The following is a 108104-nucleotide window of genomic DNA, read 5'->3' as shown; positions in this document are numbered from 1 at the left end:
TTCTGGCTTGGGTTTCTTGGGGCCAACACGCAGGCTTGATGGCAGACAGAGGATCCACTCACGGCCGCCACGTTGGTGCTGGCCGTTGGAGGGAGGCCCCAAGTTTCTCTCCACACGGGCTCTCCACAGGCTGCTCGAGTGTCCTTCCGGCATGACGGCTGGCTTCCCCCAGAGCAAATGACCCAAGAGAGGGAGAAGGAGGTGGGACGGCATCACTTTCGCCACGTCCCATCGATGAGAAGTGAGACTTAGCGAGTCTGGCCCCTGCTGAAGGGAGGGGAATTAGCCTCCACCTTTAAAGGTCAAAGAACGTGCGGACGGACACGAGCTCCTCAGAGATTATACACAAGGTCACCTCGTGACCCAGACATCCCCCTCCTAGGTATATACCCAGGGCAGTGCAATCAGGGACTCAAGTGCTCGTACACGGATGTTCCCAGCAGCACCAATCACATCAGGGAAAGCTGGCCAACAGCCCCAGTGGCCGGCAACCGATGACGGACTAACCAAGTGTGGTGTAGCCGGGCGACGGAATTCCATTTTGTCCTAAAAAGGAACGAAGGGCCGACACAGGCTACGACACGGATCCACCTGGAAAACCTCACGCCGAGGGAAAGACGCCAGACGCGAGGGGTCACGTCGAGTGTGATTCCATGTGTACGAAACGTCCAGGATAGAAAAATCCAGAGACGGGGCCCGGGGGGTGGGGGGGAGGAGGGGCCTTACTTCGAAGGGAGGGACACGTTTTGGAAGTAGGTAGAGCAGAAGGTCGTACGACGTCGTTAAGGTCACTGGATGCCAGCGGCCGTGTCACTTCCGAACGGCTAATGGTACGTGAGGTGAGTTTGCCTCGGGAAATCGCTTTGGAACACAAAACAAAAGCCCCGCGTTGGGCAAGCCTGGGCAACGGGGAGACCAGTCGGAGCTGTGCGGTCTAGGGGGTAAGGATGCGGGCAGAGGGAAGGCCGGGGAAGGAACGTGGGTGTGCAGAGATCTTAGAGGGGTGCCCCGGATTCTAGCAAGGAGAGGAGAGGAGAGGGGTGCCCCGGATTCTAGCAAAGAGAGGAGAGGAGAGGGGTGCCCCGGATTCTAGCAAGGAGAGGAGAGGAGAGGGGTGCCCCGGATTCTAGCAAAGAGAGGAGAGGAGAGGGGTGCCCCGGATTCTAGCAAGGAGAGGGGAGGAGAGGGGTGCCCCGGATTCTAGCAAGGAGAGGGGAGGAGAGGGGTGCCCCGGATTCTAGCAAGGAGAGGGGAGGAGAGGGGTGCCCCGGATTCTAGCAAAGAGAGGAGAGGAGAGGGGTGCCCCGGATTCTAGCAAGGAGAGGGGAGGAGAGGGGTGCCCCGGATTCTAGCAAGGAGAGGAGAGGAGAGGGGTGCCCCGGATTCTAGCAAGGAGAGGGGAGGAGAGGGGTGCCCCGGATTCTAGCAAGGAGAGGAGAGGAGAGGGGTGCCCCGGATTCTGGAGGACGGGGCAGGCAGTGAGGACTGTCAGGGTCCAGCGCACAAAGTCCACCAGCAGCTTCTGGAAGAAGAGTAATGAGCTGTTTGTATGTTGAGTCTGCGGTGCTGGGGGCGGGGGGGCCCTCGTGGGGGTGCCGCACATGGGAGCGTCTGCCCCTGAGTGAGTCAGAGGGAGGGCACGTTCCACATCCATCTGGGGAAACAGGCGACATGTCTTGTCATCTGAAACCGGGCCTCCCCACCACATTCCGGGGGCCGAGCCCCCACGTCGGAGCGGCTGGCGTCTCGGCTCAGCCTGGCGACAGACTGGTGAACGTGTCTGTGCCGGGTGGCACGGGGTGGGGGGGGGACGTGGGGGTCTGTGGGTTGCTGGGGAGCTGTGCTCACGTCAGAGGCGTGTCCCAGAATCCCCTGTGCTTGGCCCAGCTGAGCAGAACCTGCCTCGTGTATGCGGGACTCGCCCTGGGGGCTGGAACCCGGGCACTTGGGCGCTGGACAGAACCCACTCCTTTACCCCCTGAACAGGGAGCAGAAATGCTATGGAAGATACCCAAGATTTAGAGAGACGTTTGGGGATCGGAGTGGACAATACTTTAGTCGATACCGAGCCTGGGATGTTAGCAGCCCAGGCAATATTCACGACCGTGTGAACCTGAGTCCCCGCCTAAGAAGGCGGGCGGGTGGGCAGTGGTAATCCCGTGGCAAGGTCTGGGGTGTGTCGCGGGGTTACACGCTTGGGCTCAGGGTCAGACGGACCTGCGGCCAAGGCTGGCCCTCACTAGCAGTTTATCGGGGGGTCAAGTCACCCGACCTCCCTCTGCCTCGACTCTTCCTTCTGTGGAATGGGCTGCCCGCCAGAGAGCGCTGTGGAGACGTGCGCGGGGCGACCCCGGTGATTATCAGTCATTACCTTTACACGACCATGATACGCCTGGGGTGCCGGCCAAGCTTTATCTAACCCCCGTCCTGCCGACACCTGTCTGGTATCATGACGATTCTCCCCATTTATTGGGGGGTGGGGGAGACGGTTCAGTTCAGGGGCAGTTTGGGTGGGTCACATGCATGTGATCCCAATACGTTCCAGAAGGGTCCGGTCTTAAAATGGCCCCAGGGTTTGGGAACTTACAGCTCAGCTGGAGCCTCAGCTGTGGGCTCCAGACTCTTGCTGGGGCTGCAGGGTGCGAGCAGGTGGTCACTGACCAGGACTTCCCTGGGTTTGGCTTCAGTACCTCGGGGGGGTGGAAAGCCACCTCCCAGGACAGGGGCTGGACAGAGCGGGTCCCGGTGGGCACGCCCACATCAGGATAACTCAGGGGGCTGCCGGTAGCCATCTGTGCCCGGGGGGACAGGGGAGGCAGGTGCCTGGAGAGGGCAGCAGGAGGGACCCATCAGCCCCCCTGGAAGGTCTATAGGCAGGGCCCAGACCTGCAGGTGTGGGACACGGACAGCCCGAGACCCCCGGGGAGGAAACTACAGGAGTAAATACCCACTTATCTCCTCCAGCTCCTGGTGATGTCTCCCACTGGCCAAACCCTACAGTACCCTGAGGGCAGCTGGCCCCTACAGGTGGGCCCGAGGACACAGAGGGTGCAGGACGGATCTAGACGAGCGAGTACAGCCGTCAGAGCAAGCCCCACATCCTCAAAGGCCAGGCCGGGAGGGGCCCCACCGGGAGCCATGGGGACGGCAGGGTGGGCACTCCCTGGTCCCTGGCATCTCACACGCAGGCCTCACAAGGGAGAGGAGGGAAACCTTATCCTGCTGTTTGTAAACCTGAGAAAGCCAAACAGTCCTTCTTAGAAGCCATGCCCGGATCTGCCCTGGACATCTAGAAAACGCTGCCCTACTCCCCAGTCTCCGCTGACGGTCCTCTGCTAACTCGGGAGTGGGTCCGAGCCGACAGGGGCCAGGGCACCTGAGGAACGTCACATCCGATGGCCAGAGGGACAGCCGAGAGGCAGATCTCACTTGGATCCTATCCAACCCGAGGAGGATGGGCATAGTGTTCTGGAACCTTCATGCTGGTGCGTGAGGCCTCATCTGAGGCCTTCTCTCCAGACCCTCAGCCGGCTTCACACCCTAATACACCTCGAGCCCCTTCCCTGTCGGGAAGGCCGGCCCAGCCCCCTCCCCGCCCCACCGCCGCCCCCTTCAGCTCTCAGGGAAACACTCCCGTCTCCCCAAACTGGCTCACGGCCCGTTGTGAGCTCTCGGAGGCCCTGGTTAAATAATCCGTCACTGGTCAGTCCCCCGGCTGTCAGCCCCAGGCCGGGCAGGGCATGGCTCCTGGATCGCGTCCACGCCAAGCTTTATAAGGGGCAGACGCTCGGGTGTGTTGAACGAACGGATAGGTCACTGGAAACCCCAGAAACACATGTGCTTCTCCTGCTGCAAATGTGCCCAGAGACACGCGGATGACAGAATTCCTCACTTTTCTTAGATGCGTTTTCAGTGTTTGGAAAGAGAACCACAACGGCACCGAAGCTACTTGTCGACGTGATGGGGACCGAGAAGGTGGTCACAGAAAAACCCTCTGCGGCTTCTGAGCTGCTCCCCTGTTCCCAAGGGGACCGACGTTCCCCCGGGGGAGGCGTGGCCACCCAGGGGGCCGGGCCGGGCAGGGGGTGCTGGAACCCGACATCATTCCGGGGAATTGTTTCCCCGCGTGACCCTTAGGCTGAGGCCTCAGGTCCCCGTCTGTGCTCCAGGAACCGTGGTGGAGAATTCTGTCTGCCCAGGCTTCCTTCGGGGGAGCGGCCGGTCCAAAGTGGGGTGTGCCTCAAAATGCAGATTCCCCGGGGCCGCCTGGGTGTCTCAGTCAGTTAAGTGTCCTAGTCTTGATTTCGGCTCAGGTCACGATCTCATGGTTTGTGAGTTCGAGCCCCGTGCCGGGCTCTGAGATGTCAGTGCGGGGCCTGCTCGGGATTCTCTCGGTGTTTCTCTCTCCGCTCCTCCCCTGATCGATCTCTCTCTCTCTCTCAAAATAAATATTTAAAAAATGCAGATTCCCGGGCATTGAGGACTTAGGAGGTCTGGCTAGGGACCCCCCAACAGGAAAGGGCTTGGCAGAGCTCCCCGGGTGGATGGCCCCATCCGTGGCCACTGGCCACTCTTAAGTGCTCACGTCTGGACACCCCTCGGGGCCACCTTGGTGGGTTTGCCTGAAGGAACACACTGAGTATCAGGGTGGCCCTTATTAGCATTTAGATAAGCAGAATGGCTGACTCATCACCACCATCTCAGAAAGCCAGGTCTGGAAAATTTGCGTAAGAAAAAAAAAAAAAAAGCTGAAATTCACAGAAAAAAGAGGGGAACGGGTTTTTCTTTTTTAAAGGCTGGAACCAATTTTGGGGTTAAACCAGCTGCCCACACAGATTGATTTCAGCTTTTCAAGCGTTATTCTATATGATTTATTTCCTGCTAAAGCATTTGACGACGATTGTGTACATGGTTTCCATTTATTCTGGAAAGACATCTCCTCCGGCGTTGGGGAGGTCCTACTCGGACCCAGCGAAATTAAAAACAACAACAAATGGTTTTGATTTGGAGAAACAAAACCCACAAGAAGACAGACGAGTGAAACACATGCTGATTCCAAAAGCAATCGTTAGACACTCCACAGTGAGTCAGCCGGGGCCCCTCTGGCCCTCCCTCGGAGATCTAGGTCCAAGTTCTGCTGTGTGTCTTTGGGCAAGTGACTTAGGCTTTCTGAGCGTCTGTCTCCTCAACTCTGAAATGGGGACAGCAGTTGGAGCACCTCACAGGGAGGCTGAGAACATCACTGAGATTGGATATGGTACACGGCGAACACTTAGAAACGGTCATGGTCATTACTCGAAAAACAACCCCTTCGAACCACCGAGGACTGACTCCCCCTCCCTGGGCTCTAATACGTCAGTTCCTACTGCAAGGGCCCCAAAGAGAACGGGTTAACACCTGGATCCCAGTTTGGGACACGGAAGAGACTTACGACAGAAAGCAAAACAAGTGAGGCTCCAGGAAGGATAAGAGGGACCCATTGGTTCCAAGGGCGCACAGTCGCCTTCTGAATCTAAACGAATCTTTCCAATCTGGAAGGAAAGGCACCTCCTTTAGGTTTGCAGACCTCGTGACTGAATCACTCTGCACAGCCAGGATAAAAAAGAAAAAAAGAAAAATCTCGGAGAACGAAGAACTTTCCACGAGCGGACATTAAGGCAGGATGCAACTCAGGTGTTGGGGAAGGGGTTTCTGGAAGGATCGTCAGGGCGGGAAAGGCCACCAGCATCGCGGACCGGGGTTGGGGCGGTCGGAAAGCTCGGGTTTTGCCACGAGTGTGGGGAAGGGGCCGCGGGCTGCCCTGCTCCGGTCCACCGGCACATCTGGGCAATAGGGAGACAGGCCGGGGCCGGGGTCAGGAGAGGGATTCAAGGTCAGCCCCGGCGCAGCCAAGCGAAGGACAGAGGCACAAGGGCAGGCCAGGTCAGCAGGCCGGTGGCAGCCCCTGGGCTCCAAACCAAGCCGTGGCTGAGCACGCCGGCCAGAGTCAGCACAGAGATGCTGACTGGGCCTCCGAGAGCCCGGGAGCTGCCTCCAGGCCCAGAGGTTCCCGGCAATCACCCCGCCCCTGCCTGAGGACAAAGGCCGCTCACCCTAGGCGACGCTGGGGAGGGGCTGCTGAGGGGCCGTTGGGGAGGCCAACGGGCAGAGCAGCCTACGTGACCTCAGCGTCCGGGGAAGCACCACGCGGCTCCGACTTCTCAGCTGTCACGTGCGCTCTGACTCGAGGCCAAGCTTAGCGCGGGTCTGGAGGGGACTCAGGACAGGGACAGCCCCCAGGTTCCAAGACCCTTCCCCACAGGACAGGGGCAGCTCCCGTGGGTGGCTTAGTCTCCCCGCAATATTCATGAGCCCCTCTTCCTGGTGTTTGAGGTCGGGCCCTCCGGATACAGAGCCTGAGACAAGGATTTGGTACGAGTAGTTTACGAGGGAATGTAGAAGGGGACAGATCAGGGGCAACACAATGAGGAGGGAGGTCCCGAGTGGGCAGCCTGCTGGGGACCCCAGGGGACGACTTGGAGCGTCCTGCCTGAGGGGCAGGGAGCTGGGGATGATATACTCCTGCTTGTCCTTTGCTAGAGGGCCGCTCACGGGACATTAACTCCTCCGAGGGTGACCGACCATTCCAGTCTGCCTGGGACTAAGGCATCTCCCGGGTTCTCTGGGACTTTGAGTGCTAAAGACGGGAGTGACCTGGGCAAAGTTGGCACAAGTTGGTCACCCGACCCTCGGGCTTTTCGGGGGCCCCTGATGCATGCTGAACTTGCTCCTGCGGCCAAAGAATGTCTCAGACAGGGCACTTCAGGCAACAGGCGGTTGGCATGAACCACAATGGCGAGTTCAGAGGGCTTACTTGCCTCTGTGGGAAGTAAATCCAGCAAATCTGCTACATCAGATCAGTACCGCACCCCCACCCCCCACCCCATGAACCTGTGACTGCCCCACCCCCCATCCTTCCAGCCGCGTCCCCTTACTGACTAGTCACAGCACTCCAGGCAGCCGCCGTGTTCCACAAGCTCTCCCGATCCCTCTGACCTCAGGACCTTTGCACCGGCTCGTCCCTTTGCCTTGAAGTCTCTCTCCCGGACACGCACGGAGGAAAACGGAACCTCCACGAGACAAGTTTGTTGGGTCTGAGCAGTGCACTGTTCCCAATGCACAGAACAGTGCCCGGCACAGAGTAAACATTTACCCACTGAACACATGAATGAAACTCATAGAAAGAAAAGTCTCAAAGGCACCGGGCGACGAGACTCCAGACCTTTCCACCCACGGAGGTTGCCTGCTCCAGAGGACGTGGGGGTGCTGTCCAATGTGGACGCCTGAGAAATGCTTGGGACTCTGATGCTTCTCTCAGCTGTCCTGCTGCCTCCAGCCCCGGAGCCTCCCCCGATCCCTGAAGTGCTCATTAGAGGGGACGCGGCCCAGGACCAGGATTTCCACATTCCTCCCCTTTAGCAAATCAACCTGCAGAACCTTGTCGAATAAAGCAAACGGTGTGCTTTTGCCTTCTGTAAAGCAGAGGTGGGGAACCGAGACCCTCCTGCTTCCCAGTTCCCTCGTGGGGAGCCCAGGGGACACCCCTAGGGACTCAGCACAGGGCAGACACAAAGCTCTGAGGAGCTGAGATCAGAGCTCCCAGCCGAGGGTCGTTACGTGCAGAGGCCGACGCAGAAGGTGTGAGCACGTCTGACCAGCTCCCGGGTGATGCCAATGGCCTGTGGCCAGGGCTTCGAGCATGCAACGAGCATTTGGCAACGTCTCCCCTCTCTGCCGGAGTCAGGAAGGGTTGATGATCTTGCCCATAGCTTCCAGAAGCTCAGCAGCAGTGGTGTGTCACAGAGAGGAGGCAGAGGCCCTCGGGGCCACCCGCGGTGTGAGAAGCGAGGCAGCCTCTCAGGTACATTCGTTAAGTCTGTGTGTCTTAGTTAGGGCACAGTGTACCCACAGCGTTGTCTGCTGTGACAAAGAGGCCCCCGGTACGCTGGCTTAAACAAGACAGACAGTATTCCTCTCATCGTCCAGAGGGAGGTGGTCCAGGGCTAGGAGGGCCCTGCCGGCCTCAGCACGCGGTTTTTACCCCACCAACACAGACTTGGCTTCTCCCGCCGACGGCCAGTGACAGTAACGCGTCCCCCAGACAAGTCCCGAGGCCCCGCGGGGGCTCCGCAAGTTGCTCAGGGGAACAGTCAGTCCTTCCTGCGGCCGCCTTGGACAGAGGGGACGCCCACCTGCCCCTGTGCCCACTGCCCCAGCGCTCGACGCTCGCGTCTCCCTGTTCCCTGGCAGGAGAGGCTCAGCCGTCCGGAGCGGCTCGCTCTCAGTGTCCCCCCAGGGCCCCCTAAGCCCTTCTCACCATCCCCCCCCAGCCCCATCCAGCAGCACCCGGCTGTCCACACCTTCCCCCAGACAGGAACCCCCAATCCTCCCGACCCCGAAAATGCAGTGTTCCCTCGCTCTGCCTCTTCCTCGAGGACTTCTCGGGAATTTTACAAGCGAGCAAAGGCTTCACAAAGAAGTAACCTAACGAAGGACGCACGCGTCCAGCACGGTGCCTGGCACTTCCCTTCGTGACTGTCCTTCACGGTAAGGGTGTTACCACACTCCCCTTGCCCCTGTTTTGGGGAGGGACGTCGGGGGAGGGTCAGGGCTTTCCCGAGGTCACCTTGCAGGGACACAGACGAGCCGGGGTTTGCATCCAGGTCCGGCCCGGCCCCAGTCTCTAGACCACTCCGTTGCCCGTTCTGGGCGGTCGCAGGAGCTGGCTGCACAAAACCACGTCCTCTCGCCGGCCTAAGCAGCTTGTCCACGTTTGCTTCCAGCAGGGTGGTCCTCAGGGTCCCCTAGGACCATGTCCCTCTTCTCCTGCGGGGGCAGGATACAGAGCTGGCACACGGGGCCTCGGGCTGGGTGGGGAGGCAGCCGGGCTCTGGCTGGCCGCCTGCTCCGGGGCCAGGACTGATGCATCAGCAAAGACACGGCCCGAGCCGCAGGGACAGGCTCTCCGCGGCCAAAGGGCGCGTGGCCTCTTGCCCTGGCTGGGCCTGGCCGCTTTGTTCCTTGAAAGGAACCCCAGGAAGCTGAGGAGGAGGCGGCCGGCCTCCAGCCACGTCCCCTGAGGCTGTTTCTCATCCCTACCCTGGAACAACAGCCTGTTTCCTGCCTCCGGGTGCGGGTGAAGGCCCAATGAGATACTGGCAGAGACAGCATCTTGGAAACTCACTCCGTTGAACACGGTCCTTCGTAGACGGCCTGCAGCCCGCGAGGCCGGGGAGGCGGGGCCTGCAGACGCGCGGAGTAGGGGGCCACGCGGGGAGCTCAGCCCTCCAAACAGGCCCCCAGACTATCACAGATGAGCTCGGGAGCCCTGCGGTGCCTGGGCATTCTGGAAGGTTCTGGAGGGAGGGCGGGAGGGGAGCTGCGGCTGGAAGGATGAGTGGGCGGCCAGCAGGCCGAGTCTGGAGAAGGAGCCGCCAGTCAGAGCACCCGCTCCCCCCTGAGCCTCGGAGTCTGACCTGGGCCTGCTTCAACGCAGTGGGTTTCTCCCAGGCAGCCGGCTGACAGTGGGGACGGAGGCCCGGAGGGAGTGACCTGCCCAAGGGCATGCAGCCGCAAAGGCCCAGGGGTGTGGGGAGCGGGGCTAAAGAGTCTGTACTGGCAGATAGGGGCAGGCCCTGGGGGTGCCCCCTGGCCCTGAAGGGTGTGGGAGGGTGATGGGAGGCCATGGGAGGGCCTCAGCAGGAGAGGAGACAGGGCCGCAGACTCCTTCAGCCCATGTGGCAGGAGCCGCCCCCCCCACCCCCTTCCCTGGTGACTTTCCCTCTGGCCCGCTGTGTCTCTGCTTGGGCCCTCTCCTTCTGGACAAACATTTGGAGCAGGGTGGGGACATTTCCTTCTGGAGATAAGGTCTGGGCAGGCCTCCCTGGCGGCCGCCTTCAAGGACAGCTGTGGATCTGGACCTTGCCTCCCGGGGAGCCTGGAGCCGCCGGGATTTTTCTGATGAAAAGTTAGCCCCAAGGCCCTGAAGATCCTAGGGGCTTAACCCATCTCGAGGTCTGCCCGGTGTGTTTACAGACAAAATCCAACCCGGAAAGTCTGCAGCCTTTGAAAACAAGCCACGATTTGATGGGCTTGGCTTTGCTGTTATGGGGGCCTGACCTTGAACAAGGGGCAAGGGTCCCCAACTTGGAGATGGAATTGAGCTCAGGTACCTTTCCTAAACGTGTTTGCTTAGCAATTTGGGAAAAATTTAAAAGTTCATTTTAAATGAACCCCCCCCCCCCCCATTAACAACAAAAATAGCTTTAGGGCATCTCCTGGGCGAAAACATGGTTTGTTTTGTTTCGTTTTTTTAACAGCTCTTATGAGATCTTATCCACCCCGACACAGTTCAGCCACTGAACGGGGACAAGTCAGTAGTTTTCGGCATATTCACAGTCACGCTGTCAATACAATTCTAGAACATTCCATCACCCTGGACCCTCAGGCTTCCCCTTCAATCCTTCTACCCTCACCAGCCCTGGCCCCCACGAATCTGCTGTCCCTGGGAATGTGCCTGTTCTGGATGTTTCAGAGCCACGGGATCATACACTACACGGTCTTCTCACGTGACCGGCTTCTCTCACGCAGCTGTCAGGGTGAGCCCACATAGCGTGCACCCGTGGCCCATGAACTATTCCATCGCAGGACGGACCCCATTTTGCTTACTCATCGTCGCGGGCGCACGTTTGGTGGTTTTCCCTCTCTGGCTGCTGTGAACAGGGGCCAAGCGCATCTGCAGACAGGTTCCTACGTGAACCTAAGCGTTCGTTTCTCTTGGATGCATCCCGCTTATGTGGCCGTGGGCGCTGTTACCGTCCCCACTGTTCAGGGACGGGAAGGGAGGAATCAGAGAGGTTGAGTCACTGAGCAGGGTGGCCCAGCTCGTGTGAGCGTGCAGCAGGGATCTGAGCCCTCCCTCCCTGTGGCCTCCCGATGGGTGGCCGCTATTCTGGCGCCTGGCAAAGGCCCCGTGGCTCCTTTTTAGCCACATCCATGCTCGTTGTAGAGAACCGCTAACCCTGAGGCCACGGGCTAATTCCTCCTCCTGGAAATCATTCCAGCTGGGTCACGACGCGGTGCGACCGTGACTGACTCATCCATCCAGCAGGGTAAACCACCACCTGGCCCGGCGAGGACAGAGGCCCACAGAGGGGGATGCCCTGCTCTAGACCAGCCCCCCGGGAGCACGCTGCCCCTTCCGTGTTCTTCCTTTTCTTCCTTAGAGCCACATCGACACGTGTCTGGAAATCAATCACTGCTCCCGTCTTGCCTGACTCATCACAAGGGGTAGTTCCCAACGCGGAGCGGCGCCCCGAGAATCCCCAGAAGGCTTGTTAAAACCCAAGTGACCAGGCCCAGCCCCCCAGAGATTCTGAGGCTGTCTGTCGGTCTGGGGTGGGGCCCGAGAATCTGCCTTTCCAACAAGCCCCTAGGTGAGGCTGGTGCTGCGGGCCCGGGGTTCCCCGGGGCTCCCCACTTGGAGAACGTCTGCAGTACTGGGGCTGGTCCGCAGGGACCTTCTTTGTTTTTTGGGTTTTTTTTTAATTTATTTTTTTCAATGTTTATTTATGTCGGAGACGGAGCATGAGTGGGGGAGGGGCAGAGAGAGGGAGACACAGAATCCGAAGCGGGCTCCAGGCTCCGAGCTGTCAGCACAGAGCCCGACGTGGGGCTCGAACTCACAAACCATGAGATCGTGACCTGACCCGAAGTCGGTCGCTCAACCGACGGGGCCACCCAGGCGCCCCGCGCAGGAACCTTCTTTGAACAATGAGTAAGATGCTTGGGCCTCTGCGTGGGCAAAACCGTGGGTGCGAAATCATTCCTGCCTCACTTGGGGACCTTTCTGGACCTCTGCCTGGTGTTCTATACGCTAAGGAACACACTTATTTGGAATGAAGGAGAGGGGCTATCTAGACGGGGGGAGGGGAGGGGTATTGCCACTTACCGGGGTATGAATCGGGACCCCTGGATCTAGATTTCTAAACCGATCCCTGGTGCTCTGCTGCCCCCTGGTGGCGGGCAGTTCTGCACCACCTCCTCGGGGAGGCACCTCGTGGCTGCCGGCTGAGGCTGGGGTCCCTGCCCTGGGGACCCGGAGGCCAGGCTCCTCCACACTTGCTCCTTCTTGCCAGCTGATCTGCTAGCAGTCATTTGTACTTTTGTAAGTTCCAGCCTTGACTGTCCGCTCCCGGGAGATTTCCGCCTCCAGCCCACAGCTCATCGCGGCAGAGCAGGAAAGCTCCCCGGCGGTTCTGTGTTGCATATGCAGCAGCGAAGCAAGGGGCCCGGGTGTCCCTCCAGACGCCCCCCCCTCCCCCCCCCCCCCCCCCCCCGCCAGAGCAGCCTTCTCCTCTGACCCTGGGACGCGGGACAACCTGGCATGTCAATGGTGCCTGAAGGCAGGGATGTGATGAGCTTTCCTGGGGGCGGGGGGCAGGGGGAGCAGGAGGAGAGGCCGGGGAGGGAGGGAGACAGGGAGGGTGACGGCTGTAGGTGCTGATAGGCAGACACCAGCTGGAAGGTGTGGTCCTGAAGGAAAACCCGCCATTTGCTAAACCACTTTCCTGACTGTAGTTCAAGCCCATCCAGTCTGAAGAGGGGGGGCAGGGACATGGCCGGAGGCTCCAGCCCGGGGGGTGGAACGGAGCTCAGGTACCCCTCCTTCTGTTTGAGGGCCAACGTGTGAGAGAATTTGCAGTCTGTGTGTGTATATATATATATATAGAGAGAGAGAGAGAGAGAAGGGCCCGTAGAAAGATGTGCCCACGTCCTAACCTCCTGAGCCTGTGACTGTGGCCGGATTTGGCAACATGCTCTTTGTCATCGTAATTAAGCTAAGGATCTCAAATGAGATCATCCTGGATCATCTGAGCGGGCCCTAAACCCAAGGACACGCGTCTTTATGAGACACAGGCAAGGAGTCAGCACGGTCAGAGGAGACGCCGTGTGACGACAGAGGCAGAAACTGAACCATGTGGCCACAGCCAAGGGACGCCTGGAGCCCCCAGGAGCTGGAAGAGGCAGGAAGGACCGTCCCTCAGAACCTTCAGGGGAGGCGACCCTGTGACACCCTGATCTGGACCTCTGGCCTCCGCAGAGAGGGAGAGTGTTCTTTTGTGGTTTTTAAGTGACGTGGCTGGTGAGCATTTGTAATGGCAGCCACAGGAAACTCACGTAACACATATCAGTGTATCTATACATGTCTAACTACGGGAATTTCTATCCAGAGAGAGAGAGAAAACAGAGGTCCCCCTTGTGGATGGGTCGCATGGCAGGGAAGAGGAGAATATCCCACCCGTGTCGGTGTTTCCCCAAGTGTGGCCGGGGGAGGGCTGGCGTCGCAACTGCCTGGGGCCTTTGTCAAAGATCAAGATCCCTGCACCCGCTCCCAGACCGATGGCACCGGCCTCCCAGGGCGGGGCCCCTGGAACGGGCATTTCAAACCAGCTCTCCGGGGTTTCCGATGGGGCCGGAGGTCTGGGGACCGGCGGTCCCTGGATGCGGCCGTGAGGGTGACCTGAGGACAGGTTGGAAGAACCCCATCACACAAGAGGCGTCAGGAACGTGTCCAAGGCAAACAGGAGGGGAGGCCATCGACATGCCTTCCTCGAGGCTGGCGTGTGCTGCGGGCCCAGATGTCCGGGGTCACAGGGACCCAGCTCCACCCCGGGGTGCAGCTGCTCTAGGGGAGGGCCGGGGGCACACAGAGGCCGCTGCCGCGCCGATGTGCGCACTCAGCACGCTTGGCCTCCCCAGGGTTCTAGCAGCTGCTCCCTATCAGCCTGCTCCAGGAATTCCGGGCCCGGGCCCGTGGCCAGGGCCGACATCCTGGGAGCAGCTGGTAGGGTGGGCCGCGGGGCCATCTGGAAGATTCCAGGCCTCGGGGAACACTTATGTAACCGGTTCAGCGGGGAAGTTTGGACGATGGCTTAGCTCGGAGCCAAGGACAAACAGTGCTCCACACTCTGGGCCAGGAGGCACTGCGGTGGCACCTGGACCCCGGGCCTGGCGACAAGAACCTTCTCTTACTCCTCAGCCCCTCGACACCCCCTCCCCGCCCCCCCGGGCGCTCATGCTGTCAAGGACAGAAGCGCAGAAGAAGGCAATGGGAGCTCTATGCGGGCGGGGCGTCGGTTCTGTCCCGTCGCCCACGGTGCTCCGTGTAGGGCTTGGCGCATAGTAGGTGCCCAGCGATGCTGGGTGAACGGAGGCATGCCCTTACCGCCACTGTCGCGGTTACTAGGATCGCCGTGGCGGCTTTTTGAGAGACCGAGAGAGACAGAGCGTGAGCGGGGGAGGGGCGGAGAGAGAGGGAGGCAGAGCCCGACGCGGGGCTCGAACTCACGGACCTCGAGAGCGCGACCTGAGCCCCGGTGACCACTACTGTTGCTCTTCGGTCAAAGCAGAAGAACTCTGTCCGCTAAGTTTCTTTGAGGAAGGGCAGTCGCCTCCCACGCGGGAGTTCTGGGCTCCCGGAGCGGGAGCTCAGCCCCAAGTCCCATGCGTCGCGGAACCCAGACCCCAAAGGCTCAGAGGCTTGCCCGCGCAGAGGCAGAGGGCGACCCGCTCTCACTACCGGGAGGCACGGCCCTTCCCGCACGTTTCGGGAGCAGGGCGGCGCCTCTCCCCTGATGGTTCTCTTCCCCAGATGGTTCCCGAACGTCAGGGCACCACCCCGCCGTGCCCCTTCCCTGAGGCTCGCGCTTTCAAAGGACCCCAGCCGTCTTCCGTCCTTCCCGAACAACCCGATGGCATCCGTGCCGGGGGCTTCTGCAAAGTGGTTCTTCCCTACGCGGATCCTGTCTTCTCGGGGCCAGAAAGGAAACGAAACCCAGCTCGTCTCCCAGCCTCGGGAGCCGGGGGAGGGGACGCCTCTTATGTTTTGAGAAGCCCCGGGGCTGCAGGAAAACGCCTCCCCCCTCAAGCCGTGGTTTGCTTTGCAGGTGTCTTTGAGAGAAAGGGAGAAAGTGTAACAGGGAAGCTAAATTCAACAATGAACTTGGGGAGCTCAGGAGGCAGTCCGCGGAGCCGGATCGAACACGGGAGCAGACGGCTCCTCCGGGGAAGCTCCGGGTGGGGAGGGCTGAGCCCGGCTGGCACACCCCGGCGGACAGGGGTGAGGCCTAACCGAGAGCCACCGCGTCCCTGCGCCGGGAGCCCCTCTCCCTGCCCCGCCCAGCCAGTAACTCTCAGGGGAAAAAACTAAACCAGGACCTCCGTCGGCGGCACAGATTTCACCAAATATACGTGCGTTTCCATGCGTGGTTCTTCCCTCGTCACAGCATCCAGCGCACGATATTCTGGAGCTCGGCAAGAAGGGGAGACTAGAGACCGCGAGCCCCTGAACCCCGGCGGGGTTGTGGGCACCTCCCCGCCTCCTGGGCGTGGGAAGGTACCAAAGGACCCCATCCTGCTGTCCCTTCCCCTTGCTCGTGGTTTGGAGATGCCGTGGTCTGTCCCGTGACGACACCAATCGCGGCCTGCCATTATGGAGGAGTGAGCCACCAGGGGCCAGTGTGTGTGTGTGTATGTGTGTGCGCGTGTGCGTGCGCACACGTGTGCAGAGCTGACTCTGCCTGGGGCCATGCTGAAGGACAGCTGCCGGGGGAGCCCGAGGCCACAGGTCCAGCCCGGAAGAGAAAATGCCAGACTCTTCCTGTGGCCAGCCTCCTACCTCTAACCCCCCTCTCCTTGGCTAGAACTTTGGGGTTAGGTCCCGAGGCCCCGGGGCCGACGCAGAAATGACGCAGGAAGAGGCCACTGTGGGTGGCACGTGGAGAGAGTGAGGCGATCCCAAGCCGGGACCCATCGCTGTGGACACCTCAGGGTTTCCTGCTGCGATCGGTGTCCTTTTGGTTAGAAAAACAATCCTCCTCTTACCGAGCGGCAGGTGGTGGGGTTTGTTACCAGCGACAGGAGAAACCCGCACAGCCTGGAAGGAAAGCAGGTGGCCAAGCAGGGAGATGGGGACCTCGTGCCACAGCATCTGGGCCGCAAATGGGGAGAACGACGAAGCGTCCGAGCCTCGGAAGGATCACGGCTCTGCTCGGCATCGCCCCGCTGTCGCTGCAAAGGGGAGCCAACGCTCCGGGCCCTCTTCGTGTCTGTTCTGGAGACAAAGCTCTGGAGGCTTACACTCCAGACCCAGGGCTTGTAGGTGGCAGAGTGGGCCTGCCCCCGCCCGATTCCCTACCCGCTCGCCTGCACCTGCCGTGCGCCCCCTCCCGGGCGGTCCGAGCGGCTGGGGCGGGGAGGACTAGAGCCCAGGGGGCAGGTTAAGGTTAAGGGCGGGGCCCTGGGTCCTCTCCCCACCCCGCTGTGGGCACCAGTGGGTCCCATCCCCCGGTAGATGTCACCCCTCTTTCTTACGGGGTGGCGGTGGTGGTGTTTGGGTGTGAACCCCAGGACTGCCGTCCCAGCCCCGAGGCCACAGGCAAGCGAGTTACACACTCAGAGCCGGTTTTTCCACCTATAAAAAGGGCTAACTCTACCCACCGCACAGACTTGCTGGGAAACACGCGCCCCCTCCCCGCCTCCCCTAGCTTTTCCTCTCCTCCTGCGCAAACTATTCCCGCCTGGAAGCCTTCCCAGCTCCCAGCCTGCTCCAGACGGGGGCCGGGGGCCCCTCAGCACCCGCACCTCTGCTTTGGAGTCTCTCCGTCCTTCTCCTGTGTCTGCGGGTCCTCGGAGGGCAGGGGTGAGTCTGCCTCTTTGACCACGGGTCAACTCTGGTGCCCGACACACACAGGTGCTTTTGTCCCCGTTGGAGCTGGCGGGGGGGGGGGGGGGGAGGGGAGGGTGTCTGGGGCACCTGGGGCACCTCAGGGCTGCCCACCCGAGCGTGAGGCCACTCGGCTGAGAAGGCACAGGTGTCCGTGTTGGGGACGTCTGTGCCTGAGCGAGACGTCCAGACTGCACTCGTGACGGCACCAGGTTTTCTTTTCTAGTCATTATACTTTGTACCTTTTTATCTTGGTGTAATTGCAAACCTGCAGAAATGTGTGTGTGTGTGTGTGTGTGTGAGAGAGAGAGAGAGAGAGAGAGAGAGAGAGAGACACTACAGCGACACACGGGTCCTTCCTGTTCTGAAACGCCTCCGTGTGGACTTCCTACCAACAGGACTCTGACCTACCGCAGCACGACCCGGGTCGGGGACACACGACCACCAGGGCAGGACGGCGTCTTTGGTTCCCCGTGAAAATACGGTCGCCCGACACCCAGCCCGTGTCGCGGCTGCCCCCACCCAAGCGCTCTACGGCCGTCCCCGCACCTGGGCCCGCTTGCTGTGGCTAAGCCGGGTCTCTCGTCCCCCTAATCCGGAGTCTTTGCCTCTCTTGACTTGTTGTTTTTGAAGAGCGTGTTTCTCGTTTGGACCCGCGAGCTGGGAACCGGGACAGCCGTTCCGAGCCAAGTTTGGAGAATTAAGCGGGTTACGAAACGGATGCCCCCATGTCCGGTCGGCACCCGTGTCCTGCCACGTGGCTCCGGCCTGTGGCTGTGGCGCGTGCGAGGGTGAGGGTGGCCCGGCCCAGCGGCGAGGGGCATGCTTCCCCACCTGCCTGCTGAGGCTCAAATCCCAGGGCTGTCCCTTCCAGGCTGGGCGACCGTGGGTGGGCCGCTTACCCTCTCTGTGTCACGTGGAATGGGGGCGACACGGGCACCCCCCCCGTGGGATCGCTCCGAGGACTGAGACGTCACTATTCGTAAGGAGCCCATGGGCAACAGCCAAGTGCCGCGTGCTGTCGTGAGCACCTTCTGCACAGTCTCAGGGAGTCCCTGTCACCCTGGGAGACAGGTACCGTGACTGCCCCCCCCCCCCGGTGCCGATAAGGAAACGGAGGCACAGAGAGGTTAAGGTTAGGGAGCTGGCCCAAGGTCACGCAGCTAGAAGGTCCACGCCGGGGCTCTAACCCACGGGCTGCTGACCCTTCAGTTACCCCACCCCCATCCGATGGTCCTGGGGCGAGAAAAGTCCGGGGGGAGGAGGGCTGACGGCACAAGAGTGAGGGCGTGGGGAGAGCATCCCCAGGAAGCGGAAGCACCGAGATTTGAGACAGCGGGGGAAACCGAGTCGCGGCCACGCCGCGCGGGGGTGAAGCCCCGCTCAGGCGCCTACCGGCCGTGTGACGAGTCTCCGAGGCAGGTGGCTGCCCCGCTGGCACTCCGAGGGGGGCACTGAGGCTGGGCACACCCCACGCGGCAGGCTGAGCTGGGACGCGGCACTGCGTGAGCGTCCCCAGCACTCCCTCCTCGGTCACCGAGGGCGGCCGGGTCTGTGCGGAGCCCGGCCAGGACCTGGCTTCCGCCTCTTGTCTGCACGTCCTCGGCCGAACGTTGGAACTCACGCCTCGGTTTCCTCCTGGGCAGGTGGGCACGGCCGCTCCCGCGACGCGGGGCTGTCGTGAAGACCGTGGAGGCCCGGCAGGCTCGACCCGGTGAAGAGAAGCAAGCGGGCCCTGTGCTGTGACTTAGTGGCCTGTTTGCCGCCATCCCCGGGCGAGCGGGGAGGCCCCGGGGAAGGAGCGAGGGAGGAGGGCAGTGGTATGGTTCCAATTAAGCTGTTTATGTGCGTCCTTGTCCGGCGACAAATGTCTGCAGTGACTGAGGATGGTGGTTTCAGTTTTCCGTTTGGGATCAGACGTCTCGAGGCTCTGCCAGCCTCCTGCGGGAGTGGACGGTGGGTGGTTCTCGACCCTCAGGCCTGCTCCCGGACACCGGCTCGGCCAGGGCGGGACGGTGCCCCCAGGCCTTGGCCTGGGGCCGCTCGGGGTCTTGACTGTTGTCCCTATACACCTGGGCCCGCACACACCCCTGCATAACAGCACCAGCTTGTTTGGGGGTAAGACCAAGTTCACGAGCGTCCACACCCATCAGCAAATGCTTCTGTCTCCACTGACCCATTTGGCCAGAGCGGGCCGTTTCCAGGCCAAGCCGGACAGGGAGGGCGGAGGGCTGCAGGCAGATAGGAGGGCCTGGTAATTTCCATCTTGATTTTCAAAGTCCCACAGAATGTGCAGGCGAGCCAGCGCAAGTCCGGCTGGAAGGAAGCTTGACAGGAAGTCTCTGCGGGGACGGCGGCCTGGGGTGGGCCCGCGGCTGCGGCTGGCGAGGCGCCTGGCCTCAGTGGGCCTCGGCTTCCTCGTCTGGAAACGTGGCGTCCACACCTGCCTCGCGGGCTCGTGAGGAAGAAGAAACGTGAGGAAGGAAGGAAGGGAAGGAGGAAGAAAAGGAGGGAGGAAGGAAGGAAGCAAGGAAGGAAGGAAGGGAAAAAAGAAAGAAAGAAAGAAAGAAAGAAAGAAAGAAAGAAAGAAAAAGAAAGAAAGAGAAAGAAAGAAAGAGAAAGAGAAAGAAAGAAAAAGAAAGGAAGGAAGGGAAAGAAACAGAAAAGAAGAAAGAAAGAAAGAAAGAAAGAAAGAAAGAAAGAAAGAAAGAAGAAGGAAGGAAGGAAGGGAAAGAAACAGAAAAAAAGAAGAAAGAAAGAAAGAAAGAAAGAAAGAAAGAAAGAAAAAGAAAGAAAGAAAGAAAGAAAGAGAAAGGAAGTAAGGAAGGGAAAGAAACAGAAAAAGAAAAAGAAAGAAAGAAAGAGAAAGAAAGAAAGAAAAAGAAAGGAAGGAAGGGAAAGAAACAGAAAAAGAAAGAAAGAAAGAAAGAGAAAAAGGAAGGAAGGAAGGGAAAGAAACAGAAAAGAAGAAAGAAAGAAAGAAGGAAAGAAAGAAAGACAGAAAAGGAAAGAAGGGAAAGAAACAGAAAAAGAAAGAAAGAAAGAAAGAAAGAAAGAAAAGGAAGGAAGGGAAAGAAACAGAAAAAGAAAGAAAGAAAGAAAGAAAGAAAGAAAAAAAGGAAGGAAGGAAGGGAAAGAAACAGAAAAGAAGAAAGAAAGAAAGAAAGAAAGAAAGAAAGAAGGAAAGAAAGAAAGACAGAAAAGGAAAGAAGGGAAAGAAACAGAAAAAGAAAGAAAGAAAGAAAGAAAGAAAGAAAGAAAGAAAGAAAGAAAAGGAAGGAAGGGAAAGAAACAGAAAAAGAAAGAAAGAAAGAAAGAAAGAAAGAAAGAAAGAAAGAAAAGGAAGGAAGGGAAAGAAACAGAAAAAGAAAGAAAGAAAGAAAGAAAGAGAAAAAGGAAGGAAGGAAGGGAAAGAAACAGAAAAGAAGAAAGAAAGAAAGAAAGAAGGAAAGAAAGAAAGACAGAAAAGGAAAGAAGGGAAAGAAACAGAAAAAGAAAGAAAGAAAGAAAGAAAGAAAGAAAGAAAGAAAGAAAGAAAAGGAAGGAAGGGAAAGAAACAGAAAAAGAAAGAAAGACAGAAAGAAAGAAAGGAAGGAAGAAAGATGGATGGATGGATAGATGAAGGAAGGAAAGAAGGAAGCATGGTGGGTGGATGGTCTGGCTACAGGCTGGGGAATTCTGCAAGTTCTGGAAGGGCCCCCACCTGGCTCCGGCACAAGAGGTGGTCACAGCTGGCCCTTCCCGGTGCCCTGCGCACCTGTGCACAGAAGAGGGACTTGTCACAAGGACACTGAGGATCCCACAGGGCCTCAGGGAGGGCGGGCGGACCAGGCGGGAAGGTTCTGCAGCCAGGAAACGACGCCCAAGGTCACGGCACAGAACCGGTCTGGTGGCACCCGCCTGCTGGGTGGCTGAGTGTGGGCTTGTGGCCCCGGGCGGGGGCCTGGACTCTCCCGTCAGCCCCAGGCCCGCGGTTGCCACGTAAGACACAGGAGACCCAGTTCAATTTGACTTGCAGATAAACAATGAACCCCCAGGAGCCCCCACCGTTCCCCTGAGAGAGGTCTCTGGACACCAGCTTCCTTGCATCAGGGGCTCCCAGTTCAAGGCCAGGGGAACAGGACGCTTGGGTGCACCCTCGCTGCAAGGGAGTCTGGGAAGCGAGCATCAGATGCTGGAAGTCTCTCCAGGGGAGGGGGGCTCCGCCTCACGGGCTGGGGAGCCCCCCAGACGATGGCCGGCACCTGGCTTTAGGGTTCTCCTCCCCTCTCCTCCGGAGAGCCCGGGGAGACGGGCCAGATTCTCCCACATTCTGTGTGTTCCGTGAGGTTTTGGCTTTTGCAACGCGAGCGTCCTTCCATCTGTGTTCTCCGCCAGAGACTTTCCTGTCTATTTACATACAATCCCCGCTGAAAGGAACTAGGGCTCCTTGGAGAAAACGGCTGATCCAGGGCCGGGGCGAGGAGAGTACAAGACGAGCCGGGAACATCTTGTCGTGCCAGAAAGTTGTGCCAAAACGGATAGGACCATGTCAGGATCACGGAGAAGCCAGCTGGAAGGCGCCCCCCCACCCCCCGCCACCGCCGCAGCCGGGGGTGAGCGAACAGCGAAGGAGGAAATGATAGGAGGGCGTTGTGTAGGAGGCACGAAAGAGGACTCGGCGAGCCGTCCCGGGGTGTGTGTGCGTGTGTGTGCGTGTGTGTGCGTGTAAGGTATGCATATCACGTAGAAAGTCCTTATAAGACACAAAACCCAACACGTGTGTGCGTGGGAAGAAACGAGGAAGGGGATGGGCCAGCATCTTGCCAACCAACAAAGGTGGAGGGCACAGTGTGATCACAGAAGTTTCCATCGGGCAAGTTACCATCTGACAACGGCCCCGGGATACTCGTTTCGGGCAAGAAGGATCTCCGAGGGCTAAAACCAGCCACCGAGGGTTTCAGGGGGAATGGGGCGTCTACACGGTCTCAACACACGTCTCCCCAGGTTAGTGATCTGGAGGGTGTGGGCGGAGGGTGTATGGGACTTCTGGTTCCATTCTCGAAACCGCTCTGCACGTCCGAAATGATGTCGAAATAAAGAGCTGAGAAAACAGACGCCAAGCCTGGCCGGAAACTTAAAAGCCAAAATTCACCCTCTTGTTCCTTGGGCTGTCCCTCCGGGGCCTCCATTCCCCGAGGCCGAAGCCGGGAGGGCGGGGGCTGCCACTGTATCATCAACTGCTAAGAACCTGAGGTCTTAGAACCAGAGGACCCAGAAAGTAGGGGGGGGGACCCCCAGAAAGGAGAGCGCTGCAGCGGGGGCGTGTCCGAGTCCCCGCTGACCCTTGAACTGCGCAAAAGCCCAGAGGAGCGAAGGCCGGCAAAATCCAAACGATCTCGGCTGCAGGCCGTGCAGTGTCAGAATTTGAGTCCAGGCCAAGTGAATTTCCCGCTCAAAGCAGAACAGTCTAGTCTCCCTGGTGCGTTAGCACAATGTCGAGATACAACCTAAAATTACCAGACACGCACAGGAACCGGTTTGCAACGTCCACACTCGAGAGAAGGGGCCAGGGAACTATGGCTCGCAGACTGACCGTCTACTTTTTTTTTTTAATTTTATTTTTTGTTTTTTAACATGTACGTCCTGATGAGTCAGCATATAGCGCGACAATGATTTCAGGATGACCTTGTTAAACGGCAGCATCTATTTGGAGCCCAGCCCGGACCCGGCACATAGGGGCACCTGCGTAGGTGAATTCCTTTGCCGCCTTCCCGTGTCAGGGGGGTGTTGGGGGCGGTGGGACGGGGAGGAAACCCCCTGGAGACCGCGGCCACCACGGCGTAAGGAGGTGAAAGCAGGCTGCTTGCTGCCGGGCCGGCCCATCCCCGTCCCTCGTGGTGACAGCCACAGGGCACACAGAGACATCTCTCCCCCCACCTCAGAGCCAGGCCAGGTGCCGACGGAGGGAGCAGCACGATAAACTTAAACTTTTTGTTAAGCTTATCTATTTATTTTGAGAGAGAGCGCGCACGAGCCGGGGAGGGGCAGAGAGAGAGGGAGAGAGCGAATCCCAAGCAGACTCCGCGCTCAGCACGGGGGCTCGAACCCACGAACCGCGGGACCATGACCTGAGATGAGACCAAGAATCAGACGCTTAACCGACTGAGCCACCCGGGTGCCCCTTAAGGATCCGGACGAGTTTTTAAGCCCCACTGGCCGTTCCGGACAGGTTTCGGTTTGGTGTGAAACACTGGAAAGTGGACAGGTGACCGACGGAAGGGACCCCACGCGACATGATGGCTCTCGGACCCCCTACAGAGCCACGAGGCTATCGTTCTTTCCTTCTTTTAGAACGAAGCTGTCATGCTCTCAGGATTTCGTGGCCCCACGTCACCGTCCCCGGGTCCTCAGGGCGCTCTGGGCAGGGCAGCGTCGGGAAGGGCAGGTCTCTGCCAGCAGCCAGAACCAGGGAAGGGGCCTTGCGGTCATTCCGGTCCGAGATTCTTCCAGCTTCTGCTTGCCTTCTTCTAGGGACAGGGAGCTCACTCCCTCTCCACGGGAGCCCTTTCATCTTTGGGCAGGCCTGCCAATTAGGTAGGGATCTGTCTCCCTGGGGCCCACACCCCTGGGCGTTAGCTCTCCCTGTGGAGCGACAGAGCAATTATGTGTACACGCCAGGTGTGAGCACATCTCAAGTGTGGCCCCACCAAGTCCACATAACCACCCAGGGGAACGGACACCGTGACCATCGCCCTTTTACGCAGGAGGCCGTGATGCTCAGAGAGCTTCAGGAACTTGCCCAGCCTCCCACAGCCGGCGGAGTGGAGCTGGGATTCGAACTCAGGCACATCTGGGTCCTGACTCGTAACTCTTTGTGCCCCCGCTACGGAAGCAAGTCTGCACGTGTTCGCAACAGCCTCCGAGGCCCCCTGGGCTCTCGCTCTGCTCTTAGGGAGCCTTCCCGTTCTTCCAGTGGCTGCTTGGGACAAGCCTAGGAGTGGGCACGTGGCCTGTTTATGGGGAAGGGGACTTAGAACAGCCCCAGTGGGTGACACCGGGAACGGTTTCTTCCCTGATGAGACGAACATCGTGGGAAGAAGGCCCTTCCAGTCCCGCCCAGGGACGTGTCTCAAGCCCTGAGCATGGGGACGGCATGGGGGGGGGGGGGGGAGGGGGGGGGCCGTCCTGGGCACCGAGGAGGGGTGAGGATTTGTAGGGATGTCCGCCAGGAGCCCCCAGGAATCATCTGACTTCCCCCCTGGGCACCGGTGATCGCCGTGAGGCCCGAGGAAGCAGAGTGGCTTGTCTGAGGTCCCGGTGCCCGTAAGAGGTGGGGACGGCCCAGGGACTCCCCGGTGCGTGCTCTCTGCCGCCGTGTCGCCTGGTGCTGAGCCCCCACGACAGTCAGCACGGACTCACGCTACTCTGCCCCGTCTCCGGTCACTTCTACGAGGAGGAAGCCGGCCCCCTCCTCGCGGCCACCGCCTTCCCCAGCCGATGCTGCAGCTTTGACATGCGGAGGTTTGGGGACAGCACAGGACTGAGGTGTCCCGGGACATCAGGACTTCTGGATGCAGGAGGAAGGGGCTGCAGATCTAGGGCGGGGGTGCGGGGGGAGGAAGCTTCCCGGTGGCCTGTGAGAACCGCCATCAGGGCACTTCTACGGACTTGACCTGGCACTCGTCAGGAACCAGCGTTCGCCCGACACCGGCCGCTGTCCAGTCTCCGTGAGTTGTGCGCTCCCGTCGCACAAGCGCTCGTGTGATATTTTTAATCAAATCGACATTTTAACAGCCTAAATATACTCATTACGGAGGAAAGCTATCCCACCCTCAATGAAAAGAACATAAACAGAGGTGACTGAGCACACAGAGGCAGAAGCGTGGACGGTGGACGAAAAGAGCAGCCAAGCCCCCGAAAGCCTCCCGCGACTGCCGCGTATTGGGACGCGTGGGGACACACGGCTGCGATGTCACCGAAAGGGGCTGGTGTCCCCCCTCGCTCCCCAAGTCCACATGTTGAAGCCCTGACTCCCAATGTGACTGTACCCGGAGACGGGACCTCTAAGGAGTTCATTAATTCAGGTTAAATGGGATCATAAGGGTAGGGCTCTCGTCCGATAGGACTGGTGTCCCTCTAGGAAGAAGCGCCAGGGGCACCTCGGTGGCCCCCTCGTCGAGCCTCTGGCTTCGGCTCAGGTCACGATCTCGCAGTCCGTGGGTTCGAGCCCCGCGTCGGGCTCTGGGCTGACGGCTCGGAGCCTGGAGTCCGCTTCCGATTCTGTGTCTCCCTCTGTCTCTGCCCCTCCCCAACTTGTGCTCTGTCTGCGTCTCCAAAGTAAATAAACATTTTTAAATTTTTTTAAATAAAAGGAAAGCAAGCAAGCAGCAGCACGAGGGATGCACGCACAGAGACAAGAAACGGGGGAAGGTGGACGGCTTCCCAGCCCTGCGGACGCCTTGACCGTGAACGTGCAGCCTCCAGAACCGGGAGAAAATAAATCTCTGTCGTCTGAGCCCCCGGGTCCGTGGTGCTCGGTTGGGGCCGCCCGAGCGGACGAACGGCTGACACACAGCATAAGCTCCGGGGGCGAGCAGGGTGTGCGTCACCGGGAGGTCGTGAAACGTGCAGGCGCCCGGGCCCCCGCCCAGACCCGCTGGGCCAGAAGCTGCATTTTGGCAACCCCCCTCCCCCCACCCATGCACGGTCTGCACCCTTTAAGGCACACCCCTCTTGCCGCTTGTCAGGTGGGGGTCTCCCCGGGGCTCCAGAAAATACCGCAGGGACTGGCACCCCCCCGCGCCCGTGTGTCACACGCGTGGTGTAAACACAGTCGTGAGGCGCCTCCGAGGTGGTTTCCAACGTTTGATGTCACGGACTGTTCGGATTTGCCCGACGAGAGACACGACACAGAGACACGTTAGAAATCAAACCAGGTTTATTGAAACGACAAAACGACAGCAACGTGGTCCCCGTTCGTGCAAAGCACACACACACACAATTTACAATAAACTTTTTGTACACAGGAAGTAGTAAAATACATCATTTTTCATAGAAAAAAGCACACATGTAAGCTGCGGGCTGAGTGAGCCTACAGACAATATAAAAAAAAAATCAGAACACAGTGGGGGGCAAAAATCTGCAGGAAACGAGAACCTTTTCGTTTGGGGGGCAGGGTCAGACCCTGAAACACCGCTGGCCTGATTCGTCATCTTTTTGTGGGTCAAGTGCCCACGGGGGCAACGGGTCCTGCTAACACGCGAAGTTAGAGATGGTCTCTGACTACAGGGGCCTTGCCTTTGTAGGCCTGTTTCCATCTTCAGAAGGAAAATGGTTCCAGTTTCAAAACGTTTGTGAGCACGGGAGGGACGAGTTCTGGTTCGGGGGGACGGGGGAGAGGGGGGATCTGCCTATCCTGTTAGACGGGCCGGTTCATGAGACATTCGGGAACCCAAACGAGCCCCCAGATGATGGGCTGGACTCGCTCTGGAAGTTTCAGACTCTCCCTTGGGTGGGACGCCTTCACGGCCAGCCCCCCGGGACACCCGCGGGCCGCCTCGACTTCTTACAAGCCCGGAGCCCCGGCAAAGCCACAGCCGCCAAAGGCCGGTCACAGAGCAGAGTCTGATGAAGCGGAAGTCCAGCAGCACAACCCTTAGAATCCAGAAGTTTCCAAGTACCCAGATCTTGGGCTGTAACGAGACCCGTCACTGACAGGCTGACCAAATTCTTCTGCTCTCAGCTCAGCGTGCGAAGAGTTTCACGGCTCTCACCAACTCCCTCCGGCCGGAGGGAAGCCATTCACCTCCAGTCTGTGAATTTAGTCGGGATGCACTCAGCAACCTGGGACTTCCTTCCCCGGGGGAGGCTTCCTTGTCCAGACCATCCCAGCTTTGCTTTAAAAAAAACCCCGACAAAACAAAAAACCCGTCTGCTGGTCCCTTGGCCTTTCCAATATTTTGACGGCCAGTTGAGATCGGATTTGAAACCGGTGTTCCCAGAGGTGACCTGCCGGACGGCCGGCCTGGGGGAGGGGGGGCGGGGAGAGCGTCACCTTCTGCGGAGCAACGCTATTTACCAAAGGGTGTTTTCTTTCCCTGTGGGTTTTTGGTCTGGGCTTGTGAAGGACTTTTGTAAAGTGGAAACCAGAGAGCCCCACGCTCCTCAGAGCCGGAGGAACGTCTGGCAAGAGCCGTTCCACAAAAACAGGAAGAGAAATCCTTCTAGAGTGTTACTGTCGCTTTTGCTGTTATGCCGCAGGACCGTTTCGTAACCACACACGGCCCCCCCTTCCCAGAGCTGCTAACCTCGGCGAGGAATGCACTGAGGAATCCATTCCTCCCGCTGCTCAAAACTGGGTCATCCCACGGATGGGGACTCTGCACATCTGACTGCCACTTTTTCAAGGCAGCAACGAAACAGTGGGACCGACGGGCGCTAAGAGTTTTGTTTAAAAAAAAAAAAAAAATTAAAAAGTGGGGCTGCCGACAGAACCGCTCGCAAAGCAAAGACCCCGGTGGGAAACATCGTGCATAAACCAGTCTGGGCTGGGGCGAGGGCTACGGGGCGGGGGGGTGGGGTGGGGGGGGAAGGGGGCAAAGAAAGGATCCTGGTTCATTTGTCCTCAAGGAGACCAAAGGTCACGGCAGCAAACAGACGGGCCACGCGGACACAGGGAAGGACGAAGACGAGATAAATCTCTGGGGTCACTGCGGAACCCTAAAGAAGCCAGCCCTGCCGTCCGCAGAACCAGCCTGTGCGAGGCAGGGTGCCGGCGAGGACGGGGACCAGGGCCGAGCCCGGGCCTCACGTCCCCGGCCCCTCGTTCCAGCCCATTTGTCTGACCAGCAAACATTAAGCCCATTTTCCTCCACTGGTGGGGACGGACTGTGTTTTCAAAGTTTTTAAATAACCACCTTCCACTCCCTTCCTGAAACCCTTTGGATGCTCCGTAAGCCCCTTCCCGCCCCCGCCTGCCTCCCGGCGTGAGCTCCGGGTCCTGCCACGTCCGCAGGCCTGGAACCTTCCCCACGCCCCCCCCCACCCTCCACCAAAGAGCACCGGGAAGGAGCACCTGGGCGACTGTCCCTGCAGAGGGGCCAGTCACCAGCCGTCCAGCCGGGACCCCGAGGGCGCCGTTTCTCCGTGTGGTTTCAGACAAAGGCACAAAGGGTGTGACACTGAACGCCATTGAAAGGAAGTTTCCCGCCTCTCTATATCCCCAGCCCACCCCCCCCCCCAAGTGACAAAATAAAAATAAAAAGCAAAACCCTGAAGCCCTCTCGAAGACGCCCCCTTCTCCCCGGCGCTGGGAATTCACTGCCTGACGGCAAAGATCCGGAAGGCCTTTCCGTCGCGAGGGGTCCTCAGGCTGAAAAAGAAGGCAGAGGCCACATTACCGCAAGGTCTGGAGGGCGTCTTTCAGGCAGCCGGGAAGGGGGAGCTGGGTGTCCCCTGGCCCCAGGGTGGAAGCATCGTGGCCCAGGGACACTTGCCCGCAACGGCTGGAAACACAGCGTGCCCCTGCCAGGAACAGCTGGCAGGCTCCACTCTTTCCGCAAGGCGGCCCGGGGGGGGGAATCTAGGTCAGGCGGGGCCGCTAACTCATTCGCCTTGAACTCCGGGAGTTGCCGGCCCCAGTCTGTCTGAACCGAGCGCACCCTCCGAGACCGCTGCCTGGCGTCGGCTACCCCCCGCCGGCTCGACCGGTGGCCGTCTGGTTGACCGATCGGCAGGACAGCATCGTGACGAGGACGCCTGAGCCGCCGTGACGAAAACAGCACACGGGCTAGGCTCGGACGCTGCACGGTCTCGTACGCGCCTTTGGCCTTCTTCCCCGGGGGCTGCGTGAGTGACCCTGGTGTGCAGGCGAGGAGGCTGAGGCAGCGAGAGAGAAGCGGGACTCCCCCGAGGTCACGCAGCCGCCCCAGGTCGCGCATCTGGCAACAGCCACCCTCTCGAGGCAGGGGTTAAATCCCGCAGCTAAGTGAAGGCTTTCAACAGAAACAAAAACAAAACAGCACTGTTGATTGTTAACAAAGCCACCAAAGTGACCCCTTTTCGGTGTGCAACCCAGTGATTTTTAGTGATTTCACGGGGTTGTGGAATCCCCTCCACAAACACCCCCGAGAAAACACCACCCGCGCCCAGTTTGGATCAGTTCCCCTCCCACAGGCCCTGCCAGCTTCCGTGCGTATAGACTGGCCCGTCCCGGACACTTCGCGTAAACGGAATCACACACGACGGGGCCTCGTGCCGCTGGCTCGTCTCGCGCGGGTTGGTGTTTCTGGGGCTCATCCCCCGTGGTGGCCTGGTCCCTGCTTCATCCCTCGTTAGGGCTGCGTCACGCGCCATTCGGGGGACGGGCCACATTTTCTTCACCCATCCCCCGGGTGAGGGGCATTTACACCCCGTCCGCTTCGGGCTCCCAGGACGGAACGCTGCTGCGAACGTCTGTCGATGACGTGTCCGTAAGGACACGTGTCGGCCGATTCTCGGGGACAGACGGCTAGGAGCCACACCTGCGGGGTCACATGTTACGTGACGGCTCTTTTTTAGATAGCCGCCAGACGGTTTCCCAAAGCAGCCGCACCGCCGGACATGACCCCCCCCCCCCGCCCCCGCCGCACGTGAGGGGCCGGCAGGGTCCCCATGGTGTCGCCAGCACCTGCCGTCTCACGGCTTCGTAGGCGGCTGCATAGTAGTCGGTTGTAGTGAAGCGGCAGCGGACCGGGTCCCTGTTCACGGACACTTAGTAGGTCCCTCATACTCCACTCCTGTCAACGGTGCCACGGGGGGCACGGGACTTTCTGCACGGGTCTGAGGGCACCCGTGGATCAGCCCCGAGGAGCAGAACGGCTGGATCGCAGGACACGCGCTTGTGCGAGCCGGGCGGCTTGCCCGACGGAAGGTTCCAGCGACCGACCAGTCCCGTCAACAACACGCCCGGCGGCCCGTTCAGCCCACCGGCTGGCCAGCGGCGCGTGGGATCCGGCTTCTGGTTCTGGGCCATTCACAAGTAGGGAGGGGCGTCCAAACGGAGCTTTCATTTGCATTTTGCTCGTCCCCGTGAATGAGTCTGAGCAGAGGAGGAACGGCCCGGCCGTGACGTCGCCGTGACTTCCTGTGGGGGGGGGGGTCTCCCCTCCCGCTGAGAGGGGCCCGGGTTGGAAACTGCGGGACCGAAGGGCCCCTGCGCTCTCAGACTTCTCGGCCAGGGCGGCGGTCCTCGGGAAGCAGGCCGCTCGGAATTCCTGCCCGTTTTCCCCTCGCCTCATGGCAGCTTCGTGCTCTTGGCTACCCCGGGGCTGAACTTCTGGAACGGGCATCCGATGGGAGCACTTGGCGAGATGGGGCTGCGAGGCAAAGCCAGGCAGTCCAGACGGAGCAGAATGGGGGCCGCCGGCCTCCGTGCCAGCAGCTCCCCCCCGACGGCGGAGGGGGACAGTGGCCGTGCCGGGGCCGCGGTTACCCCGGCTGCCCTGCTGGTTTCTGGAAAGCTCAGGTTCCAGGGCCCTCCTCAGGCCTCTGGGCCGCGAGACTTCCCCAGATCCTCTGCCCAGATGAACAGTCCGGAAGAACCACCCAGGGCCGCGAGGCTCTCGGCCATTCCTCACGGCGGGCGAGCCACGCTGGGGAAAATACCAGGGCTCGTGTCTCTGACTTACTACCGTACGTTTTGCGAACGGGGCGGGGGGTTCTCCGCATCACAGGGCCCCAAACGACCCAGGGACGGGGGGGCCCTTCAGGAGGTCATCCGGCCAAGCACCCAAGGTGCCCGCGTGACTTGCCGACCCCCCCCAAGCATCCCCGTCGAGCAGCCCGCCCACGTCGGGGGCGAGGGCAGGCCCGCCGAACGGGACGTGTGTTTCTTAACACATCAGACCAGCGCGCGGCCGTCGCCCGGGGTGTCGGCACCACAAGCGTGGGGCTCGGCCGCTGTCTCAGGCCAAGAGTCCCTCCAGGTTTGGGCTCCTGGAAAAAGCCTCTGGGTGGCTCCCCATCTGTTCGCGCCCCAAACGCTCACTGAGCTCCAGTCCTGCCGGCCTGTGGGCGGCTGTGCGGGTCTGAAGCGTGGGTGTGACTGATGGACCGTAAACCAGCCCGCCCGCCCTCCGGCTCCACACCTCGCCCTCGATCCTCTCTGGACTCCCTGGGACGCCCAGACACAGAAGGGAGCGCCCGTGGCACAGCAACTCCGGGCAATGTTCAGAAAAGGGGTTTTAGGAATCCCTCAACGGGTTGTGAACCCCTTTCTGAATTTGTTCATCCGGCCAGCGTGAAGCTGAACACCTACTGCGTGCCAGGCACGGGCCGCGTGCTGGGGACACGGGGTTAACGGGGCGGGTGGGGTTCTCGCTTTCACGGAGCCTAGGCTGGTGGTGGGGGCTAAACGGCTACGTAGGCGTAAGAGATAATCCCAGAGAGCGACGGGTCCTTGGGGAAAACCACCCGGGGATACGGGATCAGAGGAGGGCAGGGGTGAGGGACGCAGGGACACGGGACAGAGCAGCGTGGGGAGGCAGCAGCTGTAGACGCAGGGGTGGAGAAGCCCCGGTCGGGGAGGCGGCATCTGTGTGTTGGGCTGAGCGACAAGGAGACCCCCCCCCGCCCCCGCCACACACACGAACGGGAAAACACGGCAGCCGGGGGTCCGGGGTCGGGTGAGAATGGGTCCGACAACCCTGGTCTCAGGGCGTCCCCGGAACGGAGAAGCCAGCGCGTGATGGGTAACGAGGAGGAACAAGGCGTCAAGAGGGCGGACGGACAGGCGGGGGTTGCATCAGCTGTGACCCTGCGAGGTAAGGGGAGGGGGGTTCGTCCCGGCCGCCCTGGAGGCCGCTGGGGGCCCACGTCACCAGGGGCTGATGTGCTGCCGTGACCAGCCCACTGAAGGGAAGTTGCCTTACGACACTGTCAGGAAAGCACACGGGCTTGTGCAAAGATGTTCTCTGCTGCGTTGTTTATCACAGCAGAGAGCACAGGAAGCAGGCCGGACGTCCGTCGGCTGGGTTAGAAGCGGTGGTCTGTCCACACAGGGGGACAGTGTAGAGCCATCACGTGGATGACGGCGTGGCCACATCGGACGTGGCTTGGAAGCACCTTCACCAGCTGTGGCTCTCTGGAAAACACCATTAGCCTGACAATACAGGGGGTCTGATCCCTTCTAGGTAAAAACAAAAACAAAAACAAAAAAAATAAGGTGCTTGCGAACAGAAAAAAATCTGGAAGGAAACACACCAGAATGTTCACAGTGGTTGTTTCTGGGACTGGGATTTCCGGAGGTAATTTCTTAACTTTAAGACACTTTGAGCAAATGATTTTAAGATTTTAATTTCTTAAGATTCGTTAGAACATTTTTTTTCTAACGCTTACCTCTTTGAGAGTGCAAGCATGTGCAAGCAGGGGAGGGGCAGAGAGAGAAGGAGAGAGAGAGTCCCAAGCAGACCCTGAGCTGTCCGCGCAGAGCCCGCCGCGGGCCTTGAACCCACGGACCGCGAGATCACGACCTGAGCGGCAGCCAAGAGTCCGAGGCTAAAGTGACTGAGCCACCCGGGCGCCCTCGTAACACTGATTTCTTAAAACCATTTTGAAATGGAAATTATTTCCGGAGGCCCAATTTTATTTTGCAAAGAAGAACAGGAAGGAAGGAAGGAAGAGAAAGCCAACACGCAAGGCCCTTGCAGAGCTGGGGAGAACCAGAATTGGCGGGAGAAGCCTCGGGGGCCCCTCGGGCTGACTCAGCGCTCCAAGAGCCTCAGCTGTTGGCGGAGCCGTGACCAGGGCGCCCTGGGAAGCGTCCAGGGTCTGCGGCCTCAGGGGGTCACAACTCAGCCCCGGTTAGCGGTCTGCAGCCTTCCGGTGGCCACTCACCCCGACCCCCCCCCCCCCCGCGTGAGCCCGCGGCCCCGCCCAGCTGCACGACCCGACAATGCCACCGCGGTCCTTACGCAATCTTAGCGCCCGTGGCCCTTGCAGCCACCCCACGAGATCTCCAAGGTTCTCGCCACTTACGGAAAGCGATCCCAGGCTCGGCGAGATGACGCGATTTGTCCCAAATTGAACACCTGGTCCAGGTGCCACCAGGATGTGGACCCAAGAGGGTGGAGACCCCGGGACCCTCTCCTAACCGTCACCTTAAGCAATCAGGCTGTGGCCCTGCTTTCTCCGAGGGTGACACTGGCCCACCCCAGGTCGCGGTGGGGGGCTGGGGCGCGGGGAGCCCCTTGGGAGGGGAGGCTGCAGCCCCACGAGGAGCCACGAACACAGGGCTGCATCTTGGAGCCGCCGGTGAAGGCCACTCCGGGAGGGACCGATGGCCGCTTGGTCACACACACAGACTGCATGTCGGCACAGCAGGTGATTCGGGGCGGCCTGTCCCCGGAGAGACCGTGGGCTCGCCCACGAGCTGGCAGCTCGCTCCGCGGACGCACGGGACCCAGCGTCACAAGGACTGCGGGAAAGGAACTCTTGACTGTCCTTCCGGCTTTTAAGCGTGCGATTTCTTTTTTATTATTAAGAAATATCATTCCTACGTGTGTGTGCACACACGCGTACTAATTATGTATAAATGCACGCGTGTGTATACGTGTGTGTATTTTGTTTGTTTCAAGGAGGTGAAGCCTATTCTCCCAGAGTCTCACCTGTTTACTGATCTCTCAGGAGATTTCAAGAGTCAGAGTGCAGATCTCACCCGCAGGACCTTGGCTGATCTACTTCGCTGAGCCTGCTTTCCGCACAGGGTGTGTGAACGCGCCCTTTCCTTGGGGACGTTGGGCAGAGGATGTGAGTCTGTCCAGCGCAAGTGCCGGGTCGGGGCGCGCACCCAGCAGGAGCTCGATGGCCCCGAGCTGCAAATACCGTCCTTCCTCCCGAGTTTAAACCCCGTTCTCCCATCAGGGGAGGGGTTTCCCCATCAGTGCCTGGCACCTGGCGGGTACGCGCACGGTGATGAACGCATTAGCCGCACGAAAGCATCGACTCCAGGGAACCGTCTTCCGTGAAATGTAAAAATATTTTGGTGTAATACGAGCTTCATTTTGATTTTCATGTGTGTCGTCTGTATGGGGGGGAGGCTGGGGGAGGGGCAGGATGCCCTGAAAGGCTATAAAGGGGCAATTCACGGAGGTTAACCATTGGGCACCTGCAGGGAACCCTTACTTTCTACTCCCTAGACTTCTTTAAATAAGTATGTACTTCTTTTCTAATAAATACTTTTAAAGTTACAAACAAGCGTACCCGGGCACTAAAGGCTCACCCGGCCCCTCCTGTCTACAGTGGGGCGTCACGCGTACTGGTAAAGAGCGTGGGCGCTGGGGTAGGCGGCCTGGGTTCGAGTCGTGGCTCTGGCTCACCTCGCACGAATCACTTAACCTCTCTGTGCCTCCCTTTCTTTATAAAGTGAGGATTCCTGGGGTCCCCCCATCGTGGGGCTCTTGGGGGAATCAGGTGTGCCAATGTGTGTACAGACCTTAGAAGGTGGGAGGGGAAAACCCACCGGTTTGCGAGCAGAGGGAGCCCGACGCCCGGCCTTGGCCCAAGCTGGCGTGGGGGAGAGGGCAGAGCTCATCCCATCTGGAAGCAACAGCTTCGTGGTTCCGGCTCAGCTTCTGGGCGCACGGAGAGATTTTCGGACGCCCAACCCTTGAGAGTCCGGAGCTGGGGTGCCCCATATGGCGGCCGCCAGTCACGGTGGCCACGGAGCACTTGTGGCTCGCCCGAACCGGGGGGGTGTTCTATGTGTACAATACACAGTGGACCCCAAGGTCTTATTTGAAAAAGAGAATGCGTATTCTTTCGTAACTTCCTATTATACACGCTAATATTTTGACTTACCAGCTTAAATCCCACATACCCTAAATATCTCCTCCTGTTCCTTTTTACTGCGTCTACTAGAAACTTTAGAACCCGTGTGGCCTGAAGGGCGTGCCAGACGGGCCCCGGGAGGACAGTGCCCGGCCCACAGAAGCTGCTACACGGACCGTCCACCTTCGGATGCAGGTCTGTCCACACAGATGCCACAGACACACACGGGGCGTGTCTGTTGACAACAAGTGACCAAGAACATTATCTGTCATTGTTGGTGTATTTCCCAATCTCTCCTTGTGAAACCTGCCTTTTCAAAATGGTCCCGGTCTAGGAAAAACTCCTGAACGGATATTCACCCAGATGTCCAGCTTCTTTCCGCGAATATTCGGGCAAAGCCCAGTTCTAACGTCAAAAGCTCTTCCTGATAACCTTTCCTTTCCTCCGCTAACCTTCACGGACACGTGTGTCGAGACCGAAGACGCCTGTCCTCTTACGATGTCCCGGTTCTACAGACACCTCTTTCAAAACTTTCAGGAAATCCTCTTTTAGAAAAAAACAAACAAGAAAAAAACCCACCACTGAAACCCAAGTCACTTCACTTTACAGCAGAATCACCTTTGGCCCGTGTGCTGAGAATTCTGTTCAGGAGGCTTTTGTTTGTTTTTCTGGAGGATTCCCTACGTTTACAAGGAAGTTTGCTGTGAACAGGTCCCCGAGGGTCCAGCAGCCACAACTCCCTTGGGGACCCACCGTGACCGCTCTGGCTCCCAGCAGGCGTTTGGGACAGAGCCACCCTCCGGGCCCAGGCTTGGTTCCCACGGTCCCTAATGGGAACAGGCTCCGCGGAGACTTCTCAGTCACGGGTCTGTGCAGAAGGTTGCTGAAGTCCCATCGAGACAAGGGGCAGGGGCGGGGGGGCCTGGAAGGAGCCATGCCACCGAGAAGGGGCCTCCAGATAGCGAGACGGGGCCCTGCTGGATGTGCTCAGCCTCCCGAGCCTCCCTCCGTAATAGTGATGCCCGGTGCCCTACTTCTGTTGCCATTTCTCTGGTCATCTGTGCCCCCTCTAGATGACAAGTCCCACAGGGGCAGAGATCAGGCCATGTGCTCCCTGCTGGGTCCCCATGCCTGGGACACGGTGCGGGCTCGCCAGGTGACAGGGGAGGGCACACTGGAAAGATGGGTGTAAGGAGGGAAGGAAGGGTTCCTGGGCGGTGCTCTCCCTCCAGTCCTGAAAGACAGTCCACGGAGGCTCTTGCGTGCGTGCGAGAACCACAACGCCTCGAGGTGTGCAACGACCTTGTAAGTTGCCGTGGTGACGAGGGCCGCCAGCTTCACCGGGCACTCACGGTGAGCCACCGGGAAGTGCTCGGCACACACAACCTCACCACAACCGCGTGACACAGGAGGGACCGAAGCCCAGGGAGACGCCCACCCGAGGACGCCCAGCTGGCGGGCAGGGGGAGCAGGGTCCCAAACACCATCGGGCCCCGCGTGCCTGCCCGGCCTTGCCTCTTGCCTGCGTGCAGGGTGGACCCTGTCATCTCGCTGCCCCGGGGCCCCGGGATCCCGGGACCCCAGCCCTGGTCCTGGCGCCCCATGAAAACGCAGCGAAAGAATGAAGTTTAACCACAAACGATCGGAATCCCGCACGGCGTGTGCCGGGGACACGACCGGCCGCCTCACGTCATCGTCCCGCGTGCGCCAGGACCCCTGGAGGCCGTGTCCACACAGAGTGCTCAGCCCACTCCCGGAGCTTTGGACTCAGCAGGACTGGCGGGGGGGGAGGGGGGGCGGGCTCAAGAATCCGCTTTTCCAGCAAGCTCCCCGCTGATTTAGATCCTGCTGGTCTGGGGGGCCGGTCTGAGACCCCCCCCCCGTCTTACCACTACCCCAGGGGGTAGGTACTATCACCTTCCCCTTTACAGGTGGGGAAACTGAGTCACAAGAGCGCATCCGAGGAGGAAGGGGAGCAGGATCTCAACTCTGCATTTGCCTAGAAACTCACTAGAACCTTCTGAACAGCCCAGCGGCTGTCAGGCACTTCGGGGCCTGGGAAGGGCTGCCTAGAAGGTATTTATAATGACGGCAGCAACCCAGGCGGGTCCCCCAGGAAGAGAGAAAAAATGACGGGTTTCCCGGGGTGGGGTTGGTTACAGCAGGGAAGAAGCCACTTTGGGGACCCGTCCCAGTCCCCTGCCGTCCCCAGACACCCACCCACGTGAAGCCGTTGCGGCCGCCCTCGGGGGGCCGCCGAGCTGCTCAGGGGTGAGCCGGGCAGAGGGCACGCGGGCCGGTCACCACACTTCTCAGCAAGACCGTGTCCTCTTTGAGGGGAACAGAGCTCAGCAGAGCGGTGTCCCGGGATTTCTTTCCCGCCTGCCCAGGAAATTCCACCTAATCACTGCCTTGTTTCCCTCCCATTAAAACCAATGGAATTTCCCTTCATTAGGCTTTTCCCAAAAAAGGTGGCCCAGGCTCAAGAAGATGCCAAGGCTGTTAGCTCTGGCGGTTCCGGGCTAAGGGCAGGGTTACCGCGGGGCCCCTGGGGGTCTGGATGCGATTCTGCCGCATCTCCACGTACAGCTGAGACTCCCCAGCAGGCCGGGAGGCCGGGAGGCCGGGAGGCCGGGAGGCCGGCACGGGCACCGAGCTCCTTGGAGCCACGAAAGCCGAGGCTTCAAGGTTCCCGGCAACTTTTACGTTCTAGATTTTATACTCTTTTTCAAAAGAAGGCCCCCTCTGGGCGCCTGGGTGGCTCAGTCAGTTAAGCATCCGACTCTGGCTCAGGTCACGATCTCGCGGTCTGTGGGTTCGAGCCCCGTGTCGGGCTCTGTGCCGACAGCTCGGAGCCTGGAGCCCGTTTCAGATTGTGTCTCCCTCTCTCTCTGCCCCTCCCTTGCTTGCGCTGTCTGTCTGTCTGTCTCTCTCTCAAAAATAAACATTAAAAAATATTTTTTTAAAAAAGAAGGCCCCCTCAAATATAAAATGTCAGCATTCCCCTCTGTTATGGGCTCCATTGTGCCCCCCGCCCCGATTCCTATGTTTAAGTCCCAACCCCCAACGTCTCAGAAGGTGACCGTATTTGGAGAGAGGGTCTTCAAAGGGGTAACTAAAGTAAGAGTGAGGTCACGAGGGTGGACCCTGATCCAATCAGACCGCGACCTTAGAGGAGATTAGGACGCAGATTCGCACAGAGGGAGGGCCGCGTGAGAACACAGAGTCGGCCGTCTACACACAGGCGAGAGGCCCCAGAAGGAAGCCCCCCACCCACATGTGGCTCGCGGACCTCCAGCCTCCTGAACTTTGAGGATAGAAATGTCTGTGCTTTGAGCCCCCCCCCCCCCCCCCCCCGCAGCACTAAGAACAAATACACCCCTGATGGGGATCTGCCCCTGGGTGGTCTGAGAAAGGCTGGTGCCTTGTGTGAGCTCACGGGGCTCTCAAGAGGAGGCCCCAGGACTGGGGCCTGGGTCCCCGGGCTGTGAAGCCTGGGACTTGCTTCCACGGACAGCAGGGCACAGGTGAGAAGGAGCGGCACGGGCCAGAAACCGGTCCGGCAGCCTTGTGAAGAATGTTCCGGAAAGGCATACCCAAAGCCTTTGACGTTTGCTCCAGCAACTGAAGTAAACGATCGTGGCAGGTGCAAACGTCCCCTGCAAGGCTGCTTACCACGGTGACGATCAGCCCCTGGGCAAAGCGCTGAACTGTCCAACCGGGAAGGGGGGCACGGTGCGCTCACCGGACGCAGCCGTGTGGCCTCGCCCGCAGCGACACCGGGAGCGGGTTTGGGAGCGGCCTCCATGACCTACTGAGGGCTCGTCGCTCTCAGACGGGCACTGGATTCATCCGCCAGCAACCGTGCGAGGCCAGGAGCAGTTTGGTCTCCCATCACGGGTGAGGAAACTGAGGCACCAGGAAATGGGGTGGCGGCTCACGGTCACAGAGCTGGCGAGCGGCAGAGCCTAGTCTACTGGATGCCAGACCCTGGGCTCCTCCTTCCGTAAGTAACTATACTGTCATCTCGCTATAGAGGACCACCGCGTCACCACGATCTGCCCCCACTTGTTCCGCGGGGGACGACGCACGCTCCTCCGTGCCCAGAAAAAGTCCCACCGCGTCTCCCGGGTGCTTCTGAGCTTTCGTCAGAGAAAGTTCTTGTTTTTAAAACAGAAAGGCAGAGAATTCTGGTGGGAATGCCCTTGGCTGGCCTTGGGTGTCGAGAGCCAGAAGACGCAGCCCTACCTTTCAGACTGCACTCCGTTCCTGAGCGAGCCCACGTAGGCCTTCTTTTTGTCCACGGGCATCACATCCACGTAACCCCCGCTCTCGTGCCCGATGACTCCCGCGTGCACGGCCGTCTTACAGATGCTTGAAGTCTGGAAGCACAGAAGAGCCGCGATCAACATCGAGAATGTTGTACTCGTGGGTGAGGCCCTAATGCCATCGGCCAGCACTTGGTGGCCTGGTTGGGGGTGGGGGAGGGCGCTGATCAAGTTACGGCTAAGAAACAACCATCGCCTCCTTGATTCCCCCGGGGGTCTCTCCAGAGAGACCCGGCGTCATTCATTCGTTCCTTCGTACGGCAAGTCCTTTCTGAGCACCTACTACGTGCCAGGCACTGAGCTAGATGCAGAAAAGTTCCGCAGGGAAAATAAAGACTCTGCCTTCAGGGAGTTGAGGGAGACCGACAAGTAACAAATACGCAAAATAGCAACTCTGCCTCCGAAGGAAATAAAGCCAGATCGGGAGACAAAGTGGCTGGGGTTGGAAGGGCTCTTGTAGGAGAGTCAATCAGGGGTTCAACTGCTCTCGGTGTGGTACTTGAGCTCAGATTTGGACGGCAAAAAAGAGTCGGCCACAGCCTGGGAACAACTCTGAGCAGAGCCACCCAGGCAGAGGGAGCAGCTTGTGCAAAGGCCCTGGGGCCTTTGAGTGACCTCGTCATGTCCAAGAAACAGAAAGAGGGCCGGGGAGGCTGGAATACAGAGGGTCGGGTGGAATGTGGCAGGACAGGTGAGAGGGGTGAGCAGGGCCCATCATGAGGGGCTGTGGGGAGCCCGGGGGGAGTTGAGGCTTATTCTAGGGGCCAAGGCAGCCGCTGGCTTTGAAGCAAGGGCACGGCGTGGTATTTTCCCAAGTTATCAAGTAGTCCAATTCCTGGGTAACAAACCCTTGAGCTGAACTTTCCTTAGGGCCTTTACTTAATCAGTAGAAGAATGGTCCTCGGGATGGAGTTGTCTGAGGCTAATGAATCGACATTTCTCAAGCTGGACACATTCATGGGGTGGGGGTGGGGGGGAGGGCTGCTACTCGCTCACCCTGACCGGCCGATTCAGGATCGTCCCAGACGAGGGCCAGGTGACACGAGCCACACTGGAGGTGAACAGCTAAGTAGGGGACGCGCTCCCGCCATCTCTGTGATGCTGTGCAGCCCGCGATAAAATCCAACCCTGGCCTCGGAGTGGGTGTCCCTCTTCACTGTAGCTCATTGTCGCCTACGGCGTTTGTGCAGGGGACGGGGCGGGACGGGACAGGACGGGACGGGACTCCCCACCCCCCCGCACCACATTCAGCTGCTGTGGGGGGAGCCCCAGACCCAGCATCTTCCACACCGGTCAGGTGGCTCGCACGTGTGGCCGGGGCCTCACACACCTGTACCCAGATCCGTCTGTGGGGCGCACAGCCCCCCCCCGCCCCGCGGTCAGCAGGGCGAACGCGGACTCTGGGCTGACCGTGCCCCAGGCCCTTTGGCTCTTATCTCGTTTACGCTTCCAGTGAGACGCATAACCGCCGCTATCCCCGCTTCACAGGCCGGGAAGCGTGGGTTTGGGGAGATCCGAGAACTGGGCCAGGGCCACGCGGGCAGCTAGTGGCTCCGTAGAGATTCCAGCTGAGGCCCGGCGGAGCGCGAAGTCTGTGCTTCTGGGGTCCGCGGAGCCACGGCCTCCAGAGACGCCCACGCCCCCATCCCCAGGGCCCGTGAGGACGTGACCTCACGCGTGGCCGAAGGCCCCCGCAGAGGTGACTAACTTAAGGGCCCCGTGCGGAGACGAGCCTGTGTTACCGATGGGTCCACAGTCATCACAAGGGTCCTCACGAGAGGGGAGGCAGGAGGGACAGAGCCAGGAGGCGGCGGCCCAAGCAGGGGCCGTGGGCGGCCTCTAGAAAGTGGGAAAGGCCAGAGAACCACAGGCGGCTCTGGAGCTTCCGGAAGGAACGAATTTCTGCTGGTGGCTTGACCCTGGCGAGACCAGTACCGGGCTCCTGGCCTCCAGCCCATAAGCGAGTAAGTGTGTGTTCCTTTTAGGCCACGAAGTTATTAAGCCCGCGGGCACGTCTTAACAGCCAGAAACCCGTGCGGCTTCTAATCGCCCCCTGATACCAAAAAAGCTTCCACTGATGAGGCCCCTGACTTGTGAGGATCTGCAAGCCTTCAGAAAAGAGAGTCCGCGGGAGAACAGCCCCAGGGACGTCTGAGAACGTTCGGCCAGGCTGACGGAGCCGCTCAGAGACAGAAAGTCAAACCGATGCCCACGGGTCAGGGGGCTGACTCCGGTGCTGCCTTCGCTCGTGACCTAGTGACCCGTGGCCGTGGCCGTCACGGGGGCTTAGCCGGCAGACCCTGTGCGTGTTGAGAGCCGCCAGGGGGCCGGGGCGTTGTGCGATCGCGTGCGGTGCGGGGGGGCGGAGGCGAAGCCGTTGCCGACCGTGTCCCAGCTCCGCGAACACCGCCAGGTGCCTGTCACCCGGCGGGAGGGTGGGTCTGGGCTTTGCTGTCTCCCAGGGCCCCCTGTCTGCACGGTGCCTGGGACCCAGCAATCACCTGTGGAGCCACTCGGGTCCCGACCGCTGGCCAACCGGGCCGGCACCTCCTCCGCGAAGAGGCAGGGCGGCCGAGAAGAATCCTGCACGGTCCTACTTTACGTGACGCGTCAGCAGGGGTCAAGTCTGCAGACACAGCACGGGCAAAGGAAGCGTCTGCTGAGGTGCCCCTGGCCTGGGACAAGCAATCCGCCATCCAGCGGGTTCCTGACCCCAGACGTGAGTGGGCGGATCGAAAGGGGCTGTTTGGAAAACCCCCGTTCGAAATCCCACGCGGGGCCGCCACCCGGTCCTGTTCCGAACCTGCCGAGCCCCCTCCAGGCCGTGGGCCCCGGCCTCCAACCCCAGGCCCTTCCAGAGAGGCCGCTGGTTTTGCAGAAGAAAGTCGCTTCCCAGTGGCAGAGGCCGCCCCGCGCCCTGGGAAGCTAATACCGCGGCCGAAAGGGGGAGGGTCCCAGAGCCAGAGCGAACACCCGCACTAAGGCCCGGAGGTCAGGACCCCGTGCGGGCTGTGACTCAGTCGCTTGAGTTACTGAAAGGCAGTTGCAGTCCTGCGCGGCCCCATCTTTCGTCCGTCAAGAGGCAAGCTGGGCGAGGTGGGCTCCAGGGGACCTGTGAAGCCCCAGAGTGTCAGGCAGAACTCTGGGGGCCTCTGGGGTCAGCAAGAACTTCCCTGATTCTAGCGCCCCGTGCGGGGAGACCCCTCGGGCTCAGGGAGGCCAGGACAGCTGGTCGCCCCGTCTGCACAAGGAAGCCTTCTTAATCCCCCTCCTGGGGAAAGGATCCGTCAGCCTCCAGTCCCCAGGAAGGGTTTGTGCCCCGCCAGGATTCTGAACCAGTGCGCCTGCCTCTGTCTCCGAGAGAGACGGGGGGACTTCCAAAACGCAACGATCAGTTTAGAGCCCCCCTAAACGCACGGTCAGTGGAGGCGAGCTCGGCGAGTGAGTACCAACACGCTTACTGTTCTGACCGCCGGGCAGAGCGGGCCCGCCGCTCGCTACGCTGCCCGAGTTGCCAGATGTGGGGCCCCGATCCCGCCTCCCGCAGTCCCAGCCCGCGGAGGCGCGTCCTCCAGGCTCAACGCTCCCAAGAGGCCCTGCACGTTGCTTCTGTGCCCTCCGTGACGGCCCTTTGCCTCCCGGGCCCTGATTTCTGGACGCCAGTCGTGACAACACCGAGCCCTCGGCCGGGAATGTGAGAGCCTCACTCCGACAGCCCGATCCTTCTCGACAGCCAAGTGGGGGTCATCGTGGGTAACAGTTTGGAGCGTGCACCACACAGGCCCCGTTGTGTTTCACACGCGGAAATGGAGACGTCTCTCAATTATCCTCCGTGGGAGGTGTGACTCTCTCTTCACAGAGAGAGGCCCCGGGAGGTTAAATGATTTGCCCAGCAGCCCGCAGCTGGCCAACAGCAGAGCGGGGGACCCCCTCGGAGCCGGCAAGCGGGACGCTATTTTTCACGGGACGATAAGAGCCTGCAAGGGCTATCGGCCAGAAGCATCGGCATCATCTGGGAACTTACTCAAAATGCAGATTCTCTGGCTCTCCGCCAGATTCGGAGTCAGAAACGCTGGGGTAGGGCCCGGAAGTCTGTTTGCACAAGCCCTCCGGGGAATTCTGATGCGTTCGTGCCCAAGTGTGAGGACATATCCAGCCACCGAGGGAGACGGGAAGACGAGATAAGAAACTGAGGTCCAGGGTGGGGGAAAGGCTTGCCCGCCATCTCACAACCGACTCGTAAACTCGCACCTTGACCCGGACTGTGCTCTTTGGGCTACACCCCGATGTCTCTCCTGCCTGCAGCTCACCGCAAAGCGAGGCGAGCAGGCGGAAACGGCGGCACTATTAGGCCCTTCGAAGATCTGGAGACAACTCTCCCAAAATAAATCTCTTAGCTAAACAGACATGTTCCAAAAAGGCATCATCATTTCCCAGAATACAGAGTGACCTAGAAACCGAGGCCAACAAAGAACCTCTAAAATGGATGGAGCTTTCTTTCTTCTCTCCTTACTCGGCCAATCTCCTCTCCCCGTCTCCCCACCCTGTTCCTCTCTTTTCCCCTTTTTTCTTTCCTTCTTTCAGTTTCTGAACAGCTTAACATCTAAACATCGACTAATCCCACACCATCACTTATTTATTCCTTCAACAAACATTCACTGAACAATCATTTATGTGCCGAGCTCCGTTTGGAGCACTGTGGTTGTTCCAAAAGCTCAAAAACCTAGTGAACAAGGTAAACACTCCATAGGGCTCTTCACCCACGTGCCTGTTCACATCAGTGTAATTATGAGTGCAGGTGCATTCAAGCAAGGCACAAGAGAGTGGGGAAAGGACAGAGCCTGAAGCAAGACCTTCCTGGCACCTCACCTTGGCCTGTGTCAGCTGTGTGATTTTGGGACAGCCTAAAGCTGTCCTGTAAGATGGGGACACCAATACTTAGAAATGGTGTTTTTAAAGAACATAAAACAACAAAAGATAGCTTTATAGTGTTAATTTCCATCAAGTTCTCCTTGCAGTTCTAACCTTCAAAAAACAACTTTATATGTTCAGCTGCTATGTTGTTTGGCGCATACAGATTTGATCTCATAAATCCGATCTTCATAAATTATACCTTTTGTGCCACCGTGCAGTGAATTGTGGTGTCCCACTCAGTACGTTTAACCTTAAATTCCACTGTATCAGACAGCAATATTGTCACTCCTGCTTCATTGTTTCTCTGCATTTGGCTGGAATCACTTGGCCCTATCCCTTTACTTTTCAATCATTTTAAAACCAAAGTCTCTGTCTTTTAATAGCAGATTGTGGCTCAAACATTCACTGTAACAATTGATACACATTATTTTACTCCTTCATTAAACTTTCAAAACTCAGTTTTGGCTTAATGGCTTCTGAGAAGAAAAAAAAAAACTCATTTGGAGAGGAAAGGACAAAAAGGAAAAAAAAAGGGTGAGCCATGAAGGTTGGTTTGACTTTACAGGACTTCGTGACCTCACACTTACAGGAATCTGGAACAAATCAGCAGGTGGAGGCAAAGACGATGGTGGTGGGCGGGAGAGAACAATTAAAATGAAAATGGACAAAAGTTGAGTAGAAATGTTAGCCGGGGATAAGCAACGCTGATCTAATCATGAGATTTTTAGATCTCGAAGATTCCTTGGACTAGAAAAATCCCAGCTGGCTCCTTCTACAGAGAGGTAAGCAACTTGGCAAGAAGATCACACAGCCTATTGGGCAAGGCTGTGACCACAGTCCCATCTCTCGGGACGCCATGTCCCTGAACCCCGGGCAACTGGAGGGAACAGACCACGTTCTGGAGGATTCGCTAAGAAAACTCAGGCTGAAGCTTCCTTGTTAAAGTCAGTAAGGAAAATACAGAAGAACAGACTCCGGTGTAATAAGAGTGGTCATCAGCAAGTAGTAAATTAGTGTCATTTGTATTTCCTCCCGTGTTTTTGGCTAGGCGGGTACGTAGCCAAAAAAAAAACCGTGAGGAGAGTGGACCAGTTCTATTAATGCGTCAGGAGAGCCGGAAAGGTGTTAAATATCCGGAAATGAAGTACGTGATACAGGAAAGCCGGAGCATTACAAATGCACATCAACGGGGAAGCGGGAGTCAATCGACCGAACTATGAAAACATGTGCGTAAGACGAGGTACGCCTGCATCTGTATTCGTGAACATACACGAGCGGAAGTAGTCGCTATGAACTGGGAAACGAGGGCAACGGTTGCAGAAAGAAATGCTGTGGTCTAAAGTCAGCTAGAGACACAGGAATGAGATCTCGGGTTTCTGGCATCCAGACTTTGGAACGTGATTTCCGAGGGCTTAGCGTGCTTCGAGAAGTGGTCCCTGAAAACACCAGCATACTCACGTCTGCGTAGATGTTAGTTCCAAACACGGGAGCCCAGTAGGACGGCTCGTCTTTGCAGTGTGCCGGACAATGAACTCTGGAAAACAAGACACGTTTGTGCGATGGTCACGGCCAGCAGAAAACAGTTCCCCAGAAGCGGCTGGCCTTCCCTCTTGGAGCGTCAAGGGTTAACTACTTGGATGGGAAAGGAAACTACCCTAGTGTACACTCTTTGAGAAAAAAAAGATATACCTCTCGCACCCTAGCGGTGGTAAAGATATCTTCCCTCTTCTTAAATCGTGCACAGGGAATTTTAAAAGTCCGTACCAAAAGAGGCCCGCAGAAACAAGGTGAAAGAAAGTAAATATGTGAGAGATGGGAATATGGGCTTGTCGGAGGTCGTACCTCCCATTCTCGGGGGTTGGCCAACTCATACCGGGAGTACATCACCGAGTTTATACTCAATAGACTTTTTTAAAGGCCATTTCCCTGCACGAGGGCGGAAAGGGTGGAGGGCCCTCACCTCAATGAGTCAGACTATTACAGAGAGGGGGCGCTGATAACCCGAGGCGGAAGAGGTTAGATCACCACTGTGTCAGTCAACCACATCCCTGCTGTGGGCCTAGAGGATTAGGAGAGCACCTCAAACTGGAAATGGGTGGGCCCCAGCTGGTGTGAGAGATTCAGACCAGGGAAAAGCATGAACCCCACCTAAGAAAAGGGTTTTTTTTTTTTTTTGCCTTTATCTACAACAGTATATGCCGTGTTGCTGGAACCCAGGGACCAGGAAACCAAGATGGCGTCCGGAAGCCATCTGGCCCCAAGGCAGGCAGGATCCCGGGAGGCAAGAAAGGCAGACAAAGGGACTGGGAAGTTAAAACAGTCCTGAGGGAGGGAGGGGACAGGAGTGGACCGAGAGCATATACGTGTGAGATTTAAAAAAAAGAAAACAGAACGTGGGAACGAAAATTCTTTCTGACTTTCTCTAGAACGGCAGGCCAGCAACCTCTGTTTTCTATACTTGTACTGTGTCAAGCTTTTCTTTTTGTTCATTTGTTCTTTCCGAAATAACTTCCTTGTGCTTCTCTTTAATATTTGGGTTTACTATTTAATAGTTAATAAAAGGTCGTGATCCTTGGAACATTCAAAGGGGATCAGCTTCGCGGCGGAGGGCCAGTGGGGGCCAGCGAGAGGGCCCCGAGGGGAGCGTGCACAGCAGAGGGGAGGAGTGGGGGGGGGGGTCCCCGTCCAGGGTGTGCCCCTCACCAGCAGCCTCCTGGGGCTCTTCCCTGCTCACACCTTGGGGGTCTCCACATGTTAGTTTTAAGGTCCGTCTCACGGAGGGAGAAGTGTTCACAGCTCCCGAGAGGACCTAACAGGTGCTTCAGAAGGAAGTGTTACCGGGAACCCATCGTTTTGCCACGAAGCATCACCCTCCAAAAATCAGCCGGAGAAGGTTTAGGCAGCGCACGTAAAACCTAAGTGTGGTCCTAAGAATAGTGGTCCTATTAGGACCTATTAGGACCTCTAGGTCCTAAGAGTGGAAACCACCGTGAAGAAGGAACCACCGACGTGCTCAGCAGCGCAGGTGAGTCTCGAAAGCATTACGCAGAGTGAAAGAAGCCCCACGCGATGACCCCCGACGCAACATGACGCCGCCTTCTCTCGGCCCCTGTGTTGGCAAAACCAGACGCTAGACAGTCTCACCTTGGGCAGTGGGTCCCCGGCTTCTCGAACGGGCAGAGCTGAGCAACGGTGGTGTAACAGTCCAAGTCCTGCACTGGGGACAGGAACGCGATGGGAAACGGTCAGGTCGCTCGCAAGCCGGGGTCTCGGGCTACCCGCCTATGAAATGGGCTGCTGGACAACCGGGTCCAAGAGGCCCACTGGGCCTTCGGACAGAGGTGGGATGGGAAGCCCACAGGTGCCCGGCCCCAGCAATGCTGGCGCCTCACCTCGGGCCCCTCAAGGGCTGAGAAGCCCCATGGCCTGAGCGTGGCTACAGCACAAGAGTGTGACCACCCTCGATTGTTCCTCCGTCGGAGCCACGATACCTTTCATTTGCTTTTCTATTCTGAAGCTGTTCACCTTCCTTCTCTTCACGGTAGGTATTATTCCAATTATACAGAGTTGGAAACAGAGGCCCAAAGGCCAAGAGACAACCCTGGGTCTGCACGGGACACGGTGGGAGGCCAGGCTTCTGATTCCCCGTCTAGCGATCTTCAAGGCCACGTGGGTTTAAACAACAGAGGCAAAAAGGGGCTCTGATACGGCCCACCTGTAGTCTCTGACTGCGTGTCTTCAGCTAGTCTGGGGCTCGGCTAACTCTTCCGAAAGGGCCAGAGGGCAAATATTTCTGGCTTTGGGGGCCCTGTGGACTACGTTGCAACCACTCAACTCTGCTGTTATGGCAGAAACCAGCGACAAGAGGACGTGTAAACGAATGGGCGTGGCTGTGTGCCAATAAAACTTTATTTACAAAGACAGAGGGCAGGCAGGATTCGCCCCTGAGGGTGGTAGGTCGCCAACCCGTGGTCCAGCCTATCGTTGGGTGGGTCGGGGATCGATGTAGCAATCCAACAAAGGGGACTGGTTCACTACACCAGGGGCCACAGTATCATGGCAGGCAGATGAGGTCATTAACACTGGGTTCATGGGGCGCCTGGGTGGCTCAGTCGGTTAAGCGTCCGACTTCGGCTCAGGTCACGATCTCGCGGTCTGCGAGTTCGAGCCCCGCATCGGGCTCTGTGCCGACAACTCATAGTTTGGAGCCTGCTTTGGATTCTGTGTGTCCCTCTCTCTCTCTGCCCCTCCCCTGCTCATGCTCTGTCTCTCTCTGCCTCAAAAATAAATAAAAGCATTAAAAAAATAATTAAAATATTTTTTTTAATTGGGTTTAGAACACCACTTAAAGGCACAGAAGTATCTTCCTGATACAGTATCATTTGAAGAGAAAAATCAGGTTACCAAACATGTAATTCTGTTTCAATTTTTGAAAGTGTATCAATGTATTACCAGGGCATATACTCGTAATCGGAGGGAAAACACCTTCAGAAGTATCCACCAAAACGTTCACAATATTATCCATAAGTGGTGGAGTCTGGTCAAATCCTTTTTTTTTTTTAATCGCCTTTGTATTTTTAAATTATCTGGAATGAATAGGCATTATTTTGTAAGAAGGAGAAAAGCCGCTATGTGTTCTTATAAAGACATCTAATGAGATATTCTCGCATCCAGGGCCCGTGACAAGCCAAGAACTGCTTTCCCAAAGGAAGGGGCTGTCGGGCCAGCTTCCCGAGGAAGGTGCGGGCGGGGCGCCCCTACATCTCGCCTCCCCTGAGACCGTCCCAGTCAAGCGCTCTTTCTGCACAACCAGAACCCACAGCTCTGCTTGTGCCCGCAGGACGCCCCCCAGGGGCACGCCCTCCCCCGCCAAGTGAACGCGCCGTAGAGGGGATTAGACAGCGAGGCCGGGGAGGGCACGGACGGGCGGCGTGCTTCGTCAAGTTTCCCCTCTGTCGTTCAGGGCAGACATTACTAATCTATTGAGGCCTGTTTTCTGAGGAGCCCAGAACAAGGCTGCAGAATCCTACTCAATACTCCACCCACCATCACCAACCAACAGAAACAGACTCTCCTTCTACGACCTATTGGCTGCTCCAGACCCAGGCATTAGGACTTCTGTGACATTCAGCTGGGAACCCCCGGGCCTGTGTCACCCGTTTAGCGATTTAGGGCCGATGCCAGGTGCAGATACGTTTAGAAACTAGTTAAAGAATCAGCATTGTCAGGAACCTCTTTAAAAACCCTTTACGATGCTGAGGATCGCAGCGTTAAGAGGCAGAATTCACATTAAGTCAACAGCTCAGGAGAATGACATCTCCAGGGAAACCCAAGATCACCTGCGTATTACGGTCACGTTAAAAAAAAAAAAAAAAAGACTGGCCAGGGGGCGCCTGGGTGGCTCAGTCGGTTGAGCGTCCGACTTCGGCTCAGGTCACGATCTCGCGGTTCGTGGGTTCGAGCCCCGCGTCGGGCTCTGCGCTGACCGCTCGGAGCCTGGAGCCCGCTTCGGATTGCGGGTCTCCCTCTCTCTTTCCACCCTTCCCCCCTCATACACTCCCTCTTTCTCAAAATAAACATTAAAAGTAAACTAAAATAAAAAAGACCGGCCAGCTTACCTTTTACTTTGGACACCATGAACGAGCTGGAAGGCTTGTACTTGCTGGAGAAGAAAACAGGAGGTTCAATGCAAACAGAATTGTTTGTAAACGTGCAGGGTTGCTCCCACGTTGGTCTTATTTCGGACTCAACTCTGTGTTTCCCTACTCGTTTCCCATCAGCTGGAAAGCCCTTAGACCATTCTCGACGGGGGTTTGTCAACCTACTTTGTGCCAAGAGCCCCTCTGGCAGGCTGGTGTCCTGCTCAGAATGGTGACTTTAAAATGCAGACCGTAAACTTAAAAGGTTAACGGGAAATCAGTTGCTGGGGGGATCACTGCCAAAGCATCAAAAGGAATGCGTGGGGCCCCTGGGTGGCTCGGTCGGCTGAGCCTCGACTTCAGTTCAGGTCATGATCTCGGGGTCTGTGGGTTCAACCCCTGCATCTGGCCCGCTTGCTGTTAGCGGGAAGCCCGCGTGGGATCCTCTGTCCCCCACTCTCTCTCTCTGCCCCTCCCCTGCTCACGCTCTCCCTCAAAAATGAATAAACATGGGGAAAAAAAGGAATCTGCCTTTGGGTAAGAGCTGTGCTTCCTTGCGAATGCACTCGAAGCAGAAACTGTCTTCCAACCACTGTCTTTTCGGGGTCGTGACGGCAGACGTTTGCAGACGCCTCACCCCTACTCCCGTTTGGGACCAACACTCCGCCAGCAGGAAATAACTATGTTTCAGTTAGAGGTTGGAGAAAATAAAGCTTCCGTTCGCTTTGTGTCGAGGTTGGCAGACTCCCTGGGACGCAAAGAACTGCCCTCCAGACGCAAAGCTGGCCGCCGGGAGGGCCCCGACGTGGCTCCGGGACAAGCTGTGCGGGCCACGCGGGGCCCGGACCCGGCCGGCCCACGGCGCCCTCGGTGCCCCCGCTGAGCCCGGCACGGAGGCCGGCGTTAGGTCACCGGGCCTCCGCGAACGCATTCTGTGCTTCTGTTTAGACATCCTCACTCTCATGGTGACGTGGCCCCTGAGACCCCAGCTAAGGCGAAGAGGGAAACTTGCGAGCCCTCTGGAAGAACCAGACCTTTCAAAGGGGAATGACTCATGCGGTTTTTGAAATGTTCTGCGTGGAACCCCCTGGAACACACACAGGCGCTTTGGCCGCTGTGACCCGGGCTGCGGAGGCGGGACGGGCCCTGACGCAGGGAGGCTCTCTTGATGCGAGGCACCGTGGCCCAGGGACGCAGGGACGCTGGGGCAGGGGCCCCGGTGTCCCTGCTGGGCCAGGCTCTAGGTGTCCTGGATGGGGGGAGGGGACTCCCGGGCGCGAGGGGCCTTTCCAGGGGCGACAGATCTTTCCTAGCGACCGTGGGAGAGCTGCATCGTTTAAAAAACTGGCTGCCTGCACCCGTGTGGACCAGCCGGGTCCTACCGTGGCCCTGTTTCCCCAGCGAGACGCTGTCACCCAGAAGGGATGAAGACACCCGCCCAAGGTCACAGAGCAGGGGCGGGGGCACCAGGTCTGTCAAGAGTCAGCCTCTAAACCCAAGGATGGGAGGAAAAGCAGGAGTTGAAACTCAGCCGAATTAAACACTTAAACACACGCCCAGAAAAACCCACGCGGGTGAGAGGTGGTGAACCGCCTACGGGGTGATGTCTGAGCTACGGCGTTCAAGTTCGAGTTCACCGTGACAGTCTGTTTCCCTGCGTCTTCATATCGTTCGGTACTTTTCAAAATTTCGACAATACTTCCATAACCAGGAAAAAAAAAAAAGGAAAGAAAAGCGTTAAGGAATCCTGAGCACGGGACAGTTACCTCAAAGACTCCACGCCGTTTCTCTCAGACCTGACGAAGAAGGGGACCTTCCCGTTCCTGGTGACGTCCACCAGGCCACCTTTGGCGTCCAGGATCCCGTAGTGAATGGCGGCCCGGCATATGCTGGACGACTGGGGGCGGGGAGGGAGACGGTAAGTTCGTCTGAATTCACCTTTATCCAGTCTGCTTTAGAGATGCCCAAGGTTTTGTCCCCAAGCCACAAAAAGCCAAAACGTCGGGCCTAACTCCCGCCTTTCCCCACAACCCGTCTTCGCTCCTGGGGTTGCTTATCTGAGAAAACCCATCCGAGGTGCTTTACGAACTGAGAACGGGGACAAACGGCCCTTTTCTCCCCCACGCAGTGAGGCATATTAACGCTCGGTCTAACATGGAGACCGACCTTCACGAGGGTCTACCCCGGGTCCCAAAAGTGGCTTCACTAGTCTGTGAGCCCGGAGACAGGCGCACATCAGCTCTGGGACGGAGGGGGTGGAAGGAAACAAGTCTCCTCGGGCCCAAACCCGCAACGTCCGTTCCAAACGCGCTGGGAGCCCACCCGGGCCACTTACGCTTTCGTAAAAGAGAGTTCCGAACACCTGCGCCTTGCCGCCCAGGCAGCCCGCTGGGCACTGGTACCTGATGGAGAAGAAAGCAAGTGATTCCCACAGGTGAACGCGTGCGGATGAGGTCCCACCGGGAATTCAGCGGGGTTCTTCTCCCCCGGAAGTTCTATCACGGACACCAGAGAGAAGCAGGCTCCGAATGTTTTCAAGGGAGTCGCGGCAGCCCAGGTGAAGTTCATGGTCACGGGAACACCATCGTGGATTCAACTTGACCTCGTTTTCATGTGTTTAACGTTCATGCTGTAGGGAGGGGGCGCCTGGGTGGCTCCGTCGATGAGGCGTCCGACTTCGGCTCAGGTCACGATCTCGCGGTTCGTGGGTTCGAGCCCCGCGTCGGGCTCTGTGCCGACGGCTCGGAGCCTGGAGCCTGCTTCTGAGTCTGTGTCTCCCTCTCTCTCTGCCCCTGCCCCACTCACACTCTGTCTCTCTCTCTCTCTCAAAAATAAACATTAAAAAAAAATAATAAAAAGATTCATGTCAAAGGCAGAGACACCAACCGATGGACAATTCACCACCAAGTGGTTTCAAAGGCACCAAAACCAAAATCCTCAAACATCAGTCATCACAGAAGGTGCAAATGGAAAGGACAAGCCTCTTTCTAGGTGTCAGATTCCAAGGGTTTTTTTTTGTTTTTTTTTTTTTTTTTTTAGATAGGATAAAATTCAACGATGGTGTTCTTGCCCAGGAAAATGCACCTTTCCAGAAAGCCTTAAAAATGCCTATCCTTCAATTCTTAAGTTTTCCTCGTAAGCGCGTAACCCAGGCCAGAAGTCGGAAAGTCAGGTCCCCGTACTGCACCAAAGGTCTGGAATCGTTGAAAGACCAGGAAGAAGCCGGCACCGTCGGAGGGACGGCCTAACACATTTTTGTGCGGTCGTACGTTAGGGTGTGATGCATCCGCGAGAAATGAGGGTTTTGGAAAACATGTGACTTCGGAAAATCTTAAATGAAAACAGTAGCACATGAGGGGCGTTAGCTGTGGGAGCCTCCCCGGTGCCCAGAAAAAAGACCGGAAGGGAAGCTACATCAAATCTCTACGGATATCGCGGAAAGGCGGGGAATCTTTAGTTTTTTCTCTAAACTCTGGTGCTGGTGGTGTTTTCCTGAATTACTGACGATACACGTGAATGCTTTTTAAAGTCGGGGGAGGCGGGGGGAGGCCCGGTCAATACTATGATTGTAAAAGCACCGTGGACAGAAAACTGATGAGCCAGGGGATGGGCTGACTTCCAGGAGGCGAACCGTGGAGGCTCTTGTGCTTGCAGGCGGGGGGAGTCGTAGTTCCTGATCAGAGGCCTCTAGTGGCCTTCGTGTGGCCGGACCCCTGCCTTCTCCCTGCTTGCAGAGGGTCCCATCGACCCCCGACTCTGGAACGTTCTCGAGGCTATCTGACGGATGGTCTCCAGCCTCATCATTTTTTTCCCACTGACGACTCTGGTGTGATGTTCTCCTCACGAGCTCGCGGTACAGAAAAGCACGCCACCGCGAAGGGACTCCTGGGCCCCAGGGCCACGCAAACGTGCCCTCACGCCGTGCCCGGGTCATTCCGGCACCCGTGGTTGCCGCATTTGCTCATCTGCCGACAACCCGACTGCTTTGACGTCTTCGGCACCCGCTGGCCCTCGAGCCACCTCGCCCTGGGATGCCCCGGGGCCACTTCCTAACGCTCCTGCCAAAGTCCGAGCAAAGCGTCCTCCTGGCACACCAAATTCCGAGTCGCCAGGGTACGAAGCAGGATCTGCTACCTTCTCTTTCTGGTGTGTGCACTAAACAGCACGATTCGCGTTCAGAGGAACGGTCGCCGGGAGCCACAGGGGGACGAGGCGGGGGGGCTCCACCACGGACTCGGGTTTCACAGCCGTGCAGCTGGATCTGCCCGCGGCCAACAGCGCCGCTCACGCGTGTCCTCCCACGGCCCCCGCCCTCCCCTGCTCTGTGCGGGACCCGGGCCACCCCAGACCCCCTTCGCGCAGCAGGTGGAATGGAGCCCCGGCCATGCACGAGCTCTGCTCCTGGCACATCTACAGCCTGGGGATTCGCTTTGGACCAAGGACCCAGAGCATCCGTCACTCGGGCCTGTCCTCCCCACGAGACGTGAAACACTTCACTGGAATATTCGTCCAGGTGGGAGGACACCCGGTGGGAGCCTGGGCCAGCTCCTTGGTCAAAGGCTATCAACTGATTTTAGCCCTCAGGGAACGTGGGGCAGTTTCTGGGGCCATTTTTAGGCATCCCAGTTGGGGGTGGGGGTGCTCCTGGCATCCAGGGGGGTGAGGCCAGGATGCTGCTCGACGCCCTCCAGTGCACAGAACAGCCCCCCCCCCCAGAGAATGATCTGGGCCTAAACGTCAGGAGTGCCGAGGCCGAGAAGCTCGGGTCCAGGCACTAAACGGTGGCAGTCGGAGGGCGCTCTGAGACGCCACGGCCGGTCTAGCCTATGACAGGGAACGGGCCTGCCTAGCATCCCGCTCGATCCGGCACAAGCGTTGTGCTAAGAGTAGAGGAGGGCATTTTCCCCCGAGTCTCTACCCAGCTCAGCCCGGCTGGCCGGCAACGCACTGATCACGACGTGGCCCGTGACCGCGGCACACGCTTCGAAGGGGGTGCAGGCGTCGGCCGGAGAGGGGTGCAGCGGGGCCTTACCTGTTGCACGTGGACCCTTTGCACTTGTCCTTCATCTTGGTGTCACAGCTGACAACTTGGGCTACGAGAAAAGTGCGGAAATACACGTCACAGAAGCTGGGGGATGGGTCTGAGTTAACAGACACCACCCCCCACTCCGAAGAACTTTCTGGAACATTCTGGAATCCGTGCCACAACCTGAGCAGGAGCAGTGCCCACTGGCTGAATGCTTCAGCTGTGAGGCTCGAATCCTCGACCTGCCCCTTTAGAGAAGCAGTGTGACCTTGGATATGTTCCTTCCCCTCCGTGAGGGTGTGTCTGCATACGGATAGTGGGGCTAGGACCTTGGGTGCTGTTTCTGTCAGCGTCAACTGAGAACGTGCATGTGGCTTTGGAGGGGGGGCCTGATACGCACCAAGCGCCCTGAAGCCCCAGAAGGTTCTGGAGGGTGGGACTTACAGGCCTTCTCCAGCCAAGACAACTTCTGTCGAGCATTACTTTCTTGTCTGTCTTACAGGGACACGTCAGAATCCTGGCGTGGGGTCAGAGTTTGTCAAAAAGACTTATTATTTGGGCGCCCGGGTGGCTCAGTCGGTTAAGCATCTGACTCTTGATTTCGGCTCAGGTCACGATCTCACGGTTTGTGAGTTTCGAGCCCCACGTCAGGCCCTGCGCTGGCAGCGTGGAGCCTGCTTGGGATTCTCTGTCTCTCCCTTTCTTTCTGCCCCTCTCCTGGTCTCACGCTCTCTCTCTCTCTCTCTCTCAAAAGTGGATAAACATTTAAAAAAATCTTGTTTGTTGATTTGTCTCTCTTATTTAAAAGAAAAAAAGACATTTATTTTGTAATGTTAAATTATTTTCTTAATGGAACCGGCTTAGGGGGAAGCAGAGAACCATGAGTGGACGGCCCAGGCCTGTGTTGTGCTCATGAGAAAACACCCCTCCGGAGCCCCGAACCTTCAGGAAAGGCGCTACCTTGGGGAAATGGAGCACTGAGCTCCAGCCAGGGCCGGTGAGGGCAGAGAGGGGGCAGACCTGAGAGCTGAGTGCATCGAGTGGCAGGAGAGGGGAAAGCCTGACAATACCCTGCATTTGGGGACTTCCAGGAGCCTTGCGGGGGAGCGCGGGTGGCACTGCGGTGATGACCTCAGAGCTGACACTGGGTGGCCCCCATTACTGCAAAGGATGCTCAGAGCAACCCCACGTGGGCCTTACTGTCCCCTTTTATGGGTGAGCAAACCAAGTCTCGAAGGGGCCAGCGAGGGTCCGAGCCACCAGAGCCGGGCCCGGATGCCCGCCCTGCCGGCACCTCCAGGGGGACCCAGTTTCAGCCCAGGCCCCCCCGCTGAAAGGGCAAGGCCTGACCTCGAAATACCTGCCTGGCGGGAAAGGCCCCCCAAGCGCCGCTCCCATAACGCTTGCTTTGGGAATGACTTAAAAGTATCCTTTTTGGAAAACGCCTCGGGGCGGTGCATTTGCACCCAGACCCGCCCTGTGTCCCCACTGTCTGCCCGCTCAGAGCCCTCCCCGCCCCGCGGCGCCCCTCCTGGCGCCCCCCCCCCCCCCCGCAGAGGCGGCCCCCACTCACTCATGTAGTTCACCGCGGCCGCTTTCTTGGGCTTCGTGGGTCTGGTCACCCTCGGCTGGACCCAGACGTGCTTCTCTTCCGGGACGGGAGCCACCTCCACCTCGTTCATCTCGTCCGTTTCGGGTTTGGGGACGAAAGTCTCTTCTTCACGGCGGGGGCGGGGGCGAGACAGACAACACAGAGGATGCCACAAAAATGCACTTTGCGGGGTGGCAGGGGCGGGGGTGGCGGGGGGGGGGGGTGCGCGCACGGAAACGGCAACCGGGAAACCGAACCAGCTTGCGGTTCGCTTTCACAAAGACTCACTTCAGCAGCAGAGAGAACGTTCCACGGAAGCACTGAGCCGGCCAGGGGGCATCCCACCCGCCCAGGCGAGGCGGCCGGCGCTCTGCTCGCCGTGTTTGCTTTGGACCCGGGGGCAGCCCCGACCAGAGGTGCGAACCCCGGTGCCCGCACCCGTTGGTCACACTGGCTCCTTGTCCTACCTCCTCCCGCTCGCCACCACCTGCCCGAGGGCGCGGCTTCGGGGGGCCGCCTCCCCGTCCGAGCCCAAGCTGGCACGGTCTCCCCTGAGCTCCCTGTGGCCCCCGGGGCTCTCCCTGGGGGGAGGGGCCTTCCTCGTCTGTGCGCCCACCGTGGCGCACGGGGCCCCGCGTCGCTGTCCTCGGACCGCGCTGTGCCCGGCCGCCGGCAGGATCTGCTCCCTTCCGCTCGCCTGTGAGTCCCTGCTCAACCGCGGCTTTCGGGCACCGAAGCTTCCCTGCCCGGCGCTCACGGCCAGCTTTTTCACATTCAAAGCCGAAGCTGGGTTGAGATAGCCCAACTCCGGGTTAAACGCAGAGTTACTACGTCACCCCGCTGCCGTCGCTTCTCCAACCTCGACCACGACCCCCGAGTTTTCAAACACGCTCACTGGCCACACAAATTCCATTTCTCCAAAGTATCAGGTGCACCTCCGAGGTTGCATCCTGAAAGACAACTGCCAGCCACTCCTCAGAGCCACCCTCAGGCCGCCACGGTGCCACGGTCCCAGACGGTGAACTCCAGCCGAGGCGCGGAAAAGTCTTGCCAGTTTTATTTCCTCGAGCGGCCTGGTCAAGGGCCGACTGATGCGTGCGTGCCTTTGCCGGGGAAGCCCTCCCACCTTCACAGCGTGCACACCCGTCCCCCAGGGGCGTCCGTGGACCGGAGCTGGAAACTGCTGCCTTAGAGCCACCCCCCACCCCCCGCCGCCCAGTGACGATGACATTCGGGGCCTCCCCGGCCTCTCTGTGGCACCGGATTGAAATTCAAGTCCTGGCGAGCGCTCACGAACCCCCTAGCCTCATTCCTGAGGAACAGCGACCTCGCTTCTCCAAAGGGAGAACCAAGTGCCTCGGAGCTAAGCAAAACAAGCGTGCAAACGAGGGGCAAAGTGTCCCCTGCTTTTCAAGGCTGGGGTGCTCTGCACCTGTGTCCCTGGCCGGTCCCTCAGGCGAGGAGAGCGGGTGGGATTTAAGGGGGGGGGGTGCGGATTTAGGTCCAGAGCCGGGGTGCTATCCTAATCAGAGCTCTGTTCACGGGTGCGATGTCACCACCACCTGGAAACTCCCTGGGGCCAGGAGCGAGCCAGCCTGTTTCCGCCCCCACCCCACAACGGACATCCGGCTCTTGGCACAATTTTGCCCAAAAAAATCTGCTGAATGAAGGATGAGCTAAGTCTTAGAAGAAGTGTGTCCTTGTGTTCTTGGGGGGAAAAAGAGGAAAAAAGAAAGAAAGAAAGAAAGAAAGAAAGAAAGAAAGAAAGAAAGAAAGAAAGAAAGTAAGTAAGTAAGTCCCGGCTGAGTTCAGAGACATTCAAGATGGGAATTCTGGAATTCGCCACTCGTAGCCAAAAGCTATGACGGCTTTTTACAAAGACCCCGGGTTTGCCTCTGCGTCTGGCCGCAGTTCCCGTCAATGTCGCTATTCAGGTTGGCCCTTCAACCGAAAGCCAGAGCTATCTCGGGAATGAGCCGGGGTTTCTTCCACTGGCCTGTAGGATTTTTATACCTCATAATCGTGGCTTTATTCAGCCGAATATAGTTTGCTAGAGCATCCGAAGCATTTGAGGCCTCGCTATTTAAGCAAATGGGCAGACAGTCCTCGCCCTCAGACGCACACATGAAAAGAGGAGAGGCTGTATTTGAGCACATCCTAATTAAGGTGCCCCGCGTACAGCAGCACAGGACTGGGGAAATTCCGTGCCCAAGTTCACTGCAAGGTTACGGTGCACGCTGTCCAGCCCTGGGGGTTCAGGGCGCACGGCTGGGCCTACGTCCTCCCGCGGCTTCCTCTGTAGGTAGGGACAGAGCTCACGGCTAACGTCTTCTGAACACAAACCGTGTGACCGCCCACCGGCTCGGCCCTTCCTCGGTGTGCGGTCCCGTCTCCCCAGGAGGCACGATCAGCCCCATTTCACAGACAGGAAAACCGAGGCTCAGAGAGGCTAAGCTACCCGCCCAAGCTCACACAGCTGAGGGTCACACTGTCCTTCCGTGAAGCCCATGTCCTCGGTCGCCACTCAGGGTCCCGGTTTCAGGCTGGAGGGGCGGAAACTTCTCTCACAGTCTATCTTTATCCCCGCTCCATCTACCATTATAGGTCAAGGCCTTGCCAGGCACGCTCAATAAACGCTTATTAAGTAGCTTACGCAGATAAGCTGCTTTAGAGGAGACTTTCTGCGTGGTTGGCTGTGGAAACGGCGAGTCCTGCCAAGGGAAGTTGGGCGTCTTCCACCAAAAATAAAGAAACGAGTACAAAGGCTTCATTGGGTGGGTAACCGAGCATCTAAGGTGACTTTGTGTGCGTTTGCTCTTTGAAAATGACCCTCTGGGGGTACCGGGGACATATGTGTTCAGAACACATCTGCTACAGGACCCTGGAGGCCCCAGGGTGAACGGGCAGCTGTAACAACAGGTGACCAGGGTTCACGAGGGGTCCCCGTACAGTAAGACTGGAGAAGCAGGTGCACTGCCTGTGTCATCAGGGAAGCCTCCCTGGAGGAGGTGGGACGCCAGAGCCGTGTCTCCAGGAAGGAGAAGGTATGTGCCAGGTCGGACCCCACGCAAGGTAGGGAGTGCCACCACACCTGCCCACTACTTCTCCGAGGGGTAAAGGGCCCGTTCGCCAAGCATCATGTGTCGGCGGCTGGCGGGAAGGAGCTCCCGTCCCTCTCTCTGCTTCCTCCCGGCAAACCGCCACAGAAGGAGTCTGTCGCTGTTACAGCTGGGGAAACTGAGGCATAAAGAAAGAAAGCCAGCGGTACGCCAGAGCACGCACCGCCAGTGACAGCACAGATGCCCCCCCCCAGCCCAGGCGGCTGTGGCTTGGGCCCCTGGCGCCCCTCTCAGACGTGCTCTGAGAACAGCCCTGTGATGAGATCAGGTTTCCGCAAAGAACAGCGGGAGAGCCAAGAGGCCAAGAGCGTCCCTCCCTCACGCTCCCCAAATCAGCCCTCGGGATCCGATGGGGGACTCACCCCTGCTGGGGTGACTGGAGTGCGGCCACAGGCCCTGCCTGCCAGGGACACGGGGAAGGCCGGACGGGCCCGAGTGCCAGCCCCCGCCCGCTTTCTCGTACCGCCGTGACCCCCGCTTTCAGGCAGGGAGACTGAGGCTCAGGGAGGGGAGGCAGCCTGCCCAGGGTCCCACTGCTGGAATGCGGCGGGCGGGCTATTCTCAAAGCCGGTGTGCGGGGCTCGTGAGTGCAGGACTCCGAACGGGGACACCCAGGGGGGTTTCCCTAAAGACAAGGGTGTGGAGCCCCGAAGACAGAGAAGAGGGACGGGCCAGCGGGAAAAACCACAGTTTGCAGCCTTTCTCTCTCCCGGGCTCATGACCACACGGTCCTCACAGCTCCAGGCACAAGTGTGTTCTCTGCTTCCTGTTCTCGCCCGGAGGCTGCATCTCCCTCCTCAGGGGCCACCTGCTCAGGAGGCTGTCATCCCCGGCCCCGCCGGATGACAGCCAATGCCCCCGCTGTAAGCCCCGTGGCATCAGCTATTCCCCTGGGAAGACACACACACACACACACACACACACACACACACACACACACACACACACACACCACTGCTCGTGGCAACGACCCCGCTGGACCTCCGTCCGGCCAGGTCTGCATGTCGTATCCCGGATGGGAGCAGAAAGGCACTCCCGGGGGTCACGACCTACCTCGGTAACACAAGTTGTTCCTGCAGCCGCCTCCGTAGCTGGGCGGGCACTCAGAGCAGGGCCGGCCGGTTTTGTAGGGGGCTTCTCCAATCCAGTTCCCCCTGCGGACAGACCAGAAACACCATCGGGGGGGGGCCCGCCACCCCAGGGCCTGGGGCGCCCCCCTCTCCCCTCCCCCAGGCTGTCCGGGGGAGGAAGGAGGGCGTAGGCTTCCGGGCAGCTGCAAAGAGTCTAGAAAATTCTAGAAGAATCCCAGTCGTGTTCTGTCACGTCAGTGTGTCAGATCATGTGACACATGTGACAGATCATGAACACGGAATATTAAAAATAAAGGTCTCTCAATTATTAAAAAAAAAAAAAAAAAAAGACTAGCGTGTACCATACAGACGTTTTTCCTTTTGGGGAAAAAACAACAGAAAAAAACCCAGCCGGAACCAAAAACAGGCAGCACTTTTCCCTGCTAAGATCTTCTGGCGGATTTTTTTTTTACACCAACAGCCAAATGGAATTATCCCTCACCCGCCACCTGCCACCGGGCCGGGGTTGGGGGGGGTGTCCCACCATCGTGGGCCCATCACTGGTCTTTGTCAGGCCTGCGCCTCCCCCCAGCGATGACCTAATCGGCCGGCCCTCATGCCTGCGGGCTGCTGAGACGCGGCCGGCACGGGCGTGCCAGATGCTTTCACCCAGAGTGGCTATTTTCTTCCCGACCTTCGCGATGCTGCCCCCCGCCCCCCGCCCCATGCCGCCTCCTCGCGGCCACTCCCGGCCCAAACCAAATAAGTGAGGTCATTTGTATTGCATTCGGTCACGGGGCAAGCACGCGCCAAGGGCACACCGTGTGCGCGGCTCGGTGCGAGGGTGGCAGCCAGCCCCGTGGCCAGCGTGCAAACCGCGGGCTCTCCGCTGGGAAGGTCGTGCTCTGAGATTCGGCACGTATGTGAGGGGCAAAGGGGGTGAATGAGTGAAGGGACCAGTGGCACGCCGACGGTATCAGCATGGCGTGAGGAAGAAGGGGGCTGCCGCACAGAGGTGCCACGCGGTCCTTCCCAGCAGGGGAAGCGTAAAAATGCGAAAACCAGGTGTAGCGTGACTTCGTTTGCTAGAATGCTGTCCGCTGCGTATTTTTAGAGAAGAAAAAAAAACCAGAGTATTGCCATGGCACACCCCACTGGTTGGCCGGTCAACAGCTATTCCCACTTCCTATTTGCTCGGACGGTCCCAGATGACCGGCCAAGCCAGTTAGGGCAATTTCACTGGTTAAAGCCAACTGGGGAAATCTTGCGCCCCCCTCGTCTGTGAGTGGCCCGGTTCTGGCCAATGACGTGAGAAAGTGGGCCGGGGGTGAGGAAGGCCTAAGAGAAAGCCCTTTTCTACCATTCTCTTCCCTTTAGTTTGGGGGGGATGTGATGGCTGGTGCTCTGCAGCCATCTTGGAACCAAGAGGCTAGGACAGCACAGCCGGGAGACAGAAAGAGCTTGAGTCTTCGCCGATACTGCGGCGCTTTTCAGCTACACCGGATGCACCGATCGCTAGGTGTGTCGTTATGTGAACCCGTGAAGAGACTTCACCACTCAAGCCGATTTTAGTTGGGTCCTCCATGGCCGGCCACGTCACGCGTTCTTACTTTGGAGAGTAATTGCACACGAGGTAGACCGCGTTCTCCCAAACGTCTCCCCACACGTTCATCCTCTGGCAGGTGTTCACAGCACAGCCGACCTTGTTGGTGGCGGCCCAGACTATCTGAAAAGAGGACAGCCGTGTGTCAGAGTTAAGGACGAGCCAACACGACGTGACCTCGATCTACAGGCTGCTGGTGCTAAAGGGGTATGATGTGGAGCGGGGAAGGACCAGATTTTTCTTCCCCCAACCCCCTGAAGATCCCTCAGCTTCCGTACTCGGGTCACAAACACCAGCCCGGCCCGCCGGCGACACCTGGAGTTAATGCCACGTCAGAGAAGACAGTTGCGGCAACGAGAGCGCAGAGTCTCCCGGCTGGGTGGCCGTCCTGCGCGGCCAGGTGAGTGAAGGGGTTCGGGGGGCGCCGGGCTGAGGGGGCAGCCGGCGCCTGGAGCGTTACCTGCGTGTAGTGGGTACACATGGGCCCGGAGCACCTCTCCGGGCACCAGGGGTCGCACTCGTGGGGGTAGGGGTACGTGTAGTGCTTCACCTCGTCGTACCAGGACTGCACGTGGAAGCCGGGAGAACGGTACCTGCGGGGGCAGACCAGCCTGTCACGTCCCGGCCCCCGCACCCCCAGCAGACAGAGCGCCACCACGCACGGGCAGGCGGGAGGAGGGGAGGCTCTGGGCAAAGGGCCGCAGATCCCGCCCGGCGCCTGTATCACTGCCGAGAACCCCAACGTGCAAGGGCTGCCCTCACAAGGGTACCCCCGGGGTCCCCCTGGGCGCCAGGAGAGTCCCTGGGGGGCCCACATGCCACCTATGTGTGCAGGAAACGTCCGCCCGGCCCCCAGTGAGCCATTCTTTACGTTACAATCAAGTGTACATTTGGGAAAATATACGTAGCCCCTGAGCCCCACATGTCCCAGATGCCGCTTAAAACACAGGTTGACGGGGCGCCGGGGTGGCTCAGCCGGTTTAGCCTCCGACTTCGGCCCGGGGTCATGATCTCACAGTTCGTGAGTTCGGGCCCCGCGTCGGGCTCTGGGGCTGACGGCACGGAGCCTGGAGCCTGCTTCCCGTTCTGTGTCTCCCTCGTTCTCTGCCCCTCGCCCGCACATGCTCGCACTCTGTCTTTGTCAAAAATAAATAAACTTAAAAAATAAAAATTAAAAAAGTAAAGCAACAACACAAGTTGATTTCAGGCGCTGAGTCCGTTTAAGGTCAGGGCAGAGAACAACAGTGGGTAACTGTACGGGTAAGGCCCAGATAGGACCTCCGCAGCGGCGGGGAAGGTCTGAAAGCCGGGAGATGGCTGGCTCCGGGGGGGGCGCGGGTCCCTGACACCCCCAAACAAGAGCCCGGAGGCTCTCGTTTCCACGCGGTCACGGCTGGCCGCACTCCTGCCGGGGACCCCAGGAGTCAGATACGAGGCGGAAGAGGAATTCAAGACGCAGGAACCGGCAGGTAGAGCTCTGCAGTCACGTGGGCAGACCCTTTGGGGAACTTCCTGTTTAGGGTTTTATCACCCGAGCCCTCCCTTGCCCCCGGGGGGAGGGCACGCCTGTCCCCACCCGGTCATCACCCTTGCTGGCCACTGCTCCGTCCGCTGGGTTGGCATCATTTTCTCCTGACCGGGAGAGAAAATAAACTGGATGTAAATCCCCAGTCACCGTCACCAGCAACTGTAAACAAAGCGGGTTCGATAAAGAGGAAAGGCAAGAGGGGCCTGGCCGCGTCCACGAGCGCCGCGGTGAGCGGGCAGTTGGAGGTCTTGGAACACTGTCAGAACCCACAGCGAATGGTGGCGGTCAGCGACGTGGCCGGGGAAACGGCCTCTCTCCCGAGGGCCCGCGTAGGAAAAGACGCCCGCGGCCACACAGCCACGGAGCGAAGGGACACTCTGGCCCGCCCGTTTCCCCGGAGCGCCACGGCCGGGCTGCCGCGGGGTCCCGGAGAACGAGGGGCTCTTTGGGAAGGCAGGTGGGCGCGACGCACCCAGGAGGGGCGAGACCTTTGCGCCCTCTGCACTGTCACACCTCCCAGGGGGCCTGATGCAGCTACGGCGGAGGCTAGGTCCCAGGATGGAGGGGCTCACTTTGGGCCTGTCCGCTGGGCGGCCCGAAGGCAGCCTTTGCGACGACAGCCGGGACGGCTACGGAAGAGAAAACCTGCCTGACGTCGTCTGAGGAGGGAGGAAAAAGGATGAAAGGCTGTCCTGGCCACCGCCTCGACTGTGTAAAAATATGCCGGCCCACAGCCAGATGCTACGCCAGAGTCAAGTGCGGGCGGCTGAGCCGGGGCCGTGGGATGAAGGGCTTCCTGCCTGTCGACGTTGTCTTTTCGTGCGATCGGAGGACAGATTTTATCAAAACCAGAATTCACCCAAGGACAAAAAAAAAAGTGTGAATTCGCTTCCGTGAAGTCACGTGTCTGAGCCCCTCGTGACACCTGCTCCGATTCCGTCCCAGGAGAGCGCGTGGCCTAAGGGAAGGGTACTGCTCGTGGCCACGCTGAACGCGAGAGCCGGGAGCCATCTGGGCTGCAAGTCGGGCCAACCCCGACCCGTCCTTCGAGGGGACGCTTCAAGTCCAGTCCAACTTGTCAACGGTAGAGGCAAAGCCCAAGGGGGCCCTGAGCCCCTGGCTGGCTCTGGGTCCGGGCCTGGAGGACATCGCCCGGCTGGGCAGCGGGTCTGCGCTGGCCCAGAAGACACGTCCCCCGCCCCCCCACCCCCACCCCGTCCTCTAAGGAAACCAGCCGTCAGCCGGGCAGGGGCTCGGCCGTGCGCCCAGCTGACCCTGGGGAGGCCAGGGGCGACACGTAACAGACCACTGTCAAGAGCCTCCTCCAGGCAAGGGGGCCTTGGCCGTGAGAGCCGGCCTGCCCCGGACGAGGAGGGGAGGAGGAGGGCAGCCGCTCGCGAGGCGGAGCCTGGCTGGCCCTGGAGAATGAGCAGGACTCAGACATCCGAGGGCGGAGAAGACACTCTGGCCCGTCCCTGCAAGCAACGTCCCCGCGTTCCCAGCTCACCCAGCCGGCTCCCTCAGGAATCCTTTCAAGGACACGGAACGGAAGAGCCCGGCTCCAGAAAGCCCGAGCCTGGCGATCGGCGTCTGGACCGCCGAGCAGGCTGGACGTGACAATGGACCGTGGCGGCCAGTTCACAAGTGAGGGCGGGACCGCGGCGGCTCTTACCTGCCCCAGTGGACGGCCAGGTTCTGCCCAAGGGACACCAGCAGACCGGTGGGCCCATGCTCCCAGATGCACTCGTGAGCCCACGCCGCGGCCGACCTCTCCAGCTCCTCGTCCCAGGTCTGCAGGGGGAGGGGGAGGGGGCACGGGGGAGGCCAGGGTCAGGCACGGTGTCAGGACCGAGCCTGCGGCGACACCCCCACTTGGGCCCCAGGTGGAGCCGCGGGCCGGGGCTCAGCCCCTTGGACACCGGGTTCTGTGCACACGTCGGACGGGTTCCTGAGCCGGCAAGGGGAGAGCAGCAGGTCAGCCAGGAGCCCAGAGAAGCCGGGCCTCCAGCCGTCCTCACAGCTCCCGCCCGGGCTCGGACTTGCCGGGGACGCCGGGCAAGCCCGTGGCACGGCCTCCCGGCCTCTGCCAACTGCCGTTGGCCTCGTCCCCGCCATCGGGCAGATACAGCGGCCTGCGGGGCAGGCAGGGGCTGTCCCCTCTCTGCAGAGCCCCAGCCCCTGGCACACAGTAGGTGATCACTGAAAGACCGTCGGCCAGAGCCCCGGGACGTGGCCGGGAACGCGAGGCTGCGGGACCCCGGTACGGAACCCCCGCCAAGCTGAGCGCCTCCCCGGCCTCCCGCCCTGCCACCTCTTTCCAGCCTCAGTGACACAGAGTCCCGAACAGCCAGGGGCATTCAGACGTCAGACTCCTCTGTTGCCGACAGCGCCCTGCCTTTAGTGCCCACCGAACGCTGTGCCGCTTCTGCCTGGGGTCCTTCTCCAACGCCCAGGCACGGCCCGAAGGGGGACGGGAGCTGACATCGCAGAGGCCACACGCTGTCAACAGGGGACGGGCCTGCCTTCGGGCGGGTGACCTGCCTGCTGATGCCCTTTCCTTAGCAGATCTGAGCCCCCGCTCCCACCATGAGACGCCCCCCGTAGCGTACCATGATGTCTGGATTTACGGGTCACCCCCTCCCAAATACACTACGGGACCAATGTGGTGACTCCTTCTCCAAGCAGTGGACCACCCAATGCTCCGGGAAGGAACAGACACCATGCGCCGGGTGGGGGGGACACAGTGGGGACGGGTGGCAGCTCGCACCGAGACCTCTCTGGAAGCGGCCGGCTGGCTAAGGTCCTTCCCGGAGCCCAGGGGGGCAGGGCAGAGCCTGTGCAGGCGCGGACCCCGCCCTGAGGGGTTTCTCAGAAGCTTCTCAGAAGCTCACTGTTTATTCTGAGCAGCGTGAACCCTGTGTGCCTTTGGTCCGGGGCCATAACATCTTCTACAACTCAGTGGGGAGGCGTGCGGGGAGGGCGAGGCCATGCCTGGCAGACCTCGGGGGTCAAAGGCGTCTGAAATTCTGGCTGCAGACAGGCAGACTCCACACGTGGTCTGCACCAGGCCGCGGCCAAACGGGGACCCAGCCCTCCCCGCCCCTGCATCCGAGGCCTCCTCCCGGGGCCAGCCCTTCACCTCCCAACCGCCCCTCGGCTCCGGCCGTGCCCGGCACGTAGTAGGGCCTCAGAACGATGCTTCCCGAACAGAGGGGCGCAGGGCTGGCAGTCAAGGCTGTGACCGTGTGCGACACCCTCTACTGCTCAGTGCCCCCCTGCCACGGCGGTGTCGCAGGCCACGACTCTTGCCCCGGCATGACGCACGCGTGCCTGGGTGAACTCAGGCAGGGCGGGCCCGGCCCCCCCTCTCACTCCAGCCCTCACGGGTCCCCTCCAGTCCCCACCTTGCCCCTCACCCCCCGCTCAGCCTGTGCTTTCCCAGCTGAAGACAAGCCCCGCCGACCAGTCCACGTCTCGCTGAAAGAAGGACACAGGTGAATACTCTTTACCCCCCAAAGGGGTGACTGGCGGAAGAAAGACGGAAAGAACAGGGCCGTGAGGGCACCGGGGAGAGTGTTCGTGTTGCGTGAACCTGGGTGTGGGGCCCCGCGCCGCCCCTTGCTGGCTGTGTGACCGTGGACGAGTGGCTTCACCTCTCTGTGCCTCTGTTTCCCCATCTCGTAGGGGGGCTGGTGGTGCCTGCTGGTATAGGATTTGGGGGGAGGCTGAACGAGCAGGCATCCAGCCCCCAGGTGAGGTGCGAGGTGGCTCTCAGTAAACACTACAGGAGCATTAAGGAAATTCACTTTCTCAGGCACCTACCCTGCCCCCGCCCGGGGCAGTGCACTTGCCAGGGAACAGTATCAGCACCATTTTCTTATTTGATTGTCACCAGTAGCCCTTGGGGTAGGTTTGATTTTCCCATTGCTGCAGACCAAAAAAAAAAAAAAAAAACCTTGACGCTAAGAGAGGTTAGGTAACTTGCCTAAGGTCACACAGCGGGAAGTTACAACTTTACCAGCCCAGCTTTAACTGGCGTCCAAGGTTGGGGATGGGGGTGTCTCATCTTACTCTGCACACTGTCACCAAGTGCCAGTCCTGCTCCACTAAAGTAATAATAGCTACTAAATTGATAACAGCAACGAGATGTCAACACATATTTAGTACTCGTGCATCATCTCATTGACTCTTCTCAACCACCCTAGGAAAAGGGGACTTTTACTGTCCCCGTAGTGCAGGCCAGGAAACGTTCACACAGAGAGGCTAACTAATCTGCCTGAAGTCACACAGCTACCAAGCCAGGAAGGCTGGCTCCGGAGCCTGTCCACTTATAAAACCTCAAAAGAGGGTGCCTGAACTCTTTGGAGATTGAAAATCCACCTTCCGGGGCACCTGGTTGGCTCAGTCGGTTAAGCATCGGACTCTGGATCTCGGCTCAGGTCAAGGTCTCACAGTTCGTGAGCCCCGCGTCAGGCTCTGTGCTGACAGCATGGAGCCTGCTTGGGGTTCTCTCCTCCCCCAATCCCATCTCTGCCCCTCCCCCCAACCCGCTCTCTCTCTCTCTCTCTCTCTCTCTCTCAAAATAAATAAATAAAAACAAAACCACCTTTCAATGCTGAGGCTATTTCAAGGGACCACAGCTCAAAGCCCCGGCAGGCAGGGCTGAGCCAGAAGCTAGATTTTCAAGACGTTTTCTCGAATTATTGCCTCTTGCTTGTGTGGAAGCAGGATGCACAGAGGGGCAGCACCGGGGAGAGACTGGGACTCGTGCCTCCTTCCCTGCCTCGTGGCCCTGCTCAGAGGTGGCCCCGACCACACCCGTGAAGGCTCAGCTTCCCTGAAAGAACGTGTAGACCCAAGGACCCAGATCCCAGCTCCAATCCTGAAGTCATGCGAGTAAACAAACACGAAAACACGCAGGCCCGTTCCAGGCTGCACTGGGACCCTCCCTGCTGCGTAGCTAAGCCCTGCTCACTTGCGCCGAATCTCCCACAAGGCCCCTGGGCAAGCACGGGGCAGTGACGAAAAGACCAGCATAAACCTAGCCTATTCCCAAAAGGAGGCAGGAAGCAGACGGGATCCCGGGGGTTTGGGGCTCAGTCAAGCTTCAGGCCAAGGAAAATTCTCTGCTCCCTGGCGGGCACCACGCAGGGCCCTGGGGTGGGGAGGGGCACGGGAGGAAGACGGACCTATCCAGAGAGGTAGAGAGTGTCCCTTCCCCACAGGGACCAAGGCCAAACCACCAGGTCCTGGGAAGGATGGGGGAAGAGTCCACACCCAAAGCCACAAAGAAATCCGCTCTAATTCTCGACGGCTTTAACCCTAAAAAGGTCTGCATCAGCTGTCTCATACATCCGCATTTTGAAAGGGTGCCCACTCTTCCTCCTAAGATTAGCACAAACCCCGGGGCGCCCGGGCGGCTCAGCCGTTCAAGTGTCCGACTGTTGGCTTTGGCTCAGCTCGTGATCTCAGTTTGTGAGTTCGAGCCCTGTGTCGGCCTCTGTGCCGACGGCGTGGAGTCTGCTTGGGATTCTCTCTCTCCCTCTTTCTCTCTGCCCCTCCCTGGCTCACTCCCTCTCTCTCTCAAAACAAAACAAAGATTAGCACAACCCCTTCCGAGTAAATGCCTGGGTGGTTTTCTTGAGGGAAGACAGAAATGGTTTCGTAACAAACTCCCAGAGGACAGCCGTGCTCGGGGGTGCTCCGCCCACACGGCTAGCCTTTCATGTGCCCTCTAGCCGGGGTTGGGCCACCTCGGGAGGGCACAGACAGTGACGATGAGGGGTTTGCAGGCACGCGGGATGATCCCTGACCACGAGGGCCTCTACGTCACGGCACAAGGCACCATGAAAAGGGACGGTGAAGTCCAGGGGAGGGAGACGAGCCGGGTACTGAGCGACAGTTGCTTACGACGGGATAAGGCATGAGGTGGGGACCAGACTCCTGGGGGACGGAGGGCCTGCAGCATCTTCGGGGGACCCCGAATGGCCTCTCAGGACAGAGGAGCTCCTGATCAGAGGCCCCGAGTGCCAGGCCTGAGCACGTGGGCTCCACCCTGGGCACACAGGGGCCTGGAGGCTTCTGGGCAGGAGACAAATCTCGTGAAAGTCAGGAAGGTAAAAGGAAGCAGGGTTCAGGACGGGCCAGCGGGGGCCACATGGGAGATGAAAAGCCCCAGGGCTAGTTGAGGTGTCGGGGGACAGGCACAGAGGATGGAAAATGCTGGAGAGGCCGTGGATGCCGGCAGGGGCCGTGTGGGTGCCAGGGTTTAAACGGAGTGCGGAGAGGTGGCTTTGAGCCTGGGTCCCGCAGTCGGTTCTGCCACGACCAGCTCTGACCTGGGGCCTCAGTTTCCTATTCTGTGAAATGGGAGGACAGCAGCAGCTACTTGATGGGGCTGGGGCGACCGGAAGCGGTGCGGGCAGGAATGGAGAGGCGGGCGGGGAGGCAGGGCTGGAGGCACGGACTTGGGAGAGCCGGCTAACCTTCTAGTCCTCCGTGTCGGATTTCCCCAGGGTCACGGGGGACCCTCCACTGCCCCCCGTCTGCCAGCCCCTCACCAACAGACACCCCATCCCTCACGGACTCGGCCCCCCGCTGCTGCTCCGACAGAGCAGGGTGGCCCGAGACCGGCCGGGGACCAAGCTGCGGCGTGACACCAGTGACCAGGGCCCCGGGGTGAGCACCTGTGGCCCGCACTTTACGTGACGTCATCACGCCGTCCCAGAGCCGTGAGAGGAGGGACTCTCGAAGTGGAGGCCGAGGCTCCCACTGGCTGGGGACACATCACGGCCACACGCAAGGAGGCAGTGGAGCTGGGACTGGGCTCACCAAAGCCCAGCCCTTAGACGGCCTCGAGGACGGGCCAGCGGGGAGCCACGGGCGGGACCCGGGCCGGGCTGCTTCGCGGGGAACTCACGAGCGCTGTCTGGGTGCGAAGGACGGAGGCGGGGGGGGGGGGGGGGGCTCTCTCGCCAGGAGACCCCGAGCCTGTCCCCGCCCCCGCCCTCGGGACAAGAGCAGGTGCAGCCCAGGCCCCCCCGCGGGAGCGCGGCGCTTACCATGTACTCCATGTTGGAGGCCGGGGGGTGCACCTGGCCCCGCAGCTTGTTGTGAAGCATGAGGATCTCCTCCTTGTCCGACCTGGGAATGGCCCTCCGGACCCGGGAGTGGGGCTTGTCCTGCTGGTATTTACCGAGCAGCTCCTTCAAGTGGGTGACGTTGGGCAGGAGGAAGCCCTGGGCCCCGCAGACCAGCAGCAGCAGCCCCAAGGGCACGACGCCGTTCAGGACGCAGCTCATGGCGCCAGGCAGGCCGCGGGCACCGGGGCGACGAGGCGGGCTGGGCTCCCGAGGCGGTGCTGGGGCGCGAGAGCTCTGAAGGGAAGCGGAGGGCGACAGGGACATCAGTCAGTATGAGACCGGCGACAGCGCGGGCTCGAACGGGGCAGAGAGCGGGACGGCCATCGCTCGCCCCACCCTGCAGACGTGAAAACCGAGGCTCGCGGAGGCTCAGTAGCCAAGGATCCCCGCCCCCCCACAGACCGTGATCCTCGTCCTGGCTTGTCGTCCGGTCCGAGAGGACAAGGCAGGGCTGGAGGGTGTGTGTTTGCTCACCGGGCAGAGTCGGTCAGTGACCGGGACCTTTACTGGGCATCTATCTCTGCGCCAGACCCCGGGACGCAAAGATGGAGAGGACCCTGTGCGTCGCCTTAGGGAGCTCCCACTCGGGCTGGGGATAGAGGCGAGGAAACCCACAGTCGCCCCCGGCGGGGCGGACAGCATGAGGGACGCCGACCCGCCCCGGGCCCCGAGAGGCTCCGCCCTTGCCTCAAACCTCCTCTGGTCTCCCCCGACATGAGCAGTAACCAGTTCTCACCCATCGGGTTGGCTGGGTCTGCCAGGGGCACGACGCAGGGGGCAGGGAGGGACGGGAGGCACAGCCTGGAACCCAGGAGCCATGGGAACGGGGCAGTTCCCACTCTGACCCTGGAAACTCTCCAGGGTCCTGACCGAGCCTTGCTGCAGACAGAAATAGCCGCCATCCGGCAGGGAGGCCCGGCTCTCTCTGGATCTTTCCCTCCCGGGGAGTTCCCTCTGGGGCAGAGCCCCGGAGACCGGATGGCACGTCAGTCCAGTAACGTAGACCCCCGGGGTCCCGACCTCTCTCCCGGGTTAGTGGCGTCACCATATATGAACATTTCCCAGCTGCAGAAGGCCGGCTGACAGAGATGCCAAGATGCTGACCCTGAACTGCCATCGAAGACGGAATGAGAGCAGAGACTGACGTCACAGAGCGCCCACCGGGCGTCACGACCGCACCGGGTCTGTGCGCCCCGGCAGCTCGAGGGCCAGGGCGCCCCCGCAGGCGCGAGGCGTGAATCGCTCGTATGAATCAACCGTGACTCGCCCGAAGCCCCGGGTAGGGTCAAATCACCCGGGGGCCCCACTCAAATGACTCCCGCATGGGGACAGGTAAACACACCGTGGGGCACTGGGCCCCAGGATCACAAAGCAGGGCAAAAGGAATGACCCAGGGCCGTGTGAGCGTCAGCATAAACAAATCCCATTACGACGTCGGGTTAGATAAGTAAGTTGTAGCGGGGAGCCTGGGTGGCTCAGTCGGTGGAGTGTCCGACTTTGGCTCAGGTCAGGATCTCACGGTTCATGACCTCAACCCCTGCATCAGGCTCTGCGCTGACAGCTCGCAGCCCGGAGCCCGCTTCGCATTCGGTGTCTCCCTCTCTCTCTGCCCCTCCCCTGCTGACACTCTATCTCTCAAAAATAAATACACGTTAAAGAAAAAGAAAAAAAAAAGAATGGGGCCTCCTGTGCCCAGGGCTCATAGGCTGGTCCTTCTCTGCCTGGCCCCCATAAGAATCCGTGCCCGGGAGACGCAGACTTGCCCCAGGTTGGGCCACTCACAGCACCTCGTGGGCAGCATGCCCAGGGCACTGTTGGTTCTGAAGGTGTTTGGGCCTTGCCGGAGCTCGGGGGGCCTGGGGGGCCTGGGGGTCCCCACTGGGGAGGGGCAAGGCCCGGGTCCTAATGCTCCAGCAAAGCCTGTGCTGCAGGGGAACCACAGGGACAGCAGGGCTGTGGCGCTGTCCCCAGACCCACAGGCTGAGGCCCCCAGCACCTCAGAGTGTGGCTGTGCTTGGAGGCAGGGCTTTAAAGAGGTCGTGAAGTTAAGACGAGGTCACTAGGCGGACCCTGACGCAATCTGACTGCTGTCATCGTAAGAGAAGGAATGAGGAAGCAGACAGCCACGGAGAGAGGCCTCGGGAGAAACCCGCCCGGCCCACACCGGGGCCTCGGACCCCGAGCCTCCAGAACGCGAGAACTGTTGTCGGAGCTGCTGGCCGGTGAGGCCTGGTCACGGCCGCTGTGGCAACCTCGCACGTGTGCACCAGGCAATAAATGGATGAAGGGGATTCCGTTCCTGATTTCCCGCCGGCCGCTGCACGGAAGGAGGCAAGGGGGGCACGGTAAATCAGGAGGCCGAGCCCCACTTCCCGGGGCCCGTGCGCGGCCTCCGGCCTCCGCGGCCCCAACAGCTCAAATCACAACGGGAGGGCCGCGACGCTTCCGCCCCTCTCCCACCCACAATCAAAAAATTAAACCGGTTTTTCAAACGAGACACATGCGCTGTCCAAGGCTGCTTGCGGCTTCCCGGTGACAGGCGCGCTCCCCGACCGACCCAGGAGGCTGACGCTGATGAGACCTACCTCTCGACGACTCGTCTTACCCACCCGATGAGCCAGGGGTTTGGGCTCTACTGCGCCCATTTCACAGGGGAGGAGACTGAGGCCTCTGCGGTTTCAGGAAGTACCCAAAGTCATACAACAGGGGAGCAGACACCGTGGGCTTGGGACACAGCCCTTCCCTTGCCCTGCCCTGCCTCCCCGAGGGTGGGCTTCCTGGAGGAGTTTCCGGCCCCACCCTGCCAGGGACAGGCCCCGCGACAGCCCAGCCTCAACTCACAACCCTCTTTCCACTGGCCTCTGGGTCTGACGGTGGTTCCTGGCCATGAGAAGGCGCCCATGTGTCACCCCCCAGGGGACTAAAACCTTTACATCACGGTGACCCTTCACCAAAATGCACCTCCAGCACCAGCTCTGGTGGCCAGCCAACCCCCATCTGCCAATGTGCCCTTGATGGCCCCGTGCCAAGCTGACCTCCGACCCCCTGGCACGGACAGATGCTCTCTGATACGGACCCCTGATTCTCCTGGGGTTGCTAAGGGCAAACCTTGTTTCTAGAAAAGTTCTGCTCCATTCTGTCATCCCTGGCCTGTTCCCACGGCTTGAGCCACGCGTTGGGGACGGCTGCCCAGCCCAGCAGAAGCACCCTCCGGAAGCTACGGCTCTCCCTTGCCGCAGTCACAGAACCAAGCCCGTGAGGGTACAAGTAAGAGTGGCACCGAGGTCTCACGAGAACATACCGGATGTCAGGCCAGCGGGGAGGCGGGGAGGGAGACGGACGGCAAGACCCCAGCCTGGCAGAGGGAAGTCGCAGGGATCAAATTCCCACAACACTGCCCGGAGCTCTTAAATGCATCTGGAGTCCGTCAGGGAGGTGGCGGTTTCCCACCCCCCTTTACAGCAAGCAAAACCGAGTCCGGGAGACCCTGCCGGGTGTCTGCGAGGCAGCCAGTTAGGGAGGGAGCCAAGCCGTGACAACCAGCTTTCTGAAAGCTTGGGGGAACTTCCTTTTTTTTCCCTTAATGTTTTTATTTATTTTTGAGAGAGACAGAGGGCGAGTGGGGGAGGAGCAGAGAGAGAGAGGGAGACACAGAATCCGAAGCGGGCTCCAGGCTCAGAGCCGTCAGCCCAGAGCCCCACTTGGGGCTCGAACTCGCGAACCGCGAGATCGTGACCGGAGCTGAAGTCAGAAGCGGCCCGCCCCGCCTGGCCCAGGCCCAACACACGGCTGCGGCCGCGGTAGGGGCCCTGAAACCCACACGCCACCCCGCCATGGCTCTGTGCACCTGTCGGGGATCAGCAGACCCTTGTGTTCCCGACCCAGCAACGGGGTGCCCTCACGGTCACCTCCCGGGCAAGGCCACCCCCCCCAAACCTGCCTCTCGGGAGCCAGTGAGAGAAAGAGGGCTTGCTCCGGATTCCGTGCGTCACCCTCGGGCGCTGCCTCCGCCGTGTTTGGGAAAGCCTGCCAGGAAGATGAATCTCCGCGCTGGGCTTGTCAGCAGTCAGCCGCGAGAGGCGCCAAGCTCTTCCCTCCTGCACATGCTGTTCCCACAACTCATCCCAAGGCCCCGACCTGCCCCCCCCCCCCCGCCCCGCCTGGCCCAGGCCAGGCACATTCACGTCTGCCCTTTCGGTAAAGACTCAGCTGAGGGGTCACTGCTGAATCACACACCCCGGGACCCGTCGGGCTCATTCGCCGCTGAGCCGCCGACATCAGACAGGTCGGAGCTCCATAAATATTTGTGGAGTGAATGTGTGGGTCTCCTCCTCCCGACGAGATCAGAAGAGCCGTATAAGGACTCCGCGTGGCGCTGGCTTCTCGGTCGTCCCCCGCAGCCCGGGCATGTAGCTTCTCGGGGCCCCAGAGGCCACGTCCACGGGGCAGAGGGGAACGACGGGGCTTGTCTGACACTGGCGAGTCAGCGGTGAGCAAGCCGGACAGGTCTGCGGACGTGCTGACGCGCCAGGAGGCTTCCAGAAGGCGGCGGCCTCTCACCTGAGTGCTCGCTGATGAGCAGGGCTTCACCCCCCTGGCCTGGTTGGGGCCATGGGACGAGCCGTGTGCTGAGCAACGAACGAGACAACGAACCTGAGCGCCTCGTACCCGTTCTCTATCATCATGACGACGATGATGCTCAATGTGCCACAGAGCATCGCTTGGGGAAGTTTCTAGAAGGATGGGATTAATAATGGGGAATGGAGTAAGACTGTTCTCTCTTCGTGACTTCACTGCACTATTTCAAAGCCCCGCCTCTGCCTTGACGCGCGAAACCTGATTTTGGAAAACTGCATTACGTGTGTGATGCTTGTGGGGGTCAAAAACTCTCCCCCGAGTTTGAAACACGCTTTACTCAGTACGTGCCTTGAGCCGTGGCCACTTTCTCCCGGCTTTCTGGGTAAGCAGGTTCCAAGCCATCACGAGCCAGGTCTGGGGCCTGGCTGGCTCAGTCGGTAGAGCCCGCGACCCTTGATCCTGGGGTCATGAGTTCGGGCCCCGGGGTGGGTGTGGAGCCTACTTCAAACTTTTAAAAATTAAAATGAGCCCAGCCTGGGGCATTAATGTTGACTATCTGGCCGGGAACTGCCTGTACATAGGTACACGGTCATTCCCATTGACAACGACCCAGTCACGTTGCCCGGACTGCCACGAAGCTCCACCCCCTTCCAGGGCCCAGCCTTCGCTGAGTTAAGAAGCGGCGGGAGCCCTAGACCTCATCACCCCGTGTGGTCGTGTTGTGCCTGCTCGTACCATTTGCCTCTCCAGCTGGACCGTGTGCTTCTTGAGGGCTGGAACCAGCGTGTGTGGATAAATGTCTAACAACCAACATTCAAAAAAAAAAAAAAAAAAAAATCAGGGGCGCCTGGGGGCTCCGTCGGTTGAGCGTCCGACTTCGGCTCAGGTCACGATCTCGCGGTCTGTGGGTTCAAGCCCCGCGTCGGGCTCTGTGCTGACGGCTCGGAGCCTGGATCCCGCTTCGAATTCTCTGTCTCCCTCCCTCTCTGCCCCTCCCCCATTCATGCTCTGTCCCTCCCCCCCCCTCAAAAATAAACATCAAAAAACATTTTCTTAGAATTCACCCTGATAAGTAGTGTTTGCCAGTTCCCTTGGTATAAACATTCCCACTGTGGCCAATTTCAAGCAGCCCGTGTGAGGTCACTGAACATGGGATTTCTGGAAAGTCTCAAGCTAGCACAGCATCACGTGGTCTTTCCATCAAAGAGACGGGACAGATACTAAGAACCTCACGGGCAGAGGGAACAGGGATGTGCAGTAAAGATTAGCCTCGTTTTCAATAGGACTCATTTAACTGTAAGTTTACGTAATTTGATGTTTGACGATGGCTGTGTTTAACTGGCTCACGACCTTTCTGGAAATTTAACAAAACGTCACGAGCCGGTTCCAGCATGATGCCGGCTGGCGCTGAGCCTCGTTCCCCCTCACACCCCAGCGGGTCTTAACTGTCCCACCAACAGTTATCCCAAGTACCGCAGCCAACAGCTGGGGGCGCGCACGGGGCGGCGCAGGGTGGCGGGTCCCCCACTCCCCGTACTCCCCAGGCCGATGGGATCACCGCGGTCGTCGGCCCCGTCTGATGTGCGAGGGGCCGGAGGCTCCAACACGAGCAACTTGCTTCGCAGTCAACACAGAACGTCCGTCGCGCCCTGGTCTCTGGCCCACCCTGGCCGTGGGGGCGGCTCTCCCGCCCGGCAGGGCACCTCTAGCCTCCGGCCCCGTGCCAGCCGGACTCACTCAGTGACATACCGGCCCAACGGGACAGCAGCTAACCCGACAGGCCCGGGGGGCCCCAGGCTCTGCTCTTTCTCAGAAGCACAAAGAACTCAAAATGTGACTAAGGCCAAGGGCAGGTCCCAGTCATACCCACAAACCACCCAAAATTCTAGGAATGGAGCGGTGGCTGGGAGTGGGGAGGAGGGATGCCCCGGCGCGTCTGGGGCAAATCCCAGAACTGGCCAGAACCTCCAGGGAAGAGCGTCTGGGTGAGTACCAGACACCCCGGGCCGTGGAGGGGGGAAAGCGGGGGGGGGGGGGGGGTCTCGTCCTCTGCAGGATCCAGTCAGTTTTTCTTAAACTCTTCTCCACAGGATCAGGGCTGGACACAGCGGGAGCAGGCCCGTGCCGTCCCCTGCAGCCGCCCTGCCCCCAGCCCTGGGCTGTCCACAACCCAGGGGCCAACAGGATCCTACAAGAAACCCCATTCCATCTTTTTAACACTATGCCGAGAACACACAAAATCCTGGGCAAAGAGAGAACTCATTTTGCAAAAAGGAACTAAAAATCAGTTGTGTTCAATGTCAACCAAGAGCCATTTTAAAGCGAGTAGACAATAAAATGCTATATTCTCAAAATCCCCTGTCCTTGACTCCTGGGGCCCCTCGTCTGCCTTCTTGTACACACGCGAATATTTAGCAAAGCCTCAGATAAACGGCAGGGAACCTCCGGCCCCCAAGGACAAGCAGGCAAGGACCGCCCGAGGGCAGTGTGGAAAAGCGTGGACGTGGGGTGAGACCCGGGTTCGAATGGTGACTCTGCAGAGCCCCGTGCTGCCCAAAAGGTCCCTCAACCTCTGAGTCTCGATTCCTCGGGGGGACAATGAGGCCCTGAATTTCTCCCAGGGAGAGAGGATAGAGGGTAAGAAGAGGAGAAAAATAGTGGCTCCAGGGGTATCTACCGACCGTGTCTTTCCTTTCTCCTCCCGGGTGAATTCAGGCATCTCAGATCATTTCTGCCGCAGGCTACGGGGCACCTGCCCAGCCTCCTGCCCGACATACACGATTCACTGCTGTCGGGTGACATCTGTGAGGGCGAGTCACAGCCCCCGGCTCTGGACCAAGCTCAAAGACACCGGGCACGAGAATCTTACAGCAGCAGGCTGTGGAATCTCCCCACTGCCCTGCGGATGAAAGGCCCAGGGCAGGCCCTCAGGTGGCCACAGAGTCCTTGGGATAGTCGAGGCACACAAGGCAGTCTGCCCTCGAGAACCAGAGGAGACATCACAACAGACAGATAAGAAAGGCGTGAGGACACAGCTTGGAAAATGGGGATGGTAACGTTCGGCACAGGAGGGGACGGGGCCACTCTGGCTGCGGTGGACGACAAGGTCCCGCTGAACTCTCAAGACAAGGGAACGCCACACAGCAGGGACCACAGGGACAAAGCCTCAGCGACGGTCACCGTCTCGGCATGACCGAGGACAGGCACAAAGCCCGCGGAGCTGGGGGGAAACGGGGGTCGCGGAGCGGTGCTGTTCACGTCAAGTTCAAAACCAGGCAAGACCAACCTAAGGCATCAGAAGTCCGGAAACGGTGGCCCCTGGGGGCGGGGCCGTGGGAGGGGCCTGGGGCTGGTCAGGCTGTGCCCTGGGGCGGGCGGAGAGCCCAAGCACTCTGGGAAAAGTCTCCCCCACCCAGCACAGCCCACGAAGGGGTGTGCATTCCTCTCTGCTATGTGAAACTTTAAGGAAACTTTTTTTTTTTTTAAGTTTGAAATCGCTCTGGCTTCTGTTTGAAGAATGGATCAAGGGAAGCCTGAGAGGCAGCTGCCCCCGGGGCAGGGTGGGGTGGGGGGGAGGGTGGGGGGGAGGTCGCAGGGCAGGGGCCGCTCCAGGGCCTGGCCTCTGACAGCCCTTCAGAGTGGAGCCCGGATGAAACCCGGCGGCCGGCCGGGGCCTCCCACTTGGACCAGACACAGACTCTCGCAGACAGGGCGCAGTTCATCCCAAGTCTGAGAGGGCACTTTGTCCAGCGACGCCAAAGCTGAAAATACCTTCGGTGCCAGTGACGCCCGAGCCTTGAAGGTTCCCGGGAATAAACAGGGTTTTCAGCGGCCAGGCGCTTCCCCCCAGGAGAACAGACGGGCTGTGTCGGAGCCGGTCTGGGGGCGGGAAGGGCAGCGGCTGATACACACACGTGCAGACACGTTTTCGGTGCCGTCCAGGGAACGGCTCATTGTTTCAGAGGGGGCGTGTGGGGCTCACACCGGGGCACACAGGGCCCCACATGTGCCCTGAAGGAAGGTGCCAGAAGCTCCGGCCCCAGAGCAATGAGTGCCACCAAGCCGAGCCTTCTTCCGGAAGAAAAGCTAGGAGTCTGCCGAGAACTTGCCAAGGGGGCCTCTGGACCCTGCAGGGAGGTGGCCGCACTGGCCCCCAAGGGCTCTTCCTCCCTCCCGTCTGCACCGGGCCCCGAAACAGAAGCTTCCACGCACCCACCCCCACTAGCCGGCCATCCCCACCCGGCCTCTGTGCTGGCGCCCCAGAGCCAGGCTTCACCCGCTTTCTAGGGCGGGAGGTCCCGCGTTCAGGCCTGCACCAGAGAGCACCGTTAAGACACAGACTGCTGGCCCCACGCCCCCCAGCTGCTGACGCAGGAAGCCCGGGGTGGGGCCTGAGAATCTGCATTTCTAACAAGTTCCCAGGGACGGCTGCTCCCCCGCCTTGGAGGGGGACCCCACTTTGACAGCCGCTGCCCCAGACTGTAACGGTCTCCAATCCCGTGCCCCACCCTAAACGAATTCAGCATTCCCCAAACTCCAATCCTCGGCAAACCCCGTTCCCCAGCTCTGCCCACCTTCCCACCGGCTACCCGCGCTGGGCCGTATCTTGTATTTTTCCTCGAGATGGCCCGCATGGAGGGTTCGCAGAAATGTACCAGTAAAAGGGAATTTTCGATCGCCACCATCTCCAAAGAACACGATCAATTCTGCCTTGACTGGAGGGGAGGAGTAAAACGTAACGTGTGGAAATCAGAACAAAATAAGGTCCTCCCAGCTGGGCATGAACGCCAGCCCCAAGCGTTGATGCCTGGGGTGCTCTGTCTTTGCCGTAAAGGGGAGCAGGGTGCTGGGCAGACGTTAGGGGCAGACAGCATCACCCACATTCGCCCTGACTGCAAAGGACAGCTCCTGGATGGGCGGCCTTGGCTGCTGGGTCTGTGCACAGGCTGAGTCACCTCGAGGACCAGAAGGGACGGCACCCCCCACTTTGGGGAACACTGTCCATTTCACAGTGATCTGCTCCGAACTGCACGCCCTGCAGCCTGTGGCAGGAAGTCCAAACTCAGTACAGCTCAGGCCGCCTGCAGGGAGACACCGGGCCACCCGGCCTGATGCTTAGATTCTCAAGCCACACCAGACCTCTCACCATTTTCCCTAGGTGCCTGGCCCTTCCCCATCCCCAGGCCTTTCCACAGACACACGGTCCCTCTGCCGGGGGTGCTATCACTTTTCCCTGTGTCTGTTCCAGAAGGATCTCTCTGATCAAGTCAGTCCCAGCAGATGCCAGCAAGGTCCCAATCCCAGAGAGATCAGAGAAGGCTCTTTCCAGTCCAGGAGAACTTCAGAGCAGGCTCAATGCTTCTAGGACCACCTGACTACAAACAGAATGGAAAGGTCTAGGGGCGCCTGGGGGGCTCAGTCGGTAGAGCGTCCGACTTGGGCTCAGGTCACGATCTCACAGCTCGTGAGTTCCAGCCCGGCATCGGGCTCTGTGCTCACAGCTCAGAGCCTGGAGCCTGCTTCCGATTCTGTGTCTCCCTCTCTCTCTGCCCCTAACCCACTCGCATTCTGTCTCTGTCTCTCTCAAAAATAAATAAACATTAAAAAAAAAAAAAAAAGGAACTGGAAAGCTCTGTTCTTTTTTCCTTCTGGGATACCGCCTCTCTGCACTCACAACGGGACGCGGTCCAGAAATCTGGATTGAAAATGTGGGATTTCATCATTTATAATATTTTTTAAGTGATGGTCCAGAGGTTGCATGATGTGCATTAGGAATTTCTTTTTCCCCCGGATCCCGTGGTTTTGTCTAAGCTGACACAGCACCCGAGACAATCCGAGAAGAGAAATCTCCTTGGGGCTGAACCACAAGAAACCGTCTGTCCTTGCAGCCTTGACAAGGGGTGCCTGCCCACAAACACCCACAGTTGCACAGGCTGGGGCACAAAGTCTCAGACAGGATTCTCTGCCAGTTGCTGCTGTGACCCCGGGTGGAATGTCAACACGTCCTCCCCAAACACCCAGACGCCAGATTCCCCTGTGTCCACCGTGGAGGGCGCTGATCTATTCTGGAACGACACGACCTATGTCGACGCTTCTTCAAGAAGGAAGCCAAGAAGGGAGAATGGGTAAATGAAACGTGGTCCATCCACGCAGTGGAATATTACTCAGCCACTAAGAGGAATGGAGCCTGACACACACCATAAGATGGATGAGCTTTGAAAGCATCACGCTAAGTGCATGAAGCCAGTCACGAAACGCCACACGTTAAATCGTTCCGTTTACAGGAGATGTCCAGAATAAGCAGATCCGTAGACACAAAGTATATTGGTGGCTGCCAGGGGCACGGGAGCAGAAAATGGAGAGAAGCTGCTAATGGTGGCTATGGGGTCGCCTTCAGGGCTGATGACAACGTTCTGGGAGTGGACAGAGGTGGGGGCTGCAGAAGGTCGTGAATGTGCTGAACGTGCTAGACTGTATACTTTAAAACGGTTAAAATGGGGGGGGGGGCGCCTGGGTGGCTCAGTCGGTTAAGCATCCGACTTCAGCTCAGGTCATGATCTCGCCATTCCCGAGTTCAAGCCCCGCGTCGGGCTCTGTGCTGACGGCTCGGAGCCTGGAGCCCGCTTCCGATTCTGTGTCTCCCTCTCTCTCTCTGCCCCTCCCCCACTCACACTCTGTCTCTCTCTCTCTCTCAAAAATAAATGTTTTTAAAAAATTTTAGTGCTTAGGTGGCTCGGTCGGTTAAGCGTCCGACTTCAGCTCAGGTCATGATCTCATAGCTCATGGGTTCGAGCCCCGCGTCGGGCTTTTTGCTGACAGCTCAGAGCCGCGAGCCTGCTTTGGATTCTGTGTCTCCCTCTCTCTCTCTGCCCCTCCCCTGCTTGTGCTCTGTCTCTCTGCCTCTCAAAAAAAGAAAGAAAAACAAAAAGGTTACGGCTAGTCCTACCAACAACCACCCAGATCTGTCCTACCCTGCCTGTTCCAGAACAGAGCGTGCTTCATTTAGGACTTTGTGAGAGGCTTGGAATCCCCGTCCCCTGAAGGTCTGACCATCTACTCAACGCCGTTAACGGAAGGTAAAATGAAATGGTGCCTGTGTTGTATTTTCCTTGCTTGACAAGCCATCAGCCCCGTTGAGTGATGCTGGGCTTGCACATCTGGGACTGATCAAAAACCAGTGAGTTTACAAAAAATAAAAAATAAAAAGCTTCCTAGGTCTGGAGCAAGCAGACGCAGAGGCACCTCCCATACGTAGCAAATTACACTGGTGACAGAGAAAAGAAATGTTCCAGCTCCCACAGGCCGAAGAGGTCAGCATTTGAGGGTCCTGCCTCCGGGAGACGGTTTTCAAACGCAGCCTACAAAAGGCCAGAGACCCAACGAGGGGTCTTTGAGGGAGGGGCGGAGTGTGGGACTTGAGCCAAGGCTCCAGGCCCTCTGCTACCAAGTCCAGAGAGGGGGCTCTGGGAGCCAGCACGGATCTGGGTCTCAGAGCAGGGCTCTCCGCACGTCGACACCGGTACCCGTCAGCAGAGTGGAGCCCGAGCCCTGGGTCAGGACGGCCCCTCTCCAGGCCCACCCTTAACCCGGGCAGGGATCCCGACCCCACACGGCATGAGAGGCCCTGACCAGCCGCAGCAAGCAGGCTAGCCACTGGATGAACACCTTCCTCCAGGATCTGGAGGGGGGCCCAGCCGGGGGGGGGGGGGGAGGGGAGGAGGGGGGCCAGCTGTCCCCTGCCCTGGCTGCGTCATGTCGTATACATGCCTTAATCATCCGAGACTCAGTCTCCTTCTTGTAAAAAGGAAGACAGTGCCCACCTCATAAAGAAGGCAGTGAGATCATCCATGTAAAACCCCGGGCACATCTGGCTCATTCTAAGTTTCGGTACCAGCTGCTGGTATTCTTATAAATGTCATCATTGCTGTTCCACTTCTACATCTTGAGAGACTCCATTAAAAAAAATAAAAAATCAAAATCGACTTCTTTCTCCTCCCAGGGCGCGTGTCGCTGGGAACTTGGGGCTTGGGCTTAACTCTGCCGACAGTTTTCACCTGGAACCCTCTCGGACAATACGACATCTTGGGTCAGGTCCAGAGGGAGAGTTAGAGGCTGGGCAGAGAACTGTCTTCAAGGAGGCAGGACCCAGCAGTTAAGAGCACAGCGTCTGCAACCAACCAGCCAGCCAGCCAGCCAAGGGTCCTGATGCACAACCTTTACCTCTCCGAGCCTTGGTTTACTCATCTGTGAAATGGGGACCAAGAGGCCTCCTGCCCAGGTGTGTGCCAGGGGTGAAAATGCAGGGAGGTGGCATGGCCTGCCACCTGCCACACCCGTGTGGAAGCAGCCAGATCAGAGGCAGAAACAGAAAATCAGGTGCACAAAATACCAAGAGTCTTAGGAGGCCTCTCGGTCTACCTGGAGAAGGCGTGTCCCTCACCGCGTGCTGCTGGACCCTCGGCTCTCAACCTGGCCAATTGTGACCCTAGAAGACCCCACTGGGGTAAGGCAGGGTCACGTCATTCTGCCAGAACACGGCACCCAAGTGCTCAAGGTGGAAGTCCACAAACCCACTTTGCAGGACAAGCTGGGCATTTGCACAGGCTCCCAGGCGCTTCTCTCGTCCGGAGCAGTAACTCACCTTTTGCCCAAAAGACGTCCAGCTCAAGTTAGACTTCAGTGGGTGGGCACCAGCTAAGCCTTTTCTGGCTTGTCCACCAGCTGAGCCCTGGGCAAGGGAGGCTCTGACTGTCCCTCTGGGGGTCTCCCCAGGACCGCAGAGCCGAGCCCTCAGCGCTCAGGTCAGGAGCCTCTTCCCCCAGCAGGAGTGTATGCAGATGCCCACTCTGGCCAAGAGACACCCGCATGTGTTCCCAAACCCGCAGGCACTCTGACGCGCCCCGTGCCTGGACACCTCCATCTGGAGCTTTGGAGGCAGGGAGAGCTGGGCTCCATCCAGCCCTGGCTGGAGCTGGACAAACCCACTTCCCCTGTGACCCTCGGTGTCCTCATCTGAAATACGGGAAGAGAAAGGCTACCTGGCAGGTTTGTTGCAAATAAAACCGTAAAGGGGCGTGGCCCTGTAAACCGGGGCAGAACGCACAGGCGGGTGGATGACCGTGGCCATCCACGTGTGGGTCGACACATTCAACCCCCTGCAGAATCCACGCCATCAGCTTTGCGTTTACTGACGCCCACACTGCACACAGGAACGCAACAGATGCTGGCGAACTGCGTAAGGGAGGCAAGACTAAATACCCGGGGGGCTCCCGGAGCACGAATATGCGGTCAGACCGTCAGACCGGCTTTGAGTCCCGACTCCCTCGCCTCCTGGCTGCGAGGTCTGGGGCAAACGTCTTGTCCTCGCTGAGCCTCAGTTTCTCCACCTGCGAAAGGCCACTCGCCCGGCCGAGCCCGGTTCCGAGCCGCAGGCAGCACAGTGCCTGCGCAGAGTGAGCCCCAAGAGACGGCGTCTGCCCTGGGCCCCCTTCACCTCCTCGGAGATGGCGGGAGCGGATCGCAGCTTGGAGAGGAGAGGAAGCGAAGTCACACTTACCTCCGCAGGGCTCCCCAATCACCGGCGTCTCCCGTGTCGTGCAGCGGCAGCAGCGCGGACACGGCGGGCACGGTGGGCGCGGCGGGCTGGTCGCAGAGGCCGCGCACCGGGGGCAGCGGAGGGATGTAGTGGACGCGGAGACCCCGCGCGCCGCCTCTTGTAGGCTCCTCGCGCCACGCCCCCCCGGCGGCCAGCGGCGCTGATAGGGCCGTGGAGCCGAGGCCCCGCCCCGGCCCCGCCCCGGCCCCGCCCGTCCCTCCCGGAGAGAGCCGCAGGCGCCGATCCCGGCGGGCGGGGTGGGAGGGCCGGAGCAGGCGACCAGAGATCTTGGCCGGAGGAGGACAGGACGCGGACGCGCGCAGTTTCTTCACTGCGACCATGAAAGTACCGTTTCCACTGAGCGCTTACTATGCGCCCGGCGAGGCGCCAAGCACTTTCCACCAGGAGTTTGCAAACTTACCAAATCCCATCTCCCTGTGGTTCAAGTGGAAAATGGGAACAGGGAAGTGACCTCCCGGGTTTGCAGCAAATAAAACCGGGAAGGGTGTGGGCTCCGTAAACTGTGGCACAGAATACACATTTGCTGAATTTACTCCCATCCTCCACACGGTGGTAGAAAACTCCACTCATCACACGCACAGACACACACACACACACACACACGGCCACAGGCACACACACGTACACAAGCACATTCCCAGTGTGCAGATAAAGAAAGGAAGGAAGCCTCAAGACATGGTCCCGGATGGGGGCAGTTAAGCGATGGTCCAGACTGGGCACTTGACCTTCACGATCCCAGAACACGTTCACAGGAATCCAGTGGTGTGGTGGAAGTGGTCCCATTTCACAGATCAGACAGCTGAGGCCTGGAGAAGAGAGTGCCCGGAGTCCCGCTGCCGGCCAGCAAGCAGTAGGCTTGGTCTAGCTACATTATGCCCGCAGGCATTTAGCATCCTTAACCGGTGCAGGTAAACTACCTTGTCAATTTAGAGCCAGGAGAAACTGCCTTTGAAACACAAAAATCTAAGGCCCTGGCCAGCAGGTGAAGAAACCAAGGCTAGAGGGACTAAGGGACTAGAGGAGGGGGTGGACCGACTGTGTGCGGACCAGGGCAGGAAGACCCTGTCCTCGTGGCGCCCGTCCCTGCACGAAGACGGCCAGGAGTCCAGCACTCTGCACCAGCCCCTGTGCTCTGAAGCACCAGCAGGGCGGACAGGCCTCTCTGGGATCTCCCGCGTCGGGGGTACCCGGAAAGGTCAGAGCATATGGGGGTACATTGATGGAGAGCGAGTGGGGCAGGGACGAGGGAAGGCCCTTCGATGACTGGCAGGGCACGTGAGGCACAGATTCAGAAATCCGCCAACGCTTGCCCAGGGTTTTGGGGCAGCTCAAAAGCAAATAAAGAGCGGCACAGGCCTCCTGTTACCTTCGTTTGTTTCCTTCACTTTTCTCACTTTTGCAGCATCATGCCAGCCCAGCGTTCACCTAATACTGACTAAGCAAGCACCTACTGTGTGCCAGGTTCTGTTCCAAACACCGTGGGGTACTCAGTGGTGCGCAGACAGGTCCAGAACATGTGCCCCGTTTGACAAAGGACAAACTCCAAGCAGAAGAGATGCTTCTCAGGCACCGGGCCTCCCGCGACCCCCAACAACTCTCCGAGGCTGGTGTCGCTGTCGTCAGGAAAGGCACAGAGGCCATACTGCTCCCGAGGGGAGGAACTGGGGTTTGGACTCACGCTGTCGTCCCCTCAGCCGTCACTTCTGCCATACTCTCAGTCGAATCACAGAGCTTGCCGAGGGTCAAGGAGACAGGACGTCGGTCACACGTCTCAACAGCCGGAGATCAAAGCGTTTGCGGACGAGATACGTGACAACACACGGCCTGGCCCCGAGCAGACCCTCAACAGAAGAGAATCCATTCTTCTTAGGGGGCTAAGCTAAGTGGTCCAGTGGCATGGGCACCATATTTCCACCTCCATGGATGAGTGTCAATCCTGACCCCACCAGGCACAGCTGTGTGTCTTTGCTGAACCCACTGGAACTCTCTGGGCGACAGCTGCCTCCCAGGGGACAGACTGAGTCCGTAACTCGCTGGTTGGTGCGAGTCTGGAACCAGTCAGGCTGGGTCCCGATCCCAACGCCTCCACTTTCAAGCTGCTGGCCTGTGCTCAGGTCCCCGTCTGTAAAATGGGGGTGATGACGATGGCATCCTTCTCCCTGTGGGCTGCCTTTAAAACGTTAAATCGTTTCAAGGTATAAATTAATTAAGGGAAAATAATTAGAACCGGGTCTGGCCCGTAGCAGGAAGTAGTTAATATCGTTGCTATTAGAGCCAACCAAGTAAAACAAGAGACAGAGAATTGTGATTTTGGTGAACAGTTTTCCATCATTGTGCAATCTTAGAATCTAATTTCCACAAAGTAATACGCGAATTTGAATCAGATGATGTGTCATGGGGAATGTGGGTTCCTGAGAGGCCCTGAATGGGAAAGGGCCAAGATGTACCCGAGCCCTCGTGGGAAGGGACTGGCCACTTCTCTCCTTGGAACTGCCAGCCAAGGATCCTTTTTGCTAGCCCGGCAGGAGTCAGGTCATGGAGCATTTGAGACAGAGGAACGTCTTTCTGGTTATAATGGAGCACAGCCGGAAGAGGGAGCATGTATGCAAGCCTGTCCCGAAATCCAGAAGGTCCCTCCCTCGGCCCACTTGCTCTCAGAGCCCAGGTGGGCTGCCCAGAGGGCCAGACACACAAGTGTGGAACAGTGGGTCGCACCAGATGGTCCCGAAGGTCCCACCATTCGGAGCAAAGACCAGGTCTTTCCTTCCTATCTCGACGTGGTTGCCACAGGGCTGGTGGGTTCTGGACTCACACCAACATCTTCTGCACCAGCTGTTTTCATCAGAAGCTCTTGGGCTGGACATCAAGAGCCCAGGGGACTTCCAGCTTCTGGTCTGTTCCTGCCACACCCGTTGAGCAGCTGCAGAATCGAGCCTCACTGCGCCTCAACTGGCATGAAAGGCCACTGACGACTTGAGACGAGGAGACGTGGAGGGGGTGCCATTTTGCGATGGGCATGGCTTTGAAAGAGGAACCAGAGGGTCATGAGCGACGGTGGTGACAATCGTGTGGTCCTCCGGGACCTCAGGGGGATGGGTTTGCTTGGCGTGCTAACGGAGGGCAAGTTGCTGTTGGCACGCAACTCTTTGGGGGCCGTGCAGGCCCCGCCGGTGGGGAGACCTGGGGCAAGGTCCTGACGGAGTGAGGTTGTAACGGAAACGCGCACAAGTCAGCGGAGGCAGAGAAGGGGCTTCTGGAAAGGTGGCAGCTTGGCGTGGAACCCAAGGACAGCCACGACCCTCAAAGAACCAGAGTCGGTCCTGGAAGGCGACGATGCCTCGTGTGCATTTCTCACAGCCCCGATTTGGGGGCCCTTCCGCCCTCCCTCTGCAGCCAGGCCTCCTCCACCTCCTGTGGACTTGACCATCACACCAGCACGGCCACACCCCCCTACTTCCACGGACGGGTCAGGCTGGGCCCAGGCACCTCCCAGTCGTGAATCCCGGAGACAGAATCTAACTGGCCCTGTTTGGGAGCGGACGTCTACCCTGGGCAATCGAGTGACACCCAGGCAACACGACCACGGCGGCAGGCACCACGGGCTGGGGGGACGGGCCCGATGGCCAGACTGGTGGGGGTGGCCCCCGAGGAGTCTTCACATCCTTCCGAAAGGGGGGGCCCCACTTTGTAGTTTCACGAGGCCCCCTGCTCATCCTGCTTTGACGTTAATCGTGGTCAGCCCACGCCAGCGTCCGAGACATGCCTGGGTTCCCGCCACCATCGGGGTTTCTGCGCCCTCCCTCTCCGATCTCCGGGCATCAAGACCAGAGGACGCCACGACCATGACTGGAAACTCTTCAGGAAACCCGGCTCTTTTGGCGAAGGCTGCCACGGTGATTGCTTTCTCCCTGGGTCACGATCAGGCTTTTCCAGGGAGGCTTGGCCCGGAGTGTCACGCCCAGGGTGTGGTGTTTCCGGAAGATTCTAAACCTTTCTGTCAGCCTGGGAGGAAGCCAAGCCTCCGGATGCTGCTCATCTCCCGGGTCCCCCAGGGCCTGTGCTGGGTTCTTCTGTGAGCTGGGCCCCTGAGGGCAGCACCACGCCCCCTGCTGGGGAGGGGCCCTCACACACCTCCTCACGGCCGCCCGAGCTTCCAGATGCCCCGTGGGGCCCTGAATCCAAGCTCCATCACGCCTGCCTTGACGTCTCTGTCCCCCCGTCTCCTCACCTGTAGACCGGGAATGAGCTAGTAACGGTTGAGAATCCACAGTATCGACCCTTCTATCTTCGTTCTCCAAGTTGTCCACACTCCCGTTCCTATAAACGCTGTCCCTGCCAAGCGTGACCCCCCTCACCACCCCACCCCAGAAAACAGTCAAATACGTCAGTCTGTGGTCAACGTTTGAAAAGCAGGGTGCGTGAGTACATCTGGTGACAGATGACCACGGACGGGGGCGGGGGGCGGGGGGGGACTGTAAGCGCCAGAATCTGTCCTCGCCCAGAACCCCGCGTCTGAAACCCAGGTGTCGGCAGGACCGTATTCCCTCTGGAGCCTGAAGGCGGGGGATCCCTGCCTCCTCCGGTTTCTGTTCTGTTCGGATCTTGTCTTCTTCGAGGGACACCAGCCACGTACGATCAGAGCCACGGCAACTCTGATGGCATCTCACCTTATGGCACCTGCCAAGAACCTTCTTCCAAATACGGCCACGTTCTGAGGTTCCGGGTAGACGGGAGTTTGGGAAGGACCCTCCTCCCTCGACTCTGGACTACATGACCAAGAATGTGGGAGAAGCGATGCTTGCCCCTCGCGGAAGCCCCCCACGATTGCTGTCAGGAAGCCCAAGCCGCCCTGGGGGGGAGGAACCAACAGCGGGCGGCAGGCCGGGACCCGCAGACGTGCCAAGTCCTAGCAGGTGCTTCGACCCGGGGACAAGCGTAAGAATGACCTCGTCCTGGGGGCAGGTATTCGGGATCACGGTCCTCAGTTCCGTAACAGGGGTCTGGCGCTCATCAGGTCTTGCTTTCAACCCAGGCGGAAGATGAAAATGTCCCTTCAGAAGAGAACTGCCCGTGTAAGTCGTTAGAGATCGTTATGACGATGGCTCCCAGGGAACCCTGCGTCCCCGTGTCCTGTCCCTTGCGTGACCCTGCCCCTTGGTACATCAAGAGGTGGAGAGGACTTCTCCTGCGCGTGGGCTGGCCACGTGATTCACGTTGGCCAATAGGCCGTGGTGAAATGAGGGGTACCCGTTCCAAGCTTGGGACCGAAGGGCTGTGCAGCCTCTGCTCTCGCGCTCTCAGACCAGGGACAGCTGTGGAGGAGCACAGCCCAGCTTCCTGGAGGTTGAGCGGCCACATGGAGGCAGACCAGGGCGCTGAGCTGTCAGCCAGCACCCACCGCCCGGCATTCGAACGAGTGACCTTGGCCCCCCAGCCCTACTCAAGCTGCTCGCGCGAGCCCAGCGAGACCACGGAAGGACCAGACTGCCACCCTACAGAACGTGAGAATGACACAGTGCCGTTGTTTGAAGCCCCTACAGTCTGGGATGCTTTATCGCGCAGCGAACGCTAAGAGACCATGTCATGGCGTGACCACCGCTGTCAAGGAGAGATCATTCTGAAGGCCATCCATTTCCCCTCCAAACAGCCAAGGCTCCAGTAAAAAATCCTGGGGAATGTTCCATGCTTCTGATATAGCATCCCCACCCCCACCCCCGCAAATTCCCATGTTGACGTCCTAGCCCCCAGGACCGGAGAAGGGCACTGTATTTGGAGACAGGTTTTTCTTTTTTAACGTTTATTCGAGAGAAAGGGAGAACAAGCGGAAGAGGGGCAGAGAGGGACAGAAAATCCCAAGCAGGCTCCACACTCAGAGGAAGGGGCTTGATCCCACAGCTTTGAGATCATGATCTGAGCTAAAATCAAGAGCTGGACGCTTAGCCAAGTGAGCCACCCACACGGCACAGGGAGATAGGTCTTTAAAAAGGTCATTAAGGAGGGGCGCCCAGCTGGCTCAGCCAGCGGACGTGCGATTCTTGATCTTGGGGTTGTGAGTTGGGGCCCCACACGGAGTGTAGATTACTTAAAAAGGAAAATCTTAGGGGCGCCTGGGTGGCTCAGTCGGTTAAGCGTCCGACTTGGGCTCGGGTCTGGATCTCACGGTTTGTGAGTTCCAGCCCCGCGTCGGGCTCTGTGCTGACAGTTCAGAGCCTGGAGCCTGCTTCTGGATCTGTGTCTCCCTCTCCCTCTGCCCTCCCCCCACTTGCCCTCTGTCTCTCTCTCAAAAATAAACATTAAAAAAGATAAATAATAAAGGCTTCTTTAAAAAAGGTAATTAAGGTAAAACGAGGTCATCCTCATGACTGGTGTGAAATAAATTTCTGTTGTTGAAGCCCCCCGGCGCCCCCTTCCCCCCGCCCCAGTCTGGCACACTGTCACAGAGCCCAAGCAGAGCCATGCAAGGCTGCGGTCCCACCTCCCTGCTTCTCCACACCTTTGAGCTGGAAACTTGAACCGACCTTGACTCAACCCCTGCTTTGTCATCAGAGGACAGGGAACCAACTGTTCCTTCCCCCCGAGGGCCCAGCTGGCCTCCAGCCCCGAGCCCCCCGCCTGACGCTCAGGTGCCCACTCAGTCCTCTTGGACTAAATGCTTACTTACAATACGGCCCTTGCAATCTGTTGTGCAGTCCACACACATACTGCAGGGCATGTGCTGTTTTCTCCCCTCTCCCTTGAAGGACCCGAGGCCCAGAGGGGCTGCTCATCCCGCATGCGTGCACAGCTGAGGCTGTGAGCCCCAGAACCTCCAACCTGCGGTCCACCCCCCACATGGGTGCTCCTCCTCACCTCTGAGGTTCTGTGGTCGGCTGTATAATGGCCCCCGAGGAGGTCCCTTCCTGCTCCCTGGCCCCCGTGAATATTAGGTCACAGGATGCCTTCTTCTGGGGCTGTTGTGACAAAGAGCCATAAAGGTGGGGCGGGGACAACAGAGCAACAGAAACTCGTGCTCTCCCAGCTCTGGAAGCCAGAAGTCCGGAATCAAGGTGTCAACGTGCTCCTTTCTCAGCTCCCGCTGGCCGTGGGCAGTTGCTGGCGTTGTCTCCTCGGGCCCCGGTCTCTGTTTGCATCTTCAGGCGGCCGTGTTCCCTGTGCGCCCTGGTCCAGACTTCCCTTCCCTTCCGAAGACGCCGATGCCTGCCTGGATCGGGGCCCATCCTGACCCAATACGACCTCGGCTTGGTCCCATTTTCACACCTCGCAGACCCTGTTTCCTAATAAGGTCACATTTGGGGGGGGGGGGGTTGGGCTCTGTTCTGCCACACACCGTAAAAGGGACTTTGCCGATGTGATTAAGGATCTTGAAGTGACGAGACTGTCCTGCACTACCCCATGGGTCCAATGTGACCAGGTGGGGAAGCAGGGGAGTCAGAGATCAGAGAGGAGGTGACCTGGTGATTGCAGCAGAGGTGGGAGCGATATGCACTGACGGCGGAGGAGGGGCCACAAGCCAAGGGACGTTGGGGGCGGGGGGGGGGGGGGGGGGGGGGGCGCTTTGGCCCTCGTGGCCGTCACGGCACCCCCTGTGCCCTGGAGTGCCTGCAGGGTCCCGGTGGGCAGCAGCCGGCCTGCCACCCTCTGGGGAGCCTCGACGCGGCTGCAGGAGCCCCGACTGGGCCGCGGGCAGAGAGGCCAGGGCATCCTCGGCGTCTCCCCGAGCCACCAAGCTCCACGCACCTCTCACGTGCGTGGACGGGGCAGCCGCTCGCTCAGAGGTGTGTGTGTACCTTTTGTAACGGGCGGGTGGGGCGGTGCGGGGAGAGCCTCCCGCCGCTGGGTCTCCCTCAGCTCTCCCCTTCCTGAGATGCCAACGGGGGTGGAGCTTGGGGTCCTTGCGGTTTTGATGGGGGGACGGCCCACCCCCAGGTCCCTAGACCCATCTCTGAGGCACAGGAGCCAAGGTTAGTAATCTGGGGCTGTGCCGGAACAAGTCCCCACAAACGAAGGTGGGGGGCGCTGAAGACAACAGAGGTTTCCTCTGTCCCACTTCCGGGAGCCTGAAGTCCAAACTCAAGGCGTCAGCAGAGCCACGCACCCTCCAAGGACCTAGGGGAGAACCCTCCCTGCCTCTTCCAGCTGCTGGTGGCTCCAGGTGTCCCTGTGGCCACATCACCCCCGTCTCTGCCTCCGTCCTGTTGTAGCCTTCTCTTCCTACAAGGACACTCGTCACTGCGTTCTGGGGCCCACCCAGGTGATCCAGGACGATCTTGGCCTGAGAGCTCTGCTGCTGGCCTCACATCTGCAGACGCTCTGCCCAAGCAAGGTCACATTCACCAGTTCTGGGAATTGGCGCTTGGATACATCCTCTTAGTGGCCCCACTCGACGCACTAGCGGGCTCGCCTCCGGCGGGTGTCCCCTAGCCAGGCGGTACCGGACGCGGTGCAGAGACCACGTCTCACTCCCGCTGCCTCCTCAGCACGAGCACAGGGCCCACAGTTGAAAGGGAAGGCCTTTTAGAAGGCCTCGTGAAATTATGTATTACTCATTTCAGCCAGAGGAAGGAAAGACAGAGCTAGGAGATCCCAGCAGGACGGGCCCTCTCTGGGACAGCTTAGAGGTTAAGACCGTGGGTTCTGATCACGGGACACCCCAGGCTTAAAGCCCAGCCGCTTTCTTAGGGGCCTGAGCCCCACAAAGTGGGGCTAACAACAGTGTGAACCTCAGAGTGTTGTTGGGAGAAGGAGATGAATTAATGCAGGTAAAGCTCCGGGTATGGTACCTGGCACATTGTTGGCCCCAAAATGCTCCCCCAAAATTGGTATGTCAGAGAGATGTACAGGCCACCCCAAGAACTTAACAGTGTAAGAATGGAAAACACTAGTTAAGAGAAATAGCCTTTGGCCAGGGCAGTTTTGGATCATGGAATACATCGCTCTGGAGAGACAGAGGCTTAGCATGAGGGAAGGAAGGAGAACCACAGGGAAGGAAGGGGAGAGAGGTGAGCACGTCATTGCCGTTGGCTGAGCTTCTGTGCCATTACCTAGTTTCTCCCAAATTTCCAGGACTCTCCACTTTGTTCCTTTGAGGATTCCAACCATCGACACCACAACTGTGAGCTTAAGGAATAAAATGCTTCTGCTGTTAAGTGTATTCTGTTTCCTAATGGTAACCAGGGGCAAATCCAAATATGCATTGTCATACTGACCTTTTCCTTAACCAATCATCTTGGAATTTGGTGTCATTATTTTAGGGAAAACCTCTCCTTTCTCTACATCCCCTAATGAACTTTCAACTTTGTAAATATCTGCAAGCAAGTAATAAAGGTAAATTGGAATCAGACAAGCCCTGCAATTAATCCAAAAGAAGAAAAATGAGAACAAAGTATCAAAGGAGATGTGAGACAAGCTGAAAACAAAGAACAAGATGGCAGGTTTGACCTCAACTATGCTAATATTTATATTAAACATAAATGGTCTAAACAATCCAACTGAAATGCAGAGGCTATCCGATTGTATGAAAAGGCAAGGCATGATGTACTGTCTGCAAGAAATCAACTTGAGATACAAAGCCCCAGACAGGTTAAAGCAAAGGGATGAAGGGGCGCCTGGGTGGCTCAGTCGGTTGGGCATCCGACTTCGGCTCAGGTCACGATCTCACGGTTTGTGGGTTCCAGCCCCACGTCGGGCTCTGTGCTGACAGCTCGGAGCCTGGAGCCTGCTTCGGATTCTGGGTCTCCCTCTCTCTGTTCCTCCCCCACTCGTGATCTGTCTCTCTCTCAAAAATAAAGAATAATTTTAAAAAAACCTTTTTTTAAAGCAAATACTGTAATACTGCCTTGCTGGGTTTACAGTGTGTATGGACCACAAGGGCACAAAGTTGAGGGGGGCAGGGGAGATAAATGGAAATGTACTGTTGCAATGTTCCTGCATGTTCCTGGAGTCATTCACTAGTAACCTCAACTAAGCTGCAGTAAATGACAGATGCACAGTGAAATCCCCAGAACCACCCTGAACCATGATGGTGTTTTCCGCGGCCCCGGGGAAAAGCTTGTGAAATACACTAAGCAAAAAGTAGAGAAAAACAACATCATATCAGGGGTATAATCCTAAATACACAGGGGCACCTGGGTGGCCCAATCGGTTAAGTGTCCTGCCTTTGACTGCGGCTCGAGGTCACGATCTCGTGGTTCATGAATTCGAGCCCCAAGTCAGGCTCTGCATGGACAGTGTGGACTGGGATTCTCTCTCTCTCTCTCTCTCTCTCTCTCTCTCTCTCTTTCTCTGTCCCTCCCCCACTAGCTCACTCTCCCTCTCTCTCTCTCAAAATAAATAAATTTAAAAAACAAACTATATACCGAAATCCTAAATATATAAAAGGAACATAAAAAGGCTAAAAAGAGGGGCACCTGGGTGGCTCAGTTAAGCATCTGACTTCAGCTTGGGTCCTGATCTCACAGTTCACGAGTTTGAGCCCCACATCGGGCTCTGTGCTGACAGCTCGGAGCCTGGAGCCTGATTCGGATTCTGTCTCCCTCTCTGCCCCTCCCCTGACTTCGGCTCAGGTCGTGATCTCACAGTTTGTGGGTTCGAGCCCCACGTCCGGCTCTGGGGTGACAGCTTGGAGCCTGGAGCCTGATTCGGATTCTGGGTCTCCTTCTCTCTCTGCCCCTTCCCTGTTCGTACTCTGTCTCTCCGTCTCTCTCAAAAATAAATAAAACGTTTAAAAAAAAAAAAAAAAAAAAAGGCCAAAAAGAAATACACGGTCATGTGAATGAGATTATGGAATCATTTCTTTCCCGCTGTTCCATGCCTGACAAAAATTGCTTACAGAGAGCATGTGTTGCTTTAGAGGGAGATGTGCAAAACAGGAAAATGAAAGAAAAATGAGGGGGAGGGAAGAGGGAGAAAAAAACAAGAAGGGAGAGAGGAAGGGCCAGAGGGACCGAAGGGAGGCATGTGGCAGGGCGTCCCGCAGAGGGAGGACAGAGTGGCACGTGCAAGCCGGGAGCTCCCCCCGCCCCGCCCCCCAGGGCACCGTTCAACGTAGGCTGACGGCGACCTGCCAGGACAGGGCATCCCGGGAACTTGCAGCAGAAGGACACCTAACCTGTCCAACAGTCCGCACCCGTAGCTGCACCCTCTGGGCTCATTATGACCCCGGGGCAAAGGGAGGCGGGCTGCCAGCTATTTGGTAACAGCAGCAACCCGATCGAGCCCTTGCAGCTGTGCAAGCCCCCCCACCCCCGCCCCTGCCGTGACCTGTTTCTGAGATTCATCCGAATGACGGAGTCGGGGAAATTTCTGGCCCGACCTCCTTAGAACCGGACCTCTCTGAGTCAGTGCTGCTGCCCAAGACCGGGCCGGGTCAGCGGAAGGGAAGGTTAAGAAGTTCCCAAGAGTGACGTGGTCTGGCTCCATCCGAAAAGGAGCCAACTCCGGTGTGTGTCCGGCTTCCCAGAATTCTTAATCGAGCTCAGCTGGCCTGCTGTGTTTACCTGGGGCACGTCGGCGTTTTATTTTCTTCATCTATCCTAAGAGGCACCACGAAAAGGGCACCGTGTTGGAGTCTTTGCCACAGCGCTTCCTTGCCGTGTGCCCTTGGGAAAGTCACTTCCCTTCTCTGGGCCCCACTCTTCCTGCCTCTCGAGGAGGGTGGTGAGCACGATCTACCCCACAGGGCTGCGGGGCAGCTACGCGAGAGGACCGTGAAGTGCTTAGGACCTGGTGAGTGCCCAATGTGGAGCGTGCAAGCCTGCGTCTAATGAGCGGTGGCACTCGCCGTGAGTATTAAAAATAGAGATTCTTGGCTGTGCGTGCATTCACTCCCTACATGAGTCATGCTCTGTTAGTGAGCAGAAGGAAGGAAATAACAAAGATGAAAGGCAAAAGTCAATGACATTGGAAAGAGAAAATGAGAGAAAAGCAATGAACCCAGAAACTGGTCCTTTGAAAAAGACCAATAAAACTGGACAGACTTCTAGCACGACTGACAAAAAAGGGGGGGGAGGGGGAGAGATGGGGTGGGGGGTGGGGAGACACTCATGACCGATACCCAGAGTAAAAGGGGCCTATCACCAGACCTCACGGACGCTAACAGGGTAATGTGAGAACACTTTAAGTATCTCTATGCACATAAACTCAACGATGCAGATGAATGAGAAAGATTCCCGATAAAGCACAGACGACCAGAACTCATCCAAGATGATCCAGTCGCCCAAGAGTCCTATTTCTTGGACTGCATCTTAAAGAAATTGAACTTGTAGCTAAAGACAAGAAATCTTCAGGCCCAGATGGCTTTACTGGTGAATTCTCCCAAATATTTAAAGAAGAAACAACACCAATCCTACACCAGTGTCTCCCAGAAAATAAACGAGAAAGGAATCCTCGTCAATCGATGTCGTGAGGCCCGTATTATTCTGATGCCCAAACCATCCGAAAACAGGACGATGTGTACAGACCCGTGTGCATCATGAACACAGACACAAAACTCTTCAACAGATATTAGCAAACTGAATCCAGCATTACATAAAAAATAGAATCTACCGTGACCAAATGGTGTTTATCCCAGGAGTAGCAAGGCTGGCAACGTATTAGAAAAGGAAAAATGAATCGACATACTCCATTGTATTAACAGACTAAAGAAAAAAACACACGATCATGTCAAAATTGGTGCAGAACAAAAAAAAGAAAAAAAAAATTGGTGCAGAACAGCATTTGACAAAATTCAACACCCATTCATGATAAAAACGCGCAGAAAGCAGAGAGAAGGGAACTTCCTTAATGTGACTAAGGACATCTACAAAAATTCCTTAGTTAGCATATACCTGATTATACCTGATGGAGAGAGACCAAGTGACCTCCCGTAGATTCGGAAACAAAATACACACACACACACACACACACACACACACACACACACACACTTACCATTCCTAAGCTACATTTTACTGGAAGGCCCGGCCAGCGAGATATTGCAAGAAAAAGAAACAGACTAGAACAGAAGAAACAGAACTGTCCCCGTTTGCATACATCACTGTCCATGTAGAGAATTTTAAGGAACGTGCAAAAGCAGCTGATTGAAAGGAGTTGAGCCAAGTCTCAGGATACAAGGCCAACAAAGTTCAACCCTATTTCTATACACACACAATAAACAAGCGATAACAGAAATCTCAAAAATAACGCCATTTACGACTGCTCCTCCAAAATGAAATACTTAGGTATCAATCTAAATTTGAACATGCCTGGTAGGTTCCCTGAAAGCACCGATGGAAGAAATCAAAGGCCTAAATAAAGGGAGAGGTACGGTGCTTACGGGCTGGAAGATTCGACGTCACTAAGTTGCAAATTCTCCCCAAATTGATCTCTAGGTCTTGACACATTACCAAAGAAAATTCCAGCACAGTTTTTGTAGACAGAGGCAGGCTGAAAGTAAAGCCAATGGGGAAAGCAAAGGACCCAGAAGAGAGAAAATACTTGTGAGAAAGAGGAAGGTTGAACTTGCTCTGCACCTGTGCAATCTGCCCTCCCTCTGGGCTCTCCCACCCCCCACCCTACCCTCCACCCGCCATCCCCCCCCCCCCCGCCCCTCCGGCTCTTATGCACAGTCTGCCCTCCCTCTGGGCTCTCCCACCCCTCCTCTTGTGCTGGGACCGGAGCGCACGCCGTTGCTCCCCTCCCAGTCCCGGGCCCCGGGCCCAGCGTCCTCCCACAGACTGTGACTTCATCAAAATGGGCGAAATTCTCACCTCCTTTCACTTCTGATCTCCCCGCAACTACAAGCCAATCATGGCCCTGAGCTGGTGCTCAGTAATGGTTTGAAGAATGAATACATCCAACTGAAGCTGCCCCAAGATCTGATTCTGGTGATGGTTAACAGTGGACTCAGGGTGAGTATGTCTGGGCAGGGGGCGGGAGGCGGGTGGAGAAGGCTGTTTTGTGATGGCGGAGGTTTGCTAGATCAGCGACCCCCCAGACCCCATCTGCACCAGCACAAATCCCCAGGAGAGGTCTTAGCCGTTTACAACCGTTTACAGGCCTCCGAGCGGACTGGCAAAGCCCCTATAGACCTAGTTATTAAGTATCAACTGGGATTCAGGCTGGAACCATCCCGGGTTTGGAAAATGTTTTTCAGATTTATTTTCCAAGTGTTTCATGAAACCCCAAAGAGATTTTTCCCAGGCCTATTTTCCCCAGAAGCTGGAAACCCGTAAGTATTTGAAGGAGAACTGAATCCTTAGGTTTAGCCTTTTGCTTGTGCTGAGCTCACCCCAACGGAACGGCACACGACGCCCGGGGGCTCGCACACCCCACGTCTGAAACGTGCAATTAGACATTTGCCCTCCGGGCGCCCGCCAGGAGCCTCACGGCCCTTCTCAGACCAGCACTGAAGTCCAAGCAGGTACACGCTTGGCAGACATGTCCCCGATTACTGGACTCAAAAGAACTCCCCCCGGGTCACAATGAAACCAAACTGCACGTCCTGGGGAACCAGGACCCTCGGTCTTCGGGAAGGGGACAGGAGGGGCTCCGGCTGGCCTGGCCTGCCAACTCCGGCTGGAAGACACAGAGGGTCAAAGCATTTTTAAGCTTCCAAAAGTAAAAAACACTCATCGTAGAAACCTCGGGATACACGTACAGATAGGTTCTAACCAGCAACCTACAAAGACAAGCACTGGGGATGCTTTTAGACGAGGGTATTTGCTCTCGGGGCTCCGCCCTGGCCTTCGGGGACGGGCTCCGAAGGTGGCAAACGTGTCACGGGAAGGTGCGGTGGGGCTGCATGGACGTCGGCCCTTGGCCCCCTGGGAAAGCTTCAGGCCGGACACGGGCGGGGCTGTCCTCCCGGTGGCCAGCCTCGTCCCTCACACAAACTGCATCCAGAAAAACGGGAAACCGCTCTCTGCCCGTCCCACAGAGGCCGTGACATCGGGGTGGGAGCAAGCCGGAGGAGACGGGGTATGCCACGATGGGCGGAACGGGGCGGCTCTGCCCAGCCCCGCGAGCTCACCTTCATTTTCCTTGTGTTCGCCTGGGACTCACGCGCTCCCCCTCTGCTCCAAGAGTCTGGGAGCATCAGGAGGACCCCGGGGGAGGACTCAACGGGACGTGTTTCGCCTGGCGTTTGACTACATGGTGCGCCTTCGATCGACGCTTTCAGGGCATTTTCAACCATGAGAGTTGATCGCTTCGAGGGTAACGTGGGAGTCGATGCGGCATTATTAACATACTGGCAGGCTCCGGCCCTATTTCCGTGACCTTAAACCTCCCTACTGTGAATTCTAACACGAGGTGACTCTGAGCCCGCCGAAAGGACTGCGCGGAGCCCGCAGTGCGTTGACGATCGTGACGGGAGCGCCTCGACCGGCATCCTCTCTCCCGGCTGGTAGTCTCGGGAGACTGGGTGACAGTGTCTGCTGACGTGCACTGTAGGGTCACCCCAGGACCTTGCACTTGCCCTCCTGAGCCCCCCACCCCCCCGCCCCAGAGAAGCAGACACGCGCGTGCACCAGAAGAGGAGAACTGTCTTAGCTTCATGCGGCCCCTCCATCAGCAACAGAGTCACCAAGACACTGTGGTCCTCCCACGTGGCTCATTTCAGAGAACTAACCCCGAGTAAAAGAAAACGTTCGGAGTGCGTGGTATAGGATAGCATTTACGTGAAGGCCCAAACGGTCAAAGCTGTCCACCGCGGCAGTCCCCAACCGGGGGTGACTTGGGCCATATGCAGGGAGGTATGCTGGGCTGTCACGACCCGAAGGGCTGGAAGCCAGAATGCTAAGCCCCCTAGGATGCAAGGGAGGCCACCCCTCGGCACACACAGGGAATGACCGGCCCCAGATGCCCACGGCGCCGAGCGGAGTAACGCGGGGACCCTGGGGAGCTGCGAGGGCTCCCTACGTGTCCGTGGGTGTGTCGGTACCCAGCCACCCGTGGAGCGGCACACCCCCCATCCCCGCGCTCTGTCTGCTGGGTGCAAGCTGCCCCCCCACCCCCCCCCAGCACGCCAGCCCAGCACGGCACAGCCTGGCCATCGCCCCCACTTAAGTAGGACAGGGCGTCTCGGTCGATGAATTACTTTTACTCAAGTGAAATTAAAGGGTTGGGTTGCCGGGTCTCCCAAGTCAAACACAAACCATATGAACACGCAGACTCGCGGCAGCCGCTCCGTGCTCTTTCTCAATATTTTCCAAACCACCACCGTCGCAACATGTAAAAGCACAGAAGCCTCTAGAGTTTACGCTCCGCCTCCCGCCCCCCCACTCCGCGCCCAGCCCCGCCCCAAGGTTTTATTGCTTTGGCACCATCACTTCGGAGAGCTCATCATTTCCGTGAAAGGGGGGCAGGGCCGGGCCCACCCCTTCCTGCTCCACACCAGCCACAAACCTACACGGGGCCGTCAGCACTGGTGGCTGTGCAAAGACGCAGTGTGGGTCATCTGCCCGGTGGCCCCGGGGGTGGGGGGGGGGGGGGGGGGTCACGTCAGAAGAGCTGGCTTGCAGCTCAAGTTCTGAGCCATGACTTACTCCCGTCCCGTCCGGGGCAAGAGCGGGCCGGCGACCCCACGAGGCGGTCCCGCTGCGGCCACGGCTCCGGGAAGAGCGCACCGAGACCCAGACCCAGGACGCAGAGAAGCCATCGGCCCCGCTCCCTCTCGTTTTCTTCGGGGGATTTTATTTTCCCTGTGATGCATTATTACCCCCCGTCACCAGGACCGACCCCAACACACTGACAGAGATTCGGTTCGGAGAGAAAAACGCTCCGAAGTCACAGTAAAAAACGTGGGTTCTTCGGGCGCTGGCGACATAAACAGCCCAATGTCCCAAGAGAAAGGAGGCCACCGCGTGCTTGTAAACAACGGATGGGCTCTGGGGCCAACTGGACGGACACCTCCAGTCTCTAAAATGAGTTTCTAAGATGCAAACCATTCTCGGGTACTGAGACCTGCAGAATTTGAGTGAGCTCTGTCTCCAGGAGAAATGAGGCTCCTTCCTGCAGAGATGAGGGGGTTAGCGTTAGCGAGGCTGATTCGGCGGCTGGTGGCGAACAGGGCAGCCTGGCACGGAGACCCGCGGACTCGTCAGCACCCCGAGGCGCCCCCGGGCCCACGCCCCTCCCGGCCTCCTCACTCACACCCCTCTCCCCTCCCCCTGCGCCTCCGCTCCCCTCCCGCAGCCTCACCCCTTCTGTGCCCTTAACTGGTCCCAGGACAGAATTAAAGCACATTTTAAAGTGTGTGCTGTGGTTACTGAATGAGATGTGTGCCTTCTTGTTGTGAGCGTTGAGTTGAAGATCTTTATTTATCTGAAAACAAATCTTCGGTTGTTCCCAATCTTAGGTCGGACTCATCTTTGGTTTATTTTTCCTGTGTTCTGGTGACTTTGATTTTTTTTTTCTTTTTTTTAAGCCCCATTAGAGCTGTAAAGAAGAGTGGACATTAAAAAAACACAAGGCGAGGGGCGCCTGGGGGGTTCAGTCGGTTGAGCGCCCGACTTCGGCTCAGGTCATGATCTCACGGTTCGTGGGTTCGAGCCCCGCGTCGGGCTCTGTGCTGACAGCTCGGAGCCTGGAGCCTGCTTCCGATCCTCTGTCTCCCTGTCTCTCTCTGCCCCTCTCCCACTTGTGCTCTGTCTCCCTCTCAAAAGTAAATGAACATTAAAAAAAAACAACAACACAAAACAACAACACAAGGCGTGTGCAGCCAGGCCCCGACTATGCATCTGAACCAAAGGGAGGCAGGGGTGCAGTAAACTTTCTACTGAGCTATTCAGGAGGACTCCCCTGGGGCAGTCTGTGTGGGGTTGCCCACTCCCCACTCACGCTATGTTTTAGTGGAAATGTGGCTGCAGCAGATGCGTCTCTGCGGCGGTGGGCCCTGACCAGGCAGGAGACCCCACCCAGCTGTCAGGGTAGAACAGGCGCGTCCGGAACTGACAGGACGGCAGAATTCGAATGAGGGAACCAGAAGCAGAGTCAAAGCGAGAGGCAGGCCAAAGACGGAAGTCCAAAGGTGAGACGTGAGCAGCGAGGCCCTGGCCTCGAGCCCTGCGATGATACCAGAAGGGCCACGAGCGCCCAGGGCTCACTGACCCCAGGGCCGTGCCGGGAGGTCACATCTATTAACTTGCCTGGTCCTGCCCCTGATGCGATATGGCAGCTACCCCGGCCATTTGATGGACCAGACACTGGGCCACCTCCCCAAGGTCACACGGGGCGAGTTTGCACTGCAGGCTGCCTCGCGTCCATAAGCCCGCTTTTTAAATCCTTTTGTTACTTTGTTGCTTTTATTTCACTGCTACAAGCATCCGGGAGCTCATGCGCACGTTCCCTTCCATTTGGCTGCAACACCTACCCGCCTCTGCCATTCCAATTTACTCCCGAGGGCTGAGCTCAGTACAGCAGGGCAGGGACGAGGCTGGCGGGGGGACACCTGCACACAGCACAGGCTCCTGAGCTGACCCAGCTGGTGTAGATACGAAAGTACTGGGGCGCCTGGGTGGCTCACTCGGTTGGGCATCCAACTTCGGCTCAGGTCATGATCTCACGGTCCGTGAATTCGAGCCCTGCGTCGGGCTCTGTGCTGACAGCTCGGAGCTTGGAGCCTGTTTCAGATTCTGTGTCTCCCTCTCTCTCTGACCCTCCCCTGCTCATGCTCTGTCTCTCTCTGTCTCAAAAATAAATAAATGTTAAAAAAAAAAAGACTTTTTTTTTTAAATGAATAAATATTTTTAAAAAAAGTACTCAAGGGGTCGCCAGAGGACCAAACGCCTTTACAGAAGCAGGCCTGGTCCCCACGAAGCCCTGTCTTAGCCACCAGCAACATCTTCAAAAGGAAAGGATCCAAGCCATAAGCCAAAGGAGAGTCAATGTCCCAAAGAGGGCAGAGGCAGGCAGGGCAGCTGGAGAAGGGAGCCTAGGGGCGGCAAGCGGGAGCACCCAAGGGTGACCGCAAAGGAGGCCGCGGTGCCCTGCTGGTCCCGGCCCCCAGGGGTCACCGTCAGCAGTGCAGGTGGCGGCTCTGTCTGAGTCCGCTGCCCGCACTGGGAGGCGTGACCCCGGGTGGCGGCGTGCGTCTGAAGCCATGGGAAATGGGGTGTCATCCTAGAAAGCACGTGTCACTCACTGCCAAGTTAATTCGCACTTTTCTGAAAGCGCAACAGACGCTCTGTCACTGCGTCACCCGCCAGGGGGACCCACTCGCTGGCCTCGGACGTGAGGGCGGGTGTGTGCTGTTCCCAGCTGAGGCACCAACTTACTCGTCCCGGGCCTGAAGCTGCATGTGACAAGAACAAGCAGCACAGCAAACCCAGTCCTGCGGCTGTCAGAAGCCATCGGTACGTGGTCACCCGGGCAAAGAATGACCTGCAGATCGACAGTGCGGAGGCGCAGCGCGGGGCCCCACCGACGCAAACGGGCACTGAAGGAGGACAGGGTCAGTTCGCGTATCAGCAAGTAAATCTACATCGTACACAAGAGGTTTTCAATCTTTTTGGTTTGTTTTTTGAGGCAGTGTGCGTGTGCAAGTGTGAGCAGGGGAGGGGCAGAGGGAGAGGGAGAGAGTCCCAAGCAGGCTCCATGCCGAGCATGGAACCCGACACAGGGATCGATCTCACGGCTGTGAGATCACGCCCAGAGCTGAAATCGAGAGTCGGACGCTTAACCAGCTGAGCCACCCAGGCGCCCGTCAAATCTTTTTTTAAAAGCGGAAGAGTAACTTTTTCTTACGTCACATAAAGAATCCCCAAATTCTCTAAAACTACATGAAGAGGTTTGCTTTCTTTGAAGGACAGGCGGGAAACCCAAGGGCAGTTCACCAGACCCAACCTCGGAATCCCTGGGTGATGCCGAACCCAGAAAACCACGCAGACGGCTGCACAACATAGACCAAAACTCACTCTGGAGGCGCTGAAATACGTAAAGAGGGGGAAAAAAAAAAAAAGCCTGTTTTAAAAAAAAACAAAAAGGCAAAACAAAAACACAGCGTTGAGGCTTATCCGGTTCCCAAGGATATCTCGGTTGTGCCGAGAACGACGTGCACGCTCCCCAAGGTCCGTCCGGGAACTCTGCAAATGCACACACACAGGCTTGCGTTTCGTTGGTTTCATGTAGAATAAACAAAGCCACCCTAATATTTTACTTGTTAGAAAACACACAAGAAACTTTGCCAACAAATAAACGGCAAGCTCTTCGAGAGTCAACCATGAGAAAGCGGGGCTCGTAAACAGAACATCAACACGATCACTCGGCGTGGAGTCCCAAGGTCAAAAGCGTCAGGACCTTGAATGCGGTTCTCTCCCCCCACCCCGCCCCTCCGCCCGCTTGTGCAGGTGACCGTGCACTCTCCCTCTCTCTCAAAATAAAGATATAAACTCAAAAAAGAAAATAAAAAATACATAAAAAGCTTAAGCTCATTACTTGCTGGTTGTCTCCAAGGCAAGGTCACCTGATAAAACCCTCTTGTGTTCAGCAAATCAGGGCCTGTTAACAAGTGATCTCAGCCACAATCAGGGTGCAGGAGACACAACCAGGTCTGAGGAACAAAACGTGTGTAACGGGGAGGCACAGGCAGTACGCGCCGTCCGGGGGAAGCCCCTGCTCAACCCACAGCGACGCGCCCTTCCCGTGGGAGCGGGGGCGCCAGACCAGAGACCGAGCGACTGCCTGACGGGGCCCAATGCGTGTTGGCTGGTTCATCGTTTGCCCCTTAAAAGAACAAACGTCACCCTGTGGGTGACGGGCTGTGAAGCGAATGTCCTTTTTCCAAGGAAATACATTTTTCTCCAAAAGATATAGATAAGACGGGAATGGTTAGTTCAGAAGAGGAATACCAACACTTACGCAAACAATAAACGGATCCTTGGAAGCCTGCTGAAGAAAAGGCAGGCCTGCTTGGCGATGTACTTGACTGGTTTTCAATGAAAATCACCTCGGGGCGCCTGGTGGGGGCTCAGTCGGTTGAGCGTCCGACTTCGGCTCAGGTCACGATCTCGCGGTTCGTGAGTTCGAGCCCCGCGTCGGGCTCTGTGCTGACGGCTCGGAGCCTGGAGCTGCTTCGGATTCTGTGTCTCCCTCTCTCTCTGCCCCTCCCTCACTCGCGTTCTGTCTCTGTCAAAAATAAATTAAAAAAAAAAAAATTAAAAAAATACGTTAATAAGTAATAAATGAAAATCACCCCACGTGTACAGCTGGCTGTGAACAGGTGGTCCTCCTGGACACTGTTTTAGGGGCATGGTCTCCCTGGGGACAGTCACCGAGCCGGCGCAGTGACAGAAAAGGTCCAGCTCTTCCATCTGTCCTGATGGACCAAACAGACCATTAGATGGACGTGTCCTCAGCGGCACAACTTACTAACGGTGCAAGCTGGTCTGGAGGCTGTGCGGCGCGAAACCCGCGGGCTGACCGCGTTCATCCAAAGCGTCTGACTTTGACTGCAATCTCGGCCTCGTAACCAGGCATCCTGGCCAAGTGCAAACAGCCCGAGGGAGCGATAAACAGGCATTTCCGCTCAGAGAAAGGCGTAAGAGGGCGCGTGTGTTGATCACAAAGTTTCTGCTCGTGGCGCCCACGAGTCAGACCATGAGTATGCGACTGGTGACGCTGAGAAATGAGAGCGGGACGCCGCCACGAGCCACTCGGGCCGCTGGCCCGTGTACCACGCGGGACAACGAGAGGACCACCACCTTCCGTTCTGGACGGAACCCGCTTTCTTGGCTGCTGGGTACACATTCCAAGCAGGTGAGTTTCGTGACATCGTTCCCTGTAGGAGAACGTCCATATCTTGTTAGTGACCATTCACACATCAATGACACATCTCCCTGTGATACGCTTCCCACGACCCCCCCCCCAGTACGCACAGAGGCTTAAGAGCCCCCCTAGAAAGACGTGTCACATGCTGACAAAGGAAAATCACAGAATCGACGCCCCTGGCACCAAGGTTAACGGGCCAAGTTCGAAGTGTAAATGACCTAAAACCAGGGAAACGGTCTACAAAACTTACGAAAACACTAACGCGGCAGCACTAAATACTGAACCCAGAGTTCAAAATCTGAAGAACACAGACCCCACGGCTAACGATCCACTTGGGACCCTGGAAAACGTTGGATTTGCTAGAACGACCTTGTTCTCTAACCAGGGGCAACATGAGAACTCTTGATTCCGGGCTGACTTCTTACTCTGCGTCCTCTCCCTTGGTGAGTTTACCCCTCTGTCTTTCGCTGGGTGTGCGGGTCCGTTTTTAAGCGAAGGAAACTGGGAAGCTCCATCTGTGTGTCTCTCTCTCACACACACACACACACACACACACACACACAAAATCAGGGAAGGCAGGTGTTCTCTCTTTCCTACAGAGCTGGAGTCCATCTTCCAAACAAATGACATACGGACCCAAAGGCCAGGAGGAGCCCTTTGCTGGCCGTCGGACGGCTGTACCGGGAAGTCCGGTGTCCCCCGGGGAACAGCAATGTCAAGAACCCATCCTACACTGACTAAGACACCCAAGGCCCCGCGGGACCAACTCACTTCCACCGCGCTTGAGAGAGAGACTGGAGACCTTCCAAACAAAGTTCCGTGATACCTCGCGGTCACCTCTCAAAGATGTTGGGCTTGACGAAATCCGTACCTTAGCAGCGTAAATAAAGATCATACAGAAACCCCCGAACGCTATTTGGGGGGGGCGTGGTCTCATCTAAACACACAGGAAAACAGGTCCCAGCAAGGCACTGTTTCACCTCCAGAGGCCTATGAAAAGGCATTCTCAGACCAGAGGGCCTCGTCCTTGAGAGGGCACTCAGTCTGGCTCACAGGGGACGGGGACAGTCCGGCGACAGAGACCCTCACCCTGCTGGGGGGCACGGGCAGCAGTGCTCAGAAGTTGGTGTCCGTCCGGACGGAGAAGCCATTCGCGAGCGAGGACATGACCCGGGTCACGGTATCACAGCACAGAGCTCGATGACAAGCTCTATGACACAGCTCCAGTTGGTCTCCGGCTGGGGCAGTGTTGGGGGGGGAGGGGGGTGGGTCGCCTCCCCAGAGGGAATGTGGACTCCAAACACCATATGCGCCTGAGAAGGGTCTGTTTCAATGAAAACCGAACCGTAACTTGTAGGTCGGCCAAGCAAATCTGGATAGGGTGGCGACAGGTGAGTGGGCTCCGTGAAAACTAAGCTCGGAGCCCGAGCGGCACACGGCTAGGCTCAGGACCACCGGCTGCCACAAGGAAGAGCTCGGGGGCGAGGCCGTGACCACGTAAGCTGGCTGGCTTGTCCGGGGATCCCAGTTCATTACCATGAATGGTCTGCACGGGCTGGAAGCGGGACACCAGAGGCACGAGAGCCACTGCGGGTGGCCTGACCCCCACGTGAACTCTCCTCCGTCTCTTCTGCCCGGGAAGGGCTTCCTGTCC

The 108104-nt window shown here is 58.4% G+C and overlaps 1 protein-coding gene across 1 annotated transcript; it reads right to left on the bottom strand.

Annotated features, from left to right (window-relative positions):
- Positions 1 to 25667: 25667 nt before the first annotated feature.
- CRISPLD2 (cysteine rich secretory protein LCCL domain containing 2) lies at positions 25668 to 84766 on the bottom strand. The gene is made up of 15 exons (XM_042920658.1): positions 84647 to 84766; positions 70432 to 70746; positions 65043 to 65161; positions 62303 to 62435; positions 61850 to 61965; positions 60223 to 60323; positions 56033 to 56176; positions 54466 to 54526; positions 51769 to 51835; positions 51200 to 51330; positions 49413 to 49456; positions 46939 to 47011; positions 45253 to 45328; positions 38801 to 38934; positions 25668 to 28118 (listed from the first exon to the last, which is right to left on the bottom strand). Exons 2-15 carry the CDS (start codon positions 70669 to 70671, stop codon positions 28064 to 28066), a joined length of 1494 nt encoding a protein of 497 aa, XP_042776592.1. The 5' UTR covers positions 70672 to 70746; positions 84647 to 84766; the 3' UTR covers positions 25668 to 28063.
- Between the last annotated feature and the right edge of the window lie 23338 nt (positions 84767 to 108104).

The sequence above is a fragment of the Panthera leo genome, chromosome E2 (assembly GCF_018350215.1).
Source record: "Panthera leo isolate Ple1 chromosome E2, P.leo_Ple1_pat1.1, whole genome shotgun sequence".
Lineage (NCBI taxonomy): Eukaryota > Metazoa > Chordata > Mammalia > Carnivora > Felidae > Panthera > Panthera leo.
This window is presented reverse-complemented; position numbering and strand designations above follow the sequence as displayed.

Bases quoted from the DNA above. Each gene is read 5' to 3' on its own strand.
- CRISPLD2 (XM_042920658.1), bottom strand. From the start codon at position 70,671: ATGAGCTGCGTCCTGAACGGCGTCGTGCCCTTGGGGCTGCTGCTGCTG. The intron at 45,329-46,938 runs GTGAGACTGTCT...CTTGTTTTCCAG, and splicing joins CCGGGGACCCACTGCCCAAG to AGTTCATTGTCCGGCACACT. The intron at 28,119-38,800 runs GTAGGGCTGCGT...CTTCTTTTTCAG, and splicing joins AACGGAGTGCAGTCTGAAAG to CCTGAGGACCCCTCGCGACG.